The sequence below is a fragment of the Cyprinodon tularosa genome, unplaced genomic scaffold (assembly GCF_016077235.1).
Source record: "Cyprinodon tularosa strain WSP-4 unplaced genomic scaffold, ASM1607723v1 ctg816, whole genome shotgun sequence".
In the NCBI taxonomy this organism is placed as follows: Eukaryota; Metazoa; Chordata; class Actinopteri; order Cyprinodontiformes; family Cyprinodontidae; genus Cyprinodon; species Cyprinodon tularosa.
Window position 1 is genome coordinate 7,787 of NW_024039581.1, and position 122,027 is coordinate 129,813.

The window sequence follows — 122,027 nt, forward strand, 5'->3', positions numbered from 1 at the left end:
AGATAAGTGTCGTAACAGGCAGGCAGCGCAGAAAGCCTTGGTCCTCAATGCTTTGGAGAACTTCAAGGAGTTTGATAAGATCTTTCCGGCTCTAGTGGCCGGTTTGCCCATCCATGTCTTCCAGAGCGCCTACAGTGCCAGAGAGGTGAGTGCTGAGCACATATTCATCCCTGAATATTTAGTGCAAACACATTCTAACCCAATTAAAAAATAATGTTTAATCTCGGTTTCTTCTTCTTCTTTGTTTTAGAACCTAGCAAAGACCATGCATGCTGAGAACTTATCCAAGAGACACAATATGTCGGATCTGATCTCTATGAGAATGATACTGAATGACTCTTTATCTACATTTAACGATGTGAGCAAAGCTAGAACCCACGTCGCTCTGCTGTGGGCGTCCCAGGCCAACACGCTGCCCGCAACGTTCTGGAGCTTATTTTATATGATCAGGTAGGAAGATCAAACTGTGACTGCAGTGGTCTGTGTCCTTTGCAGCGAGACAGATTACACATCTGAAACATAAGCAGAGAAGCCTGGTTTGTGGTCAGAACCCCCCCCCCCCCCCCCCGAAAACTGTAGGTGACCGCAGACAATGCCGCAGACAGCAGGCCTCTGATCGGTCAGTTCTGCATCCGCTCTACACTAAGCGTATTTCCTGTTTGGTAGCTAATGGCAGAAACTCTGGCTGTAGCGCCGTCTACAACGCCTGGCACACCTCGGACCCTATCCTAGACACCGTTGTCATGAACCGCGGACAGATGGACCCAGTATTCAAGGAGAGACAGTCAGTAGGAAAGTACAAAACGTTTAATTAAAGAAAAACAAAACAAGAACTAAAGTGGAGCTTCTAGGAACTGTAGCTCGCGGATGCTGCAGGAGGAGGAGCGGGGAATCGCCCAATCTCAGACACTCTGGTTTAGCACTCCAGTCCAAGGTGTCCCCAGTGCTGCAGTTCCAGAGGTCTTGCAGGAAGCAGATCCTGGTCAGGGATCCAGAACAGACAGAACAGGATCCAGAACAGCCTGGAACAGAAACAGGTGGCAGGATCCAGGCTTCCAGACATCATAGGGCTCCCAGGCGAGTCTGACTGGGACCGGAAGCATGACCAGGTGGTCACGCACAGGAGCAGAAAGGATCAGGTGCAGATGAGCAGGCTCAGTGGAAGAGGGTAGCCGAGACAGGACGTGGAACCAGAACTTGATGCAGGACTTTAAACTGGTCTCCTCCCTGGAGCCAGGCTTACTGGATAAAAACTGAACCTCCCCACATATAGAGCCAAAAACCCAGAGGACTCAGCAGGGGAGGAAGGGCAGAAGATTAGGAGACTAGACAGACACGAAAACCCTCTTTCCACTGGCTGCTAGGATCCAGGACACGAACCAAGAAATAAACTGAACAGACAGGCTAACAGAGAAACAGTTAATGATCTGGCCCTGAATGCTCAGGCTGAACTGAATATAACCAAGATCAAACAGGTGAGAGGAATAAATTATAATTGAGGCAGGGAGGGAAAAACGACAGGTGAAAGGAATGACTAATTAAGGGAGAGCAAACAGGCCAGATCATGACAACCGTACATGAACAAAAAACGATTTAATTACTTAGTTTTTGATGTTTTTTGAAGCGTATGGGGATCTGACCTTAAACTGTTTGGTGTTTTGTACATGGCTAAAGGAATAAACGTCTGTCAAGGTAGATTAAAGTTTATTTTTCATACTAAACTAAAGGGATAAACGCAAATCTCACATCTTGCGCATGCGTATTGACCATAGGTGTGCTGGTCTGACAGAACATCGGGTTTAAACGGGTTTCTCAGCCAGTGGGAAAGGGGTACAACATTAACCACCATGACATATTAGAACTAAGTACGTAACTGGAAATGAATCCTGCTTTTTACATGATGTGTAATGTGGGTAAAATCTGAACTGTAATGACAGTTAAACTCCATATTTAAAGGTTTTTCCCTTGTAGGCTTAGAAATAGAAACATCATGTGATACTGGCAATAAGGGATAAAGAATAACAAACATTTATAACTGTATGCTTGTTTCCAGGAGTCCAGACGCTATGAAAGCAGCTCAGAAAGAAGTGCAGGAAGTTCTGAGGGATTGCGGTTTGAAAGTGGACCATGATGAACCGATGCTAAATCTGACCAGAGAACAACTGGACAACATGCCTGTTTTGGGTAAGATGAATATTATTTAAGAGCTGTTTTCTTTAAAGGAAAAGTCCGGTCAGCGAGGAATAATCAATGGATCGTTATTTATACAGAAACTAAGACGTTTGCGGTGATTTAATGAATTTAGCATTAATCAGTAGAAAAATAAAAACAATAATTTTTCTTCGGCATCACTGAGTCCGGGAGCGGCCATCTTTGCCCAAATATAGTAGCCCCTCCCTCCTGCCATCTTCCAGCAGTGACGTCACGGTGCGGTAAGCCTAGCGCCATTCTCCCCGCTTTCCAAGCTAAATCAATGGGAACTACTAGACACATCTGCAATCAACAACAATTATTGAAGATTTCCAGAGGACTTCACCATTGAAATTCACCAGAGCTATAGTGAAACTGACAATGCCCACGTGCATGGCAGCTGGATGCTGGAATACATCGGGGAAAAGTGGAAAATAAAGAGTTATTCCACCTTTCTGATTCCTGATCCTCCACGGACGGGTTGGTCGTTGGATCGCCAACTTGAAGAGGGAGGATTTGCCATCGAACTTCTGGCCAGAGAAAAAACCCGTAATATGTAGGGCTGGGTACCGAACTTCGGTTCTTTTATGGTACCGACCGAAATGCTTCGGTTCTACAGAGTATCGAAACATGCCTCGTCTTTCGGTACCAAGTTTCGCTGATTGGCTGTAACACTTAACGTGATTGCGTCATCCAGGAAAAATACACAGGTGGTCCCGCCTACAGCCAGGGTTCATATGTATCTGTGGTGAACTGGTTGCAGCGTCATGGAACCCCTTTAAAATGCCCCCCAGGTCAAAAGTGCGGCTTCACTTTATTAAGACTGATGCTAATAGTGCGCAATGCAATACATCGTGCACGGAAACAATTTAAGAGCAGAAAGTTGCTCAGTGTTTGACTGCAAGAAGAGCGGAATGCAGCCGGCGCCACCATCCTCCTCTCAGCAACCCGTGGGCGGAGCAAAGCCAGAGCGGAGTGAATCATGCTGCTTTCAAACTGGACGCAGCAGGAGCAGCAAAATCACGTCTGCTGCTTCTTCTTTGCTGCTTGCACCAGTTTCTGACGCGCGGCTGAAGCAGCTTTGCTGCTCTGGCTGCGCGGTCGAAAAGTGGGTCTGACGCGAGGTGGGCGGAGCTACTCTGTCCTTTCTTTGCCTTGCAGCTATATTTGCTGTCATCAGTGGGAATAAAGTAGTTTTATTATGTGTTTAAGTGGGAAAATCCACCTGAAAACTTATCAGTGCAGTCAGTTCATCCAGATTACCATCCTGCCTTCCATTATTTCTGTGGGAGCCGCTCAGACCCCCCCATACCAGCGGGGCGCTGTCAGTAGGATCCCATTCAACGCGGTCGTTTGTCTCCTGAGAAAGCAGACATGTTCATTTTTCTAAAGAAAAACTGCTAAGTAAAAAGGTCCTCACGATGTAACAGTGAATATTAGACTGTGACTGGTTTGCAACTGTTCTTCTCAATGAAAAAAAATTTTTAATTAAGAGGAAAAATGTAAATGGAAAAATCAGAGCTTAAAATAAAACTCAAGATTTGTACTTTATTATGTTGAGTAATTTTCTTTTTCTTCGACATGATATTATAAAACTGGTATCGAAAAAAGTAGCGTACAGGAACGAAGTGAAGGTATCGATATTGGTACCGGAACCGAAAATTTTTTGAACGATACCCAGCCCTAGTAATATGTAGCCAACATTTGGAAGAAGAATGTTTTCAAGATGACTTGGATAATAGCGCGTTGTGACAAACACCAGATACAGCACTGGGACTTGATCAACAGCCGATACCGCACAGTGACGTCACTAACCAGTAGGTGGCAGTAGTGTTCTTTGTAGTGTTGCACCGATACCAGTATCGGCCGATCCAGCACTATAATGGTGGTATCGGCATCAGCGAGCACCAACAACCAGGGCACCGATACTGTTTTGATGTTTTTATGTCACTTGAACGCAGCCTTCTCTCTCCCGACACTCACTACTGTTAAAGGTACACTATGCAACCGGTGTTGATTTTCCAGCGAGGCTCCCCCCAGAGGGCGAAAGTAAAAGTGCACTGTCGTAAATATGCACAGCTGTTCTCCTGGTTTCTCCGTCAAGCCAGGCGCGGTTGTTTTGAGCTTAGCAGACAGGCGAACGCAACGAATGACTAATGCTGCGTTCACACTGGACGTAGCTGGCGCGACAGAAGCAGCGAGTTTACATGCAAAGTCAATGGTTGACGCGCGTCAAGGCGCAGCAAAAGGTCCCGCGGCGCGTTTTGAGCAGCAGGCGCAGCGCGTCTGAGCAGCTGAAGCAGCGCGTCGGGCGCGTTTTGGCATCTGACGCAGGGAGAGAGACACAGCGCTGATGATCACTCCTCTTAAACAGTTTATTGACGCCTAAATTAACTTAAAATGCAGAAATCTGCCGGCAGAATATGCAGTTTGGATTATTTAGATGAAAAACACCTACCAGCTGCCGCGGTGAACCGCGAGGAGGCGACCCGGCCAGAGGCTGCTGATGAAGGGATTCCTAGGCGCACCGCTGGTATGTGGGGGTCTGAGCGGCTCCGACAGAAAAAATATTGAAGGCAGGATAATAATCTGGAGGAACTGACTGCACTGATGAAGTTTTCAGGTGTATTTTCTCACTTAAAAACATATTAAAACTACTTTATTCCCACTGATCACAGCAAATATAGCTGCAAGGCAGAGAAAGGATAGTGAAGCTCCGCCCAACGCACGTCAGACACACTTTTGCACCGCGCAGCCAGAGCAGCAAAGCTGCTTCAGCCGCGCGTCAGAACTAACTGGTACAAGCAGCAAAAATGAAGCAGCAGACGCGATTTTGCTGCTTTTGCTGCGTGAACGTAGCATAACTGCAAAAAGATCGCCACTGTGCTAGCAACGAGCATGCTTTTAACTGGGGGGTGTAGCAGTTCTCGCCGTAAAGCAAGACCGACTCTCGCGAAACTTCTGAGCCTGTGGGTGCGGGTCGGTGCTCCTGCAATTGCAAGTACGGTATTTCCCCCACAGACCACCAGGGCGGCCGAGAATACCTTTGTTCAACCTGAAATGACTCATTTAATCATCCAAAACGTTATGGAACACATTAATTAACTGAAAAATGTTGCATAGTGTGCCTTTAACTATCGCTATTGGCCTGCTCCAGACTAATGAGGGTAATTTTACTTTCTTACTGTTGCACTACTATTATACATGTTATAATTTCACGAATGCTGCACTATTTTGGCCTTTGAGAGCCAAAAGTTTCTTCAACTATTGTCACCCATTCCAGGGAGGCAATAAAAAGTTCTACTGGATTCAGTTTTAGTCTTTTTCCTGCTTCACAAAAGAAGGCAGCAGCTTGAAGCCATGATGGTGATGATTTTACATCCAGGTAGTCTGCAGTTCTTCAGATACACACATTAATTTCAAACAGATGGTATCGGCCGATGATGCACAGCCAGGTATCTGGGCCAGAAAATGGCATCGGAGCATCACTAGTTCTTTAACAAACATGGATGCCTGCAGAAAAGCACATAAAAAAAAAAGACTCTTAATTAAAAACACTGATCGTTTATTGAACAGCTGAAATAATTTCATAATTAAAGTACTTTTAGAAGTTTTGTATTCTGAATATGACCGGACTTTTCCTTTAACACAAAAGGTTGAATGAGTTGTATATTTAGCTTTTTATTGAAATATTGCAAACTATATTCCTGTCTCTAAATAACAGATAGCATCATTAAAGAAGCCATGCGGCTCTCTAGTGCTTCTTTGAACATTCGAGTGGCTAAAGAGGACTTCCTGCTTCACCTTGACAACCAGGAAGCTTACCGTATCAGGAAAGATGATGTCATAGCCCTGTATCCACCTATGCTGCACTACGATCCGGAAATCTACGAGGATCCCTATGTAAGACCCCGAATTATCGTGACATCCGAAACTAGGAATGACCTTTAGATCGGGATATCTAATAACTGTTGCTGTCTGTTTTGCCTTCTCTTGCAGGAGTATAAGTTTGACCGTTTTCTGGATGAGAAAGGGCAGGAGAGGACGACTTTTTATCGCAACGGCCGACGGCTGCGTTATTTCTACATGCCCTTTGGCTCAGGGGTAACGAAATGCCCCGGAAGATTTTTCGCCGTGTATGAGATCAAGCAGTTTCTGACTCTGATGCTGGCCTACTTTGACATGGAATTATTAGACCCTGCTATTCGAGTTCCTCCTCTAGACCAGTCCCGCGCTGGTCTGGGAATCCTTCAACCTACCTATGATGTGGACTTTAGGTATAAGAGGAGGCTGAACCACTGAACGTCGTCACTGCTCTGCTGCCTGACTGAATTTTTTTGATGTATATAGTGTAAAACTGAAAGTGCCATGAAGATATCTTACTGTGACTGTAAATAGATTGAACTATTTTTCATTCTCTGTTTCTTTTATAAAAATGCTGTAGAAGATGAGTTGTACTGAATCATTAGAAATATTCACATATTTAAAGGTCTCTACTGGCATTCTGTCATAGTTAACACTTCTAGTATTTAGAAAAATACAGTTTTAACTAACTAACCTGCTGCGGAGTGGAGTTATCTTACAACAAATTCCAAAAAAGTAAAAAAAAACAGGCCAAGCTCCAACATCTAGAAACAAAGGTGTTGATGGCAGCAGCACAGCTGATATTTCTCTCCAGGATGGAGTCACAGCCAAACAGGAACAGACCAGATGAAGCTACTATGAGAAAAAGCAGAGAGAGCAGAACGTTAGAGATTGAACTAACAGATTCTGCAGAGTGGGAGAATAGAGATAGAATGAACAAATCAAATCAAATGTAATGATAGAAACCTTAGTCAGTTAAATAACCTGCTGCTGTCATTCTGCACATCTCTGATGTTGCTGCTATTTTCAAATATCCATTACTGTAAAAATGTCCATAGCTGCATATTGGTTATTTATTCTCCAGTTTTATATTGTTAAAACACTTTACAGGATTTTATTGTTTATATTTTAACTCTTCCCTATTATGTTATTCTCAAACATTTTTCTAAGGTCCTCATTTGTGTGACCATTTTCAATAATCTTTCTGCTGCTGTAAATTTGCCCATTGTGGGAAAATAAAGGGATTTTCTATTCTATTCTATAAAAGGTGTAGAAAGATATAAGTAAATCTAAACAATGTATTTATAAAAAATATATCTGCAAAATCTCTAATATTCAACAACAAAAAATACTTAGTTAAGCATATTGTGCAAAACAGCAATAAAAAGATAAAACTATCAGATTTATAGTCCCCACCATGCAGATATGTTAGAATCTGTCCTTAAATTCCAGCCAAACTCATTTAATCAGTAACAGATTAAAACCTTTACATAAATCAAACATTACCGCCACATATCTGACTCTATAACCATTAAAACAACTATTTTCATTCATCTCAGACGGAACTATTCACCGACTGGATTATATTAAACTGCACTTCCAATTTTCACCACTGTTTGGCGCCATTTCTCTTTTTCCTCTGAGCACGGAGCAGCTTGCTTGGTCTCGCAATGAATCCTGGGAAAACCAAGGATACCGAGGATATATCGGACCCATCCTTCAAATCGGGCTAAAAGAAGGACGCATTTTAAGGCCGCATAACGAGGACTCTTGGAATCCGACCAGACCTCGACGCCGCGCTATGACGTCATCGACCTTCGAATCTGGCCTTCTGAGGACGCAGCCCATGAATTCGAACAGGCCCATTGTCCAACATCAGGCATTAAGATTCTATACCGGAGCATTTAAAACCACATCATCAGCAGCAATACGAGGAGAAATGGGAAAAAAACGTTGATTTAAGAAGAACTAAACTAGAAATAAATTATTGGTTAAATCTAATAACTCTGATCATCCGACTCAGGAAATTTTACATCCATGTTGGGAAAAAGAAAAGAAAGAAATGAGGAGTTTTGGATGGACAATTGAAAATAAAATAAAATAATTTAAAATTACCAATTAAGAAATCAATCAGACACCAATGTCAGTTCTACCGCCATGGATTCTAGCAGAAGCTATAGCACATAATGGCACTAATGGAAAAGAAACAATCATACATATTAATTTATTACAGTTCCATTTAGACAGTTATTCAATATATTCACATTTATACAGATGCATAAAAAATAACAAGGAAAATAGAAATAGCTTTTATACAGAATTTAATATAAAAATAGGAAAAAGGAATTTCAGATGGATTATCAGGATAAAGAGGGGAAATGTTGGCAATAATATTAGCTTTACAGTCGGTAGAAGACTTAAAACCATTAAGAACACCAATTTGTTCAGATTCAAGCTCTACATTATGAAGTTTAAAATATAATCAGATAGTAGGGATGGACATTCTATTAGAAATATTTCATGCATTATTCAGAATAAAAAATATGGGTTCTATTGTTTTATTTGTGTGAGTTTCAGCAGATTGGAGTAGAAGGAAACCAGAGGGCAGATAAAATAGCAAAGAGAGGAATTCATAATACTGTTAGATTTACAGTTAAAACAAGTAAATCAGAGGGAAATAGTTTTATTAAAGAAAAACTGATGGAAAAATGGCAAAAAAATGTGGGATGAAGAAAAAACAGGGAGAAGGTTTTATAAAATTCAGAAGATAGTAAGAAGAAGAAGAAATGGAAGCAGAATAGAAAGGAGGAGAGAGGAGATAAGGAGGTTAAGATTTGGGAAAACAGGAATTAATTAAACACTTTTTAAAATTCAGAAGCAAACTACTGGAAAATATGAAACAATAAAACATTATACTGGAATGTCATCAATATGAAAGAGAGAGAAGATATATGAGGAGAGAGTTTGAATGTATTAAAGAAAAGATTCATTTAGTAGATATTTTGGATCCAGTAAACATTTACAAATAATTATTCGATCTTTAAAGAAAATTAAATTATTTCATATAATTTGATTATAGAGAAGGTCAATGTGTTTATGATATAGATGGGTAGAATGCAAAGTTGCGTATAAGTATGTAGTTTTTATTATTAGAAATTATTTATATGTTTATTAGTAGATAGTTCATCACCAACCAAACTCCACACCAGTAAGTGGCGGTAATGCTACTACTGCCAATATTTCCAAGAAGAAGAAGAAGTTCTTCCTGTGACGTAGTCAGGGCGCTGAGCCTAAGTCTGAATGATGCTGCTTCGGTTGGTTCTCTGTCCTCCCTGCTCTCTCTCCCGTCCAGCCGCGCTGCTCTCCTTCTCTTCTCTCTCTGCGGGGAGGAACAGCGGGACGCTGCGGGCTGTTGGTAGCTCCGCGGCCGCCCTGAGCAGCAAGGTAACCCGCTGAGCCCAGCCTGCTACTGCTAGCTAGCTAGCTCCTACTGCACTGTGGTGATCTCTCTATGTTCACAATCAGAGCATCTGTTCACCATGGTAGCTCACACCTGTGAGAGCCAGGCTAATGTTCCGATATTAAAGTCTAAGATTAAAAATCATGTTTTACTTTTAAAAAGTGTATGGTTGATTAATTTAACAGTCTGCCAGTTATTATCCAGCAGAGACCTCCTTCTGGAGGAGGTTAGCCTCCAAAGGTCACTGCTAACAGGTTCACTGCTATCAGGTTCACTGCTATCAGGCTCACTGCTAACAGGTTCACTGCTATCAGGTTCACTGCTATCAGGTTCACTGCTATCAGGCTCACTGCTATCGTTGCTAACAGGCTCACTGCTATCAGGTTCACTGCTATCAGGCTCACTGCTAACAGGTTCACTGCTATCAGGCTCACTGCTAACAGGTTCACTGCTATCAGGCTCACAGGCTCACTGCTATCAGGCTCTATCATTGCTAACAGGTTCACTGCTAACAGGTTCACTGCTATCAGGCTCACTGCTAACAGGTTCACTGTTATCACTGCTAACAGGTTCACTGCTGACAGACTCACTGCTATCGCTGCTAACAGGTTCACTGCTATCACTGCTAACAGGTTCACTGCTGACAGACTCACTGCTATCACTGCTAACAGGTTCACTGCTGACAGGCTCACTGCTATCACTGCTAACAGGTTCACTGCTGACAGGCTCACTGCTATCACTGCTAACAGGTTCACTGCTGACAGACTCACTGCTATCACTGCTAACAGGTTCACTGCTGACAGGCTCACTGCTTTCACTGCTGACAGGCTCATTGCTATCACTGCTAACAGGTTCACTGCCAACAGGCTCACTGCTATCACTGCTAACAGGTTCACTGCTGACAGGCTCACTGCTATCACTGCTAACAGGTTCACTGCTGACAGGCTCACTGCTATCACTGCTAACAGGTTCACTGCTGACAGGCTCACTGCTATCACTGCTAACAGGTTCACTGCTGACAGGCTCACTGCTATCACTGCTAACAGGTTCACTGCCAACAGGCTCATTGCTATCACTGCTAACAACTTAACTGCTAACAGGTTCACTGCTATCACTGCTAACAGGTTCACTGCTATCACTGCTAACAGGTTCACTGCCAACAGGCTCATTGCTATCACTGCTAACAACTTAACTGCTAACAGGTTCACTGCTATCAGGCTCACTGCTAACAGGTTCACTGCTATCACTGCTAATAGGTTCACTGCTGACAGGCTCATTGCTATCACTGCTAACAGGTTCACTGCTATCACTGCTAACAGGTTCACTGCCAACAGGCTCATTGCTATCACTGCTAACAACTTAACTGCTAACAGGTTCACTGCTATCAGGCTCACTGCTAACAGGTTCACTGCTATCACTGCTAACAGGTTCACTGCTGACAGGCTCACTGCTATCACTGCTAACAGGTTCACTGCTGACAGGCTCACTGCTATCACTGCTAACAGGTTCACTGCTGACAGGCTCACTGCTATCACTGCTAACAGGTTCACTGCTAACAGGCTCACTGCTATCACTGCTAACAGGTTCACTGCTAACAGGCTCACTGCTTTCACTGCTAACAGGCTCATTGCTATCACTGCTAACAGGTTCACTGCCAACAGGCTCACTGCTATCACTGCTAACAGGTTCACTGCTGACAGGCTCACTGCTATCACTGCTAACAGGTTCACTGCTGACAGGCTCACTGCTATCACTGCTAACAGGTTCACTGCTGACAGGCTCACTGCTATCACTGCTAACAGGTTCACTGCTGACAGGCTCACTGCTATCACTGCTAACAGGTTCACTGCCAACAGGCTCATTGCTATCACTGCTAACAACTTAACTGCTAACAGGTTTCACATCTGCTTATTCACTGTAAAAACTGGGTTCACTGCTATCCATGCTAACTGGTTCACTGCCAATACTAGGCTCATTGCTATCACTGCTAACAAATACTTAAAAAACTTGCTAAACAGGTTCCCAACTGCTATCAGGCTCACTGCCTAACAGGTTCACTGTTTTCACTGGCTAATTGGTTCACTGCTTGGAACAGGCTTCATTGCTATCCTTGCACTAAAGGTCACTGCTTATTTCACTGCTAATAACGGTTTCACTGCCAACAGGCTCATTGTTATCACACTATAGCTATACATAATCTTAAACCTGCTAACAGGTTCATGCTTATCCAGGGGCTCACTGCTATAAGGTTCACTTCTTGCTTTATTCAGGTTCACTGGCTATTTCAGGTTTCACTGCTTATCAGGGCTCACTGCTTTTCGGTTAGCTAAACAGGCTTCACTTTTGCTATCTGGTTCCATGCTTATTTCAGGCTCACTGCTAATACATGGTTTTCACTGCTATCTGGCTTCCACTTGCTAAAACTGGTTCACTTGCTATCAAGGCTCAACAGGCTCCACTTGCTATCAGGCCTCTATTTCATTTGGCCTAAATTACATGGGTTTTCACTTGCTAAAAACAGGTTCATTGCTATCAGGCTCACTGCTAAACAGATTTTCACTCATGAACCAGGGGGGGGGAACTTTCACCTTTGCTATCACGCTGGCTAATACAGGTTTCACCTGGCTTATCCTACTGCTAACAGTTCTCTGGGGACAGGGGATCTCCACTGCTATCACTGCCTAAAACTGGTTTTCACTGCTGGGACAGGGGCTCCACTGCTTATCCACTGCTAACTGGTTCAACTGCTGGGAACAGGGGGCTTCACTGCTATCCCTTGCTATAAACAGGTTTACACTGCTGGGTACAGGACTCACTGCTTTCCTACTGCTTAACAGGGTTCACACTGCTGGGGAACAGGGCTCCACGGCTATTCACTGTAGCTAACAGGTTCACTGCTTTGGGACAGGTGGCTTCATTTGCTTATACTGCTTTAAACAGGTTGACTGCCATAACAGGGCTCACTGCTATTTCACTGTAACAGGTTTCACTGCTGACATCTGGCTCACTTTTGCTATCATGCGTACTGGTTCCTCTGGCTGAACCAGGCTCTCTCACGTTTGCTATCACTGCTTCAAATAACAGGTTCCCGACATGCTGGACAGGCTTCACTGCTATCACCATGATAACAGGTTTCATACTGCTTTGGAACTGGGCACTCACTTGCTAATTTCACTTGCTAACAGGGGTTTTCTCTGGCCATAACAGGGCTCCATTTGCTATCTCTCTGTAACATACTTATCTGCTAAAACTAACGGTGCCACTCTTGCTATCTTTCGGCTATTAATACAGGTTTCAACTTGCTAATCTCACACTTGCTAAACAGGTTCTCTGCACCAAACGAGGGCCTCATGTGGCTTTTCACTGCTAAACAACTGTAAACTTGCTATATTATATACAGGTTCATCTTGCTTATCTGGCCTTCACTGCTTTCAGGGTTCAACTGCGTTCTCTTGCTTATAGGTTCCTCTTGCTGGGCCTGGGCCTCTTTGGCTTGCAACTGCTTAAATCTGGTGTCACACACGGCCTATTCTGGGGCGCTATCCTGGCTATCCCTGCGTTTTATTCAGGTGCACTCTGCTGGGTCTGGCCGAATCGGCTTGCTCAGGCTGTTATCCATGGTTGGACTCGGCTGGACAGGCGCCCCCATGCGTTAGGCACGGCGTTTACTGGGGTGCCCTCCCGGCCATTTCAGGGGCGCTTGTTGCGATGACACTCAGTGCAGTTTATTCAGTTTAACTTGCGAACAGGTTTCCACTGCTATCCACTGCTTAACTGGGTCACTTGGGCTTTTCTCTTTGCTTACTGGTTCACTGCCCTAAACAGTGCTGCAGTTTTGCTATCCACTGTGCTAACATACTTATAATGCCTATCAGGGTTCACTGGGCTTATCAGGGCTCCCACTGCTATACCAGGTTCACTGCTATCACTGCTAAAGGTTCACTGCGATCACTGCTTAAAAAAAACAGGTTTCACTGCTGACAGGCTTCCACTGCTTTATTCACTGCTAACAAGGTTCATTGCCAACAGGGCCTCCCTCGTGCTATCACTGGCTAAAAAGGTTCACTAGCTGACAGGCTCACTGCTTTCACTGGCTAAAACAGGCCTCACTGCAAATCCCTACTGTAAAATCAGGGGGTTCACTGCTGACAGGGCTACTTTGCTAGCCCCACTTGTGCTAAAGGTTTCACTTTTGCCAACAGGGCTTTTCACTGCTATTCCCACTTGCTAAAAACAAGGTTTCACTGCTGGACAGGGTCACCTGCTAAACAGGTTCAATATTGCTATTCAGGGCTCACTGCTTAACTGGTTCACTTGCTATTCTGGCTCACAGGGTCACTTGCTATCAGGGCTCTAAGCATTGCTAAAAACAGGTTTCACTGGCTAAAACAGGTTTCCACTGCTTACAGGGGTTCACTGCTATCCCCAGGACTCACGGCTAAAACAGGTTTCACTACGCTATCCCTCTGCTAACAGGTTTCCCACTGGCCTAACTGGCTCCACTGCTATCCCTTGCTTAAAACAGGTTCCTCATTGCTGGGGACCCAGGCTCACTTGCTATCCACTGCTAACAGGGTTCTAACTGGCTTGGGGACAGGGGCTCACTGCTTATCAACTGCTAACAGGTTCCCACTCTGGACAGGGGGGCCTCATTGCTATCATGTAAACAGGTTCACTGCCATAACCCAGGCGTAAATGCTATCCACTGCTTAACTGGGTCACCCTGCTTTTGACCAGGCTCCCACTGGCTAACAGGGTTCACTGCTTATTCTGGGCTCACTGCTTAACACAGGTTCCACTGCCTATCAGGCCTCACTGGCTAACAGGTTACACATCTGCTAAAAGGGTTTTCCACTGCTTGGACAGGCTTCCACTGCTATCCACTGGCTACACACGGTTTCACTGCTGGACATGGGCTCACTTGCTATCACTTTGCAACAGGTTCACGGCTCTGATCTGGGGGGGCTTCATTGCGTCTCTGCTATACAGGTTTCCCACTTGCCCAACTAGGGCTCCATGGCTATTCACTGCTAAACAAGGTTTCCCTTGCTGACAGGGGGGACTTTCACTGCTAATTCAACTGCTATACAGGTTCACGCTGGGGGACAGGGGGGGCGGGCTCACTGGCCTATCACTGGCTATCAAGGGTTCACGTTTGCCAAACAGGCTCATTGCTATAGCTTTGCTAATCCAACTTAAACTGCTTACAGGTTCACTTGCTAATCAGGGGCTCACTGGCAAAACTGGCTCTTTTTGCTATCGCTGCTAAATACTGGTTTCACACTGGCTATCACTGCTTACAGGTCCAACGGCCAACGGCCCTTTACCTGGTGTTAGCCACCCCTGCATATATACAACCTTAACTGTGAAAACAGGTTCACTGCTTTCAGGGCTCACCTTGCTAAACAGGGCGGTTCCATCTTGCGATTTTTTCAGGCTCCCTCTTTGCTTTTACAGTGTGTCACATGCTTATTCAGGTCCTGCTATCGTTTCTAAACAGGGCTCTCTGCTAACCAGGTTCACTGCTTTTTCAGGGCCTCTCTAAATCTTTGCTAATACCAGGGGGGTTCACTGCTAAACAGGTTCCCCACTTTGCTAACAAAGTTAACTGCTAAACTGGTGCACTGCTATCTGGCTTCCATACTGCTATAACAAGGTTCCTACTGCTATCACTTGCTAAACAGGTTTCACTGCTGGACTGGGGACCTCACTGGCTATCACTGCTAAAACAGGTGTCACTTTGCCATCTGGCTTCATGACCTATCACTGCTAACAGGGTTTCACTGCACCAATCCTGCTCATTGATATCACTGCTATCAAGGTTTCACTGCCAAACAGGGCTTCCAGTGCTATCATCTGCTAAAAAACAGGTTCACTGGCCTACCAGGCTCCCTTGCGTGCTACTTGCCTATAACAGGTCCACTGCCAAATCTGGCTCAGTGCTATGCACACTGCTAATCTCAAACTTATAAAAACTTGCGAACAGGTTTCACTGCTTATCAGGCTCCCATTTGCGATAACAGGGTTCCTACTGCTAAGTCACTGCTAAAAATCTGGTTTCCACTGGCTTGGACAGGCTCCCACTGCTATTGCCTAAACTTGCTATACTGGTTCACTTGCAAAAATACAGGCTCATTGCTATCACTGCTATAAACAGGGTCAAATGCTGGACAGGTCTACGTGCTTATTCCCCACTGCTCGAACAGGGTTCTCACTGCCAACAGGGTCATTGCTAAATCACTGCTATAACAGGTTCACTGCCCAAAAAAACAGGGCTCATTTTGCTATCACTGCTTACATGGTTCCTCTTGCTGGGACAGGCTCCACTGCTGATCACTTGCTAACAAGTTTTCACTTGCTAAACCCAGGTTTCACTCTGCTATTCTATTTTGCTAACGGGACTTCCTGGCTTACACTGCTATTATCAGGTTCCACTGCTACTTAATTCAGGGCTCACTGCTATCATTGCTAAATAAATCAAGGGGTCACGGCTAAACAGGCTTCTTTTTTGGGCTATCATTGCTAACAGGGTTCAACTGCCCAATCTGGCTCATTGCTTATCACTGCTAAAAACTTAAACTGCTTAAAAAACAGGGTTCCCTCACTGCTAACAGGGGAACTCAACTGCTTTATCACTGGCTTAAGGTTCTCACTGCTAACCAGGTTTTCACTGGCACTTTATCATGTTTTTGATAACCAGGACTTCACTGCTATCACTGCCTAAACAGGGTTCACTGCTTTTCAAGGCTCACTGCTATCATTGCACTAAACCGGTTTTCTACAGGCTTAACCAGGGGTTTCACTGCTAAAACAGTTCACTGGGCTAATTCAGGGGCTCACTGCTGTTTCATTTTTTGGCTAACCAGGTTTTCACTTGGCTTAAAACAGGTTCACTGCTATCATTTTGCTTATAATTCAGACTCACTGCTATTCACTGCTACAATAACTGGGTTTCTCTTTGCTATCATTGATATAACAGGTTCACTGGCTAACATGGGTTCACTGCCGAAAGGCTCACTGCTATCACTTTGCTATACAGGGGTTCTATACTGCTTACTGGTTTCCTGCTATAAACAGGTTCACCTCTTAGTTTTTTCCTCCTTCTCTAGCATAAGATTAGCACCGTCCTCTCTGTCAATTGGATTGGTTCAAGTAGGGAGGTCCCAACTGTTTTGGGTGGACAGGTCGGAAACCTTTAGACTTTTAAGGGGTTGGAGGACAAGAAAAGGTAAAAGATGTTGGGACTAGGTTTTGCCTTTCACAGGGCTGGGATTAACATCCTGATTCAAAATGGTTTTTTGGGTTTTTTTGGGATCAAGGGTTCTCTCCATTTGGTTCTGGTGTGAGGCAGGTTCAGAACCAGAGGGGGTGGCAGCTAGCCGGGCCGTCATCTCTATCCGTCAGCCCCAAACTGGGTGATGGGGATGGAAGGTCATGGGTTTAACAAGGAGGGCAGCCCTGGGGGACCGCCAGTCAGGGGTCCAGTTCCTTACACTGTGTTTGTTCATTCATCCATGCAGTTAAGATAGAGGATTCATTTCACTTTCAGGCACTCGGGTTTAGGTAATTACGTATTTTTGAATTGATTCAGTTTATTTCAGTAGCACCAATTAGCAACATCATCTCAGGGGATACTTTACAGAGGGGTACAGAAGAGACAAATTTCAGCGCAAGTAGTCTAACTATACAAGTGAACCTGCACGCTCTGTCATCAGGGAAGGTATCATTTTCCATAAAATTTCTCAAAAATGCCTTTTCCAAAGTAAAAGCGAAGGAAAAGTTTACAAGGTATTACCACTAAATAATTGATAAAATTACTATTATTAGATTAAACTAATAGAATTATTTAAGAAATTATTTTAGGAAAACTTATTGGAATCTCACCATTGGGGTGAGGAAAAAGAAATTTTCCCTCTCTGCCTTTAAATACCCTCCTCCTTGGGGAGGGCAGTGGGCTTTGCCCACTGGTGCGGCGGTGCCCCCGGGGGAAGCCAAAGTGTTGGGGGTTAGGGGTCTTGATTTCTAGGGAACCCTAGAGGTGGAGGCACAAAGTGGGATGGAACCCAGGGTACACTGCAATCCTTCCACAGTTTGCACCAGGGATATGCACTGGCTTCCTCTATATACCAGGCAGGTCCTCCTCATTTCAACCCACATAATTTATGGTGGTTTAATATCTGATATTTCGGGGTTACTGGCCCTGGTCCCATTAAAAATTCGGTTATTAAAATTATTTGTTTTCTTTACATTAAGGCTTTTTAAATTAGCTTTTAAAAAAATTCATAAATGTGATTATTGTGGGGCATTTTTAAAATGGGCTTTATTTAATAAATTTATAAATAAAGGTTTTATAGAAGATAACAAATTGTGTCAGATATTTATCGGTTATAAACTGGGTTTTTCTGCGTTGGTTTTCGCGGGACACTGCCCTCTGGTTTGGGGGGATCGTTTTTTAAAAGGCCGTTTAAGTTTCAGAGAAAAGGAAAGCTCGAAGGTGGGAAGAAAAGCCTGGAGGGGAATAGGGAAAAAATGCTAAAATTCAATTAACTAAAAGTTGCCATGTTTTTTTTTATATATATATTTGGAGAGGTATGGGTTAAACTTGGGTTGGATGGCCATTTAAATTGATTTCTAAGGGAATTTAAAAAGAGGCATTTTAAACAATGCATTATAATTAGAGTTGGGGCTCATTCATGTTTAAAACCCTGGGGAGGGGTATATTAATGTTATTTCTCCAGTTTCAAAGGATCAGGTTTATAATATGAAAAAAAAATTAATCTAATAAATAACCAAATGAATAATACTCAGTTCTTTTATTATAAAGAGACATTCTTTTTAATTGCATTAGTTATTGTATATATTAGGCTGAGGAGGAATGGGGAGGTTGTCCATACCATGCTCCAATCCAAATTCCATGGGGGGGACGGCCAACTTCCACCTCCTCTGCCAGCAGGCCTGGAGTGCAGTCCTGGGCTGAGCTGCAAACTTTAGTCCAATGGATCTGTTTGGGAAAACAGGATGCGCTACTGTGCAGGTCATTTCATGTCCTGCTGCAACCAGGTGACTTCTAACAGTGGAGGGGGGGGGGACAAACTATACAACTGCTCAGTATAAATACCAGTTTAAACCCTGAGGGGGGGCACCTAAATGGTTTGGCTTTTGGGACATAAAAAAGGCAGGGATTGCAACCCAAAAAACCTTTGCTGTTTTAGTTTTACAAATCTCCTAATTAATGGTGATGAAAGAAAGTTCAGATATTCAGATTTATGATAAAACGTGTTATATTTTTAGGCTGAGTCGTCTTTTATCAATATTAACTAATTAAATTTTATCCCTTATATATGCCATTTTACAACCCAGCCAGAAAGAATCAGAGATTTACCAGATGTAAAATCAGGTTTGATTATATAAAGCAGCCAGGGCAAGAAACTTCCATGTATCTGGCATTTAATTCCTTCCTTCTTCCACCACTGACAGAGCTAGAGAGGTTAAGAATCCCAGTTATGACAAGTTTGCTCTGATTTGTTTTCTATTTCAGTTGGTTTTCTATTAGCCCATATTCACAATAACCACATGTCAATCTTAAGGGTCACTTTTTTATAGATCAGATTCTCCGGTTCATCCATTCTGATTTGATTTCAAAGGTTTTTTCTTATCTAAGGGAAAAACCAGCTGATTGCATTTCGACTCCATTGGGGGGGACTCCTTCCAAGCAATTCCCTCCACACTATTAGCATGGCTTGTAGCGGAACCAAGTGGAGAGGGAGAAAATAAAAAACTACCCTTTGAACAGGAAAGGAAACCTCCAGCAGGAAAAAACCAGGGGGGCCTCACCAGTGTAGCGTGCCATCTGGACTTAGGGGGGGGGGGCCCCCACTGGGGGTTCCAAGGAGGACAAGATAAGCAGGCATAGAAAAACAAGAAGCATAAGGATTAGAAAAAAGGTGGGAGAATATAGAGATACAAGGTTGCTGGGTCATTAAAATTAGAATATCTTGAAAAAAGTTAGATTGTTTCAGTTGTAATTCCCATTTTAATAAGTGTTGAAACTTTGTTATATTATATTATCATTACATACATACAAAATACTCATATATTTCAGATGTTTTTTTTGTTTAATTTTGATGATTTACAAATGACAACAAATGAAAATCTCAAATTCATCATATCACAGAAAAATTAGAATATTGTGAAAAGGTTCAAAATTGATGGCCCTGGTGCCACACTCTAATCAGCTAATTAACTCAAACACCTGCAAAAGCCTTTAAATGGTCTTTCAGTCTAGTTCTATAGGCTACAACAATCATGGGGAAGACTGCTGACTTGACAGTTGTCCAAAAGACGACCATCGCACCCTTGCACAAGGAGGGCAAGGACACAAAAGGTCATCGCTAAAGAGGCTGGCTGTTCACAGAGCTCAGTGTCCAAGCACATTAATAGAGGCGAAGGGAAGGAAAAAGATGTGGTCGAAAAAAAGTGTACAAGCAAGAGAGATAACCGCACCCTGGAGAGGATTGTGAAACAAAACCCATTCAAGAATGTGGGGGAGATTCACAAAGAGTGGACTGCAGCTAGAGTGAGTGCTTCAAGAACCACCACACACAGACGTATGAAAGACATGGGTTTCTGCTGTCGCATTCCTTGTGTCAAGCCACTCTTGAACCCACAGACAGCTTTTAAAGAAGCGTCTTGCCTGGGCCCTTAAAGGGGAAACGGGGACTGGACTGCTGGTAAAGTGGCCCAAAGTATGTTCTCTGATGAAAGTAAATTTTGCTTTTCCCTTTTGGGAAAATAAAGGGCCCCGGGATTTTGGGAGGAAAAAAAAGAGAGGCACTTCATCCACGTTCCCTTGAAGTCCAGGAAAAGTTTCCACAGTCATGAGGGTTTTTGGGGTGCCATTTTCATCTGCTGGTGTTGGCCCTTTGTTTTTTCTGAGGGGGGGCCCAAAGCACCCACATACCAGGAAAGTTTTAGAGCACTTCATGCTTCCTCCCAGTGCCCAAAATTTTTTTGGAAATGCGATTTCATTTTTCCAACGGAAACTTGGCCCCCTGCACACGGGTCCCAAAGTACCAGTACCGGGGTTGAAGGACCATGGTATCCCTGTTCTTTTTTGGGCCAGAAAAAACTTCCTGCCCTTTAAAAAAAACCCCATAAAAAATCTTTGGGGTTATTGGGGGAAAAAGGGGAAGTTTGCAATACACCAGACCCAAAAATTCAAAAAGAGCAAAAAACCCCACTTTGGGAGCAACCTGGGCTTTCATAAAAACCAAAGGCGGGTTGCCCCCAAAATGTTTCGACTAAATCCCAAAGCCGCTTTTGGCGCAGTAATACGGGCCCAAAAGGAGGCCCAACTAAATACGGGGTTTTGGCTGTACGTCATATTTTTTCATTTTTTCCATACTTTTCAAGTTGGCCAACATTTCTAAAAACCCTTTGTTTTTATTGGTCCTTCATTTAATATTCTAATTTTTTTTGAAATGATGAATTTGAGGATTTTCATTTTTTTTGTCATTTGAATCATTCAAAATTAAACAAAATAAACATCTGAAATATATGAGTTTGTATGTAATGTATGAATTTTAATATACAAGTTTCACTTTTTTTTAAAAGGAATTATTTAAATCAATTACTTTTTTTATGATATTCTAATTTTTTTGGGCCAGCACCTGGGAAAAATGATAAAAAAAGGGGGTCCCTATGTCCTCCAGCAGTCCCAAGCCCCATAGCAGCTTTAAATTTTTTGTGCTATTTGTTTTGCTATAGGGAAAATTTCATCCTGGTTTTGGGCATTAATTTTTCCAAAGCCTTCTTTTTTTAACGACTTTATGTCATTGGTTTTAAGCTGTAACTGGGCAGTTTAAACGTAAAAAGTGCTTTGGACACGGGGGTTTAAGCCCGTTCTCCTTTCCCGTTCAAACGGCGGGGGCCCGCCCCATCCTGATGCCGCAGAAACCTCCTGAAATCCCGGGGTTTGGGAAACCGGGGGAGCGTGGCGCCTTTTTAAAAGGTTGGGGTTTTTGGGGGGGATGTTGGGGTTCTTCACCTTCCCCAAATTTTTTCCCGTCTCCCCCATTCAAACACAAAGGGGCTACGTGATCCGGGCCCTGTACCACAAAGAGACCCGAGAAAAACCCACACCGGGCCATCACCTACCCGCGTTCCCCTTTTGACTGAGAAACCGCTCGGTGGTTTTTATCCAGAGTCAGGTTTAGGGGTCCCCGGGTTTGGAGGCAGGATGTTCACCACCCTTTTATGTGGACCCAAATGGGGGCTCCTGGGGTAAAACCAGACCTCTTCACTTTTCCAAAAAGACTACAAACACCTAGGGCCCCACGGGGCAAACCCTTCACCTTTTAGCAAAAAAAACGACATGCAGAAACGGGGCCGAAGGGGATGAAAAGTTTGGTTAGCCTGGGCGCTTTTAAAAATTTAGACTGTCTCTGCTCGGTTTTTTTAAAAATGATTTTGTCCAATTTAGGGCAGTGATTTTTGCCCGGGGCTTCCAAAGGGGTTTTTTTATAAAAAAAGCCGTTTTTTATTGTAGGGAATTATATCTGTGTTTGGAACTGGATGCTGTTAACATTTAAAAGGTTAGACATGTAAAGGCTAGCATATAACGCTATAATGTTGGTTTTTGGGGTTACCTCACCTGTAGGAACAAAATAAAATTGTTTTTCTGCGTCCCGAAGGGTTCCCGCCAAAAAACCCTAAACCCCTCCTCAATAAAAGAGCGGGGGTAGGGTTTCCAACTCCCGGAAAGGGAAAAAGGGCCCCCCCATGGGGGTGCCGGGGAAAAACGTTTGGGCCCCCGCTGTGCAGTGAACTTCATATTCTTAGCACAGACCTTTTCCATTCCTCCATATATTCCTGAGTCTTTTTTTTTTTTCGGACGAGGAGCATCACTATGCACCGCCCCCAAACTTAGCGCCCCCCATCGTCCCCCATCCTGCTCCTCTGTCTCCCGCTATCTTCTCCGTGAGCAACACTTGGTTCGACCAATGGGACGAGGGGATTCTTGTCTGTTGTCAGCTCATTGGTCATAAGTTTACCGTTGGTTTCTAACGGACAGCGGAGGGACATGAGGGCCAAAAACAAAACTAGCCGGTAAGGATCCAAACAGGAAATATGCATAGAGGAGAGCGGATGTAGAATCGACCAATCAGAGGCCTCCTGTCTGCAGTCACCTACAATTTGGGAGAGGTTCAGCAGAGTGTCTGCAGAAAGGGGCGGAGCATATCTGCGTTCATTGCGACACGCAGACAACTTGGTTTCTGAGCATAAATCAGCCTTAACCCCTAGAACCCTACGGACCCACCGGCGGGTCCAGCTGCTACATGACCTCGTAATTTTACCAAACCCCCAGTATTGATGTAAAAAACACATTTGGCACAGTTTGGTGACATTTATGGATAAATGTGCCAAAATGGCCTCTCCGCCTAAGAAATTTCTCACTAATACCATTCTAAAATAAATATGATTCATCTGATTCAGGCCAAATTTGGTATATTTTTACACAACATTTAGATTTGAAAGTCTGTACTACTTTTTTGTGCTATAAATAATATTTTGCTAGTGTTTTGCAATGTTTATTTCAAAGAAAATTTTGGCGAGGTTCAAAAAATGCAAAATATTTTGTATTTTGTCCCTAATATTTCATAGCCTGACGTAGTCCGACTCAATTCTAGTCAGAATGAGTCTGATGCTGCTCCATAGAGCTGTGATTATGGGGCGTGTTTCGAACGAACCCGGAAAAAAAATGCCTCTGCACTCAATTGGATAGACCTACAACCAATAAGAGCAACGGAGTGCGTGGCGTATGTTAAGCGACGCATAGTTGTCAACAACAATCAAAGCGTGCAGTTGCACGCCTAGAATAAGAAGATGAGCCTTGATCACGTTTCTCTGTTCCTCTTTTAAAATTCATTTGCTGTCGATATCTTCTAGAACAGACCTAATAGCAGAATCTATTCACCTCAACTCTCCAGCGGCAGCCATTGTTGTTGTCACCCAAGCGCGCTTTGTGACGTGGTTGATTACGTTACTGTTGATCATCTGTCCATCATCGTATAAAGCCCGCCCTGACAATTTGATTGGATCGCCTGACAGTGGGCGATAATAGTCGCGCTACTATTGAGCAATGCCAGACCGAACTTCCCCGACCTCAAACTTTGTGGGCGGGACTAAGTTCGGAATGGCACCCAGGCTAAATATTTCAGGCAGGGTCAAAGCTACAATGGTGCTGACACCAGAAAACCATTCTATGACATCTTACCTTTACAGACGTACCAAAAGTTTCTTCTTAAATCTAATAGCTTTGAGGCTATAAGTTATTTACTTTTGTGTGTTTTTGTCAGGCAGAAATTTATTTATACCCCCTTAGGGTGTAAGAGGTTATAACGTGATCAAACACTTTTCCACTAAATACGGGATGGGTGGACAAACTTCTATTTCTAAATACAGAATGATCATATTTTTCAAGGGACGGCATCCTTAAGTTCATATAGTGAACTTTACAGGTGCTGGTCATAAAATTAGAATATCATGAAAAAGTAGATTGATTTCAGTAATTCCATTTAAAAAGTGGGGTATGACCTTTTGTGTCTTGCCCTCCTTGTGCAAGGTGTCGATGGTCGTCTTTTGGACAACTGTCAAGTCAGCAGTCTTCCCCATGATTGTGTAGCCTATAGAACTAGACTGAAAGACCATTTAAAGGCTTTTGCAGGTGGTTTGAGTTAATTAGCTGATTAGAGTGTGGCACCAGGGGCCATCAATTTTGAACCTTTTCACAATATTCTAATTTTCAGATATGATGAATTTGAGATTTTCATTTGTTGTCATTTGTAATCATCAAAATTAAACAAAATAAACATCTGAAATATGAGTTTGTATGTAATGTATGAATATAATATACAAGTTTCACTTTTTAAATGGAATTACTGAAATCAATCTACTTTTTCATGATATTCTAATTTTATGACCAGCACCTGTATAGTGAACTCAGTTAACTCAGACAGATGATCGCTGCCTCTCTGCACGGCGCCATCTTTGTTCTTTCTCACTGTCACTACTGTCCTGCGCAAACAGATATACATCCGGGTGTCCATAAATAATGTTATTACGGTACTAAAAAACTCTAAAAAATGCTAATAAACATCTTTTAAAAATGTTTTATGACTTTTCGGAGACAATTTTGATGCTTTTTACATTTTCTCCATTAAACAGCTTCTCTGATGTCATCATGGGACCCGCTCAGTCCGGCTAAATCTGATTAAACATGTTTATCTGCATTTTAGTTGTTGCTTTCTTTAGATTATGAACTATTTACCAAAATGTTAACATGAAAATAAAACAAAACTCAGAAAGAAGAGATTTATGTTTAAATCCAAAGCTGCTAAAGTTAGCTCCTGGAAGCAGCGTCGGATCCCATTTCCTGTACAGATCGGAAACAGGAAATATATTATTAATTATCAAAGTTTAACACATTTTTAGTGCGTTTCCTATTTTTGGGGAGGAAGGAACGTAATTTGGGTCTTAGTTCTACATTCGGGCGACCTGGATGCGCAAATGAGCTGATGGTACGAATCCCGAAGGGATCAGGAAGTGACGCCACCAAAACTAATCCCATGATGCCTTGCGAGGAGAGCTCTTGCAAAGGATTCTGGGATATATCTGTTCATCAAACGACCATCGATGCTCACTACTTCCTCACTAGTCCACCGCTTTTTCTTCCGTTACATCCGACGTTAAAAACCACTACACTGCAAAAACAATCCAGACATCAGTAAAAATGTCTGAAGTGGATTTATCTTTAAATCAACTTATTTGCCAATGAATTAGTTTTTTTACTCTTGAAAATGAGATAATATGCACTTGAAATTAAGAATTGTAATTGTATTTTTCTCATTTTAAATTTAAATCATCTTGTTCTATTGGCAAAGTGTAGAACTGTTTACTTATTTCTAGCTTTATGTTGGGTTTGGGGTGGAGGATCGGAAACAGCCTTTGCTTTTGCAGCCCTGGCTTTAGGGTTTTTATATATATAAAAATGTATATAAATGCCAATTATGGTCATATATTTACACACATATATATTGTATACATATGAAATTTGTTTTTGAATGGGAATAGAGGAGATGATTTCGGGTTTAGGCATTTAAATCTCAACCAAATTCTGTTTATTCAGGGTTTCCTCTGTCCATTAAAAATCATTAAAAGTCATTAACTTATTTTTTTTCTATATAAGACTAGGGATGCACGATATTGGGATTTTGGCTGATATCCGATATGCCGATATTTTTAAAACTCATGTAACTCATGTTATTTTATTTTGCATTTTAGACACTTCCATCTACATCATTTTCACAACACACATCTATGTAGGGCATTTTCGGGGGGTGGGGGTCAGGGCCACCGGGGGGGGGCTTATTTTATGGGCCTCACCACGGTCGGCCTCCTCCATCCCCTCTCGCATCTAGACATTGAGGGTTGAGGGTTGTCGAAGGGGGAGGGTGTGCTGGCACCGTCTATCTCCTGGAGGGGGGGTGGAGTGTGCCGGACACCCCCTCTTGGTACTCCCAGTTTTAATTGCATCTGAGAGCAACACGCAACAACACCACATTCGAGCGGGCGCAGTGAGGATCGGGGTCTTCTCACACCCCTGTTCTCCGGCTGCCGCCTGGAGTCTGGGGCCTGGAGGAAGAGCGGGCCACCTGGTCCGTGGTTTTGGCTGGGGCTGGCTGCGGGGCCTAGGTGGCCTGCTGGTGGCGGGGCTGTCACCTCTGCTCTCCACAAAGAAGGTTGGATGGAGGGGCATGAAGTGCCTGGTTGAAGGTTTTTTTTTTTTTTTTTGTTCTTTTCGGGGGGGGGGCGGTTCTGGTTGGGTGGCCGGCGCGGGATGGGTGGGCCCCGGTCCCGGGGGGGGCTCTTGCGGGGGGTGGTCCGGTCCGTGTGCGGGGTGGGGGGCCGGGCTTGAAGCAGGAAAGAGATGGGTTGGTGTGGCGGTGTCGCCGCTCCCCTCCCCTCACATCCGGATTTTAGGTTCACTTATGGGGTCATTCGATAGTCCCGGGACCGACCACCGGTGTCACCGGGTTTTTGGTCCTGGTATTATTGGATGTGAGTGTTATGTGTGAATGTGTGTCTGCGTTGTTATTTTCTTTATTTATTATTATTATTTTATTCAATTTTTTTTTTTTTTTTTTTTCCTGTGGTACGAGTGGGGGCACTAGGGAGGGAAGGCATGATTGAGATGGTGTGTTTTTTTTTTTTTTTTTTTTTTTTTTTTTTTTTTTTTTTCTTTCCCAGGTTGGGGTCTCAACCGCACCCTCTCCCAAATACATCTCAAGTCTCCGCTAAGTGCGGAGCCCATTCCCCCCGTCCTGCTCTCCCTCCGCTGGCTGGCGTCGGGGCTCACCGGTGCACTGGTGGAGCTGGGGGTGGATGCCCGGGGGACTGCTGGCTCATTCCTGGCGGCCTCTCCACTGGCCCCGGCCGGCCGGGGCTTTGCTGGGGCTCCTGTCTGGGGGTGGGGTGCCCTTGGGGCCTCGGATCCCTGGGGCCTGGGACTGGATCCGCTTCGGGGTGGGGCTGGGTGTTGTTCGGGGATTTTCGGGGTCGGTGCCGGTGCCTTCGCTACGATGCCGGTTCCTGCACTGCAAAAACAATCCAGAAATAAGTAAAAAAATTCTTAAATTAAGTATATTTACCCTTAATTTGAGCAGGTAAATAAGATGATCTGCCAATGGAATGAGTATTTTTACTCTTAAAATAAGATAGTTAGATAATATTTACTTGAAATAAGACGATAAAATTGTTTTTTCTTATTTTAAAAGGAAATTGTCTTGTTCCATTGGCAAAGTGTCTTACTTACGTCCCCAATTCAAGGAAAAATTCACTTATTTTAAGAAAAAATAACTTATTGAGGTTTCTATTTTTTGCAGTGTGGGCGGTGTTTCTTTCCTATGCCGGTTCTGTGGTATCGGTTCGGGGAGGGGGGGAGCTGCGCGGCATGGTGGGGTGCGGGTCTTGGGTCCTGTTTTGGGCTCCGGTTTTTCCGCTCGCACTTCTCCTCTTGCCTATTTATTTTAATTGTAATTATTAATTAATTTATTTATTTACCTATTTATTTGTTATTTTTTTATTTTTTTTTTTTTTCTCTTCCTCGGTGGGGGGGAGCGGTTGCGGGCGGGTCGGTGTCTGGTGTCCGCTGTCGCATTGTGGGGGCCCCTTTTTTTTTTTTTTTTTTTTTTTTTCTCTTTTTTTCTTTGGGGGGTTTGGCATGTCTGTTTTCTCGGGGGGCAGGCGGGCCTGCTGGGTGGGGGTCCTGCTGGCGGCGCGCCGCTGGTGTGTGGGGGTCCGGGCGGCTCCGGCGGGGGTAGTGTTGGGGGGCCGGTCTGGGCGGGCTGGCTGCGCTGGCTGGGTATTCGGGTGGGTTTTCCCTCCTGGAGGCATGGCGGGGCTGCTCTGTTCCCACTGATCGCGGCGGGTGGGGCTGCGGGGCGGGTGTGGGCCTGGGGTGGCTATGACCAGGCGCGTGGTGGGGGGCCGGGGCGGCGGAGCTGCTCTGGCCGCGTGTCGGGGCCTGGTGCGGGCTGCGGGGGGGGGTGGCGGACGTGGCTGGGCTGCTTTGGCATCGTCCGGTGGGGGGGCGGCGCGGTTCGCTCCGCTCTGGCTTTGTGCTGCCCCTCGGGCTGCTGGGGGGGGGTGGTTGCGCCGGCTGCGGTCTGCTCCTCTTGCGGTTTTGCGCCGGGCGGCTTTTCTGCTCTCGGGCTGATTCTGTGCGCGGTGTGTTTCGTTGCGCGCTGTTGGCATCGGTCTTGGTGGGGTGGGGCTGCGCTTTTGGCCGGGGGGGCGTTTTGGGGGGGGTCCCGCGGCGCTCGTGGCCGGTTCGCGGCGGATGCGCATGGGCCCCGGCCGGGGGCGGGGCCGTCTTAGTGTTTTCCTGGGTGGTGCGGTCGCGGTGGGTGTTGCGGCCGGTCGCCGGGGCTTGGTGCGGGGGGGCGGGGCGTGTTTCGGTGCTCTGTGGGGCTGGGGCGTTTCGGTCGGCGCCGTGGGGGGGCTGGTGTTCGGCGCCCGGCCCTACTTCGGGGTGGCCGGCTGCCGGCGGGGCCCGCGGACTCGTCCCCGCGGCTCCCCGGGGCGCCGGCATGGCGGTGGCTGGGGGGCTTCCTCGTGGCTGTCTCTCCTCCTGCCTTGGTGGGGTCTGATTTCCGGGGCTGGCCCCGCCTTGGTGCCTTCGCTTCTGGGGTCCCCTTGGGCGCCTGGGGCTTTGGGTCTCCCGGCGCTGGACTCAGTGCTCTGGGGGGTGTGCCTCTCCGGCTCTCCACAACCACTATTGAGCATTTTTTTCTATGGTTAAAACTTTACATGCACAAGTTCACCCTCACAAACAACTACAGGTGCTAGGCTTCAGGTACTCAGAGATTCACTTCCAAACAGAAACCCCACATTCATATCTTCAGGTAACACAGAGTACATGTCAGACTTAATAATATTACTTTAGCGATAGTTTCAAGGTGTTTGCTTTATTGTATATCTCGTACCATGTTTTTTGGTTGTGCTGTTCTTTTTTCTTTTTTTTTTTTTTTTTCTCCATCTCATTACAGGTGTTGAAGCAGACTGAAAATGTTTTGTCATTGTCTCCTTCCTATCTCCTCTTTCTTTCATCTTTTGTCCTGTTTTTTTCTTTTTCTTTTTCCTTCTTCTTCTTCTGTTTTTCTGCTCTACTTACATTGCAGTGTCCATATGAACTGTAAAACTCCCTGCATAATTATAATAAAGCAATTTATATACATGAAACAAGTGGAGCGGTATGGCAATTGCGATACCGCTACACTTGTGAAAGTAAAATCTGTTGGGCTCCTTTTGGCATCAAGACAATTATTCTTATTGCCACCTTGCCAGACAGGACACTGTAAAAAAAAAAAAAAAAAAAAAAAAAAAAAAAAAAAAAAAACTCATGTAGCCGATAACCGATATCGATACCGATGTTAAAGCTGGACAAAAATAAGTAGTCATTGAAAATAGCAGTTTTGTTATCCATTTCTGACTCTCTGAAAAATAATATACTCAAATATATTTTCATATGCTGATATCAAATAGATTTTTAAAAACGCGGTATTGATCTATTTTACTTTCAAAATCTGGTGAAATTTCATCGTTCTGTTACAAACTCTGGTGATATTTTGCAAATTCTTGTGAGATTTTGTTAGTAAAATAGATCGATACCGCGTCAATATATCAACATATAAAAATATGGCAACATTTGGTGAATTTTCGGGGATTTCGTAGCATAACGATGACATATAGCAATATTTCATTAGTAAAAGAGATTGATATGGTGTTTTTAAATGGCAATATATCAGCATATGAAGATATTGGGATATTTTAATGGATCAATATTTTTTCCCTCGTCTTTAGAAGTTTTTAAGTCTGTAAAAAAGAAGTTTTTGAGGAAGAAGAAGAAGTAGTATTTTTTTTTTTTTTAAGACTTTAGAATCAAATATCGGGTTAAATATCGGTGGGGTGGCCGATGTCCAATATTCAGTTTGAAGGCCAATAGTGGGCCGATTATATCGTGCATCCCTATATATGACCATAATTGGCATTAAAATTCATAAATGTTATTGTGGTGGCATTTAAAATGCTTTACTTTAAAAAAAATAATACATTTATAAAAACTATTTGATCAGATATATCAGATATAACTGGTTCTGCGTGTTTGAGCGGAACTGCTTCCAGCTGATCGTAAAGCCGTATGTTTGGAAAAGAAGCTTAAGACGGAGAAAAAAGTTAGAGAATGACCAAGAAAAACCAATTTGAACAAAAGTGGCAGAAAAACCGTGAAGCCTGAGGACGGGAAAGACGATGAGACACTGACTGTGTCCTGGGAACTTGTTGATGGCATTAAAATTATTTCTAAGAGCAATAAAGTATTAAAAAGCATTAGTCACTCATTCCTGTAGGAAGCCTGTTATTTCTATACAATCTTTCCAAAAAAAAAAAAATCAGTCCTCTGGACTTTGTTTCCAAGTTTGAAGACGTTTCTCTTCCATCCAGGAAGATTTTTCAATTCAAAATGTCAGAAATAGCGTTTAGTTCCAGGTTTTATCCAGCAGCCCAACAAAGCCTGGTTTTAGTTTAGAAAACATGCAGATAGAAACGGATGAACGGGTCCCCCCGATTGGAATGGGGGTCGGTTGGCTTCTTTGTTAGCCTGCAATGCCCCATACCTGTCTATGTCTCTGAAAGGGGGGGCGTTAGAGGGAATAGTTAACGACCCCCCCTACATTCTTTCTAACATAGATGCTTCCTTCCTCTCAAACCACCTGTCTTCTTTGTCCTAAATGTGAACATTCTGGTCCTCCAAAGAATGTCCTTTGTCCATCAGGTGTAGATGTAGTGCAGAGTCTTGTCCAGAGGAGGGCGCTCTCCTGTGTTGGTCCATGCGTCTGTGGAGAGGTTGTTTGGTTTCTCCAGTATAAAGATCAGAGCATTCCTTACTCTGAATTCAAAAAGCTTCCTGGAAGCGAAACGTCTTCAGACTTGGAAACAAAGTCCAGTGGATTATTTTTAAACTTTTTGGAATGACTGTGACCTGGATGACTGAGAATCTTCTCCACCATCTTTGTTTTTATTCAGGTTTATTACAGTGGCCTGTCTTATTAAGGGTCAACCTCTGAAACCAGTAGAAGGTAAATATGAGGATCATTGTTTGTGCTCCGATGCAGCTTGGCTGGTCCTGCTGTTCTCTGAAAGGCTCTGTGAAGGCAGAAAGGGGGGGGGCATGTCTCTGAAAATAGCATGGGGGGGGGGGTGTTTTGCCAGTGCTTGAAAACAGGGCTTGTGTTTAGAACGGCTTGCAGACATTGCAACATTGCCTGTGAGATGTGATCTCCCTGCTGCCGAAGTGGCGACTCAGACAGGTTGCTCTGACCCAGGAGACACGTCTGCATCTCGTAAACAAGGTAGGCTGACCTGTCCTAACTTTGGAGTCCAACGTTTAGTTATTATTTCATGTTTACTCTGTTTGACCTTTTCTCTGACTTCGCTTTAAGCTGCTGATATGATCCTAGTAACGTGATTTTGGTTTGTTGTTTGAAAAGTCCAGTTGCTCTAACCGTCGCTCCTTTCCCTCCACATCAGGACTGCAGCTCTGATGGGAGAATTAAGGCAAACTATGGGGGTCATGTCACAGACCATATGCCCCAGTTCTTCAGCTGGTTCTGAGGGGGACCTTAAAGCTCCACATGCCGGGCAGAGGGAGAAGATGCAGATGAAGAGGGAGATTTCCCTCATCAATGGGATTTGCCTCATCGTGGGCAACATGATCGGCTCGGGGATCTTCGTCTCTCCAAAGGGCGTTCTGATGTACAGCGGCTCCTTCGGACTCTCCTTGCTCATCTGGGCCCTCGGAGGCTTGTTCTCTGTGTTTGGAGCTCTTTGCTACGCAGAGCTGGGTACCACCATCCCTAAATCTGGAGCCAGCTATGCCTACATCCTGGAGGCTTTTGGGGGCTTCCTGGCTTTTATCCGTTTGTGGACGTCTATTCTGCTGATTGAGCCCGCCAGCCAGGCTGCCATCTCACTGACATTTGCTTTCTATCTGGTCGAGGCTCTCTATCCTACCTGCCAGCCACCGTACGACGCCGTACGACTCCTCGCAGCAGCCTGCCTCTGTAAGAAACTGTTCTGTCTGAATTAGGGATGCACGATATAATCACCCCCCTATCGGTATCGGCCTTAAAACTGAATATCGGACATCGGCCCCCCCACCGATATTTAACCCGATATTCGATCAGCTTCTGAGTTTCTAAAGTCTAAAAAAAAAAAAAAATACTACTTCTTCTTCTTCCTCAAAAACTTCTTTTTTACAGACTTAAAAACTTCTAAAGACGAGGGAAAAAATATTGATCCATTAAAATATCCCAATATCTTCATATGCTGATATATTGCCATTTAAAAACACCATATCAATCTCTTTCACTAATGAAATATTGCTATATGTCATCATTATGCTACGAAATCCCCGAAAATTCACCAAATGTTGCCATATTTTTATATGTTGATATATTGACGCGGTATCGATCTATTTTACTAACAAAATCTCACAAGAATTTGCAAAATATCACCAGAGTTTGTAACAGAACGATGAAATTTCACCAGATTTTGAAAGTAAAATAGATCGATACCGCGTTTTTAAAAATCTATTTGATATCAGCATATAAAAATATATTTGAGTATATTATTTTTCAAAGTGTCAGAAATGGATAACAAAACTGCTATTTTCAATGACTACTTATTTTTGTCCAGCTTTAACATCGGTATCGATATCGGTTATCGGCTACATGAGTTTTAAAATATCGGCATATCGGATATCGGCCAAAATCCCAATATCGTGCATCCCTAGTCTGAATATATGCGTGAATTTAGATACAAAACTCTAAACTGTGTTTTTTATTAGGCTGCTTGAGCAAAGGCGCCATTAAACAGAGGAAACTCAGCTGCGACTTTAACTGAATGTGTGTTTAGAAGATGAGACCATTTAGTGTTTGACTTTAGTTTATTGTGAAATACGTGTTTGCTTCTCCAGGACTTAGACTGGAGGCAGAGGCTGAGTTTAACGCAGAAATGGTTCATCCAGGATGCAAATTAAACACGAAAAGATAAAAACTAAAGAGGTGTACATTACGGCCATTCAAAGATAAAAAATAAAAAGCTGCATTTCTACGGGAATAATCTCGCAAATTTACAAGTAAAAACAGACATTTTTTTTTTTTAAACATAAATATATTATAGAAAAAGTAGCAAATTAATAAGAAAAAAAAAACATGCAATCTGAGTAAAAAGTAAGACATTTGCAAGATTTATAAATTCACTTTTTCGGAACAATGTCAGATTATAATACATGTTAAAACAGGAGCCTTCAAGGTTTTCCAGGCTAAGGACCCCAAACTGATGGTTAGATGGAGCGGGGACCCCCCTCCTATAGTCACTCTATTACAGATGCAGTAATGTAACTAAAGTAATCCCTCCCTGGGATTATTAAAGTATTTCTGGTTCCTGGTTGTTGTGAATGAAACGGTGTCCAGCTTGAAAGAGCTCCTGTGTGTCTCTGAATGTGAGCATTGATGACTGAAAGACATCTTCTGCCTCCATTTATCTGTTAACTACAATCTGTTGGATTCATGTTCATGTGGGAAAAACTGTAGGGGGGAATATTAAATAAAAGTCTAAAGAACCAAAACTTTGGTGACCCCCATGCAGTACCCCTGTGGACCCCTAGGGGTCGCGGACCCCCTGTTGAAGACCTCAGCGGTAAAGTATGCTACATAAAGCAAACGCATCATTAATTGGGGGGGGGGGCGCAGCGATGGAATGAGATGGAACAATGAACTCATGGAAGTTTTCAAATTAAAAACTTAATGATGCAATAAATTTGCATGCTTAGAATCTCGTAAATTTGCCTTTTAGTATCGTAAATCTTTTCCATTAAAATGTTTCATTTTCAGAATCAGAATCAAGTTTATTGCCAAGTAGTTTTGCACTTACAGGGAACTAGACTTGGTGTTGATGGTGCAGACAAAATAGATATACAGAATACAGAATCTATACTATCTATACTACCTATAGTGTATATCTGTATACTATATAGCCAGTAGGCTGTGCTTTAGGCCCCGTCCACACGAAGTCAAAACGAACACGAAACGCTAATATTTTCCAGAACGTCTGTCGTAAAGACGGAGACGTAAAATAAATGTGATCGTCCACACGAATGCATGAAAACGCTGCAAAATGTATGAAAGGCCTGTAAGTGGCGCTGTGGTGCCAAAGCAAAAATAGGCGACGAAATGTTGGGCATGCGCACTAATATTTATACCTGGTTGCCCTGCGGGTCCATTTTGGTGGTTCAGTCAAATTCAGGTGCTGAACTATGTGGTCGATATTGCTCTGTTCTTCCTGGAGATATTCCAGAAGAAGAAGATTCTGTTGTAAGCCCGACAGCAGGGCGAGTAGCAAAGAACAGCCGGGGGGAACCAGTGCCGATGAGCTGGGGGTCAGAGACAGGTGTTCCCTGCTTCACCTGCTGCTTCCTGTCAGACAGGAAGTCTGTGATCCACCTGCAGGTGGAGTCAGACACACTGAGCTGGGATGATTGGAGGCAGAGCTGAAGTCCACAAACAGGATCCTGGAGCAGGAACCTGCAGAATCCAGGTGCTGGAGGATGGAGAGAAGGACCGAGCTGACGGCTGCAGACCTGTTGGCCTGTAGGCAAACTGTAGGGGGTCCAGGGGGGGGTCGTGACCTCATTCAGGTGTGAAAGGACTCCATAACCACAGATGTGGGGGCGACGGGTCTAAAGTCATGGAGTCCTGTGGACCTTGGAGGATCTGAGGCAGGTTGGTACGCGACATGTGAGGAGTTAAAAATGTTACAAAACGGCGGAGACAGATGATCAGCACAAAGCTTCTAGGAGAAACAGAGTCTGGTCCAGCAGCTTTATTTACATCTCTGTCATTTATGGAACCAATTGTCCCTGAGGGTCTAAGGCGGGTATTATTAGAGGTGCCTGTTATGGTGTAAATTAGCTTATTTATTCTCAAACATTCTCGTTTCCTTCTAAACTTTCCATGTTTATAACATTGTAAATCTGCACATTTATTCTGGTAAATCAGCTACTTTAAGTTCTAAAATTTTTATTCCAATTCTTTTTCCATCGTTAATTGGTCCTAATAGGCTGTTGTAGAAATAAGATCACAAACTAACAGAACATTTCTTTAAATTATTTATCTAAACTCTTCTTAATGAAATTAAATAAAGGTTTTTATTGTGGCCTCAGCATTTAAAACCAGCTTGGAGACTTTTATGTTGTTCTCCATTTCTTGCTGTCATTATCAAAATCAGAAACTCTATATGAGTTGATTTAAAACATCAACATGAAAATGTTGCAATAAAAGAAAACTAATAAATATTTGTAATTCCATGATTTGATTTCACATCTTTTAAGTCTACATTCATCACGTCTCCAGACCTTCAGGCTCCCTCTGGTTTCAGAGTTGATTTGATGTCTTCATTGATGTCCTTTAATCTCGGTCCCAGACTGAGGAACTGCGCTGTAGTTCATCTTGGAGCGACGGCCATAAAGGATGCAACAATGTTTAAGAATATGAGTTTGTGTTTTGAAGATCCCAGGAAGCAGAAGGGCTGTTTTGTTCAGAGCAACATCATCATGAGTCATGAACTGGTCTACCAAGCCTCACGCTCGCTGGGATCCTCTGCAGACAGACAGTCTAGCAGCAGAGCTGCACTGTCAGAACCGGAGGGTTATTTGAAGCCTTTCAAAGTAAAAGTAAAGTAAAATAAAATGTTTATTCATGTGTTTACACTGCAAAAAATTGAACTTTAAATAAGTAATTTTTTCTTAAAATAAGTGCATTTTTTCTTGAATTGAGGAGGTAAGTGAGACTCTTTGCCAATGGAGCAAGACAATTTACATTTAAAATAAGAAAAAGCACTTGCATTGTCTCATTACAAGTGCATATTATGTAATTATCTTATTTAAGAGTAAAAATTATCATTCCATTAACCTACTATAATTAAGGGTAAATTAGTTAAGAAATGTTTACTTATTTTAGATCATTTTTGCAGTGTAACAATGTAAATATATATAATCTCTTTCCAGTTCAACTGGATAAGGTTCAAAATCAAGAAAAGAACAAAATTAACTCAGTTCTTTTATGAGGACATCTCTAATGTGTGTTTGCAAAGAAAGCCCGATTTGAAGGACTGTGAAAATAAGGAGGGAATCTTCAGCAGCTTCTAAGTTGCTGAGATCTTCCTCCCTGATTAAGCCAGACCAACACTGTACCATTTTTTGCCCTCTTCGGTCCGACTTCCAGCCTGATGGTGCGTGGTGTAGTGAACAGGGGCTAACGAGGGGCGATCAGCCTCTAACGACCACCCCCCCATCAGGAATCGTAGGTCGGGAGAAAATCAAACATGTTTGATTTTCAGTCGGCCGTCGTAAGGTGGTCGTAGATAAATCGCTCAGCGGGCAAACATGGATTCTTCTTCTTCTTCTCAGCTGTAAACCCAGCAGCATGGCGGGGGGGCAATGAGTGAAATGGAGTTCTTTCTGTCAAACTGTCAGACCGTAGTAGCCATGTTAGCTCAGCCATGTCTTTGTCCAAATACGTCGTCTCCTTTTCTTTTTAGGGCTTTCAGCACAAATTGCCCAAATATCCAAGGCAGCGCGTTTCACTCTAGTGAGCCTCATGTTCCTCTGCTACTGGTTTGGCTTCCAGATAGACGAGTCCCAGTAGCGCCATCTCACTGCGGAGCTGAGTCCCACCTGGTTTTTAGACGTACAGTGGGAGCAGGTAGATCGCATCAGAGCGTCGGGTCGCAGCGTGAGAACAAACATCAGGAGCTGGGAACTCACACTGTACGAAGAAATCCTGCGGTTTCGTCGTACGATGTGAGCTGTAGCTTCACGCAACGATTGAAAAAATATCGCACAGTTTATGCCCGGTTTAAGTTACAATTATGCAAGTTTCTCCGCATAATCATACCTGTTCAGTGACTGTGGGATGAGTTTCATAAGTCTGGGACCATAAATGTGACAATGAGGGAATCTTCCGCAGGTTCCAGGTTCTAAGCTTAACAGATAAAGTGTCTGAAATGATCTAGAATGGAGCTGATAGCAAAATGGGGAATCAGCATCTACTGAGCAGAGAATTCATTCATCCACTGAAACGTGCCTCTACACATGTAAAACCTATTAATTCACATTTATCTGTCCATCAAAACGATCAATTTTAAGGCATCCATGCATAAGAAATATAAAAACATGTTTAAAATGTCCCTTTTCTTTCATATTTCAATATGTTTTCTCATCAGCGGGCGTGAGTTTAGGGCGCGGCGCCCTCAGGGGGGGTCTTTCTGGGCACAACAAATTAAACCTGGAAGAGAGAATCCAAGGTTTGATAAATGCATTTTAATGAAGCAATTAAAGAAACGTGTTCAGATTATTATCTTTAAAGGCAGAGATGGCCAAAGTACTCACTTTCCGTACTTGAGTAAAAGTATAGATACTTGTGTTAAAAAATACTCTGGTAAAAGTGGAAGTACTGATTAAACCTCTTTACTCAAGTAAAAGTAACAAAGTACAGGCTTGTAAATTTACTTAAAGTATAAAAGTAAAAGTAGAAACCACTTTTTTCATGCCGTTGCCTCCATTTTAAATGGATGTCTGCCAATAGGACTAGATCTCCGTTGTGTTCATTTTCAATCATCTCGTCGTCCATGCTACTATGCTAACGCCGCCGCCACCAAGCTGCAATGATTTGCCGCCAATGAATACCGCCGAATCTGTCGATTCATCTTGTAGCGGTGCGTCAAATGCAACGTAGATTCCCATCCAATTAGATTGAATTTGGTATTGATGACGTGAAAAATAATAACGGTAACTCCATTGAAATGATTCAAAACTAAAGTAACGAGCCAATTTTTTAAAATGTAAGGAGTAGAAAGTACAGATATTTGTGTAAAAATGTAAGGAGTAGAAGTAAAAAGTTGCCATAAAAATAAGTAGTAAAGTAAAGTAAAAATATCAGAAAAATCTACTTGAGTACAGTAACGAAGTATTTGTACTTGGTTACTTCCCATCTCTGTTTAAATGTGATGTAAATGTCTGGCCAATGGTCATAAATAGATTTAATGTTGACATCTGACTGTAAGGTGTGACCTGCAGAATACCTGCTGACCAATCAGTGGAGCTTCCACCTGTTAGAATAGTTTAACTCCTTCATTGCCAGCATGAAGCCTAGCTTACTTTAAATTAGGCAATAGAAGCAATGCTGGTTTTATGATAAACTGTCTATTTTATAAAATAAATACTTAAAATTGATAATTGAATTCTGAATAAAATTATTAGATTTTATACAGGCTTATTTCATTTTTAGGCTAATTCTAATGTATTTGAATTTGTTTGCAGTTTTTTCAGATTTTAAAAATTATTTCAACTGTTTAAATTTAATAATTAGAATTTGAATAAAAAAGAAAAAAGATTCAGCTATTAATTTTCAATTTTTTATGAGGTTTTGTTCTAACTATTCCTTATTTGTGCTTATTAATTATTTTTTTGATAAAAATCCTTTGGCTAAAATGCCATCAGAACGCTGATAATATTAAGTGTGTCTCAGCCCCCCCCCATCAGTGTCCACCATATTGGATCAGTCCATTTGCTGCACATGTTCAGAAAGGTCCAAACAGACAGCAGCAAACCATTTGAAAACAAACCATGCAAAGAGCAGTGTTGCCAACTTAGCGCTTTAGTCGCTATATTTAGCCACTTTTCAGACCCCTCTAGCACTTTGATTTCTAAAAAGCTCCTAGCGCCAAATCTAGAGACTTTTTTCTGCTACTGGAGACTTTGGAGACAACATCTAAAAGCAGCGAACTCTGCTCTCCAGAGCGAGTAGATTGGTAACCCCGCCTCCTGCTCTCCTCTATCTTGTCTGCTGTCATGATTCATGCAGCTATTATTTCATCCAAATGAAAAATGGAGAACAGATAAGCAGATCATGGCTTGTCTACAGTGAAAAGAAGGACTGGGTTATTTACTTTGGCCTTTTTGGAAACACAGGAAGGAGCAATCAGCTAAGTGAGCTTAGTGCTTGGAAAAAATCTTTCATTCCTTTAGAGACAGCATGAAAAGTCAGCTGAGTACAAAACATAGAGAGGAAAACAAGAAGAAAAGGGACAAGAAGAGAGGGACACAACCTAGAACAGATAATGGATGTCTATTCTATTAACATTTCTATATCTGGAGAATGGGGCTGTTTATGTCTTCTCCATTCAGATGGGCCCCTGCCTGTCTTTGCCTAGGGCCCCACATTTCCTAAATCCGCCCCTGACTATATCTATGCAAACTACTTTTTGCTGTATATTCTTTTTTTTTCACAGTATATAATGCATAAAGTGTACCTGAGTGGACAGATAAATATGTCGTTTTTTTTTTTTCCTAAGGATGCATAGAAACACTTAGTAAAATAATCCTGACTGAGTTTATTCTAATTAATGCACCAACGGGATAGAAAATGCAAACATACCTGTAATGGCCGTATTGTGAGTATATTTTATAGGAAGTTTAACATCTTATCGATGAGGGTTTTGTGTTTTATTTTCCAGGTATATTGATCTTCATAAACTGTGCTTATGTGAAGTGGGGGACTCTGGTCCAGGACATCTTCACGTACGCAAAACTCATGGCTCTATTCCTCATCATCATTGTTGGAATCCTGAAAATGGCAGCAGGTGAGTAAAAACAAAGCATCGGTGGAAGGAAACGTCCTTTGCTCTAATATTTGTCTTCTTTTTGTGTAGGAGACATAAATAGTTTTGAGAGTCCATTCGAAGGGTCATCGACAGAGCCTGGAGCCATAGCTCTGGCTCTCTACTCCGCTCTGTTCTCCTACTCAGGCTGGGATACGCTCAACTTCGTCACAGAGGAAATTAAGAACCCTGAGAGGTAAATATTTATTTATTTATTTTTTATTTATCTTTATTATATTGTATAGTTGGATGTGTGTATATATTATATAAAACTGTAACTGGAGTGTGTAATAAAAGCAATTTCCCTCTGGGATTATGAAAGTATTTCTGATTCTGAAATTCAACGTGAACAGGATTAAATGAGGTGTTTATCTTTATTTTCCTCATTTTTTCTCTGTTTTTTTTATCATTATACTGATAAGTCTCTGTTAAAAAAGTTTGAAGTGATTAGAAAATATTTGCTGAAACATATTTAATTATTGGAGCTGTGCAAATCCTCCAGGTAACGGATTTAACAGGCTGCCATTGAACACAGGAGCAGCAGAACGCTGGAGAAGATTCTCACTCATCAGGTCATAGTTATTAAAAAAAAGGAAATAAAAAAAAAATCCACTGTTCTTTGTTTCCAGGCTTGAAGACGTTTCTCTTCCATCCAGGAAGATTTTTCAATCCAAAATGTCAGAAATAGCGTTTAGTTCCAGGTTTTATCCAGCAGCCCAACAAAGCCTGGTTTTAGTTTAAAAAAAACATGCAAATAGAAACGGATGAACGGGTCCCCCCCTTTGGAATGGGGGTCGTTTGGCTTCTTTGATAGCCTGCAATGCCCCATACCTGTCTATGTCTCTGAAAGGGGGGTCGTTAAAGGGAATTGTTGGCCTGGCTGAACAGGAGAGGTCTTTTGTTCCCCTGTAAAGGGGGTGGGGCTGCGATGATCGCAACCTCCACCCCTTTACAGACCCCAAACGACCCCCGTTCTAAAGGGGGGGGACCTGTTTTTCTGTATCAATTTGCATGTTTTCTAAAAGCTTTGTTGGGCGACTGTATAAGAGACTCAAACTCAACACTATTTCTGACATGAAAAATCTTCCTGGATGGAAGAGAAACGTCTTCAAACTTGGAAAGAAAGAAGGTTTTTGTAAGCGGAAATCTGAGTCCACCACCTCTGTTTAAGGTTGTTTTTCTTAAAGGGGAACACCGTTTTTTTTTTTACCCAACGAAGCTTTGACACCCAGAGCGCGCCTGGTGTGAACACAGTCATTAGTTCTTCATCAGGTGGCTCATTACTGATGAAACCTTCACAGAACCTGGTCTATCTTTACACACGTTGCTCTTATTACATCAGAATAAGCATAGAAGTACATTATTGCTAAATACAGCAGAACCCATTCAAAATGGCCGTTCCCAGTCAAACCCAGAATCCCCTCCAACTTCCAGCCACTGCAGTGACCCCCCTCTTGCATGTTTCTTTACTCTGTCTCCACCCTTTCACTGAATTACAGGGTCTGACCAGGAGATGGCGCTTCTCTTTAGATCTTAAAGGAATAGTACACCCAAAACATGATTAGCCTTCATTTTCTACTCACCCCCATGCTGAACAACACTCTGGAGTACTTTTTTGATATCTCAAATGCATCTGGAGATCTGGGAGGCTTCTTGCTGTCTGCTGACATTCAAATAATGGAGGTCTATGGCGCCCGAGGCAGAAAGGTCCATAAAAGTCCACAAAAAACGTGTCAATATTCCTCCATACTGCTCCTCCAATGTATTCCAAGTGTCCTGAGTGGGTAGCGTCCAGAATTTACTCGAAATGAAGTCATTTAGAATGTTTTTAGAGCATAAACAGTAGTGTATAGGATTTCCTGAAAGCGAGTTCACGAGTCTACGGAAACCGCGGCAGACCAAACCAGATGAAAGTGCGCATTCAGCTCTGCAAAGAACTCATGCTCTTCCTCAACACTGAAGTCCTCAGACATTTTTCTTTCGTTGTTTCTTTCTTTGCACAGGTAAACAGCACATTTCTTCTTCTACGCTTGCATTATCGGCAGAGCAGACGCTGAATGCGCACTTTCATCTGGTTTGGTCTGCTGCGGTTTCCGTAGCGTCGTGAACGCGCTTTCAGGAAATCCTATACACTACTGTTTATGCTCTAAAAACATTCTAAATGACTTTGTTTCGAGTAAATTCTGGATGCTACCCACTCAGGACACTTGGAATACATTGGACGAGCAGTATGGAGGAATATTGACACGTTTTTTGTGGACTTTTATGGACCTTTCTGCCTCGGGCGCCATAGACCTCCATTATTTGAATGTCAGCAGACAGCAAGAAGCCTCCCAGATCTCCAGATGCATTTGAGATATCAAAAAAGTACTCCAGAGTGTTGTTCAGCATGGGGGTGAGTAGAAAATGAAGGCTGATCGTGTTTTGGGTGTACTATTCCTTTAATGTCCACAAATCATGACAGGAAGAATATTTTAGCACAAAGATTGATGTTTAAAAGGGGAATCATGTTAAAATAGGGACCCATTAAGGAAAGTGGGGACATTTTGAATGGCTGCTACTCTAGAAAAAACAAACCTAGAAAATCCAAATCCATGTTGTGTTGTTTTCTCAACTGTTTTTCTAACAGTCGCCCCCCCTCTGTGTGCAGGAATCTCCCCCTGGCCATTGCCATCTCTATGCCCATCGTGACCATCATTTATCTGCTGACCAACGCTGCATACTACGTAGTTCTTGACATGCCGTCCCTGTTGGCCAGCGATGCTGTTGCTGTGGTAAGAAGCAAACAGACACCCGAGAGATAATTCCCACTGATGCTAAATATAAAGCTGCTCTAGTTGGGGGTGAATGCAGCGAGGCAGCCAGGACATTTCTATACGGGAGCCAAGGCTGAGAGTTCTGCTGTGACGTTGTTGAGACTATTTCTGTTTTAGGTATTGTTTTATGTGGCTTTTAACTTAGGAGCTGCGGTATATAACCCTAAAGTTATCAGTAGTTGAGTTTTTACAGAGGGTGCTAAAAATCACGCATCAGGGTTATGAACATTAACAGCAGCACAGAGAGAACCGAGTCAAACCTGATCATGAAAGGAGGCCAATTTATGTATGATGACTTTACAGGTTTCTACATTAGAAGCTCAGTCTGGTTCAATAAAGAGTCTTTATCGTTATATTGAGGATCCCTGTTTCATGATGTCTGCATTCTGGAAAGAAGGCACAAATACTCATTCAAGGCATTTTTTAAAGTCGTAGGCAAATTAAATTTAAATGTCAAATCATTCTGGCTTAAATATGTATATCAATGTACTCTTTATCAGACCAGATTGTCCCAAAAGTTAGAAAATTTCTATAAAAAAAAAAAAATCCTATCTTAAAATCGTTTTTATTTTCGGTCATAGCATCTTGATTCATGTGTCGCAGCTAATATACGCAACTGTTAAAACCAGAATCCTTTCCCATTGAGTTGCGTCCCAGTGTTCACGGGGATGGACGTCTGTGTCTTCGGCAGGCGTAGAGCTAACAGAACTGGCAGCGTTGCGAGGCAAGGGCTCAAACATGTACGGCTGGAAGCCTTCTACACCAAACCAAGCTTCTGCCGCCCTGGCGTCCTCTTCCACAACATCTTCGTCCCCGCTTTCCTCCTCTAAATAAAAAATGGATGACGGAGGAGACTCATCCACGACCTCCGACACTAAACTCTCCTCCTCTTGCATGTTTCCGCTGTCCATAGCGTTCCTTGACAGCGTCGTTTCTAAGTCACCAATTTAGTGCTACTTGGTCCCAATGGAATTTCCCATTGGGAACCTGCTAGCACTAAGTTGCTAACTGGTTAGCAAGATGCTTCCGACAAACCAGCCACAACCAAACTTGCTTGCGAACCTTCCGCCACAACAATCCCGCCCCCTTGATAATCGACCGATCACATTTAATTTATTCACTCATGTAAAGTCGGGCACCACTCGGGAGAATTAGGAAAAGCAACGGTTGGAACAGCCGCTTCCCTACGACTTTAAAACTGGACCTCCCCCACGTTGGGAGCCAAAAACTTGAGGGCCGTGAGCCGGAACAGGATCAGAAGGCAGAAGACAAACACCAAACCCTCTCTATCCACTGGCCTCCAAGAGTCAGGAAGTGAACCAGGAACTTAACGAAAACTTGAAACATAAACAAATAACATGCATAGACTAAGAAGAAACGAATAAACAGAATAATGATCTGGCCCTGATAGCTGGGCTGAACCGTATATAGGGAGCAGATGAATGAGATGAATTAGAGAGCGGGGAGGAAACTGCAGGTGAATAAAGTGAGTAATCAGATAGGCTACCGGGGCTTCGATCATGACAACAGCGCTGACATCACAGTCGTCCATTAGAAAGTTCAGCTGATTGACAGGTTTATAGAATTATTTAGCAACAAGGCTAGGCTAACTGCATGCAGCGAGGCTAAAGCTTTATCCTGCTTTCTCTGCCTCCTTTTTCAAACGCCAGGATCTGACCTGCATGGATAAAGACAGATAGGACTGATTTAAAGCACTTTGCAGAACATTTTAGGATGTTGTTTTTTTCCATTGAGAGCATGAAAACTTAGACTTCCGATTACAAATCAGAGAATTTGTTGGTGTTGATACTCAGTTTAACCAACTGTCTATGACTAATCCTTTCTTTTTAACCTCACAGACTTTTGGAAATGCAGTACTTGGTCCGTTTCACTGGATTGTCCCCGTGTCCGTGGCCATGTCCTGCTATGGAGGACTCAACGCTTCTGTCATTGCTGCTTCACGGTACTCAGTAAGCATGGAGAAGCTGCTCACATGCTGTTGATGCGGTTAAAGGAACCAGCAGTGTATTATACTGATGTTTGTCTTTGTGGAAGGAAGGCTGTTCTTTGTTGGAGCTAGGGAGGGCCACCTCCCCGACAGTCTGAGCCTGATCCACCTGAACCGGTACACACCAGTACCTGCTCTGCTCTTCAATGTGAGTTTAAAACACGATGAAAACGTGTCGATAACTGGAAATAAAACAACACATTTTCAACTTTTTCCGTTTTGGCTTCAGGGACTCATGGGTTTGATCTTCCTGTGTGTGGAGGACGTGTTCCAACTCATTAACTACTTCAGCTTCAGTTACTGGCTCTATGTTGGTCTCTCTGTTGCTGGCCTCATCTACCTGCGCATCAACCAGCCGGACAGGCACAGACCAGTCAAGGTAGAGTCTGCTTTACCTGCTTCAGATTCAGAAGCAGGGAGTAATATTTACCTCCAGCGTTTGTCTGTCTGTCCGTCTGTGTTCAGGATAACTGGACATGTTTTTAGCAAAGGTGCAGCTCAATCCAATAATCCATTACATTTAGGTAATGATCCATTTTATAACCCGGATGCAGGAATTTATTTAACCTTATTTGGAAGAACAAGCAGTTCTATTCAATTCTATTCAGTTTATTTCTATAGCTCCAATTCACATCATGTCATCTCAGGTCACTTTCCAGTTCACCAGATCATCCAGTCAGATTGATTCAAACTTTCCTGAAAAATCTTCCTGGATGGAAGAGAAACGTCTTCAAACTTGGAAAAAAAGTCCAGTGGATGACTGAGAATCTTCAGCAGGATAATCAGGGTGTTGAAAGGATTCAAAGTCCAAAGAATCAAACCTTCTCCTCAGAAATATGAAACAGATAGAAAATGACTACTGAGAAGGTGTTCTGGTGTTAGTTTTCCACCCACAGCATTACCATTCTACCTAGTTTTTATACCTGAACTTAGATTATATACCAAATTATATTTGTGAAGCTCAGATAACCTGACCTTGGTTCAATCTGAAGGTTTGGTTTCTTTTCTCACAGCTTTAAACCCTCTTCTTTGTCTCTGCAGCTCAGCTTGTTCTTCCCCATCGTCTACTGCATGTGCAGCCTCTTCCTGGTCATCGTCCCTCTGTATGGAGACACCATCAACTCTCTCATAGGGATCAGCATCGCTCTGTCTGGAGTGCCAGTTTATTATGTCACCATTTATCTACCGGAGGACAGGAAGCCCCGATTCATACGCAAACTCAACGGTAAACCTCCTGATTCTATTTCACCATTAGTTTTAGCAAAGCTGCTTGCTTGAATGTTTTATACTGCGCTTTTTGTTCTTAATATTCTGCCACGGCAGTAAGGAAATAGATTTATGTGTTGAGCAAAACGGCTCCATTCGTGTCCATTAGCTATTAAAAACACTTTGGATCCCATCTTCTGATTCCAAAAAGCTTATTCTGGTTCCAAAAAGCTTCTTCTGGTTCCAGAAAGCTTCTTCTGGTTCCAAAAAGCTTCTTCTGATTCCAAAAAGCTTCTTCTGGTTCCAAAAAGCTTCTTCTGGTTCCAAAAAGCTTCTTCTGATTCCAGAAAGCTTCTTCTGGTTCCAAAAAGCTTCTTCTGATTCCAAAAAGCTTCTTCTGGTTCCAAAAAGCTTCTTCTGATTCCAAAAAGCTTCTTCTGGTTCCAAAAAGCTTCTTCTGGTTCCAAAAAGCTTCTTCTGGTTCCAGAAAGCTTCTTCTGGTTCCAAAAAGCTTCTTCTGATTCCAAAAAGCTTCTTCTGGTTCCAAAAAGCTTCTTCTGGTTCCAAAAAGCTTCTTCTGGTTCCAAAAAGCTTCTTCTGGTTCCAAAAAGCTTCTTCTGATTCCAAAAAGCTTCTTCTGGTTCCAAAAAGCTTCTTCTGGTTCCAAAAAGCTTCTTCTGGTTCCAAAAAGCTTCTTCTGATTCCAAAAAGCTTATTCTGGTTCCAAAAAGCTTATTCTGGTTCCAAAAAGCTTCTTCTGGTTCCAAAAAGCTTCTTCTGGTTCCAAAAAGCTTCTTCTGGTTCCAAAAAGCTTCTTTTGGTTCCAAAAAGCTTCTTCTGATTCCAAAAAGCTTCTTCTGGTTCCAAAAAGCTTCTTCTGATTCCAAAAAGCTTCTTCTGGTTCCAAAAAGCTTCTTCTGATTCCAAAAAGCTTCTTCTGGTCCCAAAAAGCTTCTTCTGATTCCAAAAAGCTTCTTCTGGTTCCAAAAAGCTTCTTCTGATTCCAAAAAGCTTATTCTGGTTCCAAAAAGCTTCTTCTGGTTCCAAAAAGCTTCTTTTGGTTCCAAAAAGCTTCTTCTGGTTCCAAAAAGCTTCTTCTGGTCCCAAAAAGCTTCTTCTGGTCCCAAAAAGCTTCTTCTGATTCCAAAAAGCTTCTTCTGGTTCCAAAAAGCTTCTTTTGGTTCCAAAAAGCTTCTTCTGGTTCCAAAAAGCTTCTTCTGATTCCAAAAAGCTTATTCTGATTCCAAAAAGCTTCTTCTGGTCCCAAAAAGCTTCTTCTGATTCCAAAAAGCTTCTTCTGATTCCAAAAAGCTTATTCTGGTTCCAAAAAGCTTCTTCTGGTTCCAAAAAGCTTCTTTTGGTTCCAAAAAGCTTCTTCTGGTTCCAAAAAGCTTCTTCTGGTTCCAAAAAGCTTCTTCTGATTCCAAAAAGCTTCTTCTGGTTCCAAAAAGCTTCTTCTGATTCCAAAAAGCTTCTTCTGATTCCAAAAAGCTTCTTCTGGTTCCAAAAAGCTTCTTTTGGTTCCAAAAAGCTTCTTCTGGTTCCAAAAAGCTTCTTCTGGTTCCAAAAAGCTTCTTTTGGTTCCAAAAAGCTTCTTCTGGTTCCAAAAAGCTTCTTCTGGTTCCAAAAAGCTTCTTCTGATTCCAAAAAGCTTCTTCTGGTTCCAAAAAGCTTCTTCTGATTCCAAAAAGCTTCTTCTGGTTCCAAAAAGCTTATTTTGGTTCCAAAAAGCTTATTTTGGTTCCAAAAAGCTTCTTCTGGTTCCAAAAAGCTTATTTTGGTTCCAAAAAGCTTATTTTGGTTCCAAAAAGCTTATTTTGGTTCCAAAAAGCTTATTCTGGTTCCAAAAAGCTTATTTTGGTTCCAAAAAGCTTCTTCTGGTTCCAAAAAGCTTCTTCTGGTTCCAAAAAGCTTCTTCTGATTCCAAAAAGCTTCTTCTGATTCCAAAAAGCTTCTTCTGGTCCCAAAAAGCTTCTTCTGATTCCAAAAAGCTTCTTCTGGTTCCAAAAAGCTTCTTCTGGTTCCAAAAAGCTTCTTCTGATTCCAAAAAGCTTCTTCTGGTTCCAAAAAGCTTCTTCTGATTCCAAAAAGCTTCTTCTGGTTCCAAAAAGCTTCTTCTGATTCCAAAAAGCTTATTCTGGTTCCAAAAAGCTTCTTCTGGTTCCAAAAAGCTTCTTCTGGTTCCAAAAAGCTTCTTCTGATTCCAAAAAGCTTCTTCTGATTCCAAAAAGCTTCTTCTGATTCCAAAAAGCTTCTTCTGATTCCAAAAAGCTTATTCTGGTTCCAAAAAGCTTCTTCTGATTCCAAAAAGCTTATTCTGGTCCCAAAAAGCTTATTCTGGTTCCAAAAAGCTTCTTCTGGTTCCAAAAAGCTTCTTCTGATTCCAAAAAGCTTCTTCTGATTCCAAAAAGCTTATTCTGGTCCCAAAAAGCTTCTTCTGATTCCAAAAAGCTTCTTCTGGTTCCAAAAAGCTTCTTCTGGTTCCAAAAAGCTTCTTCTGATTCCAAAAAGCTTCTTCTGGTTCCAAAAAGCTTCTTCTGATTCCAAAAAGCTTCTTCTGGTTCCAAAAAGCTTCTTCTGATTCCAAAAAGCTTATTCTGGTTCCAAAAAGCTTATTCTGGTTCCAAAAAGCTTCTTCTGATTCCAAAAAGCTTATTCTGGTTCCAAAAAGCTTCTTCTGGTTCCAAAAAGCTTCTTTTGGTTCCAAAAAGCTTCTTTTGGTTCCAAAAAGCTTCTTTTGGTTCCAAAAAGCTTCTTCTGGTTCCAAAAAGCTTCTTCTGATTCCAAAAAGCTTCTTCTGGTTCCAAAAAGCTTCTTCTGGTTCCAAAAAGCTTCTTCTGGTTCCAAAAAGCTTCTTCTGATTCCAAAAAGCTTCTTCTGGTTCCAAAAAGCTTCTTCTGATTCCAAAAAGCTTCTTCTGATTCCAAAAAGCTTCTTCTGGTTCCAAAAAGCTTCTTCTGATTCCAAAAAGCTTATTCTGGTTCCAAAAAGCTTCTTCTGGTTCCAAAAAGCTTCTTCTGATTCCAAAAAGCTTCTTCTGGTTCCAAAAAGCTTCTTCTGATTCCAAAAAGCTTCTTCTGATTCCAAAAAGCTTATTCTGGTTCCAAAAAGCTTCTTCTGGTTCCAAAAAGCTTCTTCTGGTTCCAAAAAGCTTCTTCTGGTTCCAAAAAGCTTCTTCTGATTCCAAAAAGCTTCTTCTGATTCCAAAAAGCTTCTTCTGGTTCCAAAAAGCTTCTTCTGATTCCAAAAAGCTTCTTCTGGTTCCAAAAAGCTTCTTCTGGTTCCAAAAAGCTTCTTCTGATTCCAAAAAGCTTCTTCTGGTTCCAAAAAGCTTCTTTTGGTTCCAAAAAGCGTCTTCTGGTTCCAAAAAGCTTCTTCTGGTTCCAAAAAGCTTCTTCTGATTCCAAAAAGCTTCTTCTGGTTCCAAAAAGCTTCTTCTGATTCCAAAAAGCTTCTTCTGGTTCCAAAAAGCTTCTTTTGGTTCCAAAAAGCTTCTTCTGGTTCCAAAAAGCTTCTTCTGATTCCAAAAAGCTTCTTCTGGTTCCAAAAAGCTTCTTCTGGTTCCAAAAAGCTTCTTCTGATTCCAAAAAGCTTCTTCTGGTTCCAAAAAGCTTCTTTTGGTTCCAAAAAGCTTCTTCTGGTTCCAAAAAGCTTCTTCTGATTCCAAAAAGCTTCTTCTGGTTCCAAAAAGCTTCTTTTGGTTCCAAAAAGCTTCTTCTGGTTCCAAAAAGCTTCTTTTGATTCCAAAAAGCTTCTTCTGGTTCCAAAAAGCTTCTTCTGATTCCAAAAAGCTTCTTCTGGTTCCAAAAAGCTTCTTCTGGTTCCAAAAAGCTTCTTCTGGTTCCAAAAAGCTTCTTCTGATTCCAAAAAGACATCCATTATTTGTTCTAGGTTTTGTCCCTCTTCCATCCAGGAAGCTTTTTCAATTCAAAGTGTCAGAAATAACCTGGAACTAAACGCTATTTCTGACATTTTGAATTGAAAAATCTTCCTGGATGGAAGAGAAACGTCTTCAAACTTGGAAACAAAGTCCAGAGGATTGATTTTTAAGTATTTTGGAGGTAAATTATGTCCGTCTATATAGTAGTTTTGACTGTTTTTATGTTTATTGCGATTAACTAAACTCTGAACATATTCAGACTATTTTAGACCAAAGATATTTCTCGCGTCTTTTATTCTCTGCCTTTTCAGATCTTATTACCAAATACACCCAGATGTTGCTCTACTGCTGCCTGACTGAGTTTGATGCTGAGGCCGAAACGCTTCCAGGCACTAAAACGCAGTGAGATGTGGACAGACTCGTCCGTCCATCCAGCTGTTTTCCAGGACCTGGAATCCAGAGGTCTGTGTGGAACAGAGCAGACCGAGAACAGAGCAGCAGAACGGCACCGATGGAAAGAGTTTCTATCAAACCGAGAGAAAAAAAACGCTCAACATCTGAGAAGGAGTAACTTCTAACTTCTTATTTTCTTCTTTTGGATGTTCTGTGTTTATCTTCTGTGAGGATAAAACAACAAAAAAACATTTGAAACTAAAGTCTAAGAAAGTTTAGACTTTTTTCAGCAACAACCTATCAGAGTGTTTTATTTTACCATTTTAAAGCTTATGGAATACTTTTTTTTCTCAATATTTTGTTGTTAAAAGCAAGTTTTGAAAAAATGAAAATTTGAAAACATTCATTTTATAACTTTAAATAAAAAAAATCTATTCAGAAATTAAACTTCTGAAATGCATAAACATAAAATCTGTGAGGGATTGCTGAAGAGTCAATGAGTCGATGCAATCAGCTGGTTTTCCTTAGAAAACTTTGAATCAATCTGACTGGATGATCTGGTGAACTGGAAAGTGACCTGAGATGACATGATGGGAATTGGAGATATAGAAATAAATTGAATAGAATATCGTCTAACAGACACTCACAGATTTTGGTGTCAGAATGTACCCATCAGCAGACCCACAGTGGCATTAGGGTAAGGTGCGCTCTATATACTATCCATAAACAGGAACAGGAAAGGAAAAACATATAATTATAAAACCTTTTCAGTCTGCTTCAACACCTGCAAAGAGATGGAAAAAGAACAGCACAACCAACGGACATGGTACGAGACATTAAAAAAAGAAAAGAAAAAAAGGAGCAAACCCTGGCTGGCCAGCCGGTACGCACCATGCAGAGCCCCCACCCCGGACATCATGGAATATGGAAAATGTCATGGGCTGTTATGAGGAGATCTGAAGAGCTGTCAACACTCAAAGATCATATTTAAATGTTAAATCATTCTGGCTTTAACATGGCTTTAACATGGATATAAATGTTCCCTTAATCAGACCAGATTGTCCCCAAATTTAGAAAACTTCTTTTTAAAAGAATCTGTGTTTTTTCCGTTATCTTCTGCAGGCCAGTTAGTTCTACGTCAGCCTGAACACCTAAATTCGGCCAATCATATATCGACGGTCATCTGTCAATCAAATGTTTTCGGTCATAGCATCTTGATTCATGTGTCACAGCTAATATACGCAACGGTTGAAACCAGAATCCTTTCCTTTCCCATTGAGTTGCGTCCCAGTGTTCACGGGGATGGACGTCTGTGTCTTCAGCAGGCGTAGAGCTAACAGAACTGGCAGCGTTGCGAGGCGAGGGCTCAAACATGTACGGCTGGAAGCCTTCTACACCAAACCAAGCTTCTGCCGCCCTGGCGTCCTCTTCAACAACATCTTCGTCCCCGCTTTCCTCCTCTAAATAAAAAATGGATGACGGAGGAGACTCATCCACGACCTCCGACACTAAACTCTCCTCCTCTTGCATGTTTCCTCTGTCCATAGCGTTCCTTGACAGCGTCGTTTCTAAGTCACCAATTTAGTGCTACTTGGTCCCAATGGAATTTCCCATTGGGAACCTGCTAGCGCTAAGATGCTAACTGGTTAGCAAGATGCTTCCACAAACCGGCTACAACCAAACTTGCTTGCGAACCTTCCGCCACAACAATCCCGCCCCCTTGATAATCGACCAATCACATTCACTTTCACCATGTAAAGTCGGGCACCACTCGGGAGAATTCGGAAATGCAACGGTTGGAACGGCCGCTTCTCTACGACTTTAAGGGAGCAGAACCATAAACTGGATGCGATCCTTGTAAAGGATCACAGGTTGTCTGGACTCAGAGGTGAAATGGTATAATCTTGGAGAAAGTTAATAAAATAGTTATAAAATGAGACTCTTTTTTGATAATGTAGGGCATTAATTCATAAAAAAGTTAATTTGAATTCTATAAATAAAAGCTTTCTGTCCAACAGCAATGATGATCTGCACGGCAGCATTCTATACCCAGCTATGGTAGCATCTAGGATAGATCTGTCAGTCTGGGAAAGAATCTGGCTGGCATTTGAAATTGTAAAGGTAAACTTTTGTGCAACATAAAACTGACTAAAATATTTTTTATAGTTTTTTCCACTAAAGCCGACCTAAACCATTACATATCATAATGACTAAAACGCAACTGAAACTAATAATAGTTTTCATAGATTAAATCTAAGATGGCTGTCAGAAACTACACTGGTCTCCTCTGGCTTCCTCCCACTGGTTGTTTGTCCTGTTTGTCTCTGTGTTGTCCTGCGATGGACTGGAGACCTGTCCAGGTTGGACTTCGCCTGTCACCCATAGACAGCTGGAGATGGACAGCAGCGCCCCTCGCCACCCCAGCAGGTGACACATATGGATGGACATAGTTTACTTGTTCTTTATGTGTTGGTTTTAGTTCTTATTCCGGATTTAGTCTTAAGGCCTGAACACACCGTCTGCGTCCGACTTTGTAATGTCCGATTTTTTTTCCATGTCCCACTGTCTGCGTGTAGAGAGGCTCCGACTAGGCAGGATGAGCAGATCTGAGCAGATTCTTTTTACCTGCCTCTGTGCTATAAACACATTAAAACAATTTACCCCACTTGACTTGGACAGATTATGAAAAGTTATGAAAAATAAAAAACAGAGCTTCATTCTATAAAGCAAAGCTCTACTTAATGAGTCTGTGCAGCATCTAGAACCAGAACAGATAGAGAATGTTCATCTATCAAAAACATGATGAGATCTACGTCTAAAGAACAGAAACGCAGCAAAAAAACTCTGTGGGACCGTTTCCATGGTGACAGAGAGGTGATTCTCAGAGAGATCTGGGAAGTTTATCGCAGTTTTTCTTTCTTTTTTCCATAAAGAGGTGAGAGAGATACGCTGCTCCATCTGCTCCTCCTGATTCTGGAGGATCACTGCTTTATCCGTTTCTGTCCTGATCTCCCATCATGGGGAAAGTTTCTATTTTAATTTTTTGCTCGTCTGTCCTGCTCACTATAAACTCGATGCGTGACTCCAGACTGACTCTTTCTCTGTGAGATTAACAGATTTAATTTAATATTTTCCTCCAAAGCGGATGTGTTTTACTTTGTAACTGCGTCTCTCTTCCTGTCAGACCCATGAAATTGCTGCTGAATTGCTGCGTAGTCCGACTAAAATAGACCTGGGCTCTATCTTAGTCTGAGCTACGCTGCCCCCTGCAGGAAATCCTCCGCATTGACTTTCAATTAGCGCAAAACACTGCCACCTTTAAGAAGCAATTTCTGTGTGATCGGACAAAAAATTAATTTTGTTTTAGCCTTTAGAAACGGCATAGCTGTCAATCCGTTTTACCTCTTTCATCTTTGTCTTTATTTGTTTTGTTTTTTTAGCATTTGACACATTTACCAACTCAGTAGGGTTAGGTTAGGCGCTGTGCACCACAACTATTGCATAAAAATTACATCATCACTGTAGAGCTGCTCTCTAAAGCAATAAGCAACACTTCCTTCAACACAAGGAAATGGGAGCAATTAACCCTTTATGTCTTTATTGCCTTCCAAATAAAGTCCCCCCGTCCTTCAGCGAGATCTACAAGCACAAGATCTACATCCAGCCATTCAGCAGATCCTGCTTCATGGCTGCACATCAGATTTTGGCATTCGACCAATTAGATGAACCTTGAATGATAGACTACCTACTGGAAATTAAGTTGGAAAAAAGGTTCAAAAGTGAAGAAAAAAAGGTGAAAAGTTAATTAAAAAGTAAAAAAGTAAAGTTAAACAGTTAATAAGCCTACTTAATAATTACATTTATGTTTATAAACTAAAACATGTCAGTGGCAGTATCAGCATTAATGCCTCTAAGGTTATGTTGTATTTCACTGAGTGTCCAATAAAGGGTTAAATTACGCAGACTCAAAAAAGACAAAATGCTTTTATTCTCCAATATTGGTTAAGATCATCATATAAAATATACCAGCACATTAAAATACTTTGAATTGAATATAAAATAAAATGTATTTTTCCTGTACAGAAGGTAGCAGATTATCCTCCTTCAGTCGGGTTCTTCAGGTCTCCACTGAAACAAAAGAGAAAAAGTCTGATTCATTTCCGGACGCGTGTATAAATCTACCATCAGTTAGCGTACGTACCGCACAGGCCTGGGATCTCCAGAGGAATGTAGTTTTCCTGGCAGAGATGAACGAACGCCGCCGCTAACCTGCAGGGGGCTTTGGAGGAGCTCCGCTTACACACAGACAGGAACTGATCAGGATCCACCTGAAGGAAGACAAACCGAGACGTTAAATCAGACATCTTCTCTGATTCAGCTGCTTTTTAGCTTCCTATCACCTTAATGCCCCCCCGCCTCTTCACGCAGACGCTCTAGTGCATCTCCCCAACATTATAGGTGATCGCAGACAGGAGGCCTCTGATTGGTCAGTTCTTCTCCGCTCTACATTATGTGTATTTCCTGTTTGGTCCCTAATGGCAGAGACTCTGGCTGTAGCGCCGTCCGGCCTGGCTCACCTCGGACTCTAACCCAGACATCGTTCTGGACGCTAGTTTGTAGCTCTGAGCGACGCTCTGTTGGTTCGCACCTGAAGCCAAAACACGCAGCGCCACGGCCAGTAGGTAGTGTTGCGCCGATGCCATCTTTTGGCCCCGATACCCGATACCATCTGTTTGAAATTGATGTGTGTGATTATATGAAGAACTGCATCCTGCTTGGATGTAAAATAATTTCCATCATGGCTTCAAGCTGCTGCCTACATTTGTGAAGCAGGAAACAGACTAAAACAAAGTGAATCCAGTAGAACTTTTTATTGCCGACCTGGAATGGGTGACAATAATTGAAGAAACTTTTGGCTCTCAAAATGGTATCGATGTCCTATTGGTTGGTACTCGCAGATATTGATATCACCATTTTAGTGCTGGATCGGAGCCCCGCCCGATACTGGATATTGGTATCCGTGCAACACTACTGACGGGTGAACTGTGTGCCGTCCAACGTTGGATGAGGCGTTGTAGACGGCGAATAAGCTTGTCAAACCGACACATGGACACCCACAATCCTAGCTAGTGACGTTGAATAACAGCGCAGACCACGCTTCAATAGCTGATAGCTTTATTTGCTCCCCACCTCCCTCCACAGCGCTGACGTCACAACCTGATTGACAGGTTTATAGAATTATTTAGCTCCAAGGCTAGGCTAACTGCATGCAGCGAGGCTAACTGCGTGCAGCGATGCTAACTGCATGCAGCGAGGCTAACTGCATGCGGCGAGGCTACTTGCATGCGGCGAGGCTAACTGCGTGCAGTGAGGCTAACTGTATGCAGCGAGGCTAACTGCATGCAGCGAGGCTAACTGCATGCGGCGAGGCTAACTGCATGCGGCGAGGCTAACTGCATGCAGCGAGGCTAACTGCATGCGGCGAGGCTAACTGCATGCAGTGAGGGTAACTGCGTGCAGCGAGGCTAACTGCACGCGGCGAGGCTAACTGCATGCAGCGAGGCTAACTGCATGTGGCGAGGCTAACTGCATGCAGTGAGGCTAACTGTATGCAGCGAGGCTAACTGCACGCGGCGAGGCTAACTGCATGCAGCGAGGCTAACTGCACGCGGCGAGGCTAACTGCATGCAGCGAGGCTAACTGCATGCAGCGAGGCTAACTGCATGCAGCGAGGCTAAGGCTTTATCCTGCTTTCTCTGCCTCCTTTTTCAAACGTCAGGATCTGAGGCAGCATAGATACAGACAGCTAGGACTGATTTAAAGCACTTTGCAAAACATTTTATGATGCTGTTTTCTGTTGTTGGCGTTCATGTAAATATACTGGTGTGATACTTTAGTACACTGGAAAAAATCAAAATCTAAATAAGTCATTTTTTCTTAAAATAAGTGATTTTTTTTTCTTGGATTGAGGAACTTTGAGACACTTTGCCAATGGAACAAGATAATTTACACTTAAAATAAGAAAAAGACAATTGAATTGTTTTATTTCAAGTGTATATTATCTAATTACCTTATTTTAAGAGTAGAGATGCTCGTTCCATTGGCAAACTCTCATTTACCAACTTAAATTAGGGGAAAATAAAATTAATTTAAGACATTTTTACTTATTTCTAGATCGTTTTTTTAGTGTATACATTTGATTGTTTTTTTGGTATACGTCTATGTTGTTAAATTGTAAAGTGCCTTGAGATGACATGTTGTGAATTGGCGCTATAGAAATAAACTGAATTGAATTGAGGTTAAATTTCCCAGTTACCCTTCATCGCCCCCTAGTGTCGCCTTCCTTCTCATTGGTTTTCTTGTTCTTTCTCTGTACACCTGTTCCCACACAGATCCATACTCCAATCTTTGTCCTAGACAGCGTATATTTATCCCTTCCTCTGCAGTTTGTCTTTGCAGGATCGTCATTTTATTTCGCGTACTCATCAGTTCCTGTCAGCCTCCTCTCTGGTTGTGATCCCGTCTTCATTACCTGATTACTTTGGATTTAAACTACCGCTGCCTTCATCATTAAATCTAACAGAACTAATCTCTGCCTCCGTTTCTGCTTTTTGACTCCAGCCGCCATCTTCCACACATCCTGACAGAAGAACACATTTATTCACTTTGTGCTTTGCAAATTATCTACCTTTCTTTAACATTGAATTCTTCTCGAATTTTGATAAATTTTACTTGAATTCTCTAAACTTGAAATATCCAATCAGAAAACAACAAGCTAGAAAGCAACTTAAGAATAAGAAATAAATTTTCCTTTTTTACTTACCACCCTGAAACAGGAACTGAGGAGAGAATCAGGGGAAGAAAACAGAGATTCACAGCTGGCAGCCCTCGTGGCGGCTTGGGAACTTCGCTCTTTTGTTTCTGTGTATTTAGTGCAGCTTGAATTTAGCTGAAGACACAAACAAACAGGACAGACCAACGGATAAACGAAACTCCACAAAAACCAGGATCTATAGAAGAAAACATGTTTTACCGATCCTACCTTCCAGCCATTGAAGAAATCCTCCAGTGTCTGAGCTTGAGATCCATCAGGTAGAGGAAAATCATCGCCTGCATCATTAGTGTTAGTTCCCAGGAGTCCGGTTGAAGCTCCTGTGGAGTTTAACGTGTTTGATCATTGAAGGAAACAAGTGTTATACATAAAAACAGCAATTAATCTTCTTAGGGTTGTAAAATCCTCCTTCTCACATATAAAGCCTTAAATGGCCAAGCTCCATCTGATATCAGAGATCTGATTGTTCCTTATGTTCCTAACAGAGCACTTCGCTCTCAATCTGCAGGTTTACTAGTGGTTCCTAGAATTTCTAAAAGTAGAATGGGAGGCAGATCTTTTAGTTCTCAGGCTCCTCTCCTGTGGAACCAACTACCAGTTTTAGTCCGTGAGGCAGACACCCTGTCTACTTTTAAGGCTAGGCTTAAAACTTTCCTTTTTGATAAAGCTTCTAGTTAGAGTGGCTCAGGTTATCCTGAGCTATCTCTATAGTTATGCTGCTATAGGCTTAGACTGCTGGAGGACATAGGGACCCCTTTTTCATCATTCTGCTTCATTCTATCTCTATTCTCCCACTCTGCAGAATCTGTTAGTTCAATCTCTAACGTTCTGCTCTCTCTGCTTTTTCTCATAGTAGCTTCATCTGGTCTGTTCCTGTTTGGCTGTGACTCCATCCTGGAGAGAAATATCAGCTGTGCTGCTGCCATCAACACCTTTGTTTCTAGATGTTGGAGCTTGGCCTGTTTTCCAGTGTAGTCCTGTTTCTCTGACTGTGACTAACTGGATGTGCTCTCTTCATCCTCTGACATGGGAGCTGGCTCGGAGCTCGTCTGCCTGGCTGTGTGTTTCCTGGACGGGGCCGCCTGTGGAGCTGGTTGACAGTTGCCTTTTGTATCTATGCTTCTTTTTCTATGTCTGCTTCTGTCTCCTTGAACCCCAGTGGGCCTCAGCAGATGGCCGCTCACACTGAGCCTGGTTCTGCTGGAGGTTTCTTCCTGTTCAAAGGGAGTTTTTCCTCTCCACTGTCGCTACAAGCATGCTTAGTGTGAGGGATTGCTGAAGAGTCAATGAGTCGATGCAATCAGCTGGTTTTTCTTAAATAGAAAACTTTGAATCAATCTGACTGGATGATCTGGTTGAATTGTCTCTATAAAATGATATTCAAAAAGGAAAAAAAACACCAAAAAAACAGTAAAAATCCGTCCAATTTCCCAACATTCAACACTAGAAGAAAAAAAAACTTTGGAAAAAAGAAACTCAAACCCGAATGGAGGTTTATCAGAATGCCTGAGGGGCTTGTTACCCCAAAAACTGATCTAAAAATACTCAGTCGCTGGATTCTTGTCCTTCTTCTGCTGTTTAGCAGCCAAATACAGTCAGTAACCGACCTGATCTCGAAGTGAAATTACGTTTGTTTTCATGTCAGCCTTTGGTGTTTCTAATGATTGTACCTTCATTAAATAAAAAGTCAAAGAGGTTTCTTCGTACCATGAAACCATCCATCCAGGGTGAAGCTGCACAACTCCAGCTGCAGATCACATGACACTGATCGTCCATGCTGATTGGACACCTGTACTTGGTTTGAGCCTTTTCTCACACTCAGCCCATGATCAGAGTAATGCCCATGTGTGGCGATGCTTTGGCAGCCAGCTTTCACCTGTGACACAGATATTTATCGGTCTGCAGCAAATGAACAGATCGTTTCCAGCTGTAGAAATGCAGTGAAAAACATTCACTGACTTCTCCGGTGACCATACCTGCCCAGTGCGCTGAATGCTGATGGTGCTGTTGTTCATTAGGATCAGCAGGGAGCTCTGCGGGTCAGTACCAAGCAGCAGAGTAAAGGACTCACTGCTGACGTCCTGGGAGAGAAGCAGCGGACACGAACCAGGAAGCTCATACAGGTGACCGTCAAAGGTCACCACAAACTGGTCTGCTACCAGCAGAGCTTCGTCTTTAGGAATAAAGACGAAAAACAGCAACATACATGTATCAAAATGACTGTAAAGGGTCTCTTTGCACTTACAATTTGCAATGTTTATTATGTTTTGTAGTAAAACGTTTGAATTAAAACTTCTTAAAATCTGAAATGATTCCATCCTGTTCAATAAATGATCAGTGTTTTTAATTCAGAGTAATTTTCATGTGAATGTGTTTTACTGGAGGCATCCATGTTTGTCAAAGAACACTACTGCCACCTACTGGTTAGTGACGTCACGGTGCGGTATCGGCTGTTGATCAAGTCCCAGTGCTGTATCTGGTGTTTGTCACAACGCGCTATTATCCAAGTCATCTTGAAAACATTCTTCTTCCAAATGTTGGCTACATATTACGGGTTTTTTCTCTGGCCAGAAGTTCGATGGCAAATCCTCCCTCTTCAAGTTGGCGATCCAACGACCAACCCGTCCGTGGAGGATCAGGAATCAGAAAGGTGGAATAACTCTTTTTTTCCCTTTTACCCGATGTATTCCAGCATCCAGCTGCCATGCACGTGGGCATTGTCAGTTTCACTATAGCTCTGGTGAATTTCAATGGTGAAGTCCTCTGGAAATCTTCAATAATTGTTGTTGATTGCAGATGTGTCTAGTAGTTCCCATTGATTTAGCTTGGAAAGCGGGGAGAATGGCGCTAGGCTTACCGCACCGTGACGTCACTGCTGGAAGATGGCAGGAGGGAGGGGCTACTATATTTGGGCAAAAATGGCCGCAGGGATTAAAGCTACAGTGTGTAATTTTCAGCGACATCTAGCGGTCAGACTGCAGACCGCAGCAACATGAACGTCTCCCCCCCACCGCTTCTCCCCCCCAACAGTACGGCGAGCGTTACGGGACAAAATGTCTTCCACGACGTCGGAATCACCTACCTTCTCAAGTGATGAGGTTTGTTTACATAGATCATTTTACAGATAGTATTTCATTAGTCTGTGTAGGGTATAGATTTCATGTAGACTTAAGATAATAAATATACCCGTTATTTTTTCTACGTCGTTGTGACGTTTTGGTGAGCTGCTTTGCATGGTGATATAAACAGACGAAGTAATTGTAGTCATTAGTTTAACGGCGAGATTGTGTTCGCTGGAAGAATATATATTCCCCGTTTACAGAGTCCAAGTCATGTTTGTGGCACGGGGGTTACAAGGCAAGGAAGAGGGAGAGGAAGAGGGCAGAGAGGCCGGGGTGGGCATGCAGCTAGGGCCAGGCGAGAGAGGGGTGCCAGCGGGGTGAGAGCAGAGGAGGAAAGGCTTGAAGATCTCCAAAGGAGCCGGAGAGAAGTAACCGAGGTATATATCCAGAAAATTATTTTACAGAAAATTACTGAATCATTACCTGTGAAACGTCAGGGACGTTGCTGAATAAGTATACTGGAGAGTAACAGCATCATCACGCAGCATGTTATTGTTTTAGACAGGTCTGAGCATCCTGTACTCCAAAAACTGCAGTGATATTAGACAATTGTGTGTGTAGGATTAATTACCTGTCCAAGAGAAAACTGGCAACTTGAGCGTCACTTTGAAAACCTTTTTCCTCCATCAGTGACTTCCATCGTGGAAATGCCGTGCCAATGTTGATCCGTGTTTTTTGTCGTTTCTTGTCACGCTTGCGTTTATTCTCGTCGTGTTTCCGCTTCTTAGATGACGGGGGTTCGGTGTCCGCCGCTTTTCGTTGTGATACAGAGTAGGCATGATCCTCCATTCGTCTGATGTTTGGCCAAACAGTTTGCAAAGTCACTCACGCCTGCCGCCTTGTTCACCTTTCTTGTTACTGAGGCGCAGTATACCTGCTTCTTCTTCTTCTTTGGTTTCAGGCAGACTAAACGCTTCTCAGGCATAATACTGCCATCTACTGTTCAGTACCGTCTCAGTTCATCTCTCTCAACTTGCCGTAGTTATTTTCGAGCGTAATGGGAGATCTCGCAATCGCTAGTTTGTTGCCTCTGCGCTTGCCGTAGCGCAAAGATGTCTGCCTCCATGGCTGCGAGACCCGCTCCTATGTAATTATAAATAACGAATTCTAAGGCAGCGCAAATATTATGGTTAAAAGGCTGAGCTCATAGGTGATGATAAATAACATAGTTATGTATAATATATTAAATTTCTGACTTTATATGCCTGTAATTATTACACACTGTAGCTTTAAAGTAAAAAAAAAGGCAAGAATGATTGAAGACTAAATTTGACTTTTGAGAATCCAATAAGTGCGTCTATATCTACCACTGCGTTTTCTTTAACAGGTTATAGATTAACCGACACTCACAAGATGAACTGTTACAAAGGTAGATCAAATTCATAACAAGCTTGCAGCATGAAGCGAGCGCCTGGTTGACCTAACTTCCTGCTCCAGCTGCTAAACGCCGTCTGGCCCCATCTGCTCCAGCCACGCCCAGCGCCATTTATCTATCCGACCTTTATCAATGGGGGTGGGATCTTCATGGAGTTCATTAACTAAATGCTTCCCACTCCATTCCGTTCTCTCCTTCGTTTTTCTCTCCAAACACAAAGTTTCATTTATTTATTTTTTAACTTTTAACACGTCTCTCCGTTGAATGGAACCATAAACGGCGCCAGGTGATTCTCCACGTAGAACTTCAGCACTGAACCATAATCTATCTGGTGACTGGAGCAAGAAAATAGAGGAGGAGGTACATGCTTTCCTAAGACCCGCCCCCTTCTTCATATGATTGGTGTTACACCCCCCCCCCAGGCGTGGGGTGGAGTGCAACAGTTAAAGTATCCTCTACGTTGACTTCTTCTCTCAGCAGACTGAGAACCGTTCAGAAAGCCACAAGACAAAACGCGTCGCCTTGGGAGGCTGCCCCCCCCTGCTGGTGGGAATAGGTAACAACGCCTTAAAACTGACAACCTTAAAATTAGGGTCTATGAGAACTCACATCTAAAGGGAATCATACATAATAAATCTATATAAATGTGAACACACATTTAGTGGGTGTCACATTGGCTAATACTGTTAGTTTCAGAGCGCTCCTTTGCTACCATTGGCTGAGAAACGCAAGACGGATTTCTATTGTCCTTTTTTTATTTATTAAGGGTCAATTTATTATCGAGGGATTTTTTTTACCCACAGGCGATCACTACGAGCCGGAAATCCGGCCTGGGGCTGGAATACTTTAATCCCGGTGGCCGATCTCAGACTCACTGATCGCGATGCAAAATATTGTTTTTATGTTTTTACTGATAAACGCTAAATTAAATAAATCACAGCGAATGTATTAGTTTTAGGAATAAATAAAGATCTTAGACTTTTCCTTTAAAAGGAACACAACACATCTGGACGATTACAAACCTAACTGAAAGCTGTGCCTGACATGAACATGTTGACACATAACTAGCTTACGTATGAATGGGCCGTCCATGATTTTCCTCTTCAAGCGATAAAGCTCAGCAGAAGGTCTGATGGAGAACAGGGCCAGCAGGGGCCTCAGGAGCCATTCCTCCAGCACCACTTTCAACTGCCCAACTTCAGCAACCCTTGATAAGTTTAGATTTAGCAGCGGCAGCGACACGCTGACTACACCTTCTCTGAAAGAAAGAGCAGATATTAGACCAGGTTACTTTATCAGAACATCGTAGCAGCGGCACATTCTCAGCAAGACTGTTCATGGGCTGAAGTCCTAAACTTTTCCATCTTTGTTCCATTTCTCTGCATTTCACCACATGGAGGGACCGCCAATGTATTTTAATATTTAAAGTCGTAGGGAAGCAGCTGTTCCTATCGTTGCATTTCTGAATTCTCCCGAGTGGTGCCCGACTTTACACCAGTGAATACAGTGATTGGTCGTTTATCAAGGGGGCGGGATTGTTGTGGTGGAAGGTTCACAAGCAAGTTTGGTTGTGGCCGGTTTGTTGGAAGCATCTTGCTAACCAGTTAGCATCTTAGTGCTAGCAGGTTCCCAATGGGAAATTCCATTGGGACCAAGTAGCACTAAATTGGTGACTTAGAAACGACGCTGTCAAGGAACGCTATGGACAGCGGAAACATGCAAGAGGAGGAGAGTTTAGTGTCGGAGGTCGTGGATGAGTCTCCTCAGTCATCCATTTTTTATTTAGAGGAGGAAAGCGGGGACGAAGATGTTGTGGAAGAGGACGCCAGGGCGGCAGAAGCTTGGTTTGGTGTAGAAGGCTTCCAGCCGTACATGTTTGAGCCCTTGCCTCACAACGCTGCCAGTTCTGTTAGCTCTACGCCTGCCGAAGACACAGACGTCCATCCCCGTGAACACTGGGACGCAACTCAATGGGAAAGGAAAGGATTCTGGTTTCAACTATGCTATGACCGAAAACATTTGATTGACAGATGGCCGTTGATATATGATTGGGCGAATTTAGGTGTTTAGGCTGACGTAGAACTAACTGGCCTGCAGAAGATAACGGAAAAAAACACAGATTTTAAGACAGGATTTTTTTTTTTATAGAAATTTTCTAACTTTTGGGACAATATCATCTGATAAAGAGTCCATTTATATAGGGTGACCAAACGTCCGTATTTCCCGGGACATATCCGTATTTCACGTCCTGTCCCGGGTGTCCCGGGGTTTTTTTTAGAAAGTGAGGAAATGTCCCTATTTCACTACGCACGACGCTGCGTGTGACGTAATCCCTGAGCCGCGTCAGTGCGGGCAGCCCTGCTCTTAATCAGAGGCTCTGTTCGAAAACCTGGGCTGCATCCTCCAAGGACGCGGTCTACCTAGACTGGATCCTTCCAAGGACGCGGTCTACCTAGACTGGATCCTTCCAAGGACGCGGTCTACCTAGACTGGATCCTTCGAAGTCCTTGAAAATAAGGAGACTGGAAGAGTTTTGGCTGTAAATTTGAACAGGTCCTCCCTTCAGCGGGTTTTACCGCCGTATGCTCTGTTGCTTAGCAACCGTGAAAGTTGACACACAAAGCAGGAAAAGAATGAATACCGAAGTTTTCAAAACTGTTTGTTTATTTATTTATTTTTTTTTAAGTTAAAGTGAACAAAGACTACACTCACAAGAATCCAGAGTGGAATAAAGGTTCCAACCACCGGGAGCAGGAACAAATCAAATCAAATGTAATGATAGAAACCTTAGTCAGTTAAATAACCTGCTGCTTTCATTCTGCACATCTCTGATGCTGCTGCTATTTTAAAATATCCATTACTGTAAAAATGTCCATAGCTGCATATTGGTTATTTATTCTACAGTTTTATATTGTTAAAACATCTACAAAATGTATCTGCAAAATCTCTAATATTCAACAACAAAAAATACTTAGTTAAGCATATTGTGCAAAAAAACAATTAAAAAATTAAACTCCTATCAGATTTATAGTTCCCACTCTGCAAATTTATTAGAATCTGTCCTTAAATTCCAGCCAAACCCATTTACACAGTAACAGATAAAACCTTTAGATAAACCAAACATTACAGCCACATATCTGACTCTATAACCATTAAAACAACTAGTAACAAGTAACATTTCCTCTCATCGCGGAGCAAATCCCGATGATGAGACATTTGTTCTTTCAATCAAACCCCCCGCCCCGCTCAAAGGTGTCCTGGTTTTCCCAAATGAAAATATGGTCACGCTAATTTATATACATGTTCAAGCCGGAATTATTTGACATTTAAAGATGATTTCCCTATGAATTTAATATTATTTTGTTTTCCTTTTTTTTTCTTCCATATTTTATATTCTTATTTATTTCCAATTTTTGTTTTCAAAATGTTCCTTTTTTATTTCTGTATTTCAGATTATATGTTACTAATAGCATTGTTTACAAATTACATCTAACCGACACATTCTCTTCACATCAAGCCCAATAGCAACGCTTGTTCTTGACCAGACCAATAGAAACGCTCCTTCTAGCTTCACTCCATGTAAAAAGCCTTTTTTTTTAATACAATGGTTTGTCCTGCGTTGAGCAAAATTAGGGCCCTATGTCTTTAGGTATGAACATAGAAAAGTTTAGCCGCCTCTTGCTCTGATAAACGATGCATTTATTTCCGTCACTAGATGAACTAAGGAGCTAACGCAGCTGTAAAGCACACTTCCAGTATCTCCTACCTCGGGGTGAATTTGAAGAAAGAAGCCAGCCTCTTCCCGACCCCAGACAAAGCCATGGCCAGCCTGGTGTCCACCCAGTGGTAGGTCTGCTGGCCTGCCTGAAGGAAAGAGCAAAGACATGCTGACCATTCTTAGAGGTTTTCATTGCCTTAAATATCATTTACATCCATTTTAGGTATAATCATTTTGCATTCTTGTTTTACTTTTCTCCAGTTTATGATACCTGCTTAGAAAAGGTCTGGTTGCTATTTGAAAAGTGGTCTCTTTGGGCCTGGTTCCCTTAAGATAAGATAAGCTAGACTTTATTGATCTCACAGTGGAGGAATTCATTTTCTCACATCGCATCAATAGTCAAAAGAAAAAACTCTTCCTCCCCCATCGTGGGAGGTGTCTCCCCCCCTTTTCCTCCCAGCTGGGCTCCTCTACCAGAGTCCTGGGAGCCTGAGGGTTCTGCCAGTATCTTAGCTGTTCCTCTTCTGGACCGAGATGTCTGATTTATTTCCAGGGATCTGCTGTAACTCCTCCAGTTTAGGGGCTAATTGGTTGGTTAGCATTTTACTGCATCCGCCGAATCTACAGGCGGAGAGGAGAGTCTGAAGTCATTAGAACGTGCTTCAGCCCGAAGCACTCGGAAGCTTTTTCAGCAGCCAAAAGTGGCTGTATTTACGAGTCCAGAAAAAATCTTCAATGACCATAGCTCCAGCAGGCACTGGCGGAGGTACAGGATCGATGGCTAGTTTGTAGCATTCTAGGCAGCATATTTTCTGGAGTTGTGGAGAGCTGAACTGAGCTGCTGCCTATAGGTGCCACCATCTTAAAACATGTACTTTTACCAACTGATCACAGCTAATATAGCAAAGCTGCTCTCTGGCATTAAACACAGGAGCAGCAGAAGCATCTGGACTCACTTTACTGGACGTCTGACCTTAATGAGGACGAGCATCAGAAATGAAGCAGCAGAAGCTCCTTTCTGCTTGTTTAAAGCTGACGAATTCAGCTCTGATCTTCCCTCTGTGCTTATAAAGAACTGTCTTTTGGTTGCTGAGCTCAGAGTCTGCGCTTTATGCTCCACTCTGATGGTTCGCTCTCAGCAGTACGGCTCTTCCTGCTCTCGCTACTTAATAAACTAGATGTGGCTGATCATCCTCTGCCAAGCATAATAAATCCCTTTGTCGATGTATCCATATTTTATTTCTTCCAGCTCACAGGAGGTAATGCTAAACATTCTTTAAATTCTACCAAAGGAATCCCACAATTATATCCAAAGCAAATATTTCATTACGTTCTGTTTATTTTTGAATGAAGATCCAGATGAAAAGGTTCATAGATCTTTGAATATTTCTCTCTTATTGTTCTCGTTTCTATCTAGCCTTCCTGTTTCTGTTATGATCTGTTTTTCTGAATTGTCTTTGGACTCCTGCTGGGTTCTGCCTGTTAACCAAACATGTAACTCACACTGTTCTGGATTTACCTTTGGAACCTCTCCGGACTTCTGATCTCCTGGCTCTGACTACCGAGCTCATCCTTGACACCAGCTTTGGCTGTGTCCCCTGGATTGTCTTAAGCTGGACGCTTAAGTCCTGCTTAAGCGTCTGGGATTCTCTGGGCTGGGTCTCGTTGGCAGCCGACTGGCTGGTACCTACCTGATCTTCCAGGTTAGTGACTCACACATTCTTTCTCATCCTCTGCCAGATTGACGTGGTCACTAACCTGTGTTTTCTTCCTGCAGAGGGTCCTGCTGTAGATCTTTGAATATTTATTTCTCATAGTTCTGTAAATGTTTCCTTATATTGCCATTAAAACATTTTCTCTGTTTCCTTTAAATATTTAAAACTTTTAGTTTGCATATTCATGCAATTTAGGTCTGGGTTGCCATGGCGATACAAGGCAGTTATGGAGGTTCTGTCTGTATTTATTTATATCAGACTACTGTGAATTTAAATCTACTTTGACCCCTGAGCAGCAGGAACCGTTCTCTCACCGCATCCAGAGCAGCTCTGAGGGCTGACAGTCCTGCTACCGACAGGAGTCTGAGGTGGGGGTTCTCCAGTTCTGCATGTAGGACATCCATCAGCCTGTCCGTCCATATCCCAACAGCCTCCCTCCATGCTGCCTCCAGCCTCTGCCCCTTCACGTCCTGGTACACACCTGCTAGAGTAGCCAGAGGCCCTGGACACAGAAGTTCCAACATGCTGATAGTGCTTTATAATCACAGCTATTTTGTCCAGAACTGACAAAAGCTCACGTCTGAGCTCCTGCTGTCCAAGCAGAGAGGCTTGATGAAGCCGACCCAGAAAGTCAGGCAAGCTGCTGGTCAGTGCACGTCGCAGGGAGCTCCTCAGCCACAGAGACAGCAGACCTGTGTCTCCTCGGCCCAGTGGGGCCTTCGCCTGCCGTGAAACAAGAACAGGAAGAGAGCTTCTCTGCTGCAGCAGCTGCTGGTCTGAAGGCTGAAGAAGAAGGAGAGAAGAAAAACTAAGAATCAATATCCTGAGCTATCTCTATGCTGCTATAGGCTTAGACTGCTGGAGGACATAGGGACCCCTTTTTCATCATTCTGCTTCATTCTATCTCTATTCTCCCACTCTGCAGAATCTGTTAGTTCAATCTCTAACGTTCTGCTCTCTCTGCTTTTTCTCATAGTAGCTTCATCTGGTCTGTTCCTGTTTGGCTGTGACTCCATCCTGGAGAGAAATATCAGCTGTGCTGCTGCCATCAACACCTTTGTTTCTAGATGTTGGAGCTTGGCCTGTTTTCCAGTGTAGTCCTGTTTCTCTGACTGGATGAGTCAATGAGTCGATGCAATCAGCTGGTTTTCCTTAGATAGAAAACTTTTAATCAATCTGACTGGATGATCTGGTGAACTGGAAAGTGACCTGAAATGACGTGATGTGAATTGGAGCTATAGAAATAAAGTTAATTGAATTTAAATTGAAAGGTCTAGCCAGACGTTACTTGATATGCATAACAGACCTGTTTTAGCATTTCTGTGAGAAGATGCTGCAGTGGCTTTATCTTCTCTATGAGATGCTTCTTTATCTGGGAGCTCAGGAAGTCAAACTGCTCCTTTGAAATGATAAAGAGGCGTAAACTGAGTAAAACAGTTTCAAACTGAATGGAAACTTGGTAGATAGAGTTACCGTTACCTCTGCTGCGGTTAATCTTTCCATCCGGCCCTCCGCTGTCAGTATCAGCCTCTGATTGGCCTTTTCCAGGGACAGACTTCCCAGCGTCTCAGACTCTCTGCAGCCTTCTCTTCTCTGCACATCTGCCCGTAAGCTGTGATTAAATCCTGCACACGCCACTGCACTCAGATCCTCACAGAGGTCTGAACCTGCCCAGTAACACACAGAAACGCTCAGATTTGCACTCTATAGGCGCTGCCTTGGTTTAGCGCAGTGGTTCTCAAACTTTTTCTGTCATTCCCCACTTTGGACAAGGGGGAATTTTCAAGCCCCGCCTGTCCCCATCGCCCCAACACAATGCTAATGAAATATGCAACAATATTAAAATTTTCCAATTTTATTGAAGTAACAAGTAGTATCTAAATACAAACTATCTACATCAAATAACAGCAAGCTCAAAAATAAAGAAAATAAAAATGCAGCTGTGTCAAAATTTGTATCAAGCTCAAAGATAGAAAAAATTAAAGTGCCACTCTGCAATCTGTTAATAAAAGAAAATAAGTGAAATCCATCTGGCAATACAGGTCTATTTATCCCTGCATTAGTGGCTGCAATGAGCCTGTTTTGCATTGCACAGTTTCTCAAAACGGGGTTGCAGGCTTGATACTGCCACTCTCAAGTCATGCTCAATGTTCAGCTGAGATCTGTATTTTGTTTTCATTGAAGCAACAGTTGAAAAGCCCATCTCACAGAGATATGATGTGGCAAAGGGAAGAAGAATGCACACAGCTCTCTGCCCGATGAGTGGATACTCCCTCTCCACTCCAAACCAGAATTCACTATTAGTCTGAGCATTAAACCTGAGCTTCAGGGTGGAGTCAGACGTCATTTCAATAAACTGGTCCTATTTATTTAAGATAAAATATTTCAAATTCAGTTATTTATGATCAACCTGCGCCGCCAATCCCGGCGCATGTGCGCTTTATTTGCAGTCTGGACGCTGAGGGTAAACATGCTGTGTCTCTGCAGCGCTGAGAGGGACTCCTGCGATAGCGGGGGAGAACAGGGTTGGGACGGGGGAGGCGCCCCACGGCAGCAGCTGCCGCTGGAGGACAAGAAAAGGAACGATACGTGCTTTCACGTAAGAGTCTCCAAAAGTCGCTAATTTGTCGCTAGTCCCTTTTTTGAAAAAGAGTCGCTGGAGGGGTCTGAAATATAGCGACAAAGTCGCTGAGTTGGCAACACTGGGGCGCGAAAGTTTATTCCGTTACAAATAATATGCCGACGTCACGTCAATCATTATTTTGGCACTTCAGTTCCAGGTGAAATTTTTCTCATATCTAATGTTCTTTTAATTAGACTGCATGTAGGCTAGTAATGATTACTTTGTGGGTTTGATTAGTCTAAAAAGCGGCAACATACAGCTATAAGGACAGTTTACTCTCACACGTTCTACATTTATAGTCTCACACACACACACACACACACACACCGGAACTTGGCGCGCCCCACCTGTCACGTCTCAATTCCCCACCAGTGGGTCGCGCCACACACTTTGAGAACCGCGGGTTTAGCGGGATGTTGTCCTTTATTTACCGTTGATGTAACCTGCTGTAGTCCGAAGACAGCGTCCCTCTATCGTCCCATTGAGCCAAATCTTCTGTCTACCGTCTATAGCGGCCTGCACCTGGAGACCCGATCCACTGGTCCAAGACAGGGCGCTGCCCACCAGCCCCAAGCTCCAGTTACCCACCATCGACTGGAAAAGTTTAAAAAAGGATACGTAATTTAAACAGTCAAAAACTTAATACAAAAAACAGGTTTCTTTGAAGATTCTCGGTCGTTCAGGTCCTGTTGAAGCTAGAAAGGTTCAGTTTAGGCGACTGGATGTGAAGTTTTCTAGAAAAAGTTTCTTCTCTCATCCAAGAAGCTTCAGGTCTAACTAGTAGTGGGAGGACTGGGATTAAAATACTGGGAGTGGAACAAAGAATTAGGAGGAACTAAAGGTGGATCTGATCTTTTCTTCTGGATTGGTGATGGAGGTCACCTGGGGGTTAAAGGTCGTTAGAGGGTCGTTGACTCCCTCCTTAGAGTGGTTTCAGTCACATCATTGAAGTGTGAGTCAGGTGAGGGCGGATGAGAGGTGAATATTCTGGGTATTGATCCTAAAAGTGCTCTGGAAGTAGGTGAAAGGTTATGTCTAAGACCACCTCCTGAGGTTGTTCCAGGTTAACAAAGATGGCTTCCTTAACCCCTCTTTCAAACCATCTGTCTTCCTTAGCCAGAATGTGGACATTTTTGTCCTGAAACGAGTGTCCTTTAGCCTTCAGGTGAGGATTCAGGTTGGTGAGGATTCTCCGTCTTCCAGGTCATAGTCATTCCAAAAAAAGTCAAAATCAATCCACTGGACTTTGTTTCCAGGCTTGAAGACGTTTCTCTTCCATCCAGGAAGATTTTTCAATCCAAAATGTCAGAAATAGCGTTTAGTTCCAGGTTTTATCCAGCAGCCCAACAAAGCCTGGTTTTAGTTTAGAAAACATGCAAATAGAAACGGATGAACGGGTCCCCCCCTTTGGAATGGGGGTCGTTTGGCTTCTTTGTTAGCCTGCAATGCCCCATACCTGTCTATGTCTCTGAAAGGGGGGGGGGTCGTTTGGCTTCTTTGTTAGCCTGCAATGCCCCATACCTGCCTATTTCAATCTGAAAAACTCACACAAAGACAAAAGACAATTAGAAGAAATGTTTTGATACGATTAGTTGGTCTTTGGCTCTGAATATTGATAGATATGCATGAATAGGGATTCCCCCCCACCCCCACCCCCCCAGTTGGTGAGACGGTCTGCTGAGCTTTATGGGGAGATCCAGTGGACTGCGTGAGCTGATACTAGAGCTTCACTCAGGGACCTGAAGATGGAAGTCCAGCTGGATAACACAGGATGAGAGAACCTGTCCATGATGAGCAAGCATGGAGCGACAGTGGAGAGGAAAAACTTGGGACCTGTGGCACCATGGCGTTATGTTTTCTTGGGTCCACCCCTAAGGGACTGGGCCCCTTTGGGTTTTGGCCCCATGGGGGTCGGCTTTCGGGTGCTATCATCAGCCCTACCTTGGGTACTCCGGCTTCCTCCCACAGTCCAAAAACAGGACTTTTAGGATAATTGGCTTCCCTTTTTAAGTCTGAGGGTGTGACTGTATGTATTTGTGTCCGTAGAGAGCTGGAGATAGGCACCAGTACTCCTCACCACCCCCGCAGGGATGGATGGAGAAAATGGATGGATGGATGAAGTTTTTTTTATTAAAGTTGTTTTATTTGTTTTATTTGTTGAATGTTTACCTGATTTACCTTTACCTCAGTAGACAGAGAGACATTGGTTCCCTTGGCTGTGGAGGAGTTTGAGAGGACCAGCGTGAAGCTGGACTGGTGACCAGTTATTGACAGGTTAGACCGAGTGGAGAACAGCTCATCTCCTGAGTTCACTCTGTGAGATCCGGCCCACCATGAGATCTGACAAACACAGAGACCATCAGGGAATCTTTGGAGATATACTGGGACTTCTAGTTTCTTCCTCTGCTGTGTGAACTCACAGGCTGTTCAGGACAAATGCCAACTTCCACTCTGTGCTCCAAACGATCCCTGAGGTTCGTCTGAACTTTAGCCAAGAACATGTGGGAGTGACAGGGTCCAGGGGACACTCTGTCCAAATCAATGTATATCTGAAGGCCATGTAGTCCCTGGTTACTTTTCTGAAAGAAAACCAAGATATGAAAAATGTTTTTCTTCCTTCATCAGCCATTAGACGTGCATCTTTGAAGGGAATCACATTAAAGATCAATCAGAATACCTGGTATGTCATCCCTTGTCTGAAGCTCTTGTTGTGCCATGTTACATCTGCAGTTTGTGAATACAAGTTTCCCCCATGACCCACCGATACGCAGCCCCTCCCAGAGGACACCGACGTCTGCAACAGAAGACCTTCACAATATGCTCCACAATAGAGTCCATACCTACAACTGTTAGAGACAGACAAAGGCTCTACCAACCTGCCGAGCTGAAAGCAGCACACACGCCCTGCCAGCATTGGAGTTCAGTTTGTACAGGCTGAGAGAGATGTTGACCGGAACCGCACCGTTCCAGGACAGATGGGTCTACAGGATACACAGGAATGAACTTCTTGAACGTTTGTCTTACAGGCTGCAGAGTTCAGTGTTCAAGTTATTGTGACCTAAGCCATGAAATCCATTTAGACACAAGTGGAACAATGTTCATGCGTGTTTTCTAGCCTCACCAAGAACTTTTATATTATTGCCTGGTTTTATTGATAATGGTTTTAAATCCTTTTTATTTATTTTCTTTGTGCACATAGTTTCACTTATTTAGAAAAACAGTTTTTAACTGAAATATGTTCCACCTGGGGGTCAGATTGTTCTTTAATTGTATTTTGAACGGATGTTATGGTGAATTTATAACATAAGTCTGCAAAGTGCTAGCCTGACGTAGTCCTACTCCATTCTAGTCAGAATGAGTCTGATGCTGCTCCATAGAGCTGTGATTATGGGGCGTGTTTCGAACGAACCAGAAAAAAAATGCCTCTGCACTCAATTGGATAGACCTACAACCAATAAGAGCAACGGAGTGCGTGACGTATGTTAAGCGACGCATAGTGGTTGTCAACAAAAATCAAAGCGTGCAGTTTCACGCCTAGAATAAGAAGATGAGCCTTGATCGCGTTTCTCTGTTCCTATTTTAAAATTAATTTGCTGTCGATATCTTCTAGAACAGACCTAATAGCAGAATCTACTCACCTCAACTCTCCAGCGGCAGCCATTGTTGTTGTCACCCAAGCGCGCTTTGGTCACGTGGTTGATTACGTTACTGTTGATCATCTATCCATCATCGTATAAAGCCCGCCCTGACAATTTGATTGGCCCGCCAGATATTGTGCGAGCATACTTGCGCTACTATTGAGGAATGCCAGACCGACCTTCCTGACCTCAAACGTTGTGGGCGGGACTAAGTTCAGAATGGCACCCAGGCTAGCAAAGTGAAGTGAACCGTTTGACCATAATAGGAGCTCAATTTAAAAAAATTTACTTATTAGTTTTCCTAACACAAAGCCAGCTGGGCAGGTTAACAGAACTTATGACATGCCAAAGGTTACTCGATAAATAAAATAAAGTTAGAACAGAATTTAATTGCATACCATATTTCCCCCCCCTCCCCCCAGTTGGCATTGAATGTAATGTTTTTTCTTTAGACGGAGGAAATCTGAAGGAGCACCAAAAGCAGAAGACCCTGGGCATTGCTCTGCACCTGATGCCTGCTGCTTCTCTTCCTCCGTAGGCCAGGTGACAGAATGCGCAGCGACAGCTGGCTTAGAGCGGAGCAGAACGGATGCTTAAGCTCCATCTTGGTCTCCTTGAAATCCTCAGACTGACTCCATGAACGTAGAACTTGGACCTGCAGCAGAAAAACGGCCCAACGGGAAATAATAAGAATGGAAATAGACTAATGTGGTGTAAAAAATTTTTTATTATTGACTCCAGTTAAATAAACGGAGATCGATGGATTTCACTCAGTCGGCACTTTATTTCATTTATTTATTTTATTAAGAGAGAACGGTTCAGGATGCGGTCCTTATTGCACAGTAATCAACCCTGTTCTACCTGGGCAGCGTTCGTTCCTCCTTACTTATAATAATGGAAAGTAGTCAGATTTAAAACAAGTTACAGACACTTTGGAGAAATAATCTAGTTTATATTGGGAAGAAGGTTTATCTTGTCTACAAACATCCTCACTCAGGCATTGTTTGGCCTTGCAGGTGAAACAGGCTGAGTGAAAAGTTTTATAGTGAGTAAATAGGATAAATTAATATATGAAATTAGAGAAATCTTAATTTTTCGACCACAATTAACTCTTAGACAATGATTACTGTTTTAGAGTTACAGTGCGTTGAACAAGTATTCATTTATCACATTAAATGCTATTGACATTCTATGTAGTAAATACACTTTAAATATTTGTGCAGCACAGAAAGAAAAGCATTTTATTTTTTTAGTTTGATCTTTCTCACCTTCTCTGTTTGGCCGTTTCTCTTCCAGCCCAGTGATATCCTGTCTAGGTTTCCATGTAAAGAACGGTCGTGTAAAACCTCCATGCTGGTAGAGCGGGGAACGCCGCTGATCTGAACTGATGACGGAGAATAATCAGAGATTAACAATCTGCAGCCGTCAATATCATGCTACCAGAAAATAACTTAATTAGATCAGCATTTTATATAGATTAAAATATAGTTTATATTTCACTGAGTCTAACAGAAAGGCTGTTACTAAAGTGCCCTCCATAATTATTTGCACTCTTGATTAAGATCTGAGCGATGACTTCTAAAAAAAAGTCCTTCGTCTTAAACAACATAGAACCCAAATGCAAAAAAAAAAAAAAAAAAAAAAAAAGAGAAAAATCCAACCTTCTCTTTTAGTACATTACTTTGGAAGTAAAAAAATAAATAAATCACACATTTGTCCATGTGTCCCACAACTATTGGCACCCCTGGTGTTAATACTTTGTGCAACCCCCACTTTTCTCCTTTTCCCCTTTTCGGGCACTCAAACAATCCCACCACGTTAAGGTGGCACCTCGCAGGCTGGCTGGGCGCAATTAATTATAAATTAATGCCAAATCTTGACTTTCTTTTTAAACAGTCTTGGTATAATTCCTGCTCTAAGCGGGTCGCTCTGTCTGCTAAAGGCCTGTTTTACAGTTTCTAATTAATCAATTACTGAATTAGTTGGGGGGGGGCAGGACACCATCAGGTCCCTGTTGTTTAACAACCAATAAAATGATGCAGTAATTAGACTGATCATTAAAATAAAACATCTTATGGTAAAGTTTGTGTTTTTAAATTCATAACCTCCAACCAAAGCGGCCATGAATTCTCCTGCTGATCTGTGAATGTGAGAGATTTACCCTTCAGGGTGTGATTGGCCCCCTCCAGGCCAGGAGGGCTGCAGTACAGAGCAGACAGGCTGAACTCATCATTGCCCCACACGGTGGCCTGCTGGAGGGCGTAGCTCCACCTCTGGAGCTCGTAGGACGTTCTGACTGCCATGATCCTGGGAAAAGGCTTTAGCTGCGACACAGAGACACTTCAGCTTTAAGACAATAAAGGAACTTTATGTTCCAAAAGGAGAAGAAACTCAAAATATTCCAAAAAGTTTAAGTTAAAAAACAACCTGCCGAGATATGTTGTTGCTTAGCGATGGGGTAGAGCTGGGATTAGGAAGGAATCGACTCTATTGCTGCGTTGTAGGTTTTTGAGCGCTGAAACATGAGCCCCCCCCCCACCCTAACCCACAGCTACGTCCGTTTGACGGCGTCCAGAAGCCGTTTTATAAATCCAATCTTCAATTCTTTATACTCCATTCATTCAAAAACACATTAACAAATAAAAAACAAAATAACATTTGAAGAAACAAAATTATATTTTATGAAACAAATGTATTTTTGAAAAAAAAGTTTGCATTTTTAAAAACAAATTTACATTTTAGCAAATTCACATTTTAAACAAGTTAGATTTTAGGTGAGAGAAAGTTTCATTTTAGAGAAAAAAAAAATACATTATAGGGAAACAAATTTACATCTAAACAAAATTTGACCGTTCGGAAACACTTGTACAAGTGCAAAGAGAAAACTGCAAGTGGCAAAACACAGTTACATAGCCAAAAACAAATGAACAAAAGACGGCTACACGGAAAGGGAACGTCCCAGTGGCCGGATGTGACGTCACCATTACCCTGACTTGTAGTACAAACAGCTCAATCTGTAGTCCTCCTGCTTCACGTGAAAAGTCAGTGGTGATTTTAGATGGAAAGAATTGCACTGAAGCTGTTTTTCTTAAGTTTACGCTAACCGAACAATGTTTTGCCCTTATTGTGGTCTCTGGAACTTTTACGGACTTTTACGGGACCAGGTGGCAGGACCAATTCGTGGCAGTGGCTGCGTTGCAGCAGTTCCGGTGGTCCTGCCACCTGGTCCGTGACCCGTAAAAGTTCCAGAGACAGTCCGCACGAAGAACAAAATGGTGTAAATTGGCTGAAATTTGCTCCACAATAATAAAATCACTGCTGACTTTTCACGTGAAGCAGGAGGACTACAGATTGAGCTGTTTGTACTACAAGTCAGGGTAATGGTGACGTCACATCCGGCCACTGGGACATTCCCTTTCCGTGTAGCCGTCTTTTGTTCATTTGTTTTTGGCTATGTAACTGTGTTTTGCCGCTTGCAGTTTTCTCTTTGCACTTGTACAAGTGTTTCCGAACGGTCAATTTTTGTTTAGATGTAAATTTGTTTCCCTATAATGTATTTTTTTTTCTCTAAAATGAAACTTTCTCTCACCTAAAATCTAACTTGTTTAAAATGTGAATTTGTTTCCTAAAATGTCAATTTGTTTTTAAAAATTTTAACTTTTTTTTTCAAAAATACATTTGTTTCATAAAATATAATTTTGTTTCTTCAAATGTTATTTTGTTTTTTATTTGTTAATGTGTTTTTGAATTGTAAATGTGTTTTGCACTTCTCAGCCACCGTACTTAGGGTTCACAGATTAAAAGTAATCCAGAATATTCATTATAAAAAGTTCCATGATGAAAAAAATCGCCCATAATGTCCGGAATTTCACATCAGATCAGTTAGCTGGTCATAATAATGCTCAGCATCTTGCTAATATTTACTTCCTAATACTTATTCCCTCGGTTGTTAGCCCACAATGTTTGGTGTGGTTCTTCTTATGACGCGATTTGAGTCAGAGACAGTTGCTGAAGTCTCACAAACTCTCCCGGCCTGTTTTCCAATGACGCACCGAGTATTACGCCTCATAGAGTCCTGCTGTTATTGGTTGAGACCACCTGGGCTGTTTGCAGCCAATTAAATAAGGTTTGAAACAAGGCTAGATATGGCAGAGTTATATAACGCAGAGCCGAGTTACCGACTTGTTTAAGGGGTGACTGGATCAATGTAAGCAGCTTAAAACCGTTTACCAACAACGCTCTGGTAGTTTTGGAGTTTGCACGCTAATTTTGTTTTATTACGATGCCTAAGGCTGGATGTCAGGTTTATTCAATGATGATTATAAAGTTAAGTATGTGCATTTGGAACATTGAAGAAATTAGATGCTTAGCTCTGTTTACTGCAAACTGTCATGCAACGGTGGTAGAAAATAAAAACACAGCTCAGAAAAGGCACTGAGGCTGATTTTAGCTTGAAAAGCTGCAGTTTTACTATTTTTTATAGATTTTTTATGTTATTGTAGGTGTAAAAATGTTAGATTTTGTTTTATGCACTGATTCTGAAAAAAAGTGGAAAATATTTGCTTCATCAATGTTTTGTTGCCATCAAAATGCTTCAGCGTTATTCTGTGGATCAAATAATTGAGTAAAAGCATTTGGAACAACTTGGGAGATGTTTGGAGATGCTGGTGACTCCAAAGGTTCAAAGCCTCGCAGCTCTGGAACTGTTGGAGCTGGAGGTCTGAAATTTCCTGCATTTGTTGCTGACATGATGTAGAACAAATATAATACAATAAATCCTGCCTTTTCTCAAGCATTTCTTTATCACTGCTATTATTTTCGAGTACTACTTTGAGTCATGTCTGAACTGATGCAGCTTAGGTTGTGTTTTACTCACCCAATTTTCATTTATATTTTCAGAAACTAAGAATTGTTCGCTTTCAAATGATGTAACATACATGGACTTACGTTCCTCAGTTATTTGCTTTCCATTTGGGTATGAAAAATAGGTGGAGATTACTTCAAAATGAGGTGGATGTTAAGAGTTAACATAAATAACTTCCTTCAACCACCTTTCATATCACCTTTGTTCGTTATCAAGCAGGTTTTCCTGCTTCAATTTGTATGTTTTCTAAAACCATTACAAGGATTTTGTTGAGCTTTTCTACAAACGCCTTAAACTCAACACTAATCCAGACATTTTAAATTGAAAAAGCTGCCTGGATGGGAAGAGAAACGTCTTCAAAATTAGAAAACAGACCAGTTGTTTTTTTTTTTTTTTTACTATATTTTGGAATGATTATGACCTCATGAACCCAGAATAAATCATTAATTCATACAAATACAGCAGCCGGGTGAAAAGTAAAATACCTTATTATACATTTGATTGGTTTTTGGGATGTGTCTATTTTGAAGTTAAGCCCCCCCTCCCTTAATGGAACAGAAATAATTTATTTACAGTGTGCATTGAAATCAAAGAGATCATCATACCTGTGGCCAGGAGTGTTTGACCTCCAAAGCCTGCCTATATCCCCCCTCTGTGGCTGCCAGCTCCCCCACAGCCCAGAGCTTCCTCCTGCCTGACAACACCTCCAGCATCGCTGCCCCACTGGACTGGGACTGGTTCAACTGGGAAGAGAGGAAGCATGTGACCACCACGCATCTACAACCTCCTGTCTGTCAGAAAGGGGAAAGGAAGCCACCTGAGACCGGAGCCCAAACTGGGAGGGCAGGTAGACCAACATCCGGGGGACGTTGTGGGCCACGTTCAACACCAGCTCCTTTCTAGAAACACAATCAACATCAGCTGGAAGTTTTCAGGTGATGATTTTTATCATCCATAATTTGTAGTATCAGTTATACCCAGTAGGGGCGCTGTTTCCTTGGACAATAAGAGCAAAAGAAGAGCTCAGTTCAGGGTTTACAGCCACGGAACCTCTTAGTTGGGAGTCAGTAATTCTTCCCCAGGACTCCACCTAAAACATGTAGAGATTGTTAGCAGGAAGGAACAACATTTAGGGAATGTTATTTGTGGAGGTTCCTCCATCTTTTCTTCAGTGTTAGTATTTATTTAAAGGTCTTCACACAGTACATTTATAATTTCACTTTTGTGGTGTTAGTTTTGCATTAGGTTGTTTACTATTATGGGTGCACACATTTAGTAAACACCTTTTGTTTATTTGAATTGAATTAACTACTTTTTTTGTTGAGTTGAAGGACTGGCTTAGTGGAGAGGACTGGTTGAAAGGCAAACCAGGAAGTGGGACATACCATCAGGCTGCTGGAAGCAGGGGACTGGATGTTAGAGTCTGCTTCTTTCTCTCCACTTATGGCATAACTGTTAAAGCATTTTTGGTGTTATGTTGTTTTCTTTTGATAGTTGTGTTATAGTCAAAAGGTGTTAGTTTGAATTAGTTATTTATGTTTATGCATTGATCATCTTTGTCTCATCTCCCACCCCTCCTCGTTTGTGTAGGCTAGCCTTTGTGTATAAATTCCCCTGTGTGTTCATTGTGTGAGGTATGCCTTAGTTGATTTCATTTGGGCACATTTTGTTATATTTATTTGAGATTTGATGTAAGTCCTTTTTTTGTGAAGATTATTTTTGGAAAATAAATAGGAAATACTTTTTTATATGCCTTTGTCCTTGTGCCTTACTGGACGGACCACCACATTATTCAACCTAGAAGTTGACATTAATAATACGTTCAGCTGTTAAACCCTGCAGGATCCACTGGCATCTACACATTCCCAAAAGCCTCTGAGTGCCCGGGGTTGATGTTGCTCTTTTAAAATATTACGCTATGACATCACCAGTTGGTTTACAATCTAATCCACTTCAATTCTATTCAGTGTATTTCTATAGCTCCAATTCCCATCATGTCATCTCAGGTCACTTTCCAGTTCACCAGATCATCCAGTCAGATTGATTCAAAGTTTTCTATCTAAGGAAAACCAGCTGATTGCATCGACTCATTGACTCTTCAGCAATCCCTCACACTAAGCATGCTTGTAGCGACAGTGGAGAGGAAAAACTCCCTTTGAACAGGAAGAAACCTCCAGCAGAACCAGGCTCAGTGTGAGCGGCCATCTGCTGAGGCCCACTGGGGTTCAAGGAGACAGAAGCAGACATAGAAAAAGAAGCATAGATACAAAAGGCAACTGTCAACCAGCTCCACAGGCGGCCCCGTCCAGGAAACACACAGCCAGGCAGACGAGCTCCCAGCCAGCTAGCTCGCAGCTAGTTAGCTTACAGCAGTAAGAGCTTCGACTGAAAGATGGGGCGTTTCTCAATGTGCGTTCTTGAGCGTTCTCGTGTGCTCGTGACACGTCATCAGCCTCAGCCCGAGTACCGTTCCAATTCTCGAGAACGCCAGATCGAGAACGCACTAAATCCCCGGATGTTGTTCTCACCCCGCCCTCTTTATCGAGCATGCATCAGAGCAGACTTGTGCGTTCTTCAGACTGACCGCTTCCCCAGAATGCCCCGCGGCCGCAGCTTGATTCCAGACAGCGCTCACAGTGGTAAGTTAAACATTCCCTTTTCTGCTGCTGTTGTTCTTCAAAAGTACGTTTTGAAATCGTTTGAGGCGATAACATTATACATTGAAGCCTCCCTGTGTGGCCTGTTTACAGAGTTAGTGCGAAATGTTAAAAAAAAGTCCGACGTTGAGCGGACCAGCGTGACCAGCAGACCTCCGAGGGTAACCGCAGCTAGGGCTAAATTTACCCCGTCTGTAGTGCACTTCTCTCGGTCTAGTTATGTGTGAACTACCGCTCGTTCTGATGGCGTTTTTTTTGCGGTTCGGTAATTTTTTTAATGTTTTTTAAGCTTTAGAAATTAAAAATATTGTTTTCAAAATATTTTGTGTAGGGAATAAATAGTTTTGACTGTTAAAGAAATGCTAAACAACGTTGCAGGTGATGACGTCACGAGTACGCTTCTGCTCCAATACGCATACGTGCTTGCGTGCTCGCGTTCTCGTCAAGTCTTCATCAGCTCTTTATTTCAGCTCTGCAGAAGTTGAGCTCAGTCCCTTTATTTGTTCAGCAGCTTTAATGCAGCAAATAATTGTCAAAATGTGTGAATTCGGGACATTTGTTCTCCGTTGTGTCTGCTGCTAGTTCTGCTGTTCTTACTAAATGAAATTTAGTCCATTATTCTTTCATTTCACACTTTGATTTCCCCCTTTGGCTCTTTTCTGGGTTAGGGTTACCCTAATGCACCTTCTTATAAGCTGCATGGTTCAAAGCGTGGGAAAAAAGTAGCAGCATATATTCCGGAAAATGCGGTAGTGTATTTTTTTATGTCTCTGTGTAAAATGACTAATTGCATCGTGTGATGGTGTTAAACTGACACTCTTCTCCTGAAGGAGACAGTCGAGATATTTAGACTTTGACCTGGAAGGTGGGGACATTTTCTCCTCGTTCGATGTGCCTCAGTGTGAACCTGGCCTCCTTGGAACCTCCAGGTGCCCCCCAGTCCCCAGCCTCCCCCTCCAGCCAAAACTTCCAGTCCTGATGGTGAACGTCCAACGAAGTGCTCCTCAGAGGACCTAAAGAGAAGTTCACAGCAAGTGGAATCAAAACCAGAATTCTCAGATGCAACATACAGGTACTGGTCATAAAATTAGAATATCATGAAAAAGTAGATTGATTTCAGTAATTCCATTTAAAAAGTGAAACTTGTATATTATATTCATACATTACATACAAACTCATATATTTCAGATGTTTATTTTGTTTAATTTTGATGATTACAAATGACAACAAATGAAAATCTCAAATTCATCATATCAGAAAATTAGAATATTGTGAAAAGGTTCAAAATTGATGGCCCCTGGTGCCACACTCTAATCAGCTAATTAACTCAAACCACCTGCAAAAGCCTTTAAATGGTCTTTCAGTCTAGTTCTATAGGCTACACAATCATGGGGAAGACTGCTGACTTGACAGTTGTCCAAAAGACGACCATCGACACCTTGCACAAGGAGGGCAAGACACAAAAGGTCATCGCTAAAGAGGCTGGCTGTTCACAGAGCTCAGTGTCCAAGCACATTAATAGAGAGGCGAAGGGAAGGAAAAGATGTGGTCGAAAAAAGTGTACAAGCAAGAGAGATAACCGCACCCTGGAGAGGATTGTGAAACAAAACCCATTCAAAAATGTGGGGGAGATTCACAAAGAGTGGACTGCAGCTGGAGTGAGTGCTTCAAGAACCACCACACACAGACGTATGAAAGACATGGGTTTCTGCTGTCGCATTCCTTGTGTCAAGCCACTCTTGAACCACAGACAGCGTCAGAAGCGTCTTGCCTGGGCTAAAGAGAAACAGGACTGGACTGCTGGTGAGTGGTCCAAAGTCATGTTCTCTGATGAAAGTAAATTTTGCATTTCCTTTGGAAATCAAGGTCCCAGAGTCTGGAGGAAAAGAAGAGAGGCACTTCATCCACGTTGCTTGAAGTCCAGTGTAAAGTTTCCACAGTCAGTGATGGTTTGGGGTGCCATGTCATCTGCTGGTGTTGGTCCATTGTGTTTTCTGAGGTCCAGGGTCAACGCAGCCACATACCAGGAAGTTTTAGAGCACTTCATGCTTCCTGCAGCTGACCAACTTTTTGGAGATGCAGATTTCATTTTCCAACAGGACTTGGCACCTGCACACAGTGCCAAAGCTACCAGTACCTGGTTGAAGGACCATGGTATCCCTGTTCTTAATTGGCCAGCAAACTCTCCTGACCTTAACCCCATAGAAAATCTATGGGGTATTGTGAAGAAGAAGATGCAATACACCAGACCCAACAATTCAGAAGAGCTAAAAGCCACTATTAGAGCAACCTGGGCTATCATAACACCTGAGCAGTGCCACAGACTGATCGACTCCATGCCACGCCGCATTGCTGCAGTAATACAGGCCAAAGGACGCCCAACTAAATACTGAGTGCTGTACATGCTCATACTTTTCATGTTCATACTTTTCAGTTGGCCAACATTTCTATAAATCCTTTGTTTTTATTGGTCTTCAGTAATATTCTAATTTTCTGATATGATGAATTTGAGATTTTCATTTGTTGTCATTTGTAATCATCAAAATTAAACAAAATAAACATCTGAAATATATGAGTTTGTATGTAATGTATGAATATAATATACAAGTTTCACTTTTTAAATGGAATTACTGAAATCAATCTACTTTTTCATGATATTCTAATTTTATGACCAGCACCTGTAAATGCTCATCATTGCAATCTATCTTGTTGTCTTTTGATTTTATGTTAGGAAGATAAAAACTAAATTACAGACTTGAACATATTCTCGTTTTTTTATTTGAGTAGAAATTTATCCAAAACCTTTGATAACCTAACAGTGTTATCTAATGGACAGAAATCACATTTAATACATTTAATTTTTCATTTCTGATACAGTTATGATATTATAGCTGTGAGCATCGTCTGATATAAATAATGCAACACAATAAACTCACAATGGACTCACAAGTAGACAGAGATGTGAAAAAGCAGAATTACAGTAAACTATGAAGTCAATATTCTGCCAAAAGTGCACAGGCACAATAAATATAAGGAGTATTTAAAACACACATTCTATTTTATTTCTATAGCTCCAATTCACATCATGTCACTTTATAGATCCACATAAACCAGATCATCCAGTCAGATTGATTCAAAGTTTTCTATCTAAGGAAAACCAGCTGATTGCATCGACTCATTGACTCTTCAGCAATCCCTCACACTAAGCATGCTTGTGACGACAGTGGAGAGGAAAAACTCCATGTAAACCACTCTCCATACACATTTTGACCATTGTATGTTTGCACATTCAGCATCATGAGTGGAATATATCACACTCTGACTTGTTTTCCAGGTTTCTTTCCTTAACGCATGTGGACCTGTTTCCGTGCACTTGTGTCTTTTTTTTTTCTGCTACCGCTGCTTTGACATATCGTTTTCAGCTCCTTTTTTTTACTGCAGACCTACGTTCTGGTGCTGTTCAGGCTATCTCCATCAGGCTATCTCCGGCTGAATTAAGTTCTTTTTTTTCCTGGGGTCCATTTCATGAAGCATTTTTATCAAACTCAGCTCTAAATTGATCTAGCCTAAGGTCAGGAACTCTGAGTTTTCAGGTTCCCAACGGCTGCTATGAATAAATTCAATCAACTCTAACTAGGTCCACTCAGAGTTGAGCGCGTGCGTAACAAGTATGAAAAGCCATTATCAGTGGAGCCCAGATTATACGAGTCACCATGACGACATTAAGGGCTTATTTCACTCAGCTGGAACTAGAGATTTTAATGAATGAATTAAAAAAACATGAGAATCTGTTTAATAGACAAAAAGTTCTACAGCTGCAAAGGAGAGGAAGATGGTGAGGGAGAAGATTGTTGCTCAGGAATGTATTTTTTTATTTTTTAATAAAAAAGTAAATGATAAAAAAAGTGATATCGCTGTATTTAAGTCACTAACTGTCCAGAAGCTCTTTTAAAACACAGCTTCTACTGCTGCACTTTTCTACTGGGCACTTGTTTTCATACGGTTTTATTTCTGGTAGTAAGGAGTTAGCCTGGTGAGACCATCCTGAACTCACGAGCTTTCAAGGTTTCACTCGCAGATCAGTCTGGAGACTCTCCGTTAAAGAAAATTTGGAGCCGTTCACCAAACGAACGTCCAATCAGCGTTGGCTTTGAGGCGGGTTGAGGTGTGACGCAACGAGAAACGCGACCGTTCAGTCTAAAGAACATGGCGGCTTCAGCCGATGAAACTAGCGTTAGCGTGGCTATCGAGCAAGTTCTATCGGAATTACAGAGTATTTCTTCACTGAAAGAAGAGCAAAACACTGCTCTGGAGGCTTTTCTCAGAGGAAAAGATGTTTTTGCTCTTCTCCCGACTGGTTTCGGCAAGAGTTTGATCTATCAATTGGCTCCTCTTCGTCGTCGCTCTGTTAGTACGTCATATGCTTCGTTGATCTGATTGGTTTATTCGGCCCGTCTATCACCAACATAGGCCAATCAGCTAGCCAGGATTTTCGCCCCTTCCCAAAATTACTTCAACGGAAGGTTTCCAGATGGATATGCGGAACAAAGTCAGGTTAGTAAGGAGTAGCTAGCTTAGGCTAGTACTAGCTTAGCATGTCTATGGTTTCTCTCTCAGATGCTACGTTTACAGGAGGCTGTGATGGCCTGTCGACTAAGGCAAATAATTCACAAGCATTATTCATGTTTTTTTCTCAGATGATCTCAGAGAAAAAAAGATTCTTTAAAGAACTTTTCTTAAAAGGATAAAAGGCATTGAAGCCGACACAATGCCCCGACCTTTGAACTGAACAGCTAGAGCGGTGTCCAGCTGGTGCTGCATCCATGTTTGGTTGAGAGCTTGAGGAGAGTAGGACAGGAGGACATCCAGGCGACCATCAGCACCGCTGACATTCAGCCCAGATGTGAGCAGTCTGTGTCCGTCCACGCTGAGCTGAGCCCTGGACCAAATCTGAGACGTTCCTCCCTTAATGGAACAGAGCCCCTTAAAGCGAGCAAAGAAATTATTTTTATTCTTGGCCAATTAATAATAGAATTAGATCAGTGTCTCCACTGAGTAATAAAAACATGTCAACACGAACAGTACTTGTATTTTCCGTGGCAGTCCTTGGCGATGCAGCCATGATGAGCTGTGCCACATGGTTCCCTTTATGTCTGTGAGAGCAGGAAGAGTCTTCAGCTGAAGTCTGAGGCTCATCTGTGGATCTCCACACTGAGACTGGAGGCTGAACGTCTTTATGTCAGCAGAACAAAGCTCTACCTGTAAAACAGTCTGATGTTAGAACGTCCCTCCTCAAGAAAACTCGGTATTTAAAGGAAAAGTCGCTCATATTCAGAATTCAAACTTCTGAAAGTTCTTTAAATCTGAAATGATTCCATCCTGTTCAATAAATGATCAGTGTTTTTAATTCAGAGTCATTTTCATGTGAATGTGCTTTACTGGAGGCATCCATGTTTGTCAAAGAACACTACTGCCACCTACTGGTTAGTGACATTGTCACGGTGCGGTATCGGCTGTTGATCAAGTCCCAGTGCTGTATCTGGTGTTTGTCACAACGCGCTATTATCCAAGTCATCTTGAAAACATTCTTCTTCCAAATGTTGGCTACATATTACGGGTTTTTTCTCTGGCCAGAAGTTCGATGGCAAATCCTCCCTCTTCAAGTTGGCGATCCAACGACCAACCCGTCCGTGGAGGATCAGGAATCAGAAAGGTGGAATAACTCTTTTTTCACATTTACCCGATTTATTCCAGCATCCAGCTGCCATGCACGTGGGCATTGTCAGTTTCACTATAGCTCTGGTGAATTTCAATGGTGAAGTCCTCTGGAAATCTTCAATAATTGTTGTTGATTGCAGATGTGTCTAGTAGTTCCCATTGATTTAGCTTGGAAAGCGGGGAGAATGGCGCTAGGCTTACCGCACCGTGACGTCACTGCTGGAAGATGGCAGGAGGGAGGGGCTACTATATTTGGGCAAAAATGGCCGCTCCCAGACTCTGTGATCGTGACAAAAATTATTATTTTTTTTTTTTACTGATTGACGCTAAATTCATTAAACCACCAGGAACGTATTAGTTTTAGGTTTAAATAATGATCCATTGATTATTCCGTTCTGAGCGGACGTTTCCTTTCAGCCATAAACCTGTCTCTCACCTTGATGCTGCTGTTTTCAGGGATTCCCAGTTTTTTCAGGTAATTTACCACATGCTTAAATTGACCCTGCAACCGCACGCCCTCAGATGTTTTTTCCATTTTCAGCTCTTGGGACAACTGTAGAACAACAGCATTTAAACAAAAAGAAAAACTACATTTAGACTCATAGCTATGTGTTTAACGGATTCATAAAAAGAAAACAAATGCAACAAAAGAAATCGTACTATTATTATTCTATGTACAGTAGTTGGCAAAAACACACTGCAGACCTTAATGCTCATTTGCAATTTTTGTGTGAAATATTTATTTCAATTTTTGCAATTTGTACACTCACCGGCCACTTTATTAGGTACACCTGTCCAACTGCTCGTTAACACTTAATTTCTAAGCAGCCAATCACATGGCGGCAACTCAGTGCATTTAGGCATGTAGACATGGTCAAGACAATCTCCTGCAGTTCAAAGCGAGCATCAGTATGGGGAAGAAAGGTGATTTGAGTGACTTTGAACGTGGCATGATTGTTGGTGCCAGAAGGGCTGGTCTGAGTATTTCAGAAACTGCTGATCTACTGGGATTTTCACGCACAACCATCTCTAGGGTTTACAGAGAATGGTCCGAAAAAGAAAAAACATCCAGTGAGCGGCAGTTCTGTGGGCGGAAATGCCTTGTTGATGCCAGAGGTCAGAGGAGAATGGCCAGACTGGTTGGAGCTGATAGAAGGGCAACAGTGACTCAAATAACCACCCGTTACAACCAAGGTGGGCAGAAGAGCATCTCTGAACGCACAGTACGTGGAACTTTGAGGCAGATGGGCTACAGCAGCAGAAGACCACACCGGGTGCCACTCCTTTCAGCTAAGAACAGGAAACTGAGGCTACAATTTGCACAAGCTCATGGAAATTGGACAATAGAAGATTGGAAAAACGTTGCCTGGTCTGATGAGTCTCGATTTCTGCTGCGACATTCGGATGGTAGGGTCAGAATTTGGCGTCTACAACATGAAAGCATGGATCCATCCTGCCTTGTATCAACGGTTCAGGCTGGTGGTGGTGGTGTCATGGTGTGGGGAATATTTTCTTGGCGCTCTTTGGGCCCCTTGGTACCAATTGAGCATCGTTGCAACGCCACAGCCTACCTGAGTATTGTTGCTTACCATGTCCATCCCTTTATGACCACAATGTACCCAACTTCTGATGGCTACTTTCAGCAGGATAATGCGCCATGTCATAAAGCTGGAATCATCTCAGACTGGTTTCTTGAACATGACAATGAGTTCACTGTACTCAAATGGCCTCCACAGTCACCAGATCTCAATCCAATAGAGCATCTTTGGGATGTGGTGGAACGGGAGATCGCATCATGGATGTGCAGCCGACAAATCTGCGGCAACTGTGTGATGCCATCATGTCAATATGGACCAAACTCCCTGAGGAATGCTTCCAGCACCTTGTTGAATCTATGCCACCAAGAATTAGGGCAGTTCTGAAGGCAAAAGGGGGTCCAACCCGTTACTAGCATGGGGTACCTAATAAAGTGGCCGGTGAGTGTATATGATCTCCTGTGTGAATTGCATTCTTACAGCTTAATTGTCCCGCATGCGCAGTAGAGGATGCAATGACATCACAAGCCAGCATGCTCTGGAGCGCATCTAGCGACCTTTCCCAACCTTAAAAACTCAATCTTTTTAAGATGGTTAAAAAAAAAAAAAGACTGCTCTCCGCATTATCTTCGCACTTCTGCGTAGCCAGAAGCAGAATAGTGACCTTTGTTGAGTATTAATGCCGTTCAGGTCGGATGAATACGATCTGACCGTTCAGACGCAGGTCGCATTTGAAAAGATCAGATTCGTATCGGATTCAGGACCACAGAGCCAAGTGGCCTGGATCGCATTGGAAAAAATCGGATCTGTTGTTCAGACTGCCATTAAAAGATCCGATCCAGGTCGCATATGGGCAAAAAATTATTTACCGGACTTATCGCTTGGTATTCCGTCCTGTTGTGCCTGGGCAGAGTGTGTTTCCTTCATTTACAAATAACGGAAAGTAGTCAGAGTCAAAACTAATTACAGACACTTTGGATAAACAGTAACATGTTATGAATATGTCTGCTCTACAAACACCCTCACTGACGCATTGTGTTGCCTTGCAGGTGAAACAGACTGAATGAAAAATGTTATAGTGAGTAAATAGCATAAATTAATATATGAAGTTAGAGAAATCTAAACTTTCCAACCACCGGTGGCTTCAGGCTGCTGTGTGAACGTAGCCTTAAAGACTTCATTCAGGAATCAAATGATCGATATTCTTCACTGCTTTGCTTCAATTGGTTTGATCTTGCATTTCTTTCCTGAAGGTCGAAAGTCAACGATTCCACAGGAGGAAGATCAACCAGAACAATCCAACACCTTCATTAGTTTGTCTTTTAGCCATTCTGTTGAAGATTTGCTGCCATGTTTGGGATGACTGGTGATGACCCAGTTGGAAGTTTTGGCTATATTTTCATTTTTTTTCTTCTAAAACAAGCCAAGTCTAATGGCGTCACGTTTATTTCAAAAGGCCTGCGAGCAAAATAAACAAACTTGCATGTATGTTAAACTACTTCTGTGCCTTGTTTATTATCTACCACCACATGCGTGAGAAACTGCTGCTCCGGGAGGAGAAAATCGCTCCTCCCATGCGCACTCAGGATCGTGCTCAGGATCTCACCGCGCACGATTTTCCATCCAGCAGCCATGCTCGAGGATTGCTGCGCTCTCAAAAACATCTCTGGCCTCGGACTGATTTTCAAAATGTGTTTTTAAAGGTTGGGGCGGAGACAATCCTCTTCTGTAAGCATCCTCCTGATTGGGCCTTGCAGACACCATCACACAGGAAGTAGTGTCAGGAAGCCTTTGACTGACGCTTACCCCACATACCGCAAACACTGGAAAAGCCTACGCCACTGTCCCGCCCCCAGCCGCCATCTTCACTTATGGATGTCAAGCTGTCAGTCAAAGGCTTCCAGACACTACTTCCTTGAATCCAAGCCAGGTTTCAAGAGCATTCTGTAGTCTCCTCATAGCTGAGACACTAGAAGCAAATGACTTTATTCTGCTTTAAAACTTTATTGATATAAATTCTGAGAAATATTTCATTGCTGGATTTGCACAGACATCTGTTTAGGTGAACATTTTTAAGTATGCATTATAGAGTTAATTTACCTTTTTAGTTCCTGCACTGCTGTGGACTTCAAATGAGTATGAATCCTTCTCATGATTCACAGACTTTATATGAAGTGAACCCTTGGTGGGAAGGCCAAATTTCTTCAGCAGCGGCATTGAATGGTTTAGATGAAGAAATGCTTCCTTTTGACCCTGCAGCAGCAGAAAAGCACAGCATTACCCCATTTACACTAGCCGTCTGAAACCATGCAGAGAATGAATGGTCCGAGCACAGTAACCGAGGTAACTGTTGAGTGTAAATGGAACGCAACTGAACCGGATCGTGCCAGAAACAACCGAACCGCTCTAGACCTAGTACTAGTTCATCAGTAGGGCTCGGTGTGGTTCATCTGTGGTTCTCTGATAACAAAGAGCTCATGAGCAGACCGCCTCATCGTCGGCCTGCCCAGTCAAACGCCAAATGAATGGGACTTTACTCCCCTTCAACTCCCAGCCAAATCCCCTCCAACGTCCAGCCACTTTCCTACTCCTCGGTGTGAATTTTTTTTTACTCTGACTCCACCCTTTCACTGAATTACAGGGTCTGACCAGGAGATGGCGCTTCTCTTTAGATCTTAATGTCCAGAAATCATGACTACAGAATATTTTAGTACCAAGATTGATGTTAAAAAGGAATTAAAGGAGACCAACCAAGGGCCAACCAAGGACCGGCCAAGGGCCAGCCAAGGGCCAACCAAGGGCCAACCAAGGACCAGCCAAGGGGCAACCAAGGAAAGTGGGGAAACTGTGAATGGCTAGTACTGTATAGCTGAGGTGGCTCTTGCATCTGTTCCAAATGCCTCCTGGTCTCCTCTCTCTGGAGGTGTTCCAGGCATGTCCTATTGCAGTGGTTCTCAAACTTTTTCTGTCATTCCCCACTTTGGACAAGGGGGAATTTTCAAGCCCCGCCTGTCCCCATCGCCCCAACACAATGCTAATGAAATATGAAACAATCTTAAAATGTTCCAATTTTATTGAAGTAACAAGTAGTATCTAAATACAAACTATCTACATCAAATAACAGCAAGCTCAAAAATAAAGAAAATAAAAATGCAGCTGTGTCAAAATTTGTATCAAGCTCAAAGATAGAAAAAATTAAAGTGCCACTCTGCAATCTGTTAATAAAAGAAAATAAGTGAAATCCATCTGGCAATACAGGTCTATTTATCCCTGCATTAGTGGCTTCAATGAGCCTGTTTTGCATTGCACAGTTTCTCAAAACGGGGTTGCAGGCTTGATACTGCCACTCTCAAGTCATGCTTTGTTTTCAGTGAAGCAGCAGCTGAAAAGCCCATCTCACAGAGATATGATGTGGCAAAGGGAAGAAGAATGCACACAGCACACATAGTGGGGGAGAACGGGGTTGGGAGGGAGGAGGCGCCCCACGGCAGCAGGACAAGAAAAGGAACGATACGTGCTTTCCCGTAACCCCCAGATTCCACATACTCCGTCAGCGCTCCGCTCCGCTCCGCCCCGCTGACGTACGTCGTGCGGAGCGCTTGTCTTTCATGGAAATCAATGAGAGCTGTTCCACATCCACCGCTACTCCTCCGCACGTCTCCGTCCACGTACGTCTTCTCCGTCCGTCACCGACAAATTACGGAGCCGAGCTATTTTTTGCTCCGCTCCGGTCCGGCCAGGTCAAGATCCGCAATTGCAATCGCACCAAACAGGAAAAAGAACCTCGACAAATTCCGGTTCGTCAAATTAAAATATAGTAGCAACAGATTGGTGACTAGAAATTATAGCACAATTCTTATAAATATCTAAAAAATAAAAAAAACTAACACCGTTTATTTAAATGATTGGATCCAAACTATTGGTTATTCACCAACCAGGAAGCAGATTTCTCATCTCCATTAAAATATTTATTTTATACCGAGGGACTTAAAGTTTAATCAAATCCATTCAAAAGAAACTTCTTATTACATGAATGAAAAGAGATGCTGAGTTGTAGAGAACAAGTTCATAAAAAAAAAAAAGCAGTTTTGAATTATCCTTATCTCTGTTACAAAAATCTACAAAAAAAAATATATATATATATATATATATATTTGGGCAGAAACTGAACATATGCTGGATGATGGTGGGATTTTTTTAATATGTCATACTAAATTAAGCGCTCACAGGGTTCATACAGGAATGAGTGACTCTAATTTAATGCTATTTTAATGCTATTTGAAATGATTTTAATGCCATCAACAAGAACCATGTACACAAGTTATTAGTGTACATGAAATATGGAGCTGTAAGCACAGTTCCATGACTCCTGTATGTATGTAAAAACACACACACACACATATATATACGTATATATATTCTCTAGCTTTTTCTCCGCCTCGAGCTTCCTTTCCGAACATACGGCTTTATAAACAGTTCCACGCAAATTAATAGCGATATAATATATCTGACAAAATTGTTTTTAGAAGCATTTTTATTAAAGAATCATAAATGCAACGATAAACATATTTAATTAATTTTAGTGCCAATTAAGGGCTTGATTAAAAAAAGAATTATGAATTGTAATTATTTTTAATGATCCGCGGAAACCCTGGTTCATCTGGCGCATGCCCTCTACGATCTCCAAGGAACTCAGAGCGGAGCGGAGGGGACAGCGGCGGCTGTAGGCTTTGCTTTGTGTAGGCGGTCTGGAGCGCAGCGGGGCGGAGCGCTGACGGAGTATGTTCTCCAAAAGTCGCTAGATTTGTCGCTAGTCGCTTTTTTGAAAAAGAGTCGCTGGAGGGGTCTGAAATATGGCGTCAAAGTCGCTGAGTTGGCAACACTGGGGCGCGAAAGTTTATTCCGTTACAAATAATATGCCGACGTCATGTCAATCATCATTTTGGTACTTCAGTTCCAGGGGAAATTTTTCTCATATCTAATGTTCTTTTAATTAGACTGCATGTAGGCTAGTAATGATTACTTTGTGGGTTTGATTAGTCTAAAATGCGGCAACATACAGCTATAAGGACAGTTTTCTCTCACACGTTATAGTCACACACACACACACACACACACCGGAACTTGGCGCGCCCCACCTGTCACGTCTCAATTCCCCACCAGTGGGTCGCGCCACACACTTTGAGAACTGCGGTCCTATTGGGAGGAGGCCTCATGGAAGGCCCAGGACACACTGAAGGGACTATGTCTCTGAGCTGGACTGGTGTGGCCTGGGGCCCCCCCAGAGCAGCTGGAGGAGGTGAGTGTGGATCGGGAAATCGGGGCATCTCTGCTTAGACTGCTGCCTCCGCGAGCCGGCCCCGGATAAAGAGGAAGAAAATGGATGGATGAAGGAACCGTGCTATTGTGAGATCTAAATGGTCGTAAGAACCAAGCTTAACGCACGCTTAACTGATCCAAGCTCAGTCCGAACTCAGCACATACGGCTTTCAGTGGGTAGTAGAAATGGGGCACATGATGTCACGATGCGAGATGGATTTTGAGTTCATCTAAAAACATTTCTATTTTCATACCTTTGCCTGCGTTGCTGTTAGCACAGTGTGAAACACTTTGTCGTCAATCACCATGAAGATGTGCGTGTTCAAAGAATGTGGTGAGTGGAGGAGTGAGCCGGAGGCCTGGATGCTGTTCGGACCGCCCCACTCCTTTAGGCCAAGCAGGAAAATTATCCATTAACTCAGTGTTATTGCTGGAGTTATACCTTCCCTGTGTGTAACCGTACCTGAATAGCCTTGCAGTTGTTGTCGTACAGCAGTGACATCACCAGCCCGGGATATGATGTCACATTCCAGCCGGCTCTGAGATGACACTGCTCCTTCTGAACCAGAACCTCTCCATGGTTTCCTCCAGAGCTGCTGCTTAATCTCAGCCTGCTTCTTCTTGGCAGAGCTCTGAGGGCAGGACTGTCATGATCCAGCACGCTGTCCAGACTCAGCTCTGGCCAGGGTTTAGCCTCCAGTCTGAGAAAAACTCCTCCGCCCTTTAGATCAGTCTCCATTGTAGCCGTCCACTTGCCTCCGGGGTGCGTCCCCATTGAGGCGTTCGCGTGAGCCTTTGTTGGATTACACATTCAGGTGTCATTCTTACATTTAACTTATTATCCATATCTGGATTTCCTGTAGAGTCGTCTCTTTGACCTCAGCTCTTATAAGTCTGACAGGGTAGAAATAAGATATTCAAAGGGATAAAATGTTAGATAAACACTTACCTGTAACATGGGGCAGTCTGTCTCCAAGACCCAATGTCCCAGTCCTCTATCCTTAGTCGTTCTCCTGGCTCTAATCTGACACCCTCCAATTGTAACAACCACGGCCCCTTCCTGGTCTGAGGCTTTCAGACCTGTAGCCTCAAAAGCCATCATCTGCGGCAGACCTCGACTCTTCAGCCCGAAGAAAGAATGAGTGATGGTCCCCGAAATATGCGGAGCTATGCAGGACTGACTTAGCTTTAAAGACACATCCTCCTCATTAGCCCTTACAGAGGATGACACTGTTACCTGGCAGGGGGTAACCGACAGGAGGCCCCAGAGCCTTAGAGACCGAGGGACGATCGTCCCCTATGGCAAAAAAAGCAGAAGTGCAGGACGTTCATGAAAGTGTGCAAAACAAACCAGAAGCAACATGCAGTAAAGAAAGGTAGTAGAAGCACCATTGTTTTGGCTGTTCATCAGTGGCAGTCTATCTGCTTCTGCCTTTGCCACTTCCCAAAGATAAAAAAAAATAAAAAAACACTAAGGCCGTTTCTCAATTCACAAAAACACGAGTACGGACTCCTGTCCTCGCCAAGTATGTTCCTGGGAAAAACCCAGGAAAGTCAGGACTCGGGGAGAACGGGAGCACGCAGAATAAATCTGGGTCAACTGGAACATTAGCGTACTGATGACATCACCACATTTAAAGCTCGTCTGGAGCTGCATTTCACCTCCTGTAATTAATAGTCTCTAGATTATAATAAATTATGACTTTTTTCATTTAGTGGAGGAATAATAATGAACACAGTCAGATAAACACAGTTCAAATGAGGTTTTACCAAATAAAAAAAATTAAAATCATCATCAGAGCCAGCGGTCCTTTACACACGGCTATGCAGAGAGAGGACTGCTTCAGACAGGCTAACGTTAGCCCTGGCTGCCGCAGACGTGCTAACATTAGCCCTGGCTGCTGCAAACGGGCTAATGTTAGCCCTGGCTGCTGCAGACGGGCTAACGTTAGCCCTGGCTGCTGCAAACGGCTAACATTAGCCCTGGCTGCTGCAGACCGGCTAACGTTAGCCCTGGCTGCCGCAGGCGTGCTAACATTAGCCCTGGCTGCTGCAGACCGGCTAACGTTAGCCCTGGCTGCCACAGACGTGCTAACGTTAGCCCTGGCTGCCGCAGACGTGCTTACGTTAGCCCTGGCTGCCACAGACGGGCTAACGTTAGCCTTGGCGGCTGTTAGCCTCGAAGCTCCGCTGGTTGCCACGGTCCTCTCAACATCTAAACTTTTTTTTTCAAATTATGCACTAAATCAGTAAATGTTCCATATAGTAAAGCTTAAAGTATAATATTCTCTCCTCAAATGTTCTTAAAACGTATTTTTATTGAACAACAGCATCATTAAAGAGAACTTTTAACTTAATACACTGAGCTCTGTGAGCGCTAACCTGACCTAACGCGCTAACCTAAGCTGCTGCTGCCGCAGTGCATGCTGGGACAGCTGTCAGTCTGGAGAACGGACAAGTCTCCTCTGATGCATGCTGGGTAAAGAGGGAGGGGCCAGAACAACATCCGGGGAATTTGAATGTTCTCAGTCTGCTGTTCTAGTGAATTGGAACAGTGCTAAGGCTGAGGGTGATGACGTTTCACGAGGACACGAGAACGCACAAGTACACATTGAGAAACGGCCAATGTGTTTGTTTTCTTTCTAACTTGTGTTTTTCTCAGTTTATGTAATATAAAAATAAAATGTAAATCCCTTTATTGTTCCACAATGGCGACATGAACTCTCTGCATTTAACCCCTCCCCTTGGGGAGCAGTGGGCTGCCATTGTGTGGCGCACCAGGAGCAGTGTGGGGTTAAGGGTCTTGCTCAGGGACCCAGAGTGCAGGCTGTGGGGATCAAACCGGGTACTGGCAACCTTCTCAGAGCACAAGCGCACCGTTTTAACCACTAGGCCACCACTCCCCGGTTTACAGAAAGGTTTTAACACAGAGATGGTTTCTTTCAATGCTTTTACCTGAAGCAGAGGACAGTAGCTGGTAACGTTCAAAGCCAGAGAAGGCTGCACAGTGTCTTCCTGTGAAGCTGTGGCATTGCCCAAATGTCCCCTCATAAAACACTGACCGAGCTCAAAGCTAAAATCCGCTCGAGGAAAATATCCACCAGGGACATTCAGTGTCGAGGCTCCGCTTTCAGGAAGCGACAATGTCTTCAGTGCATTTATAAAGTACAGAACAGAAGCATGTAGACTAAGGTGAGGATTGAGGGTTAGGGACAGAAACAAAGCGCCTTTCTGTGCCTCTTCAGTCTGCAGAACTGCACTAAGGTTTGTGACACATCCAGAATGGGTGATGGAGATGTTGGCTGAGGCCTGTGGACCAGTTACAGTCTGTGGGAGCAGAAGAAAACAAATAGGTGGATTACTATTTGTGGAGCCTCAGGCAGTAATCGTACTGTCCTGTGAGGCTGGAGTAGCCAAAAGGCCTTCTGGGTAATGTCCAGAGGGGGAAAACATTTTATCCTAATTTTAACATTTAACCTGGAGCCCAGGTGGCTAACATGATTGACAGCTTATAGCAGAGCCTGTTGTGTGATCTGTCACAGCATGATGTTCGTACCTGCAAGGGATGGTTTTTAATGTTTCCAGAGCAGTGAGCTGAGTGTCGGCCTTTGCTGGTAACCCTTCTGCAGTTCATCTGTGAAAACAAAGCATCCTGTTGTTAAAATGTGGGTTGGTTTTACTGCTCCTTCAAACCAGATAAACATTTGCTTTCCATGAATCATGACTTTGGTAAAACAATATTAAAACCTTTCATTCCTCCTTCATCACCAGCATTGTTCTTTAAGCCCCTGTCACACCTTGACCATTTAGACCAGCATATGCCTGACATATGAAAAATCTGGCAAAACCGCTGTCAGGACTCCTGTTTTTGTGTTTCTGTGTTTGTCTCCCTTCCTCCACCAGGAGGCGCCAGGTTCTGGTCCGCCTCCTCACACACCTGCTGATGGTTTCCTCGTTAACGGAGCGCTCTTAAGCTGCTGACTGCCACTACCTCGACGCCAGAGTGTTTGGTACTCTGGCCAAGCTGAGTGTGCTGAGTCAACCAGAGTTTAACTTTGTTTTTTTGTCTTTGCCTCTTGGCAGGAAGTCATCCTGCAAACTGGTTTTCTCGGACCTTCTCTCCCTGGAAGGATAAACTGAGCTTCAAACTGAGCCGGGGTTCAAACAGGAGGTTTGGATCCACTTTCCCCAAGAGATTGTTTGAGCTTCTCAATGAGAAAGGGATTATTCTCCACTACGACCCGTTCAAGGACCGCAGGAAATCTGAGTGGCAGTCAGTTACTCCGTTCACCAACTATTGACCGCATTCCGGGTAAAACCTGTTCCGCCCTCCAGCGAATCAAACAAACACTGGAACCACGGCACACAGACAGGAGTCAAGAATTCAACAACTTCTCTGGAAACGTGAGTCAGCAACCAAATCCTCTTCTCCAAGTTTCACGAGTCAAATTCCCCACTGAGCCTGAACTAACCGCTGTGTCTTCCCCCCACTTTACAGTTCCGGTTGAGCTGTGTTCAGAGCAACACTTCTCCGTCTGTTTAACTTCTCCAATAAAACCTGTTAAACCTTATTCCCTGGTCTCTCTGTTTCGGTTTTCTGCATTTGGATCTGAACTTTGTAACGTCATGACAACTGGTGGCATATGTTGAATAAGTTATGAGCACGCTGAACCACGTTAAAACACGCTGGCACACGTCGACATACGGCGAGAAGTTCTGAAGATGCTTAAAATTTCCCACCATATCCCAGCGTCTGCTCATCCGTGGTCCATCAGTTCCAGGTCAGTTATCTGATGGTTGACATATGTTCAGTGTCAGTTCCTCATCAGTCGTGGCGTCTAGCTGATCCTAAACCTCTGAGTAACTTGTGCATAACTTATCCAGAACTTCTCTCCACTGCATATCAACGTATCTGACGTGTTCCAGACGAGCGCCGACTATCGAGCTGAAAATTGCACAGAAAAAAGGTCCACCCCTTTGCAATGGGGAGTCATTGAGGTCGTTGTGCTCCCCACTACATAGTGGTGGACCTTTGTTTTCTAGCCATAAGATGACCATTTAAGTTATCTCAAAAATCCAAAATGTACCAGAAGGCAGAGAAAAATACTTACGATGCTACAGTTCTAGTTATGGTAGCACATCGGACATCTGCAGCGCTGAGACCATCCAACCACAGACCCAGTTCAATGGTGCATAAAGTGAGCTTTTCAGGAGTGACAGCGATGACAGCCAGTCACAGAAGAAAAGATGGAGGGCCAATAAGGGGCTTGTGGGCGGTCTAAACTCAGAAAGGGGCTTCAGCTTGAGTTGTGGATTTCTGCTTGGTCCTAGAGCTGGACGAATGTCAGCGTACAGGAGCATAATATTGTTTTTGAACAGCAGGAGACCAAAACGGATTTTTGAAAAAGTGAAGGGGACATTTCCCCCGTGTCCCTCCCCCCAAACTACATTCATGGTTAGAGTCTTGTTTTCAAGTGTGAATTCGACAAGAGAAGAGGGAACTACAATGTCCACAGCTTTGTGACAAGGACAGGAAATTATAGACTTATAACAACGTTAAAGATGTACATTCAAGCTGATGACGTGATAGACATTTTCTAGAACTTTTTTGTAGACCATCATGATAATATGGATGATTAATGTGATCATTTTTAGGGCACCCACATAAAATAGTTTTTATCAACATACTTCTGCCCTTGAGAGGACTGACTGAGAGCTGGAACAGTGATTTTGTTAAGGACTGTTGTTTATAAATTAAGATTAAAGCTATGCTTTCGCTTAGGGTCCAAGATTTTTGCTTCAACCCTCATAAGGATGGAGTTAGCTTATTGTTAGCTTAAGTTTCCTAAGGATCATGAGCTGCTTTCAAATTTGGTGAAGCAGGTCAGACAAGATGGGGAAAAGTTGGAGCAGTCCACTGCGCCTCTTCTGTAATTGGGACATTTTGAGAAGCATGTATTTTTATTTTGTTCTGTCATGAAAGACTTGCTTGGTTATTCAGGGAAAATCTACAGTGAGCATCTGCTTATAGCCATACCTACGGCACCCCCCCCCCCCCCTCCCCCTCTGGGAGAGAAAGTTAACCAGTCTATGGGTGTTAGAAATATTTTATTTATACTCCGTTTGTGTTTCATGGGTTGTGTACTAATGAACTATTACGATGTATAATGTGTGATTCATCTTTTATTAACTCTTGCTTAAGATCGTTCCAGATGAAGGTCATGTAACGGACGGGTTGTGAAAGAGGCCTGATCATCCTCTATCACATGTTTCTTCTAAACAATTCAATTGTAAAACAACCACATGCTTTGTTTTAACATACACTCACCGGCCACTTTATTAGGTACCCCATGCTAGTAACGGGTTGGACCCCCTTTTGCCTTCAGAACTGCCTCAATTCTTGGTGGCATAGATTCAACAAGGTGCTGGAAGCATTCCTCAGGGAGTTTGGTCCATATTGACATGATGGCATCACACAGTTGCCGCAGATTTGTCGGCTGCACATCCATGATGCGAATCTCCCGTTCCACCACATCCCAAAGATGCTCTATTGGATTGAGATCTGGTGACTGTGGAGGCCATTTGAGTACAGTGAACTCATTGTCATGTTCAAGAAACCAGTCTGAGATGATTCCAGCTTTATGACATGGCGCATTATCCTGCTGAAAGTAGCCATCAGAAGTTGGGTACATTGTGGTCATAAAGGGATGGACATGGTCAGCAACAATACTCAGGCTGTGGCGTTGCAACGATGCTCAATTGGTACCAAGGGGCCCAAAGAGTGCCAAGAAAATATTCCCCACACCATGACACCACCACCACCAGCCTGAACCGTTGATACAAGGCAGGATGGATCCATGCTTTCATGTTGTAGACGCCAAATTCTGACCCTACCATCCGAATGTCGCAGCAGAAATCGAGACTCATCAGACCAGGCAACGTTTTTCCAATCTTCTATTGTCCAATTTCCATGAGCTTGTGCAAATTGTAGCCTCAGTTTCCTGTTCTTAGCTGAAAGGAGTGGCACCCGGTGTGGTCTTCTGCTGCTGTAGCCCATCTGCCTCAAAGTTCCACATACTGTGCGTTCAGAGATGCTCTTCTGCCCACCTTGGTTGTAGCGGGTGGTTATTTGAGTCACTGTTGCCCTTCTATCAGCTCGAACCAGTCTGGCCATTCTCCTCTGACCTCTGGCATCAACAAGGCATTTCCGCCCACAGAACTGCCGCTCACTGGATGTTTTTTTCTTTTTCGGACCATTCTCTGTAAACCCTAGAGATGGTTGTGCGTGAAAATCCCAGTAGATCAGCAGTTTCTGAAATACTCAGACCAGCCCTTCTGGCACCAACAATCATGCCACGTTCAAAGTCACTCAAATCACCTTTCTTCCCCATACTGATGCTCGCTTTGAACTGCAGGAGATTGTCTTGACCATGTCTACATGCCTAAATGCACTGAGTTGCCGCCATGCGATTGGCTGCTTCGAAATTAAGTGTTAATGAGCAGTTGGACAGGTGTACCTAATAAAGTGGCCGGTGAGTGTATGTGCTGAGGTTTAAAGTAAGATAATTTTGTTTCCCTTCCCCTTAGTTAAACCTCAGCTTGTGTAATTAGGGACATCCCCTGACTTCAATAAATAACGAGGAGAAAGCTGAAGACCGGCAGAGTGGGTTGGAGATTGTAAACTCCGCAGTCTCTTCCTACTCTCCTTATGAGTAAAACTAAATTAAATGTCTCTGTGCCTTCTTTCTTTCCCTGTATGTATGTATGATATTTTAGGTGCTTAGACCTGACAATGGGCCAGACACAGACGGATTGGCATTAAGAACCTGCCAGTGTCTCTTCGAGAGCTTCCACTTCCAGCTCCACATCTGAGCTGAGATTATTTTGAGGTAAGAGTAATTTAAAAAATATGATGTGGAGCTTAGATCCCTGTTAGAAAAATGTAAATGTCATCATTTTATTTGTATTAAGTTATAGGCATTTGGGCTGCTAGGAATGTTCTGCTGTTTTAACTTCAAACATGGAGAGCAAATGCTGTTTCAGGTGAGTGACGATCACCGCAATAAAACTGCACCACTGTCATGCTTTATCATGTGTAAACTTCTGACTCCTCCTGTTACTCCTTTTGCAGAAACAATTAAATTATATAAATATCTAAAAAGGTCTTATACTTAGTTAGCAACACAGAAGTGGACAGGGTGTTTAAACCCTAGCACACAGAGGTCACCTACGAATCTTGGCAAAATCAAGATCCTAACTGGTGACCTGCACTTAGGATTTTAAGCCAACAGATCTTGGAAAAAACAGGAAAAATCCCTTTCCTGTTTAAGAATCAGAGCCAAAACAGACACACATATATTTAGCACACATGCTTCAGGAAGGGTAGAAATACACTGAGATGGGTGCGTCATATTCGGGGGGGAAAAGCTAAGATGTCTGCGAGATGCAAGGGCGTAGGTTTCATTTGAACTTTGGTAGGGACATGTCCCTATGGTCCCTATGCAAACCTACGACCATGGCGAGATGTAGCGCTGACTTTAGGAAGTGTTTTACACAGCTGTTTGGAATTCGATTTATCAATAAATGTTTTCCCCCCTCTGGAGGACAAAGTTGAGTAAATCGTTTCCTGAATTCAACCATTATGAGCCTCAGCAGTTGGTGCATTGGCCGGGAATTTAGTCTGATAATAAAGGCAGGGGACAGAGAGGTCCCAACAGAGCTGACCACAGACATTTCAGGGAGTGAAAATTCTCCATCTGTCTCCTCTTCTGCAGAAAAGTAACTTGAAACTTTGTGTTGGTTATTTCTAGAACAATAGGTTCTAGGTTATTATCATCTAACCCTAACACTGCCTTTCCAAATGATGACCCAAAGCTAACTGTCGGTTTCCAACTTTCAAATGTTGGTTCCCAACTGACATATGTCATTCATTCAAAACTGGCATGCCAGATTCCACATTGGGCTCTTGCTGTCACTCTAAAAAAGACCTGAAACTTTGAAGTACATAGACAAACTGGTCTCTTTAATCTTTGATATGCTGCATCAGTCTACCAACATTTTAAAGTGTTTTTAGTAGTTCTATCTATCATTAGTTCAACATTTGTCCAAACAAGAGATGTGATGAAGTTTTAACAGTTATGATGTAAAATGTACCTGTAAGTAGTTTGGTATGAAGCCTGGGAGTAGCTTCATGTCTTGCCAAAGCATCACAGCCATAGCATCTGTTTCGTTTTCAGACCCCACTATGAGATGGATATCTGCAGCTTTCTCATCTTCCACATGAAGAACCAAGCTTGTGTTAAGTCCATTTAATTCTAACTGAAGAGGAAAAAAAGCAAAAACAAAGAAAGGAACTGTTGATATATTAGAATGGATCTAAATCCAGAGGCAGAGAACGCTGTAAAGGATTCCAGCTAAAATAATCAGAGAGAAAAAGTATCCGTCATTCCTTCACCTGGTAAGAGGCTCTGGCTTGGAGAGAGCTTGCCAGGCCTCTTTTCTGCAGGGCTTTAACTTGAAGCTGTAACTTGCAGAAGTATTGCCCTTCCAGGTCTGTCCCGCTTCTATGAAACTCAGCTTTGACATGTTCGGTCCCGGCCTGCAGCTCTGCGAGGACTGCCAGCCCAACTTCATCCAAGGTCCACTGTGCTTTAGCACTGCTGTCAGCAGGTACGCCTGCAACCAGAACCCAGAGTCATCAGGTGAGACTTTATCAAACTATCTGCAGTTTGCTGTTACTGCAATGCTGCATTCACCAATGGTGGAAAGTATCAAAGTTAATTTATCGGATTACTGTACTTAAGTACTATGTTTACTTTACATGAGTATTTTATTTTTGATATCTGGCATGGTCATCCAGGCCAACAATGCCTCTAACGACTGCCCCCTCTCAGAGGCATAGACCAGTAGTGGGTATTGCAGGCTAACGCAGACCTCAGGGACCCCGTTCCAAAGAGGCGGGTCTGTTCTTTCCAGTTCAATTTACATTTTTTCTAAGCCAAAAGCTTTAATGGGGTTACTCTAGAAATCCTGGAACTCAACGCTAATTGTGACATTTTGAATTTACAAAGCCTCCTGGTTAACAGAGATCCCAAGCCTCCCAGAAGTCCCGGGAATCTCCTTGATATAGATAGTTGTTCGATTGCACAGACAACAAGAGAGAGCAGGGTGAAGGGAGGAGGTTCCTAGTGAAACCTGTGTAGCGTATCTGTCCAAAGTGATGCTCTGATCAACCAGTGATCCAGGCGACTGGTTGATCTGATAGGACCAGTCAGAAAAATAAGCCAATAAGTTTCGGTTCACTATCTGCAGTCACCTGGTTAACACTCGAAGTTGTGCAACCTGTGAAACGAGTAAAAAACAAAAATATAGGACTAATTTTACAGCAGAATATACTAAAGTATATCCACATGTAGTGAAGGTACACTATATGCAATCAAGTGCGCTTGTAAGGGTTGGTGTACTTTGACGGGGCGTGGGTTGTTCAGGGTGTTCGATGAGCATCTCCTTGAAATTAGTTTTTGGAACTTGAGATGTCTGTGGATGGGAAGCAAACATCATCAAACTTGGAAACAATTCTATTCAGTTTATTTCTATAGCTCCAATTCCCATCATGTCATCTCAGGTCACTTTCCAGTTCACCAGATCATCCAGTCAGATTGATTCAAAGTTTTCTATCTAAGGAAAACCAGCTGATTGCATCGACTCATTGACTCTTCAGCAATCCCTCACACTAAGCATGCTTGTAGCGACAGTGGAGAGGAAAAACTCCCTTTGAACAGGAAGAAACCTCCAGCAGAACCAGGCTCAGTGTGAGCGGCCATCTGCTGAGGCCCACTGGGGTTCAAGGAGACAGAAGCAGACATAGAAAAAGAAGCATAGATACAAAAGGCAACTGTCAACCAGCTCCACAGGCGGCCCCGTCCAGGAAACACACAGCCAGGCAGACGAGCTCCGAGCCAGCTCCCATGTCAGAGGATGAAGAGAGCACATCCAGTTAGTCACAGTCAGAGAAACAGGACTACACTGGAAAACAGGCCAAGCTCCAACATCTAACATCTAGAAACAAAGGTGTTGATGGCAGCAGCACAGCTACCAAACTTTTTACAGCTCTAGGTGGGTCGCTCTGTCAGCTAAATGCGTGTTTTAGAGTATCTATACTAAATAATCAATTACTAAATTAGCTGAGGATTATTTCAACAATCCATTAATCATGATTAGTACGATTAATTGTTTCATCCATAATATATATCCACATTCAGGTGACGTAGTCCAGGAAATAGACTTTAAATACTGTATTATCCAGACTATAGAGCGCACCTCACTATAAGCCACGCTAGAAGGGCGTGGGCGTGGCTTATAGTGAGGTGCGCTCTATAGTCCGGAAAATACTGTAATTGTCTCTTGGATATAGTTTTATATTAGCCTCGTGAGACCATCCTGATCTCGCGAGCTTTCAAGGTTTCACTCGCAGATCAGTCTGGAGACTCACCGTTAAAGAAAATGTGGAGCCGTTCACCAAACGAACGTCCAATCAGCGTTGGCTTTGAGGCGGGTTGAGGTGTGACGCAACGAGAAGCGCGACAGTTCAGTCTAAAGAGCATGGCGGCTTCAGCCGATGAAACTAGCGTTAGCGTGGCTATCGAGCAAGTTTTATCGGAATTACAGAGTATTTCTTCACTGAAAGAAGAGCAAAACACTGCTCTGGAGGCTTTTCTCAGAGGAAAAGATGTTTTTGCTCTTCTCCCGACTGGTTTCGGCAAGAGTTTGATCTATCAATTGGCTCCTCTTTGTCGTCGCTCTGTTAGTACGTCATATGCTTCGTTGATCTGATTGGTTTATTTGGCCCGTCTATCACCAACATAGGCCAATCAGTTAACCAGTATTTCCCCCCCTTCCCAAAATTACTTCAACAGAAGGTTTCCAGATGGATATGCGGAGCAAATCCATCTGGTGGAGTCAGGTTAGTTTTATATTATCATTTAAAGAAAACTCATAATTGATAAATGGGATAGTTGCAAAATGTAATTCGTAAAGAAAGTTTGCTCAGTAGATCCTTCCAATGATAAATCGATTCTAAAATAATACTCACTGTAGAACCTTAAAAGCTCACCTGTCGTGTCGAGCAGGTGAAAAGTGTGCGAAAGCTGAAGGAATATTTCTCCCTTTCTCTGCTCCTCCAGCCGGCGGCTGACATTAACACACAGCTTCTGGAGCCCGGAGCGAACATGAAGCCAGATATGTGTCCGTCGGCGTCCATCTCCCATCATTCCCGTCTCTTTGACCAGACTGTCTGCTGCATCCAGCTGGTGTCTGAGCTCTACGCCGTGTCCAGTTCCCATCACGTTGATTCTCAGATGTCCTGCATCAGAACGCACAGGCAGAAATGATACCAAACAGCGAAAAGTTAATTTAATCTGGGTCAACATGTTGCCTCAAAGCCATAAACTTCCACCTATTTATGTGTGAGGAGAGCGGCGTGTAGCATCCCTTTCTGTTTAGAACAACCAGCTGTCGCTTCTGTGTTATAATATTTCTCACTCTTCATTGTCTTCTACTTTATTCTTTTCCTTCCACTTCGAAAGGAAATGTACTGCTTAGTGGGTAAATCTAGGGCTTATTTATTATTTTACAAAACGATTAATCTGCCATGGCCGCGGGAAGTGGGGGTGCTGGGGTTGCTGCAGCACCCCCTAGTGGCAAGAGGGAGATTAAAAAAAAAAAGTATTAAAACTACTTTGCCCAATATATAAATTTCCTATGAATATTTTGGGAAATGATTTTGACTTTTCTTATTTTACTATTACATGTATTTGGATTTTTATTTAATTATTTTGAGGCCTAATTAACACAAGTTCATGGAAGTTACGTTGTCATGGCAACGTCCAGCATGTGTGTGGTATCCTGACATCTCGCAGCGGCTAGTAGTAAATTCAAACAGTCTAATGACAGAAAGGAGGAGGAAATATGGCAAAGACGCACATTTCAAATTCGTCTGCTCATGAGAGACTTTTATCTCCATGACCTTAGAGTGAAACCTGAACGTTTAGACACCTGTAACCATGGTAACCTGCCTGTATTTTTGTGTTTTTATTGTATTTTAAATCGGCCTATAGGCTCATCGTTATTTTGTCCAAATCAAAACATAACAATTTTCACAGCACCTCCTGTTTAAAATTACTTCCAGCGACCTTGGAAAATATATATATTTTTTTATTGATTAATTGATTAATAATCAGATAGCTGAAGGTTCCTTAAAGAAGATTTTTACCAAATTAAACCAGATAAAACTGAAACTTTCCACTTGAGGAGCTCCGATAGAGCAGATTGAAATAAGAAAATATAAAGTATAAGAGGACTCTTTGTAAAGCAAGAGCAGCATACTTCTCCTCATTAATAGAGGAGAATAAGAATAATCCTAGATTTCTTTTTAATACAGTTGCCAAACTCACCCAGAGCCAAAGCTCTGTTGAACCGTCCATTCCACCTGCTCTTAGCAGCAATGATTTTATGGGATTCTTTATAAATAAGATTGATCTTATTAAAAATAAGATCATAAGCACTCCTCTATCCGCGATTGTACCTGAGGTAGTCATGGAATCTGAACCGGGTTTAGACTGCTTTGATCCAGTTGAACTTTCTGAATTAGCAAAATTATTGTCTTCATCTAGGCCTTCAACTTGTATGTTAGATCCAGTTCCAACCAGGTTATTTAAGGAGGTATTCCCTTTGATCTCCTCCTCCATTTTAGATGTGATTAATCTATCTCTGTTACAGGGATATGTACCTAAAGCTTTTAAGGTTGCTGGAATTAAACCTCTGCTTAAGAAACCGTCTCTTGACCCAGATGACTTGGTCAATTATAGACCTATATCCAATCTTCCTTTCTTATCCAAAATTCTTGAGAAAGTAGTTGCCAAACAAGTTTGCGATCACTTCCACCATAATGAACTTTTTGAAGAGTTTCAGTCTGGCTTTAGAGCTCATCATAGCACTGAAACAGCTCTGGTGAAAGTCACTAATGATATTCTCATGGCCTCAGATAATGGACTTGTATCTGTGCTCGTCCTGTTGGATCTTAGTGCTGCATTTGATACAGTTGACCATAATATTCTTTTAGAAAGACTTGAATATTTTGTTGGAATTAAAGGAACAGCACTAGACTGGTTTAAATCTTATCTATCTGATCGAATTCAGTTTGTTCATGTTAATGATAGATCTTCAACACGCTCAAAGGTTACCTGTGGAGTACCACAGGGATCAGTGCTAGGACCAATTCTCTTTACTTTATACATGCTCCCAATCGGTAGAGTTATTAGACAGCATGGGATTAATTTCCACTGTTATGCTGATGATACCCAGCTATATCTGTCTATAAATCCAGATGAAGCTAACCCATTACATAGATTACAGGCATGTCTGAAGACATAAAAACCTGGATGACTCTTAACTTTCTGCTTCTGAATGCAGACAAAACAGAAGTTATAGTCTTTGGACCAGAGTCTCTGAAAAAGAAGCTGATTAGCCAGTCACTTCATTTGGATGGGATTAAACTGATTTCAGATAATAAAGTAAAAAATCTTGGTGTTATTTTTGATCAGGATCTGTCATTTAAATCCCAGATCAAAGAGGTTTCTAGAATTTCCTTCTTTCATCTGAGGAACATTACAAAAATTAGAAATCTCCTGTCCAGGGGTGATGCTGAGAAACTAGTCCATGCATTTGTTACTTCAAGGCTGGACTATTGTAATTCTTTACTATCAGGAAGTCCACAAACTGTAGTTAAAAGCCTTCAGCTGATCCAAAATGCTGCAGCCAGAGTTCTGATGAAAATGAAAAAGAGAGATCATATCTCTCCTATCCTGGCTTCTCTTCATTGGCTTCCTGTTAAATCAAGAATAGAATTTAAAATCCTCCTTCTCACATATAAAGCCTTAAATGGCCAAGCTCCATCTGATATCAGAGATCTGATTGTTCCTTATGTTCCTAACAGAGCACTTCGCTCTCAATCTGCAGGTTTACTAGTGGTTCCTAGAATTTCTAAAAGTAGAATGGGAGGCAGATCTTTTAGTTATCAGGCTCCTCTCCTGTGGAACCAACTACCAGTTTTAGTCCGTGAGGCAGACACCCTGTCTACTTTTAAGGCTAGGCTTAAAACTTTCATTTTTGATAAAGCTTATAGTTAGGGTGGCTCAGGTTATCCTGAGCTATCTCTATAGTTATGCTGCTATAGGCTTAGACTGCTGGAGGACATAGGGACCCCCATTTCATCATTCTGCTTCATTCTCTCTCTGTTCTCCTATTCTGCAGAATCTGTTAGTTCAATCTCTAACCTTCTGCTCTCTCTGCTTTTCCTCAGAGTAGCTTTGCCTCGTCTGTTCCTGTTTGGCTGTGACGTCATCCTGGAAAGAAACATCAGCTGTGCTGCTTCTATCAACACCCTTGTTAATAGATGTTGGAGATCGGCCTGTTTTCCAGTGTGGTCCTGTTTCTCTGACCGTGACTGAGTGGATGTGCTCTCTTCGTCCTCTGGCATGGGAGCTGCCTTGGAGCTCGTCTGCCTGGCTGTGTGTTTCCTGGACGGGGCCGCCTTTTACAGCTGCTTTTTGTATCTCTGCTTCTGTCTCCTTGAACCCCAGTGGGCCTCAGCAGATGGCCGCTCACACTGAGCCTGGTTCTGCTGGAGGTTTCTTCCTGTTAAAAGGGAGTTTTTCCTCTCCACTGTCGCTACAAGCATGCTTAGTGTGAGGGATTGTATTTGAGTCAATGAGTCGATGCAATCAACTGGTTTTCCTTAGATAGAAAACTTTGTATCAATTTGATTGTATGATCTGGTTGAACTGTAAAGTGCCTTGAGATGACATGTGTTGTGAATTTGGCGCTATATAAATAAACTGAATTGAATTGAATTGAAAGAGTTTTTTATTGTAAGCGCAAAATGTTTACATATTTTATTATAATCTTGGTATAATTCCTGCTCTAAGTATTCGCTCTGTCAGCTAAAGAAATGTTTTAGATTCCCTATACTCCAGTTAATGATTATTAATTACTAAATTAGCTGGAGATTATTTCAATAATCTGATTAAGCTGATTGATTGTTTCAGTCTGAGATAAAATCCCAATAAATTACCGTCAGGATCAGTGATTAGCACAGATATCAACTAGGTGGCGCTAGAGCAGCTGCTCCTTTTCCCCACTGGACAAAAAAGATGTTTCTGTTTTTTACTTTCTTTAGTCGTCCGCCCAAAATAGCATTTATGAAATTTAAAGCCGATGAAACCCAGAGTTTAGATTTTAGTCATTTTGCTCCATGAGACATGTAGCTCCGCCTCCTTAGAGCGTTGCCATGGTGAAGCACCAGCTAACCGTCCAGGTAACTAAACAAGCGTATTTACCTCCTTCATCAACCGGTGAGACCACAGCATAACGTCTTTAATGGCCCCAAGGAACGGTTTAAAGCAATTATTTGATTAGTTTAGAAAAAGTGCAACTTAAAGCTACAGTGTGTAATTTTCAGCGACATCTAGCGGTCAGACTGCAGACTGCAGCAACATGAACGTCTCCCCCCCACCGCTTCTCCCCCCCAACAGTACGGCGAGCGTTACGGGACAAAATGTCTTCCACGACGTCGGAATCACCTACCTTCTCAAGTGATGAGGTTTGTTTACATAGATAATTTTACAGATAGTATTTCATTAGTCTGTGTAGGGTATAGATTTCATGTAGACTTAAGATAATAAATATACCCGTTATTTTTTCTACGTCGTTGTGACGTTTTGGTGAGCTGCTTTGCATGGTGATATAAACAGACGAAGTAATTGTAGTCATTAGTTTAACGGCGAGATTGTGTTCGCTAGAAGAATATATATTCCCCGTTTACAGAGTCCAAGTCATGTTTGTGGCACGGGGGTTACAAGGCGAGGAAGAGGGAGAGGAAGAGGGCAGAGAGGCCGGGGTGGGCGTGCAGCTAGGGCCAGGCGAGAGAGGGGAGCCAGCAGGGTGAGAGCAGAGGAGGAAACGCTTGAAGATCTCCAAAGGAGCCGGAGAGAAGTAACCGAGGTATATATCCAGAAAATAATTTTACAGAAAATTACTGAATCATTACCTGTGAAACGTCAGGGACGTTGCTGAATAAGTATACTGGAGAGTAACAGCATCATCACGCAGCATGTTATTGTTTTAGACAGGTCTGAGCATCCTGTACTCCAAAAACTGCAGTGATATTAGACAATTGTGTGTGTAGGATTAATTACCTGTCCAAGAGAAAACTGGCAACTTGAGCGTCACTTTGAAAACCTTTTTCCTCCACCAGTGACTTCCATCGTGTAAATGCCGTGCCAATGTTGATCCGTGTTTTTTGTCGTTTCTTGTCACGCTTGCGTTTATTCTCGTCGTGTTTCCGCTTCTTAGATGACGGGGGTTCGGTGTCCGCCGCTTTTCGTTGTGATACAGAGTAGGCATGATCCTCCATTCGTCTGATGTTTGGCCGCACAGTGCCAAACAGTTTGCAAAGTCACTCACGCCTGCCGCCTTGTTCACCTTTCTTGTTACTGAGGCGCAGTATACCTGCTTCTTCTTCTTCTTTGGTTTCAGGCAGACTAAACGCTTCTCAGGCATAATACTGCCATCTATTGTTCAGTACCGTCTCAGTTCATCTCTCTCAACTTGCCGTAGTTATTTTTGAGCGTCATGGGAGATCTCGCAATCGCTAGTTTGTTGCCTCTGCGCTTGCCGTAGCGCAAAGATGTCAGCCTCCATGGCTGCGAGACCCGCTCCTATGTAATTATAAATAACGAATTCTAAGGCAGCGCAAATATTATGGTTAAAAGGCTGAGCTCATAGGTGATGATAAATAACATAGTTATGTATAATATATTAAATTTCTGACTTTATATGCCTGTAATTATTACACACTGTAGCTTTAAAGCATCTTTTAGATGTAATTATTGATTTGATGTGATGGTTCCTGTAATTCCTTCCTGATCACATCTATTGGACTTTATTATGAAAACTACAGGTTTGGTCTATTAAACATTTCATTTTAAAGCAAACATAAGGCCAAATGATCACAGTTAGTAAAAATAACTTTAAAAAAGTTCCATTTATTTTTATTTTTTATTATTATTTTAAATGTAAATCTAAATAAACTCAATAATATTCTGGGACCCTGGGTTTTACATTAGTGGATTTGAAATTGTTATTTAAGTGACACTAATGTGGCTTTTCTACCTTTGGACAGTGGAAGATGGTTAAACGTTAGCATCAGACGGTGTCTGTCCGTATGCAGGGGCCATTTTTCCAACCTAAGCCCCTGCCGCGAAACATTGCTGTGCACGCCACTGGTCAGGATGGTGGTATTGAACAGACATGGGAATGCTAAAGGTGTTTTTAGTCAGGAAGCATAAGCTCTACCTTCTGTTAAAGTATCTGAATGCTCCAACTTTCCATCCAGATGCAGAACTGGAGGCAGAACTTCCTCTGCAGACACTGAATGGTGAACGTTCCCGGTGAAGGAAAGCTGGAGACCCGGAGAGGTTTGTCCAGATCCTTTGACCTGCACCATGAATGCCTCCTGTCCCTGCATGAAGGAGCCACTCAGAGACACACTGGTGGGGGGGGGGATAAGGAGACAAGAGAATAAAGACATTTCCGATGTGCATAAAACATCTGTTCAGATTCCCAGATAGTGGCAGACAGACCCGTCTGCTGACATGTTGGCTGCCACGTCCAGCTGCAGGTCAGTGGCTGCAGGTAGAAGGCTCTGGGACACGTTCAGGTTCAGGGTCGCTGCTCTGGTTCGGTTCTGCAGCAGGTGGGACACCCGGCCGCTAAGAGCCGCCCTGTTCTTCCCATTAGCCGTCACGCGCAACCAACTGCTTCCTTTTCCAGTCACTGAAGCGTCTACAGCAGCTTTCACCTGGAGAAAACACGCAGTTTCACTGTCAAGCAGAAGATATGAGGAACAGATTAGAATAGCTGCGGTATCTAAGCGCCCACCTCCAGCGATCGGGGGATCTTTGATTTGAAGGGATGCCTGACAGACGAACGGAAGCTGATTCTTCCTGCTGTTCCGTTAAGCTGCACTGAAAGCTAAAAAACCAGAATGTTTGTAGAGATTTAACAGACAGTAATGTGAATGTTTGTTTATTAACGCTCACTATGCTCTCCTGATGCTCTATTCTCAGCTTCCCTCTGGCCTGATAGTCAAACCTGTTGTTGTGTTTAGGGATCCAGTAAAAGTCTCCCTCCAGCAGGGCAGAGGAGGGCAGCTGCAGCTGTAACAGAAGCAGCAAAATAAAGGAATGATGACGGATTTCTATTCAGTTTATTTCTATAGCTCCAATTCACATCATGTCATCTCAGGTCACTTTCCAGTTCACCAGATCATCCAGTCAGATTGATTCAAAGTTTTCTATCTAAGGAAAACCAGCTGATTGCATCGACTCATTGACTCTTCAGCAATCCCTCACACTAAGCATGCTTGTTAAGTAGAGCTTTTCTTTATAGAAAGCACAGCTGGTTTTTATTTTTTATTAACTTTTCATAATCTGTTCCAGTCAAACGTGGGAAATTCTTTCAATGTGGCTCAGATCTGCTCACCCTGCCTAGTTGGAGCCTCTCTATACGCAGTTAGTGTGACATCAGATCAGAGATTAAAAAGTTGTTTGGAAATGGTGTTTTCTGGCCTTCATACAGTCAAGAAACCACCTGAATGGTACCTGTCTGACCACCTGAAGTAGGCTAGTTCATGGCTCACCATGTTTGATCTGTGTGACCACATCTAAAGGGGACATTTTGAGCCCTAATCCTGAAGCAATAGGAAGTAGGTTAAGTGGGTTAAAAGTTGTAGGAAAGCGGCTGTTCCAACCGTTGCATTTCCGAATTCTACCAAGTGGTGCCCGACTTTACACGAGTGAATAATGTGAATGTGATTGGTCGTTTACCAAGGGGGCGGGATTGTTGTGGCGGAAGGTTTGCAAGCATGTTTGGTTGTGGCCGGTTTGTCAGAAGCATCTTGCTAACCAGTTAGCATCTTAGTGCTAGCAGGTTCCCAATGGGAAATTCCATTAGGACCAAGTACCACTAAATTGGTGACTTAGAAACGACGCTGTCAAGGAACGCTATGGACAGCGGAAACATGCAAGAGGAGGAGAGTTTAGTGTCGGAGGTCGTGGATGAGTCTCCTCCGTCATCCATTTTTTATTTAGAGGAGGAAAGCGGGGACGAAGATGTTGTGGAAGAGGACGCCAGGGCGGCAGAAGCTTGGTTTGGTGTAGAAGGCTTCCAGCCGTACATGTTTGAGCCCTTGCCTCGCAACGCTGCCAGTTCTGTTAGCTCTACGCCTGCCGAAGACACAGACGTCCATCCCCGTGAACACTGGGACGCAACTCAATGGGAAAGGAAAGGATTCTGGTTTCAACCGTTGCGTATATTAGCTGCGACACATGAATCAAGATGCTATGACCGAAAACATTTGATTGACAGATGATGGTCGATATATGATTGGCTGAATTTCGGTGTTCAGGCTGACGTAGAACTAACTGGCCTGCAGAAGATAACGGAAAAAAACAGATTTTAAGAAAGGATTTTTTTTTTTTTATATAAATTTCATAACTTTGGGACAATAAAGTCTGATAAAGAGAACATTTATATACATGTTTAAGCCAGAATGATTTGAATTTTAAATATAATTTCCCTACAACTTTAAAGACCTGTAGGACCACCTGAGAAAATGTCCTTTAATCGAAGTTAGTACAGATGTGCTGCTGGTTTTCTGGGAACTGCAGTGAGACATAGAACAGTGTTGCAGGGTGAGGAGAGGCTGACCTGCAGCTGCTGACTGAAGTTGGCTCTAACTTTTATTGCTTGTTGGTCTGAATGCGAATGGCTCCGTTGAAGCTGCCCAACGAAGTTCAGTTTCTCCTCACTGTTAACCAGTAACTCCCCTCGGATACGTCTGTGTGTCTGAAGAAGAACATAGAAAGTTGACTTTTCACAATATTTTCCTTATAAAGAACCAGCAGTAAACAATAATAATCATTCTTCCTTAAACTGATATCTGATGGATTGGTGCTGCACCACAAATCACACAATATGGTCAATAATCTTTAAAAAGAGTAAAGGTCACATACTTGCCAACACCATAAATCACCTGTTCCTGTTATGGTTAAGAAGACTTAAACGTTTTACTCTGTCGCCATCTGCTGGCAGACCTTATTCTAGCGTCATTCAACTTAGCAGCACCAACAGTCATATTATATTCAGTTAGCATCAAATATTGGTTGGTCATTTTCACGCCATTAATCGTTTTTTTACACCTTTTCAGAGGAAATGCTGATTCCTTTAGCTCCATTACCTCCTTGTTTACTCATTGCACCATTTGCAATGTCTTGATCCTGATCTTCTTACCTTAAATACACTTAAAACATAAACAAGCCATGTTTGTCTTTATATAATTTTATATAATTGTATTTTTTCCCCTTGAATTAAACAGGTAAGTGAGACAATTTGCAGCTAAAATAAGATGATTTAAGCTTAAAATAAGAGAAAAAAAGCCTGTTGTCTTTTTTTCTGCAATGCATAATATCTAATGTTACGCTTTTAAAGGCAGAAATATTCTTTCTATTAACAGATCATCTGATATAGCTGCTCTAGTGAAGAGCAAATACACAATTACTTATTTTTAGGCCAGCTTTTTGAAATATAATGATGATTGATTGAAGCAAAAGCTCCTGCAACAAATTAGATTTTCTGGCTGTTAAAAACAGAAACCTTACCTGGTTGTTGGTGAGAGTCAGGCAGACCTCGCAGTCTGATGGAAAAGCATCGGAGCTGAAGGTGTGAATGAGTGTAGAACAAACCTGCCCAGCAGATCAGATGGAAACATTTACTCCCTAAAGGCAGGCGTAGAAAGTATTGACAACCGCTTAAAGGAAAAGTCCGGTCAAATTCAGAAAGTACTTTAAATGTGAAATTATGTCGCAATGAGTTTGTCGCAGATATTTTTGATTTCTGCCCAACATTGAAGCGTGGTCTGCGCTATGCTATTCCACGCCACAACGCCAATCAGGAACTAGATGTGGCCGAGGCGGTGAGGAAGTGGGGGCAAGCTTGTGCGACAACGGAGGGACATGAGGGCCAAAAAGAGCGGGGATCCAGGTGGAAAAAGGGTCCCAGCGTTCTCACGCACCTCGCCCTGCTAGCGGGTCAATCTTCACCAGTCGTTTTCCACAATGGCGGCCAGACAACCAAAACAAGCCGGAAAGGAACAGGAAATACGCATAGAGTAGAGTGGATGGAGAATTGACCAATCAGAGGCCTCCTGTCTGCGGTCACCTACAGTTTTGGAGAGGAGCATGATGGGGGGGGGGGCATATCTGCATTAACTGGGACAGACGACCTGGTTTCTGAGTATAAACCAGCCGTTAGTGACGTCACGGTGCGGTATCGGCTGTTGATCAAGTCCCAGTGCTGTATCTGGTGTTTGTCACAACGCGCTATTATCCAAGTCATCTTGAAAACATTCTTCTTCCAAATGTTGGCTACATATTACGGGTTTTTTCTCTGGCCAGAAGTTCGATGGCAAATCCTCCCTCTTCAAGTTGGCGATCCAACGACCAACCCGTCCGTGGAGGATCAGGAATCAGAAAGGTGGAATAACTCTTTTTTCCACTTTTACCCGATGTATTCCAGCATCCAGCTGCCATGCACGTGGGCATTGTCAGTTTCACTATAGCTCTGGTGAATTTCAATGGTGAAGTCCTCTGGAAATCTTCAATAATTGTTGTTGATTGCAGATGTGTCTAGTAGTTCCCATTGATTTAGCTTGGAAAGCGGGGAGAATGGCGCTAGGCTTACCGCACCGTGACGTCACTGCTGGAAGATGGCAGGAGGGAGGGGCTACTATAAAAATGGCTGTTCTCAGACTCAGTGATTGTCACGAAAATTATTGTTTTTATTGTTTTACTGATTAACGCTAAATTAATTAAATCACTGCGAAGATATTAGTTTTAGGTATAAATAATGATCCATTGATTCTTCCTGCTGACCGAACTTTTCCTTTAAGGTTAGAAATGAAGCGATGAACAAACTTACAAATGGATTTGGGGGTTTGTAGCCAAGAGTCAGGGTGTGGATGATCTCCTTGGTGTCGAGGCCGGCCTTTGACTCCAAAATGTAGGAGCCCTCAAAGAGGTCCACTGTGAAGGTCTCCCGCAGAAAAAGGGTCTGAGGGAAGGTTTGGAAGGGCTGTCTGTGCGAGACGGTAGCTAGTTCAATCATTAGTGCTGGAACATTTACTTCCTGCTAACAATTTAACATCTGAATCCCAGCTTTCTGATTGGCCCCTGCATGTAACTTTGACTTTGGACTATCTGCGGTTATTTCATCTCTAAAACCACAAACGATGTAGAAAAACTCTGTATTGCGTGGTCCGAAAATTTAGATTTCTTTTATTTCATGTAGTGATGTGTGCTATTTAGTCAGTTTCACCTGCAAGGCCACACAATGCCTAAGTGAGGGGTGTTTGCAGACAAGACATGCTTGTTCCAATGGCAAACCTGATTCTTTCTCTGAGGTTTATTCATGGCAAGTTGCTGTTTGACCGAGGTGTCTGTAATTTGTTTTGACTCTGACTACTTTCCAATATTGAAAGGGGGGGGGGGATAAATGCAGCCCAGATCAGACGAGGGCTGATTACCATGCAATAGTATAATGAACTGTTAAAACATAAAATATAGTGCAGACTGAGTGAAATTTATCGATCTCTGTTTATTTACAGTTTTAGTCCGTGAGGCAGACACCCTGTCTACTTTTAAGGCTAGGCTTAAAACTTTCCTTTTTGATAAAGCTTCTAGTTAGAGTGGCTCAGGTTATCCTGATCTATCTCTATAGTTCTGCTGCTATAGGCTTAGACTGCTGGAGGACATAGGGACCCCTTTTTCATCATTCTGCTTCATTCTATCTCTATTCTCCCACTCTGCAGAATCTGTTAGTTCAATCTCTAACGTTCTGCTCTCTCTGCTTTTTCTCATAGTAGCTTCATCTGGTCTGTTCCTGTTTGGCTGTGACTCCATCCTGGAGAGAAATATCAGCTGTGCTGCTGCCATCAACACCTTTGTTTCTAGTTTCTTCGCCTGTGGAGCTGGTTGACAGTTTCCTTTTGTATCTATGCTTCTTTTTCTATGTCTGCTTCTGTCTCCTTGAACCCCAGTGGGCCTCAGCAGATGGCCGCTCACACTGAGCCTGGTTCTGCTGGAGGTTTCTTCCTGTTCAAAGGGAGTTTTTCCTCTCCACTGTCGCTACAAGCATGCTTAGTGTGAGGGATTGCTGAAGAGTCAATGAGTCGATGCAATCAGCTGGTTTTCCTTGGATAGAAAACTTTGAATCATTTTGAACTGTAAAGTGCCTTGAGATTACATGTGTTGTGAATTGACACTATAGAAATAAACTGAATAGAATTTATTTAACAGGAGTAAATACTCCCCCCCCCCCCCCCAACAGGTGTTATTTATGTGGATCTGATCAAAGATGGAGATGAAGCCAATAAAGCTCTAAAATCAAACTTCTTTCAGATTTAATGTTAATAATAAAATTATACTGTTTGAGACGAATCAATCTAAATGTTTCATATTTAAGAATAAAATGTGATTATAGTTATTAAAAACAGAGGAATTGCTCTTTAGAGAAATGCCAGCTCTGAGGCTTCATCTGATGCTGGTTCAGTGTCTGAATCACAGACCTGAGGTGGAGCAGAGCTGCTTTCTGATACATCCTGCTGTCCCTCCTCAGCTCCTCCACCCCCCCCTCCAGCTCCACCTCCATGCTTCGACTCTTCGGCTGGGAGAAGCTGATCTTCACAACCGCCTGCTTCTTCTTCAGATTCTTCATGGTGATCGTAAACATAGAAGCAGCAGCAGATTTACACCTTGGTTCGATGGACAGATGCGCCTCCAACACTCCCAGCCCGGCGGCCCCCACCCACCTTATCCGTGGCGCTCACTGCAGCAGCAAAGCTGACATTTTGCCTTCCGTATGTGGAGCTCATCAGCAGGGAGCAGCTGGCTTTAGACGTCTCCAGAGAGACGTTTGCTTTCAGAGGAGGAGTCCACAGAGAAGCCAGGGAGCCGTGGGCCTTTAGAGCCTGCTTCCCGACCACAGCCTGAACACCTGCCTGGACAGAATATAAGATTATTCATTTGGTGGGGATTAAAGATGCGAGTTTTCTGAAAATAAAATAGATATGGAGCCTTTCAAATAGACTGTATATCATTAGGCTGAAACAATCTGATTAATCTTGATTAATCGAATATTGAAATAATTGTCGAGTAATTAAGTAATTGATTAATTGTTAACATGTCCTTAACCGACAAAAGTGTACAAAAATATTTATATATAAACATTTTTATTTCAAATCTAGAAAAATGTTTCCGTCCATCAATAAGCTCTGCCTAGAACTCCTCAAGTGGAAAAGTTTCAGTTTCAGGCGGTTTGATTCTGTAAAATATCTTTTGTTATCAAAGATGGAGAATTAGATTATTTTTAAGAACAGAAAATAAAGTCGTAACGTTAAAAGAATAATGTTGTAACATTATAAAGTTGTAATATTATGAGAATAAAATCGTAACATTACAAGAATAAAGTTATAAAATCAGCAGAATGAAGTGATCATATCGCGACCCGTTTCAGAAAAAAGCTCCCAGCATCCTTTCTTCCATTCAGATAAAGTCGTTTGAAAAATTGTTTCAAAGTTCTGATACTGATAATAATTTGACGCTAAAAGACGTAATATTTCCTTATTAGTCAAACCGATATATAACTTTAAAAAATGCTCCACATTCCTCATTTTAGGGAAGACGGTGCTGCTTGGAAGAGTTAAAATAAAATACAACTTTATTCTCCTAATATTACGACTTAATTCTCGTAATAATGCAACTTTATTCTCGTAATATTACGATTTTATTCTTGTAAATTTACGACTTTATTCTCGGAATATTATGATTTCATTCTCGTAAAATTATGATTTTATTCTTCTAATAATACGATTTCATTCTTGTAATATTATAAATTATTCTCGTAATATTACAATTTTATTCTTGTTAAATTTTGATTTTATTCTCGTAATATTATAACTTTATTCTCATAATATTATGACTTTATTCTCGTAATATTACGATTTTATTCTTGTAAAATTACGACTTTATTCTCGTAATATTATAACTTTATTCTCGTAATATTATAACTTTATTCTCGTAATATTATGACTTTATTCTCGCAAATTACGATTTTATTCTTGTAATATTACGACTTTATTCTCGTAATATTACAATTTTATTCTTGTTAAATTTAAATTTTATTCTTGTCATATTATGACTTTATTCTCGTAAATTTAGGACTTTATTCTCGTAATATTATGATTTCATTCTCGTAAAATTACGACATTATTCTCGTAATATTATAACTTTATTCTCGTAATATTATAACTTTATTCTTGTAATATTATGACTTTATTCTCGCAAATTACGATTTTATTCTTGTAATATTACGACTTTATTCTCGGAATATTACAATTTTATTCTTGTTAAATTTCAATTTTATTCTGGTAAATTTACGACTTTATTCTCGGAATATTATGATTTCATTCTCGTAAAATTATGATTTTATTCTTGTAATAATACGATTTCATTCTTGTAATATTATAACTTTATTCTCTTAATATTACGATTTTATTCTTGTAAGATTACCACTTTATTCTCGTAATATTATAACTTTATTCTCGTAATATTATGACTTTATTCTCGTAATATTACGATTTTATTGTTGTAAAATTACGATTTTATTCTTGTAAAATTGCAACTTTATTCTCGTAATATTATAACTTTATTCTCGTAATATTATGACTTTATTCTCGCAAATTATGATTTTATTCTTGTAATATTACGACTTTATTCTCGTAATATTAAAATTTTTCTCTTGTTAAATTTCGATTTTATTCTTGTAATATTATGACTTTATTCTTGTAAATTTAGGACTTTATTCTCGTAATATTATGACTCTATTCTCGCAAATTATGATTTTATTCTTGTAATATTACAATTTTATTTTTGTAAATTTACGACTTTATTCTCGTAATGTTATGACTTTATTCTCGTAATGTTATGACTTTATTCTCGTAATATTATGACTTTATTCTCGCAAATTACTATTTTATTCTTGTAATATTACGACTTTATTCTCTTAATATTATAACTTTATTCTCGTAATATTATGACTTTATTCTCGTAATATTATAACTTTATTCTCGTAATATTATGACTTTATTCTCGCAAATTACAATTTTATTCTTGTAAAATTACAATTTTATTCTTGTTAAATTTCGATTTTATTCTTGTAATATTATGACTTTATTCTTGTAAATTTACGACTTTATTCTTGTAATATTATGATTTAATTCTCGTAAAATTACGATTTCATTCTCCTAAAATTACGATTTTATTCTCGTAATATTATAACTTTATTCTCATACTATTATGACTTTATTCTCGCAATATTACGATTTTATTCTTGTATTATTGCAACTTTATTCTCGCAATATTACGATTTTATTCTTGTATTATTGCAACTTTATTCTCTTTATGATGCAACTTTATTCTTGTAATATTACCACTTTATATTACAACATATTCTCATAATGTTATGACTTTATTCTTATATATATAAAAAAAAGATATCTAGCCTGGCCCTTATACTCCCTTGCCTTGTAACTATACTTTTAATCAATTAATCAAAAAAATAATCATTAGGTGCAGACCTAATATAGAATCATTAAAGCTTTAATTATTTAGATGGGAAAACTATAGAACTGTTTTTCCATTTCTGCGTATTTTGTCCTGTTAAAATAAAAACCATCAGTGCATTTGATATAAATTCCAAGTATTCTGGTCGACTAAATAAAACGCAACTGTTCTGTGAAGGTTTCAGATGTTTGCTGCAGAACCTTCATCAATAAACAGCCTGATGAAAAGCAATGAACACAGCAGGTTGGCTTTTAAATGTGGAGGCGTCTAAAGCAGGGGCGGATTATAGAACAAATTCTCCACTTTGACGGTTCCATAAAATCCATCCTCTGATAACCTGAGCCACTCTAACTAGAAGCTTTATCAAAAAGGAAAGTTTTAAGCCTAGCCTTAAAAGTAGACAGGGTGTCTGCCTCACGGACTAAAACTGGTAGTTGGTTCCACAGGAGAGGAGCCTGAGAACTAAAAGATCTGCCTCCCATTCTACTTTTAGAAATTCTAGGAACCACTAGTAAACCTGCAGATTGAGAGCAAAGTGCTCTGTTAGGAACATAAGGAACAATCAGATCTCTGATATCAGATGGAGCTTGGCCATTTAAGGCTTTATATGTCAGAATTCCTCAGATTTGTTGGGATCCTCAGGCTTGCCCACCAGAGGGCGCCGAGGATCCTCTTCTGCTCTCTTTGTTTTTCCCTTAGGTTTGGAGTTACTGCGGGGATCTGGAGATTACCCTCTGTCTCCAGCAGGATGCGCTGTGGGTCTTCTGGAGCTGGAACCTTCCTGCACACCTGTTCCTAATCCTCTCATTAGAAGACCTCTCCTTTATGAGCTCCTGCCTGACCTTGATCCCACGCCGCAGTGTTGATCTTAGTTGGAATCCTGTCCCTCGTGAAAGCTCTGGATGAGCTTAGCCTCCTGTCTCCTTGTGCAGCTCCCTCATTGGAACCCTGTCTCTAGTCTGCA

The 122,027-nt window shown here is 42.4% G+C and overlaps 4 protein-coding genes across 4 annotated transcripts in view; 2 read left to right on the forward strand and 2 right to left on the reverse strand.

Annotated features, from left to right (window-relative positions):
- Window positions 1-6,678, forward strand: part of LOC119774539 (cytochrome P450 7A1) — a 10,757-nt gene extending 4,079 nt beyond the window's left edge. The window contains exons 4-8 of the mRNA XM_038272068.1: window positions 1-145; window positions 251-450; window positions 2,054-2,184; window positions 5,915-6,093; window positions 6,190-6,678. The exon at window positions 1-145 is cut by the window's left edge and continues 50 nt beyond it. Of these exons, the coding sequence (XP_038127996.1) occupies window positions 1-145; window positions 251-450; window positions 2,054-2,184; window positions 5,915-6,093; window positions 6,190-6,492 (958 nt within the window). The 3' untranslated portion in view covers window positions 6,493-6,678. The remainder of the gene's footprint in view (window positions 146-250; window positions 451-2,053; window positions 2,185-5,914; window positions 6,094-6,189) is intronic.
- Window positions 6,679-31,343: 24,665 nt separating this feature from the next.
- LOC119774551 (Y+L amino acid transporter 2-like) lies at window positions 31,344-50,495 on the forward strand. The gene is made up of 10 exons (XM_038272080.1): window positions 31,344-31,482; window positions 31,661-32,193; window positions 39,707-39,832; window positions 39,902-40,046; window positions 42,501-42,624; window positions 44,526-44,629; window positions 44,726-44,822; window positions 44,904-45,053; window positions 45,716-45,899; window positions 50,072-50,495. The coding sequence occupies exons 2-10, from the start codon at window positions 31,674-31,676 to the stop codon at window positions 50,164-50,166; spliced, it is 1,545 nt and encodes a 514-aa protein (XP_038128008.1). The 5' UTR covers window positions 31,344-31,482; window positions 31,661-31,673; the 3' UTR covers window positions 50,167-50,495.
- Window positions 50,496-54,121: 3,626 nt separating this feature from the next.
- Window positions 54,122-61,593, reverse strand: LOC119774542 (apolipophorins-like). The gene is made up of 7 exons (XM_038272072.1): window positions 61,533-61,593; window positions 58,962-59,158; window positions 58,693-58,861; window positions 57,196-57,305; window positions 56,977-57,102; window positions 54,355-54,481; window positions 54,122-54,281 (listed from the first exon to the last, which is right to left on the reverse strand). Exons 1-7 carry the CDS (start codon window positions 61,591-61,593, stop codon window positions 54,271-54,273), a joined length of 801 nt encoding a protein of 266 aa, XP_038128000.1. The 3' UTR covers window positions 54,122-54,270.
- An 860-nt stretch (window positions 61,594-62,453) lies between these two features.
- LOC119774538 lies at window positions 62,454-118,443 on the reverse strand. The gene is made up of 39 exons (XM_038272067.1): window positions 118,252-118,443; window positions 118,009-118,151; window positions 116,364-116,520; window positions 115,046-115,129; window positions 114,096-114,233; window positions 112,427-112,543; window positions 112,266-112,358; window positions 111,968-112,185; window positions 111,681-111,874; window positions 105,382-105,630; window positions 102,724-102,944; window positions 102,423-102,587; window positions 96,826-96,903; window positions 96,225-96,596; window positions 94,219-94,566; window positions 93,733-94,062; window positions 93,524-93,655; window positions 90,051-90,203; window positions 86,852-86,968; window positions 85,783-85,956; window positions 85,476-85,680; window positions 81,556-81,710; window positions 79,018-79,130; window positions 78,858-78,939; window positions 78,646-78,783; window positions 75,338-75,500; window positions 74,445-74,560; window positions 73,685-73,831; window positions 72,415-72,519; window positions 72,216-72,332; window positions 71,959-72,117; window positions 71,723-71,878; window positions 69,970-70,132; window positions 68,395-68,582; window positions 68,222-68,314; window positions 67,494-67,698; window positions 67,230-67,417; window positions 65,249-65,346; window positions 62,454-62,740 (listed from the first exon to the last, which is right to left on the reverse strand). Exons 1-39 carry the CDS (start codon window positions 118,312-118,314, stop codon window positions 62,497-62,499), a joined length of 6,381 nt encoding a protein of 2,126 aa, XP_038127995.1. The 5' UTR covers window positions 118,315-118,443; the 3' UTR covers window positions 62,454-62,496.
- Between the last annotated feature and the right edge of the window lie 3,584 nt (window positions 118,444-122,027).

Excerpts from the sequence above, each read along its gene's own strand:
- LOC119774551 (XM_038272080.1), top strand. The coding sequence starts at position 31,674 with ATGGGAGAATTAAGGCAAACTATGGGGGTCATGTCACAGACCATATGC. Across the intron at positions 42,625-44,525 it reads CCAGCGATGCTGTTGCTGTG|ACTTTTGGAAATGCAGTACT; the intron begins GTAAGAAGCAAA and ends TTAACCTCACAG. Across the intron at positions 45,900-50,071 it reads ATTCATACGCAAACTCAACG|ATCTTATTACCAAATACACC; the intron begins GTAAACCTCCTG and ends CTGCCTTTTCAG.
- LOC119774538 (XM_038272067.1), bottom strand. The coding sequence starts at position 118,314 with ATGAGCTCCACATACGGAAGGCAAAATGTCAGCTTTGCTGCTGCAGTG. Across the intron at positions 112,359-112,426 it reads TAGAGCATCAGGAGAGCATA|CTTTCAGTGCAGCTTAACGG; the intron begins GTGAGCGTTAAT and ends CTGGTTTTTTAG. Across the intron at positions 102,588-102,723 it reads AAGCCAGAGCCTCTTACCAG|TTAGAATTAAATGGACTTAA; the intron begins GTGAAGGAATGA and ends TTTCCTCTTCAG.
- LOC119774542 (XM_038272072.1), bottom strand. The coding sequence starts at position 61,593 with ATGGCGCTGGGCGTGGCTGGAGCAGATGGGGCCAGACGGCGTTTAGCA. Across the intron at positions 59,159-61,532 it reads TTTAGCAGCTGGAGCAGGAA|ACGAAGCTCTGCTGGTAGCA; the intron begins GTTAGGTCAACC and ends TTATTCCTAAAG. Across the intron at positions 57,103-57,195 it reads ATTTCTTCAATGGCTGGAAG|CTAAATTCAAGCTGCACTAA; the intron begins GTAGGATCGGTA and ends TTGTGTCTTCAG.